Here is a 135,792-nt window from a genome sequence, read left to right as displayed (position 1 = left end):
TACGAGGCGTAAATAGCTTTCACATGACCATACCGTATCGCTCGCATCCTTGTTCCAGTGGTGAGCCGGCTCGTGAGTTTAATTTGAGCGCTATTTGCATTGCCGTATCAGACCGGCCGGGTAGAACGTAGCGAGTGGCGTGTTCCGATGGAGGCATACTTTAAGTCGCACCGGATTATGCGCTTCCATCGATGAGCTAGCACTTCGGTCGGTATTCAATATTCGAGTTCGCTTCTGGTGGCCAGTAAATGCACGTGATAGCTAGTGGTACCGAGCCCAGGCAGTATGGTATATCGCGTCACTTTCACCGTTGGATCGCGGACTGTTTTACTTCCATTTCGTATAGTTTGCGATTTTTTTTCTCACCCACTGCAGCCGACCAGGATGATTTGCTCGCCAATCGAGTGGGCACCGTGCTGGGGGCTTTTGGAAACACACTATCGCAGCTCCTGTTTGGCACGAATGACGTCAGCACGGATGTAACCTTCTGGTGTGGAACGACGTGAGTACGAGACGGCTCATCCGTCGGTCGGCTTCTATCGATTATCTGGATCTATGGTTGTGCGTTGTTGCAGGAATCAGCCTGAGTACGTGCAGGCGTACGTGGACGATCCGCTCATCACGCAGAAGCTGGACCCGTCCAAACCGATCGTCTTCCTCACGCACGGCTGGACCGACAACGTGAACCGCACCTGGGTGAAGCAAACCGTGGCTGACTACATCCGGCTGATCGGGGGCAACATCTGCGCCGTCGATTGGAGCACGCTGGCGTTGGTTGAGTACAACCTGGCGGCTCGCAACACCCCCAAGGTGGGCCGTTACCTGGGAAAATTCGTGCAGTTCCTGCTGACGAAGGGCTTTAGCATCAACCAGGTGACGTTGGTTGGGCACAGCATGGGCGCACATATCTCCGGTATCGCTGGGGCGTACCTCGGTGGGCAGGTGCCCAACATCATCGGTCTTGACCCAGCTGGACCGGCTTTCACGAAGCCTATCCCGGTGTCGACGGACCGACGGTTGGATCGCAGTGATGGCCGATTCGTGCAAGCCATCCACACGGACAAGAACATTATCGGTACGACGATGAACCTCGGTCACGAGGACTACTACGCGAACAGCGGTGCCAGTCCTCAGCCGGGCTGTGAGTTTCCGCTGGTGAACAACGACACGACCAAATCGTACCGTAAGTAGACCCCACCCGGAACCACACCGGAAGATCAGACATAACCGCTTCCGACCTGTTCCCGTTTCCGTCCCACAGTGCAGTTCATCTGCAGCCACTTTAAAGCCGTCGAGTATTTCCGCGCATCGCTGGATCGGCAGAACATTTTCGAGGGCACGTCGTGCTCGTCGTACTACAGCTTCAAGCGGAACGATTGCTCCGCCGGCACCAAAGATGACTTCGGTCTTTTCAACAAGTAAGTCCGGACGCGCCGGTTTTTCCGGGGGCTTTCTAGTAACACTCTCTCGCGCTCTCTCTCTCTCGCGCTCTCTCATTACAGTAAAACAGCGTCCGGTTCCTTATTTATTGCAATCGACAAAACCGTTTACCCGTACGCGAGGACGGTAGCTAGGAGTGCAAGGAAATAAACCGTTATTTATTACAACACGTTAGAAAAGCGTTTGATGGGCGTCGGAGTTGAAAGAAATGACCTCAATGTGACCTTGGGTCGGTCAGTCTAAAGGTAGGCTAAAGGTGCACCCGTTTATAGCATCTGCGCCAGTTCCCGACCGCAGAAAGGTCACGTTTTCATCATCAAAGGCTGCGTTTACCGCCTCACCACCCATGCTGCACCTCCCAGTGCAGCGAGGGATTTTCCACCGTCTTAATCACCCGAAGGGTTTCAATCCAGTCAATCTGTCTGGTAATTAATTCAATAATTAATTAGCCGGAAAATTAGCGGTCTGATCGTCTGCCGATTTGTTTCTCCTGCTCGTCACCCACCGAGTGGGCGTCCCAGTAGGGACCCGACCCGGTGGCGGATTTACCAGGAAGCAGTTTTCCCGAGCCGCACCGATTTGACATCCGGTTGCAAGTCAAAGTTTGCGTCGCCCCGGTCGCGGCAAGGTCGAGCGATAATGGCCGGCACGCAGCAGTGACGTTTGCGGCCGATCTCGGCTCGTTTGGTGAATGGAGCGGAAAATTTGGCCACCCACACCAGCACCCCATCATCATCATCATCGTCATCATCGTCATCGTCACCGTCGGTGTCAGGCAGCGCACCATTAGCGCGGGTGGCCGAAAACTTTCGCCCAGGGTGGATGAGCTGGTCGAATGAGGTTTGAGGTTTGCCAAGGCGCACGTTTCCGGCTCGGTACCGATTTTACAAGCGATTTTACAGCGCCACGGTAGTGGGTAGTGGGGGAGTCGTTTACATAAATACTGCAGCAGAGCACCGTGCTGGCTCGTACCGAGGGACTCATCGGGTGGACTCATCCAGACCGGTTTGTCCGTCTTGAGGGTTGGTAGCTCCCTCACACCTGCCGTGTTCGCCCCGCGAGAGATTCAATTAAAGGAGTGATTAATAATTAACAGCCGCTAATAAACGTGGAGCGGCTCCGGTGGCGTTAATGGATCGGACCTTATCGATTCGTGGGCACAATGTTGCACGTCACGGTGAAGGCTGGCGCGTACGATGATGATGTAGTAATGTGATTGACAGCTCGTCGTTGCAAGCGCCCGTCGTACGAACAGCGAACCGATATTTATCCATCTCCCCACACAGCTCTACCGGCGTGTTTTGTTACACCGAGTCCTCGTTCATCTCTGCCGAGGCTCAGGAAGCGTCTTCGAAGCAAGGACGACACGCAAGGAGTAATTCCTGGCCCCAAAACGATAGGCCTTCTGTTTGCACCCTTTGCTTTCAGCAGTCGAGCCCTTTCTCGTGTGCAAGCAAGCGGAACCAATGTGCGGCAACATTATGCTAATGCGCTTCGAGCATCATCCCCTTGCCGCACCCTTCCCGAAATCCACCCTCTTTTCCGGCAGGTGTCCTGCGATGGCGACGTAATCTAGGCATCGTCTGGAGGAGGCAAAAAAACGGCACAAAAAAGGAGCACCATTTGGAAGCGACAACCTCCGGGAAAATAAAATTCAAGCCCTTCTCGTACTCTCCTCCTCCTTTCCCTCTCCAACCTTCTCTTCTTCCTCGCCAGACCACACCTTCCGCCGACATTCCGCTGCCCTTTTTGTGGCGGTGCGTCCTAAATAAAGGCGAAAGAAATAAACAAAACATCAACAAACAAACATACGCACACACACACACACACACCCTCCTCGGGTGTGGTAGAATGAGTGTGTGGAGGGGGTAGGGTCGTGGGAAAATTGTGATGCGAGCACCACCCACGCTTGGCGCGCTCCGGATCATGGAAAGCGCGCCCGCAGCCGTTTTCCCGTCAAGCGTTTCCATGGGATGGAGGGGCAGCTGCTTGTTCCCGCCAATTTCCCCGACCTCTCCCGAGCTCCCACTCACCCATTCCGCAAGCCGCCTCATGAGCCGAACACGTGCGTGCGTGCCGCGGGGGCCATTCGACATCCAATGAAATAATAATCCCTTATTTCGGGCGGCCAGCCGACGGATTCTGGTGAAACCCGGCTGAAAGCCCGCCCAAAAGTCAGCCGCTCGAGCGTCAGCATCCGGGGGTGGGTCCACCACCCTCCTGGGTTGCCATTTTCCCCGTCGGAGCCAACCGTTTTCCAGCAACGATGGCGTGCATGATTATTAAAACATTCTTATTATGACAAAACAGCCGGAAGTTTTCCCGGGAATTCGTTCACGGTGGCTGCCCCGGGCGCTGGATGAAGGGCCCGGGTAGGACGGGAAGGTGTCAACGGTTGTTGATGGCCGTGTGCGTGCGACGCAGGCAAGTCGGTCAAAAGTGAACGCCCCTGCAGCAAAGGGCTAGCCCTAGGCTGAGCCGAACAAGCGAAAGCAAATTAAATAATTGAGTCTCTAATGAACGATAACGAGCACTTGAGTGTAGATCGGTTCGGTGTGGATGGCACGGGGGAGGGCTGGGAAAGATGGGGATGGTGGGTGAAATCTTACACCCTTTTCTCCACCTCACCCTCCGCGCTGTGCTAGCTGCTCGCTGGGCTAGTTCGCCGCGTAGTTGTGCTGTAAAATTCTCTTCACCGTTGGGTCGTTGCGCGGTTGGGTTGAACTGCATTTTCCGGGCTTCCACCCTTCCTACTGACCCCCTCTAACACCCCGCCCCCCCCCCCCCCCACCACCCTCCGCTATTCTGTACTAATTGATATAGATGCTGATATAATTATTCGAGAAGTTTTTCCGCGGAATTAATTCACGTGCCGGCGCGGGAGCCGTTGCCGTGTGCCTGCGTCGCGTTTGTGGCGATCCACACAGACGAACGTGTGGGTGTGAGGGTGGGACTGGTGCACGAAAATGAACAAATAAGTTCAACATTCAACCACAACCCCATCCTCCCACGGCTCGCCCCATACCGGGTTTCGATCACCAAACCGAACGCCGTGACACATTCGGACGGATAATTTATGATTGTTCCATAAATTGCAAATTAATCTTCTCGAACATCAATAAGCCGTATTTGGTCTGCGTGCGCTCTAAGTGCATTTTTCTCTGGCACTCGGTGCGGTGGAAAACCCCGTACCGGCGCGTTCGGAAAATGTGCCGCTCACGGTGGTCGCTTTTCGCCCGCTAATTCGCTCATCGGCCTGCACCGGGGAGGTGTTTATTCATTGTGTTCTTGTTGTTGTTTTTTTTCTCGCTCCTTTTTCCCCCGAGGGGCCTTCATGTGCTCCCACTCCTTTTGCACCGCTCCCTGGGCGCCTGTTTTTCCTTCATCCGGAATCCGTGAGTGGGGCATGATGTCTGTATGTTGCTACTGACAGTTTACGCTTGCTGCCGATGAAGATATCACTTGTAAGCGAGCGTGTTTACGGTGGGCGATGTTTGCGTTCGTTGTTTGGCTTTGAGCGGGGCGTGTGGCTCGGCCCTTTGACGTGAAGGGTGAGTCGTTTGCGCTGGGCTTCGTTGGGTTGGATCGACGCGTGTGCGCTTAAAGTTATGCACTCCGTTCGGCAAACGATCGCAATTACGCAACATCACCCTATGACGAGAAAGGACGAGTGCACCCCTTAAGTGGGGTGCTGTCGTGCACAATAAATACCGCCCTCCGGTAGAGACAATCGCTGTAACAAAAAAGGACACCCCCGGAAAGCGTTACACTTCATGCGCTACGCTCGTGGGCTCGTGTTTTTTAAACATAACTCGATTTTGTCCTCTTTTAAAGTGACCCTCCAGCGAAAGGCGAACCGCTCACCGATCAAGCGAACGGTGGAAATGCCGACGAAGGTCCAAAAACCACCCTCCCCCCTCATCCCACGTCACCCAAGCCAAGCACCCGTGAGAGGTGTCGTGTATTATTTTAAACAAATTTGATACACATTATTGCACATCGCTCAACTCCGGGGCGATAAATTTGTTTTGCCAGCAAATATAAATACAACGGCCGCAAGCCCTGCGAGCGAGCGGCCCTTTTTTATGCGAGCTCGCGTTTTCCCTCGTGGCCCTCCGCCAGGCAGTAAGCGAGCTGACCCCGGTTGTGGCTGCGGGTCAATCCGGATGTCGATATCCGGATGTGACAAGCGAATAACGAGCGCCGGCGTAAAGATTGATAGCCTTTCGCTCCCCGAGGGGGAAAAGGCAAACATTCGGACGCGAGAAGGAAAACTCCCTCCCCCATCAGGTTGGGCTGGGGGAAAGCGTGGAAAATGTAGGCTGTACATGATGTTCCTTTTTTCCCTTTTTTCCATTTTTTCCCTCGGTACACGGTGGCTCTTTTTTTTTTTTGGTTTTTTGCTGCACACTGTGTCCCTCTTTCGCGCCATTGTTGGTGCCCTTTATCCGAAGGGCTGCTGCCGACGCCATTCAGCGAGCGGAATGGGCGGGCTGCGAAATAAAAGAAAATGACCTCTATCAACGGTTTGTTGTTTGTTGGAGTGTTTTCTTTCTTTCTCTCCTTCTCCAGGCCGTTTGCGGGCGCTAGTTGGCGTTTTTAGTTTTTCGTTCTTATGATAGCGTTAAATCCATCCCCGGGGGCGATTTTATTTATGCTACCCGTTGCTGGCACCGGGCCAAGTGTAACTCACCCGATCGGTTGCGAGCGTTTGGGCTGGCTTGGGGGAGTGTGTTTATAATCAACTTGACGGCCCTTGGAGGCCCATGGCATGAGCCCTTCCCATCGCAATAGCACCATTTTCCGCGCTCATGGCTCAAACTGCGTGGGCCGAATCGCGCCCAGAAGGACACGATAAAGAACCTACCGCTATAAGGGCGCGGCCAGCCCTCCATCTCTTCATTTATGAGCATTTGTTGCATAAAGCGTCCCTAAAATAGAGCCAGCCGTGTTGTGCGGTCCTTTTTTTTGTAGCTCCCTTTCCGCGCACGCCCGTCTCGTCGAATGTTTCCTTCCGCTCGGTTGGCGAGTCCTGACCGACCAGGCTGATGGATGGTTGACTAAATCTGTACGCTCTCAGCTATCATCCGCCCGGACGATCGATCCATTCAACCAACAAACCGATTGATGCGGTCCGTTTCGATGCTCGGCTGCCCATTCGATGTCGAACAAAATGCAGCATATTTTAAAAAAGAGGCAGCCGCTTCGTTACAGAATAAAACCGGCTCCTAGCGGTCAGGATGCTCGAGGCGAGCGCGAGGAGAAACTACATGTTTATTGGATCACAACATCGTCCATCATGGTCAGCGTGGGGCGGCTCTTCGAGCACGAAATCGATAGGGCGATACTCAATTTTAGGCCTGACTGATGGCCCTTCGAACGACTTGTTGGTGCACTTGTATCGCTTTTTTTTTCGCGCGCGTTTCCTCTTTGAGAGCACGTGTTGTTTCTGTTTTCTTCTCATCCCGAGCTGGCGGGAAGCAAGAAACAGACGCTTCTTTATTGAATTTCACCGCCATCCTGAGTTGGGTGTTTGGCTCGGTTTTGGTGCTTTCAACTCCCGGTTTCCGACAGTGTTACGCCACGTCGTCAAGCCTCTGTCCTTCTTGCAGTTGCGCCACACTCGCCTTGATTGCAAGCCATCGTGACGTCCTGCAGAAACGTTTTCCAGATTAAGCGGTATTACTTCGGCGCTCATTTGTTGCCGGACTTCACACACTAACGTGTGACCTCCGCCCCGCCCCCCTCCTCCCCCCCGTCATTCACCCCAACAAACGACTCCTCACGCACAACGTGTGACCTCTCCCAAAAAAGGACGATTTCAACCCGGCACCGCTTGTCGTCAATCAAACACATCGCTCTGCCAACATTGCGATTGCAACCGTGGCCCGAGGCCCGCATTCGAGTGGACGATGCAACGCGCCACGCATCCCTGCAGGATGTGTTTGTGCCCTTTCCATTTCCATTGGGCCGGCCGAAAACGTGGAAAGCCGCCTGGCGTGGGGAGAAAAAAAAGGTAACCCCGAACAGGCACGCATCCTGGTCACGCCAGCATCCACCATTTGGCCGGCAGCGGTGGATGCACTAAATGCCGCAACATCATCGTAAATATCGCGCCACCCTGGTCTGGTTCCTCTCCCTTCCATTTACCCTTTTCGCCCTTATTTCCACCCTCCGTGGGGAACCATCGACGGGCTTCGGGCTCGATGTCTTCATTCGGTGGAATCTGTATTTAACGATGCTCGGGCCCCGGGAAAGTGCGTTTCATGCATGTGATCCAGGGCGTCGGTCATGCGTAGGGGAAAGAGGAAGGAAACGGGCAGGGTGCAGAGGATGAGGGATGAAATGGAGAAAATAAAAAATGGTAAAATATGAAGGAGAAAAAAATACAGCCTGCCCATGCATCGGCGGGCGGGTCTGTCAAATTGACAGACCTTTTGCTGGTTTCGATGCTGGTCGTCCAGCTTCCACCTCCCCCTTACTCCCACTCCTCTCTTCATCCTGCTTTCTCCATCTCCCAGCCCCCCTCCCCTCTCCTCCCCTCCACAGTCGCCAATCGCGGGCACCCTCGAGGTCTCGCTAGAGTGGACGTATCTGGCACTGCCACGATGCCGGCCTGATCTGCTGCCCCATTCGATCCTCTTGCTCGGGAAAAAGGGGTCGCAAAGCAGGGGGTGGCGAGAGGGAAGAGGATGCGAGTCACCCTGCCGGTACGTGTGCATGCCTAAGTATGTGCACGGGATCATAATATGTACGTGCTGTACCTGGCAGTTTTCAAAACCGTGTGGCACCTCGCAAACGATCTAGCCCCTCCGGTCGGTTCCGGATGCACCGTGTTTCATTTGTAGCATTTCTTGCTTTATAACACTCCCTCCCGCACCCATTTGCTGCCCCACTTTGCCCCTCTGCATGGCACACGAAACGGAGCCGCTCGAAGTGCAAATTGAAAGCGCAAAAACATGCATCCGCGGCGTTCGACGTTTCGCGTGTGCGTCGACGTGCGTTCGGTGGCGGTGGACCGTTGGGATGCGGATGGGTAAGTGGAGGAAGGGGGGTGGGTGGGAGAGAGTTGGGCGCATTATTTGCATTCCAGACATAGCTCATGCAATATATAATCCCACCCAGCGCCCTTCCGCGACACCATCCGGTCAAAGCTAGCTCGAACGGTGGCGCCTGCCGCACAGTTCAACGATCGAACTAAATTCATCGCACACGCACTTAATGCCGCCAGCCACCCTAGCCTGTCCTTTCCCGCGGATTCCCTTCACTCTCCGCCCACACACCGCACACTGCGGGGGAGATTCGAACGGACGCGTTTGCGTATCGATTCTTGCGTCCGGCCGATCGGGATGCGCAAGAAAATGATTGTTGTGCGTGGTTCGGTTGGGTGAAGGGTGAGCGTGCGTGTGAGCCGGAGGGGGGGGGGCGGGGGTGAGGTGAAAAAGTCGATCTGAATGGTGCCGGCGGAAAACAGCATCCGTTTCATTGACCATTTGTCAATTTCGCTCCTGATAAACTCTAATTTGCTACATTAAATGAAAATTGACTCGTCATTTTGATTAGTCCCTCGGGCGTTAATAATTTATTTACCGTTGCCCGCTAGTGGGTGGGCGTTAGCGTGGGGAGAGGGGGACAAGGACTCAGATGGAGGTGGAACCGGTGAACTGCGTCCTCGAGCTCGTCCTACATTGAGCTGTCCGTTGCGCGTCCGCCTGGTGAGTGGGGATTTTAATCCGTACCGACGGTTCGGATCGGGACGCAATGGTTCTAGCATGGGCTGGCCCTTCGCGTACTGTGGCACCCTTCGAAAAATGAACTCTGTAACGACACGTTTGACATCCGCCCGGGTGCCGGAGACCCGGGGCCACTGTTTGCCGCATTGGCTACATTCAAGCGTGTGGCCGATTCCGATGGCCCCTTTGTGACTGTTGCATGTTTTTTGCCGGCAGCGGGAGGGGAGGGAGCGGGGGGTGGGGGGTGGGTGGGGCAAAAGTCCTCGGGCGTGAGATCACGGAAGCGAAATGGAAACCGAATTGCCATTCCAAGCGCCCACACGCACCAACCCGCCCGGAACGCAATTTCGCTCTACAAATCAGCTACACAACCCGGAAGTGGTGAGTTGAACGGGGATACGACTGGTGCTGGTGGTCAGACGGAAAGGGGTGGGAGGGGCGTGGGGGGGTAGGTACGCGTGAGGGGATGGTGTTCGAAAGCGGGTTAAAATATGCCACCCCGAGCCGATTCGGAACCGGAGCAGCTGTATCTACCCCGTTTTCCGACCGAAAACAACATCCGCGGCCCTTTTCCGATGTTCGCCTAATAACTGAGTGCGTTGCTTAAACACCACCCCCTCTTTCAAAACACACCCAACCCTGGCAGATAGCGCCGTTTGATGTCTGACGTGCGTGTGTGTGTGTGTGTGTGTGTTTGGGCCCCGTTCCCAAATCATGTTCAGCGAATAGTGAATAGTCCCTTCGCGCGAGCGGAAAGAAAACAACAACTATCCATCTTATCTGCTTTCGCGCGCCTGGCGGCACGCCGTTTGACGCAGCGTGCCCTTTTGCGTGAGCCCTTACCGAAACTCACCCACCCACCCACCCACCCACCTCAATCAGGGCTAATTTGGGCAAGTGCTGCTAAACGAGCGGCCCGACGGAGGGCCGAGATTGTAGAGTTTATAATTACATTATAGCGACATACGGCAAATGGCAAGCGATTAAACGCCATCATGTCGACAAACCTCGGGCTCGGGCGCTTACCCACACTCACACCGCTCCGGTAGCGGGATGTCAAGGCAACGGCCCGACGGAGCGCAAGCGAAAGGACCCCAATTATTATCAACATCCGGTGCTCGTGACAAAAGTCACTGATAGTATCAAATTAGAATTATACACACTCTTTGGCGGTGTGTGCCTCTTCGCCCGGTGTTGCTAGGCCGCCTGCTCGAGGGCGTGCAGGGCTTCCGGGACGAAGGAGGAAGGGAGGAAGGGAGGGAGGGAGAGGATGCGACGAGAAAGGGTGGGTTGGGTAAACGAACAAGCTGTCTCGCAGCCCACAAGACCGCCCTAGGGGTTGGAGATCTAAGACGAGCCGAGGTCGAGTCGTACGCCGTGTTTAAGGTTCGGAAGGGTGAGTCCTGGAATGCGGGCACCCGGGGAGGGGTTGGATGATGTTTAGTGGTTTGTCAAGTCGAGCCGCACCTCGGCGGCTTTACAAGTGTACTGGAGCGTGGTGTGGTACGTAAATTTTGGGTGAATGCACTGTTTAGGAAGGTGCCATTAGAAGCAGGTGCCGTTGGTTATTCTGGCCACGGATTGGTGTCCTTTTTGGTGGGCGCGAAAGGACCTCGTGAGGAACGACAGCTCTTCCCAGATAGGTCTTAATGAAGGATAGCGAGGAATTACTGACTAATTAGCGCCTCGACTGCGACGATGGAGAATATGGTGAGGAGTAGCGAAGAGAAAGAAAAAAGCTCACCACCTGCAAGGTTCTTCAGGACGTTGCCCAACGCTGAGCCACCGACTGCGATTATCCACAATCCTTCATGCGCCCGAACAGCGCCACACCTTGCAGGGCACGTCGAATTAAAGCGAGCTTCAATCTTTAAGGAAGTGGACGGCTTCCTTGCTTCTTCCAAGGACCAGAGCCCAGAGTCTCCGCAGGTCGGGCGAACGACGGTGAAGACAACCTTTAGCCGGGCGTACCCTGAAGTGGCCATTTTCTGGTGGCCGTGTTCGGAGCTCGAGGGCCATCGCTTGTAGAGTTGAATTTTCTTCGTTCTCCGTTCTTCGTTCTCCGTTCTCCGTAGCCAGCTCGCTTGTTCGTTGAGCCCGGATCGAAGCCGAGTTGAAGTGCTGCTTGAATTGTGCGCCCTTTGCGCCCTACCGGTGCCGTGGAATCGCTCGAGGTGGTATTTGTTTTCTCAATCGGATACACGCTTCACGAAATTTCGCAGCCCACGCCAGTTACATGCACCCAGCCGGGCAGACTGTGGAATGCATCATACGCCCGTGGGAGGATTTTCACCGTGCCTGCTCTAAATCGTTCAAAAATCCTTGCCCTCCGAAAGGGCGCGAGGAAAACCGGCGCTTATCACGTTTGCCACCTTTTCGTTGGGCCCAAGCGCATGGTGCTGATGCAACCCCCCACGACACGCTCGTCTCGTGCCGGACGGCCGGCAAACCGGATGTCGAAACCGGAAGCGGCCCAATCGCGGGTCAGGGTCACGTAGGGCGGTTGGGGAGGATTTAAATAAAATCATGAATGGCGATGAATGCTCGTGTTTGCCTTTAACGGTGTTGTCGGGTCTGATTTGTGCCGCCATTACACCGAACCGGTCCAGGGGTGCTTTTTTCCGCGGCGAGCCACACGTGCGAGTGTGGGGGGAAGGGGGAGGGTGTGGGGGCGGGTGAACACAAAAAAGAAGAAAAGAAAAACGCCACAAAATCTTACATCGCATGCTGTCTGCGAGGGCTTGATACACGTTTTCCGAAGAAACAGGCGCGCGCGCGTCCGAATTTTCCAAGCAGCCCCGGAACCGGTTCCGGAGTGAAGCATGCACCAAAGCGATTTATTTCGCGCGCAGCATTCTTCAACCCCCAAAAGCCCTTGGGGTGGTAGACTCCTTTTGGCTAGGTCTTTTGTCCCTATCATCCAGCCAAGGCGCGACTACGGCGGCTTGAATGAAGCCACTCGGCGGCCGAGTTCATGGTAAGCAGATTTGATTCTCGGTTTCTGCGCCAGTTGCACTTTTCGAATGAGATGCGCCACGGTTTTCGGCGAGAATTGCTCCCACACCCTTTTTCCCACGAAAGGGCTGGTGAGGCAGCAAACAACGAAAACGCATAAACACCCGCCCGTGGAAGAGTGTTTCCGTGTTCCGGCGGCTTAAATGAGCGGTCCTCGTTCCCGGTGTTGGCTTATTTGAAATCGCTTCGCTCGGGACTGCATTTGCAACTCCCGTGGTTCTGTGTGTGCTCGTGTGTGTGTGTGTTCATGGTATCATCGCACCACCAGCATGACGACGGTGGCGGTGGTGGATTTAAACTCGGGGCTCGTCGAAATATGTACTAAATTATTTACGGTAGCGCACGTGGCGGAGCGCTGATCGGCCGGCAGCTGGAGGTGTTAACTACGTGAGAAGCGCATAATCTTATTTCGGCTTCTAATTACGCTGGCTCGGCAAGGCTGGCAAGGAACGAAAACCGGTGAGGTCCTTTTTCGGCACAATCCGTGCCGACTGGCGAAGCGAATCGAAATAACGCACGAGCGTAATGACAAAACGGTGGAAATGGAGCAGACTCCCGCAGCCGGAGCGGATGTAATATTTCACGCAGCTCGTACGCATCAGTCTCGGTCGCTTTCTCCCCACCGGTGGGAAAATGTCGGTGGGAAAACCAAACAAGCGCCCGGGAAACGGAGGAAAACAAATTTGCAACCATAAAGATCGGCCGGATTTTATTCAATTCGGGGCGGCCCAAGTGCGCCGGAACTCTTAATCTTCGTCAAGGGTGGCAAGAAGCACGTTGTGGGGAATGAAAGGGTGAGTGGGAGGTGGAGGAGCATTCTCCCTTTTCACCCCCTTCTTGGTTGTGGTGCCGTTTCGCTTCGCCGCGCATGAAAACCCCGAACATATGAGAATGTCTGTCGCCGGGTTCGCCTCCCCTGGGGAGGTGGAAATAAGAAGATTGTTGTGGCGAAGAAGAGAGAGAGAGGTTGGGCCGAGAGCGAAATCAAACTATTCGGTGGGACTAGGGGGTGGCAGAGGACCCATGGAGTGGGGGAAGGAAAACAAATCATCGGGCAACGCCAGGAGCAAACACTCCGAGCCTGCCTTCGAAGCCTGTCGGGGTTTGGGTAAATAAATAAATAAAAATAAACCTCCCAGCGGGGTGGAAGCGGGTGCCACTGGGGGTGGGTTGAATCCACGAAGGACCCCCTATGGGTTGGTAGTTGCGGTTCGAGTTTTCTTACGCAAGAAAATGACCACTATCAATACGACCGCCCGGGAAACGACAAACACGAAAAAAAAGGGCTTCAACAAATTAGGAGAAGTGGCATCCGTGATTCCTAATTTGTGTTCTGTGTCCTTTCATCTACCACCCACTTCCGGTGCCGGTTCGCTTTTGTTTGGCGGGAAACATGAAAAAAAAACGACAAGTGTTTGGATTCATATTCATTACGTACCACTTGTAATCGTCCCTGATTGAGCGCTCGAAGGGACGCCCGGCCCGGCCCGGCTGTTTCGCGTTGTTGACATGGCATCCTTGCGATCTGCCGGCTGAGCACGTGTATGTTAGCCCAACACATGGAAGCTGCCGGAGATTCACTCGGTTCCTTCGGGGTGTGCCGAATAAGCATTTAAATTTTATGTCACGTCCTGCGCGCAGCTCTGGATTTGAGTGCAACACCGGCCCTTCGGCTTTGGGTGGTGGAAGGGATTTTTGTTTTTCTTCCCAAGCACCCACCCTCCATCCGCCATTCGCCATCCCACCTACCAACCCCAGCAGCTCCCAATGTGCCTGCTAGCATCGAGGTTTCTAGTTGGAATTTTTAAATCGCTGCAAACAATCGTTCCCCACTGCGCTGTGTCAGCGTATTCCGTGCCGGAGATGCCGAAAAGGGAGCCATTTGCGTGTGTGGGTGTGCGCGTGTTATTTTTTGTTTTTCTAGCTTCCTGTTCGCCTTCCTTCTCCGACCAGCCCTCAGCAGCCTCCCGAAAGGACCTGATTCAATGGAGCTAGCTCTCGATCGCCACAAGTAGGCAACGTCGGCCCTTGGGCGGTTTCGAGTAGGCAAGGACAATGCCACCCTTAGCCGCATGGGGAGGGGTAGTAGAGCGAGCTGAAGGGGAAGGTTGGTAGGACACTTTGGCCGGCGATGAGCGCCCCAGAGCAGATTGTATCGTTCGCCAAGTGCCGAGCGAACGGGGCCTGTCGAGTGGTCTGGCGGGATACACGTCACCTCGAGCGTTACGTGACGCGCGTCTTGAAGTGTATTAAAAAAATTGATATCTCCCGAGTCAGGATCTAGGGCCGTACCATATCCCTGACCTTCGCGAGGGCAGACGGTTGGCTGGCATGTAAATGAAGTGGCCGCGTGCTGCTGCGTGTGCGCTTGGGCAAGGTGAGCAGGCGAGTTGCCCGCGGGTGTGATTGACTGATTTGTATTTCGGGGATGAATATTTACGGTCAATGCTGGGGACAATGCTGGGGAGACGGGGTGGTTTCTTGGATTGGGAAAGTGCCCGACCTCACCACGCGGTGTTAAATATAAAATGAGCCCTCGATCGGGGCCCCAAAATGGCCCAATGGTACGGCGAGCGAAAATTACCTTCTCGTTGCGCGCGACGCCACAGTGAGCTGGAAGGCGGGAAAAGCTGCCGAGGACCCGAGATTGGCGGCCGAAGAAGCGACAGTGGTGGTGAAAAACCCAACCCCCTCAGCCTGACAACCGCTTTTCCGAACAGCTCAAATTACCATATTGATGGAAAAAATATCAGCTCGACCGAGTCCTCCTGGCGGCTTGCCATCGAGGACGCGCCTGGCGTTAGCTTTGACGCTTTGACGACGTCTTCATTTCTCGGCACGGGACAACGGGTTTTTAGGGCACCTTTTCTGTCTTCTTTTTCTCTGCCTCTGCCCCTCCCTCACTCACAAGTAGTCCCGAAATCAAACATAACCAGATAGTGCGCGTTTTGCGCGATTGCATGATTTGTCGAAGCGATTCGATGGGCTCCGAAAATGCGCCACCAGATCGTGCTGTGTGTGTGTATTTGGGGGGGCAGGAATCACCCACCACCCCCCCTACTCCGAGGGTTTGCGCAATCAGCAGCTCGATCTAAGATTGCGTAACTTTAGTGCTTACTTAGCACGGATGAGCTTGCTTGACCGCGCACAAAGGTATCGACCGTTACGGCACATTTCGCGTGGCCAACGATGCCCGCGAGATGTTTCGAGTCAAAGTTCCTCGAGTCGTTTATCCTTGGGGTAGTGGAGATGTGGGAGGAAGCTGGAGGTATACCGGGAGGATTACGCTCTGGCCGGCAATAATTGGAACGGTCTAGTTCTGCAACGCGCACCTGCCGCAAAATGTTGCCACGCTCGGAAACAATCCTGGGGCCATTTTTTAGGCCGATAATTCCACATGGCCAGCTGGGTTGCGGGTGAGCGGTGGAGGTGAATGAGGCTCTGGGGGGGGGGGGGAAGGGCTTCCTGTTAGCCCCCACCCATCGTACTGGACGCGTTCTTCCCTCCCAAGGGACACATGGGTGTTCTCGCCGCCAGTTGGCACCGTTTAGTCCTATTGCTAGTTTTCCCATCGATTCCTCTCCTCACCCCATCCTCGTCCCCATCTTCTAACTGGCCAGTCCTTTCACATGGGCACACACACACACAGGAAATGAAAATAACGAAGTTGACGAACACTCGGTCGCCGGTTTTTTCGGTTGCGGCCTCACGGTTTGTCTCGTGCTCTTAAAAGCATAGAGAGAAGAGAACACACACACACACATGTGAAACGTGGCAGAAAAAAAAGTAAATACAACGAAAATAAAATAGTAAAAGTTTTTCCCTCGCGCTGCCGTATGGTTTGATGACCGACAATTATCCTTATTCCACCGGAACAGTAACACCGGGCCACGGGCATACGGTTCACTCTCCGACCGAGGGGTTTGCCGCGGGAGAAGAGGAGAATGTGGGAAAAGGGAAGGAACGCGTGATGCGATTTAATCTACGCGGAATGGTTTCACTTCGAAAATAGAGAAAGTTTTCCATGCCGCCCTCCGACGGTGCCTCGCGCGGTTTGCACGCGCGGGAAAACGTAGGATGGGGGTAGCAAAGGATGGTGAGGAGGAGGAGGTTTCCACTTTGTCCCCGAATCGCCGGTCATCCGACAGTCATCATCATCCTGCGCCAATCCAATCAAAATTTTAGCGATGACCAAACGAGTTCAAGACCCCGAGGGCGAATATTTCGGCGTTGCGGACCCATTCCGATCCAGGATCTGGGGTTAGAGATTCGATTAGCCACCCGCTAGTGTGACGTCCTGTGGGGTGTCCTTTGTTGCGCGATCAAACAGCCTACGATCAGGCTCGTCCCACGAGCAAGCAAGCCACCAAGATGGAGGCAACCATCAGTGTGACTTGGTGGCGAAAAAATGGAGACTGATTTGGGACCTTAGGGAGCGAACCTGGCTTTTGCGTGAGCTTGGGAGCCTGGGGCGGTCGTCGGCGCTATGACCTCCCCCTTTATGTGTGGCATGTGGAGGCGTCCGAACAACCGAAGTACGTCTGAACACCCGAAGCCGGTCGTCCTGCATCCTTACAGCATCAAAACCGGCTGCTTCGGCTCGCTTGGGATTCGCTGCCCGAAGTCGGCTGTTTTTGGTTCACTGCGCCGACTCGCCATCCTGCCGAAGCGATACCGAACACCGGAACAGCTGGTTGACGATGACGACAGCGCTGCACAGGATGGCTGCTCCAGCATGACTGATCCTGGACTCTGATGTGAAGTCAGTTGTTGTTTGACTCCTGTTGTGACTGGCGGCAGGGATCTCGGGACTCCCGAGCGAGCGATCGATCCACCAAGCTCCAGTGAGCCGTGAGCGAGTGCAGAGTGGTAACAGAAGTCGCGCGTGTCCTTTATAGGCTTGTCAGGTGCACTTTGGGTCGTTGATCACGAGCGGTAGGTCACGCGTCAAGTGATCACGCACGTAGCGTAACACGTGAACCTGATCAGACGATCATGGCGCCGAAGTCCTGCGTGAGGTGCCGCTAGATCGAAGGACTCGCATCTTGGAGTTCGCTTGGCTTCTCAGAGACAACCCGTGTGATCTCAGTGTGGCAGCGCTTCTGTGACGCCTGCGGAATCCAATCCCCGGTTAGTGCTCAGTTCCCAGTGGAGTGGAGCCCGCAGTGCAGGCGTTCAGACCGATATCCGAAAGCGTTTCTGCCTACAATCAATCAGTCTTGACTCTGTCGCTTCCCACGAGGCCTCCGATCGTGCAGGCAACGATGCGGTTAAGGCGCGCCAGGTAGGCATCGAGGTGTTGGGAAGTGCGTTCGAGATCGCCAAACCCCTGTGGGAGGTGCAAGTGATTCACATTGCCCGTGCTGAGGAGGTCTCTCTATGTACAACCTCCACCGGGGGCCCTTTAAATCGATCGTGTTGTTTTCCGGAAGGACAGGAAGGACTCGTCGGTTGGTTTTGAGGGAGATCGAAGGGTGCTATGGTGCCGTTGTAAGGTTGATTGATGGAGCACGTGTCAAGCGGGTTGGTTATGTCTTAAATTTACATAAGATGAAACACATCGCCGGTTGTGAAGGTTCAAATTTTGGATCGAGCTTGACGTGGTGTTTTATGAGAGAATCATCAGATTTGAGCTATTCCTAAGGGAGGGAAAGATTATTGATTGGATGTGCAATCGATTTTCTACTACAATAATGTGAATGAAGCGAGCATATGATGCTTCTGTTGGACAAATTTACATGTATATCTCTCCAAAACGGAACGATTGCTAGTGCATTTAAGATGCAGTGAAAGTATTCTTTTCCACGTGAATTTTCAGGCGAAACATTTGCTTAGGATGTGCCAAAAAAGAAAATGTGCCCCTCATCCGAAGTTGGGGCTGTCATAACTGTACCACAACCACTCGAAAAGATTGTTAGCACAAATCTTGAGCCTGGGTTGCAACAAAGCAAGCTGCTTCACATCTTGCAGCCTGTTAAAGTGTTCACCTTCAAGTACGATGCGCTCTTCCGCAGTCGGAAGCCGTGCACCTTGACCAAACCGGGCTTACCCGAACAGTTTAATCCCTTCGGATAAATTATTTGCTCTGAAATATTTCGAATGGGAAAGAAGCACCTCGGCTGAGGCTCACGGAATGAAAGCAGCTAAAAAAAATACAGCAACCAGCGAGTTATGCAACCGCATCGGAATGTGTGCACCGTACGTCTTACTTTTGTTCTCCGCTCACATGGGATTGGCGGTGCGCGAAATAGCAGCGCCAGACAGAGCGAGCAAGCAAGCGCCGAAAAAAAAGGACAAAAAGAAGTGGTGAATAAAAAAAAAGCACTCACCCGCACATAAAACAAACAAATAACCTAAAAACATTGCCCACCCAAAATGGCCGAAAGAATGTGCATTGAGGCAGGTATATGAAAGCATAAATTCCTCGCCCGTGCCCGATGGCGCCGGTGCACCGGTGCATCATTCTAGCGGTCCGTGCCCGTCCGCAGATCGCCATAGATAAAGGGCACGGCAGCCCGAATAATCGATCCTCGCGCCTTTCGTGGAGGAGGAGTCAGAGGCATTCGGGGGGGGGGGGGGGGGAAGAGGGTGCAAGGAATGTGCCTGCGAGGGGGCGAGCGGGTTCCGGTCAAGTGGGTGGTTTTAAAAGTGTTTTTCCGCCCGCACCATCGGCATTATCCAATTCCCCAACCGGGCGGATTTTGGTGAGCAGCACGCGCGCGAGCCCGAAAACGAATTAAAACCACCGACGGTGGTGTGGAAATCTTGCCCGCACGGCTAGGACGATGGAAAGCGCCCTGGAAGGTGCATCCACGCCACCAAACCGGAAGTTGTGCTGAAGTTCGTGATGGTGCGAGAATATGAAGCGCAAGTGCTCCGTAAGGGCGTTTTGGTTGCAAATAAAAACGTGCGCGTTAATGTGACCGGTCGGTGCCCGATTATCCTTCTCAGGACCCCGACGGTGCTTGAAGAAAGGCTGGAATGGGGCCAATACGCGATTGCCAAGTGATTGGATGATGCAACGACACAAAAAGGGCTCTTCAAATTCAACCCAACGATCGAATCGGTTGATTATCGGTGCATGCTGCATCCCAATGCGTGTGGCTTTGACGTATCTGGGTTACAAGTAGCGACGGGATTGGGTTTGTGCTTGAAAAAAAAATGCCACAGCGCAAAAAGAGCCACCACGAAAAATGTGTGTGCATATATCTGTCGCCTTTCGAGTGACGAGCGTGTGACAGCACGCTCAGGAGTCGAGCTAAATTCTCGCCCAAGCGCGTCAAAGCCAGCTCTGATTTCGCCTCCAGCGGATTTGTTTTAAGCCCCAATCTCTCCGAGGACCTGATCCGGTGAAAAAGGGCATCTTATGCGACATCCTGAGCGGTCGGTCGGTCGGAATGCCGTCGCACAGACGGATCAACAGCCGGGACGGATCGTCCTTCGTACGTAACGACGAATAATCATAAATACATTCGCTATTTGCATTGCATTATGAATTCGCCATTTCGCACCGCGCACCCATGCGAGGGGGTATGCATGCGAGAGGGTGCACGGGTGCAGGGTGGATGCAAATTGCACCCCGTCGCGTCTCGTCTGCAGCTTCTGGTGGGCGATTTTCGATTAAACTATCGTTTGCTCCGACGGAGATGATGACAGCGATTTGATGGATGCTTTCTCCGTGGTGGAGAGGTTTGTTAGTTGCAGGGGAGGCAACAACAACAGCAAAAAAGGGCTGCCAGATAATGTGAGTCCTTTCGTTGTGCTAGCGCTCGAAAAAAGGAGCCCGACGGAAGCCGGAGCTGGCATACGACGCCGAGCTAATGAAGCAACAATGATAATTCAGCCAATATGCTTCCCGTGTTTCGTGCCTCCTGAGTCGGTGTGAAGGCGCCCTGGGCAAGGATGCATGCAGGGACGTCCCCAGTGAGCTGTAATTGAACAAAGAAATAGGGGAAAAAGGCGGAACAAAGAGAGAGAAAAAAAAATCCTCATCCCAACCAGACACACGTAAAAGGCGCGAGCGTAGGGAGCCAGAACAGGTGTGCATCTGCTTGTTCCTATTTGCGTTACTACGTTCTGCTCGAGCTCTTGCTCGTACTAGCCGGCACTGGTGGTGGGAAGATTTTTCTCATTTTCATATTATTATAGAACAAATAATAAATTTCATTCCGTTTCTCTTTCCTCCGGCCTGGCTGTGCTTGGGAGCTCGAGACGGGTGGCCAAACACGGACCAGTTGTCACTATTCCATTTTCTCGCCCACTTTGCCACGGCTGTCGGCTCGGCTTTTCCTCCCCCGTGTGGGCAAACGGAGCGCAACGAGGTGGGAAAAATTAAAACAACACCCGCGGCATCCGTGCGCTCCTTGCGGGAAGGATCTCCGTGTCAAAGGCATGATCGCTCCCGGGAGAAAATACAAAAACCGGGAACAGAGCTTGGAGTTACGTTTGCATTCGTTGCCGGACCATTCGCTCGCTTGTCTGGCCGCATGATTGTCTGTCCATTGTTCCCAACTGTGGGATGGGGGAGCAACACACCTCCCTATTCGGTTCGGTTTCGCACCCACTCGTGCTCGAGAGGGTGCTGCTCATTATTCGGAATTTCTCGAAACTAGCTTTTTCCATCCCAACGCCCATCGGTCGTTGGTTGGCTTCGTGCGAGATTGTTTGCGATCTGCCATTGACCTGTTCTCGAGTTGGCTGTCTTCCTGCGGCCAAACCGTTTGGGTGGGTAAAATTTGACGAACGGAAAATTGCGCCCCAAAACGCCTGCCAATCAGAGGCCCTGTTTTGTGTGAGGCCCACAAAATACCGCTCGTTGAGATTGTGTGCCAGAACCCGGTCAGTGATGGTGATCAGCAAACTCGCTGCAGAACTCGCACCTGAAGCCACCTGGTGGTAGGGCGGCGAAAAGGCGGGGATAATAAGGGAAAATTAGGGTACGAAGCGCGAGCCTGGGGGGGGCTAAAAGGCATCCGCAGGCTCAGGAAGCCTGATCAATACCAAAAACCCACCCGCCGGGGCCGAAACAAACCCGGGAAAATCTCCTCATTGTGGGGCTCACGCGCGGCCCGGAAACGCCATGGAAAAAAGGTGGAAAAACAAACCAGGAAAAACTTTCAATTCATTCGCCCGTGAGCCGGCAAGGATCACGAAGCGCCTACGACACATTTTTCCGGAACCAACAGGACCGAAGAGAGAAGCTGCACTCCTAATATCAATTTCACAATTTATTCCTTTCCATTTGTGCCCACATAAACTCGTCTGTTTGTGGCGTGGGGTGCTCGTCGCTTGTCGAGTGCAGTGTTTGCTGGCGGAAAAGCGACCACCGCTAGAGGGCGCTGTGGGCCTGGAGGTTGATGGTTACAGAGCCGGTGACGATGCCACCATGTCGACCGGTACATCTTCACATCAATTAAACCCGGAGCTGAAAGCGCTCTTCAAGCCGTCGTGGTGGAAACTCTGTTTCGTTTCCGGTTTCAGTGACGCGGTTTTTCCTCCGCTCGTGTGAGCGGAAGGAGCAGCTCCGAAGACAACCCCACCGACGTTTCCGGCTAATCCGCTTAACTTTTGCCCCCGTTTCGGTCTCTCTCGTTTACCTTGGAGAGAGAGAGAGAGAGAGAGAGAGAGAGAGAGAGAGTGAGAGGGAGAGAGGGGAAGAGGAAAAACAAAACCTGGGCGGCAACGACTAGTTTCGACAGATTTGTTACCAGGGAGGGTGCAGGCAGACGGGTGAAAAAATTTCGCAATTTTAAAACTATTGCCGCGCACTTCCGGTCACAACACTCCACCGAGAGACGCTCTCGTGAACGTTAATTTCCAGCACGGGCTGTCACTTCGGAGGCCCGACGCTTTTTCCGGAGCTTGAAGGGGCTGGCTCAGGGCAGGGCGAGGAGGGAGGGGGGGGGATCACGAACCCCGGGCACGCTGTTGTCCATATTGTTTTTGTTTGCCACCTTCCGCAAGACGGCGCCATTTTCGGGTCGACCGGAAAAGCAATCACGGCCACGTGGAACCGACAGCACCGTGGCAAATGTCGATTTCTCACCGCATGGCAGAGGGGCAGAGGAGCAGAGGGTTGTGAGGGGATGGTGGGGTGTGGAGAGCAAAGGGCAAATTGTCCAACGGGTGTCCTTTTAACTGGGCGCTCGCAGCAGCAGCCTGTGCGAGTGGAAAAAGTCTCGCAGCGAGTACTGTCGGTGGTGAAAAGGGCGCAAAAGTTTGAGCTTCAAGTTTAATTCAATCATCTGTATGTATAAGCCGCGGCCTCGTCGGCGCACGTGGTTGCAACCGGCTTCAACACCTGCACGGAGAGTAATTCGATCAAGCGGCCGGAAGCCCTTTCGCTAAAGGGCGATCGATAGTTAGGTCGCTTGCTGGCAGCTGTTCGCGGTTCCCGGTGTGGGCCCAACCGGAAGTCGGATGTTTTCTATTAGCGCTCATTAGCCGGGTAAAGGGCTGAAGTTTGCGTTTCGGTCTAGCCCACGCAACCCAACACCTACACGAGTCGACTATTTCGCCGAAGCTGTTCATCCAAAGGGCAGAACGACCAACGAGGAGATTGAGCACAAACATGTTTTTTTTTCTCCGGAGCCAGAATCGCAGGCTAACAGATTCCAACCCACCGGATATGGAACTGAAGCGCGCTGGAAGACGACCCTTCAACGTCCGGTCTCCAAGCACTCGGGAAGCGCTTTTTCTCGAGGGATGGAAATGCAATTCACGACTGCGAGCCGGGCCCACTCACGCATGCGATTTAGGATTTTGCGATCGAGAACTCGTAATCCGTCGTCTTGCCAATAGGGTGGGCTTCCTTTTTTTCTGGCTCTTCAGCACCCGGCCAAGACTCCCGGAAGCACAAGCAACCGGAAGTGCTCATGGGATAATGCAACCGTTTCGGGGCAACGGTCGGTTTTTGCGAGCGAATTATTATTGCACTCGAGCTCCCGGGATGCCCGATGGTAGAGCGTCCAAAATCGATTGCAGGTGGAAATCATCATGCACCTGGACGCACGCAGCTCGATGCAGTTTAGATGGTAAGCGGATTAGTCCCGGAATGCGTCTCCCCGGCGGATGGACGAGTAGGGTGAAAGTAGTGGTTTTTTTCTTTCACTTTTTATCCAGGATCCTGCCTCTCGGGGACTCGTTGCGATGTTACGGTCGAGACTCACCTCCCTAGCCGCGTTTATCGTGAAATCCTTTCACACACCCACACACACACGAGTGCATGTAAAATTGATGCAGTTTCGACGTTCAGCTCGGGCAGCTCCAAAAATCCCTCACGCCGGGACCGGCTCGATTCCTGTTTTGCTATTTACTTTTGCTCCCGGGCCATTTCCACGCAGGGGCTCCTGTTTTTTTTTTGTTTCCCTTGCCATCCGTTGCTGGGGTGCTTTGTGTTGGACGAAGAATCGCGGGAAACGGGAGTACAATTTATGGACGAGTCCTTGTTGCATGCCCGTTTGTTCAGTTTTCGGTAGCGAGCGCCCATCACTGCTAGGGCCAACTCTGGAGCGTCTCTTCATTCGCTTAAAACGTAATAAACTGTCACTTAGGCGAGCGATGGCGACGATGGGATGGAATGGGCCGAGTGCTGATTGGCTTACGGCGTATGATATCAATCATCGCGCCTGGCTGAAGCTCATGAGTAGAGTCCTCCGATGCCCTCTAGCGGACCGTACCGCAACCAGCGGGTCTCTCGGTACGGTGCTCGGGCCGGCCGGTTTTACATAAAATGCACATAAACATCATGCACCGCGTGCCTGGCGGAACAGGTGCAATCGAGATGCCGTCACTCCCGAGCTCTAGGTCCTGGTCCCACGGTCCTGGTCAGGTCCGGCAGCTCGTGCGCAAAGAATGGTCCGAGAGCCGCAACGCCAGCTGGACCGCGAAACGGTTTGTGTTCTGCATTTCCGGCCCGTGTGGGTGCTGGTGAAACGGGAGTGAATGTAAATCGTGGCTCCAGCCGGCCGGCCGGTATAGAGCCGTCGAAATCGGCCCAGGGTCGATGTACACGCCAGATAGCACGGCATCGGCTATTAAGTCGAGAAGTTGAGGGTCGGCTAATAGCCTGGATGGAGGGGTGTGGGAAAGGGCACGACCTCACCACTCATCCTGGCATCACGCGCCGGAGCGTCCGAGTCGGAGCGCGTCAAGTTTCAAATTTGATAAGCCACCGTCGTTCGAAGACGCCTGCAAGCGCCTGGTAGTATGCAATCCCTGAGGGAATCGAAAAGAACCGACCGTCACGGGACCGGAGGTCAAGAGTTGCAGCAGTTCGATGCTCGCCCTGCTCCCCCGGGCTCAACCGAAAGAAAAACACATCGATTGCGAACCAATCTGCGATGAAGCCAGCTCAGGAACTGCTGCATTTCATTTGTAATTGAACCCGAGATAATAACGTTAAGTCATCTCGGAGCGCTGCCTGTGCCAACCTGCAACGGGCGCATTTTCGCACCGTAGCACCAAACCCGAGCAAACCAAATGTGTGCGTGTTGGCTTTCGATTTTGGCGAGCAAACAGTCCCATCTCCATCGACCGGGTCTAGTCTCGGTGCTGCGCTTGCTGAAATATTGCACTAGACGAATCAGCACATAGCAACCGTACGGATGAGCTTTTCCCAACCGGACCTCAGGAGTTGGGCAACGCGCGCGCCTTCTTGCTGGTGAGGCGAAACCGAGCCGACACAAAACAACTAAAACTCCGCAATTGTCACTCATACAGAGCTCAGCTGTCAAACGAGCTCGGCGTTTACTCCCCGGATTGCCGACTTCGCGGCTTAATCAGCGTAAGCGAGCTCGTGCATCATTAACCCGAACCTTGCGTACGGCTTTTCATTAGGTCCGATGGGATTGGAAAAACGCCGAACGATGTTCGCATGGAAGTGCTCTCTCGGACGTATCTCGGGCTCGTGGCCATCGGTCGATGCAAGTGTTGGCACCAGTCGAAACCAATAACCAACGCTCGGTTCCATCCGTACAGGACTCCTTCCCGAGCGAACCACCTAAGCCCGTGCACTGGCTCCCGGTGGAGTTCAGACAGGAAATCAATTATCCACGATATTGATCCGGAACCGGAACCGCTCGCCGGATCCGGTGCAATAATCCGGCGCTGCGTAATGAAGGCTGCCGGGTTTTGTGGACCAAGCTTTTGCGGACCACAACCGCAACCGAGTAGACCGCCGAGCTGCAAGACGTCGGAACTTTCTTCTGGCCACCAGCGCGCACGTCGGGGGGAAAAGTTTCACTCCGCGGGTAGCTGCTGTCAGTTCGCGCTGACAGTGTCAAAACCACCGGCGACAGGTTCGGCAGCTCGGTGAGGCTTCCGATTCCAGACACCGGGCTTGTTTGCCGGGCTGCCAGGCGCAAATCGAAACAATTAGGCCACTAATGGAGTTATTTGCCGCCCTCTCTGTGAACCGCATGTCAGTGCGCTGTTCTACATGCAGCCGCAGGCGTTCGGTTTTGTCATCATTTGATTAACCCCTCCGAACTTCGAGCATGGCCGAAAAACCGAAGGAAACGTCGGAAAAGTACCGGGACGACACATCACGATGGGTTTTTCATTTCCCTTCACGAGATCGAAGATTGGATGACCTAGGATGGGCTCGAAGGCTCAAGATTTATGCCCGATGCTCGACCGGTGTCCCTTCGGGAATCGGGGAACGTCGTCGGCTGGCTACGGCAAGGACATTGAACTTCGGACTCGACGGAACGTCGGGTGCTAGTTGCTGGCTTATTTCCGGCCCGCCGTTCAAACGTCGTACGTCAACGTCAACAATGGCCGGGCGGTCTCCGGATGGCCTACGGGTATGGATTTCATATTCTAATCGACACTTAATCTGATTCGGAGCCGTGCGAGCGTAACGAACCGGAAACGGACCGGTAAGGGGCATGGCTTTTAAGTGAAAACTCCATCCGGACCGTCTCCGGTGGGAATTCAGACGGTACTCTGTGCTCGGTGCCGACTCAATTATATGCTCGATATGTTCGCTGGCCGAACGCAAGCTAGACAAACAGCTTGAGAAAAATCCTGTTTGTTGCGGCTCCGATCCTGCCCGGGGAAGCCAGTCGCCACAAAGATTGATTATCCGAGCTGGTGAAAAATACCACTCACGATTACAGCATGCTTTTCCCGCGGGAGAACGCTCCGAGAGGCCTTCACTCGTTGCCTTTTTCTCGTTCACCGAAAAAAGGGTTCGACGCATGGCCGTTCTTGGGGGTGTTTTTGGGGGTCAAAACAAGTGCTCGCTCTTCGGTTAAAAAGGACCCCAGTTGATGGTGCACTTTGTGCATCGGTCCATGCGCTCGAGGTCGTTGTAGTGGTGCATTTTTGCACGCCATGGTCGGTTTTGGGAGCCGTTTGCGTTAAATGGATTTACATTTGAACTGTTTGCTTTCCTCTCTTCGGGGAGTTAATTGAGTTTGATTGAAGCAGCGCGTGTCTGTGGGTGTCCTGATTCAACCACACACACCCAGATACACACGCGCGCACGATGCTCTGGCCGATGCCGAAGCAAGGCTCCATCGTCAGATTCATATCTTTTCCACCTTAGTGCATGCAATTTTCTTCCAATCCCATTTCCCCGAAACCGTCCATGCAAACCCCACGTGACAGAGTGCCCCGACTTGTTTGCAGCTTCTCATCAATCATACACCGATGCAAGCAGCTGCATCTCGTGCACATCCCAGCCCAGCTGCACGTGCGTTTGCATCCACCATCCAAAGCCCGGCAGAGTCGTGCTTGGCGTGGCGAGCACGCAAACATTTTCCGAAGGGCTTTAATGTGCCCGGGCCCAATCCGATGCGCCTTATCGCGATGATACGCGAGGTTTCGTACGTCATTAAACGCGCCCCTTAGCCTCAGCACACCTATGCGCACCGATAAATACATCTACGTGCGGGGCCACGCCGGAGCCATTTGTCCGTAATTTCTCACCAACTATCGGGGCACGCGGGCCGCACCACCGAGCGTTGTCACGCGCCATCGGGCCTGGAAATCTGTGCCGAATTTTCGGCCCCTACTAAACGATCCACCGTCTCGGAAGCTTTTCCGGGTGGGTTTTCCACGTTTCGCCGCGAAATAAATGAAAAAGTTTACAGATTTTCGCGCGAGAGTGAGCCCCCGAAGCGCTAGCAAAAGGGTGAAAGCGTGCGAAAGCGTGGCAGTATGTGAGAGAAAAGGACACAAAACTGACTCACCGCGAGATGGATGCACGGAACTGCAGTTTCGTGAAGTGCACCGGCACGCCCGCCAGGGAGCTGCAGTGGGATAATTTATGTTTATTAAATTTTTCCAACTAATCTTCAGGCGAACGAGCGCTAGAAAGGCGGCAAACCGCACGACGCCAATCCACCCAGGGCAATCGCATTGCAATTTGACGCTCGGTGCCATCGGTGCAATCGCGCGTGCAACCGTGGCACCGGTGCACGTCTTCAGGCTACGGGCGAGGTGAACTGGATGCGCTTTGAAATTTATCGACCGAACGCGCGCGCGCTGGCGGGATGAAAAGAAAAGCTTCCTGCATCGCAATTAGCCGGGAATAAATATGGATAAATCGATCGCTCCCGGAGCGCTTCCGTGGTGCTGTGTGACTGTTGCACTCTCGGGCAGCCCTCGGTGCACTCCAGAGGGGTGAGCTCAGGGCTCATTAATTTTGGCTTTAATATATATTTGCACCTGCAGCGAGCGTAAAATCCAGAGCCGGTGCTCGAGAGCCTTCGGCAGGTTGTCTATCGAGCACCCGTAAGGAGTTTCGGGGTGGTTTGAGCCGCTCCCGAATCGATCGTTATTTATCGGCGCTCCCTGGCGTGCCTGGTGGTAATTATTTTCACCCTTGCACCCTCGCCTGCACCTTTGAGCCGTTTCACCCCCACGAGGGTAAAGAAATGATCGATTAGATAAAGCCGGCTTCTCAAGGCGCATTCCGGCGAGCCGGTAGGGAATAGTTTCGCTCAAAAAATATTGAATTCCTGCCCTGCTGCAGCAACTGGAATGCAACTGGCGCCGAGGGCGTCGAGGGCGCGCCTCCGTTTTTCGTGTTAATTGATAATGCGAGCGCCAGCCCACGCCTGCTCGCATATTTGAAGCCTCAAAGGCTCAAAGGCTGGCTTTTCAGCGCCGGTCGCTTTCTTCGCGAAACAACCCAACCCATTAGGGCACCTCTAATGGCAACGCGGAATGGGCTCAATTCACGCGATCCCACCCACGCAAAATTGGCCCAGCAATCGTGCGCGATAATCGAGCAGTTTTGCAAACGCGTAACGATTATGACGCCCGCCGTTAGTGTTCTAACGATTTTCATGCTTTCGTGTTTTTTTTTCGTCTTTTTTTCTCCTTTCAGCGTGCCACAACAGGGCGTTCCCGTGGCCGAGTGAAGTGCACGTGAAGGGCGTGTGCGTACCACCCTTCCACAACCCTCCACCCTCCACCCACTCACCCTCCTGCATCCTACCACAAACGGAGTAATCAATCAAACGACGCCACGATCAACGGCTGCCCCCGAACGATCGGCTGCAAGGACGAAGGATCGAAAGTCGAGCGGTGTTGGTGCAGGTGCATGTGCTCGCACGTTTCTCGGACGCGTGGTGTGTGCCAGTGTGTGTGTAGCTCCAAGCGTGCACCTCCGCAACGTGCCCCCGCGAGCCTCCCAACGATGGGACTGCTGATCAACGTGAAAGCGCTTGCTTTGCTGTTGCTGCTCCAGATACCCGGTAAGTGTTATGTTTCCACAGCTTCCCACTTCCACCACTATGAAGGGTGACAACCAACCCCCCTCCCGCCCTTACCACTCCCCTCCCCCAACAGTTGGTTTACGAGTGTCTGTGGTAAAGGGACGAGCTTGGCCGGCCAAAAGCGGCTTACATTTATGCGAATGCCCGCGTGCGTTAAAAATATGCTGGCTCGTTCGAACGTAAGACGATGGGAGAGGAGCGGTGACTGGAGGAGGGGGGAAGGAGGCGGGGGGGAGGCCGTAAAAAAACAAACGATAAAGGGTCCCCCGCTCTTACGCTTCATCGTCCTTCCGGGACCCCACACGTGTTCCGGTTCGTGTTTCCTAATTTCGATGAAATAAAGCTCGACACTGCAGAAGCGGTGACGGCGTCTTCGTGCGGGCGATTTCTGAGTGATGACTTCTCGCGAAGCAAAGGGATACGTTGTCGAAGGGAGGAAGGATGGATGGGAAAAGGCACGGAGGAGTAGAGCATATAAATTCGAAGACGTACGGTCGTGCCTTCCCAGCCGGAAGGAGCCACTTTTATTTGCCTATCCCATATTATCTTGACTCGTCTGCTTAAAAACACATACACCATGCCAATTGGGCACTTACTGGCCGAGGCATGAGAAGAGAGGGATAAAGAGAGATAGCATGTGTGCGAGTGAGAGAGTAAGAGAGAAAAGGGATACAAATGCGAACGAGCTAAATTAGTCCTCCATTAGCACTAACCCGTACGCGGGGAGAAGGACATCTTGACGAGGATTCACTGTCCCGCTCTTTCGTCCTATCCCCATCACCCGTTTCCCCATCTACCACATCCCTTACTAACCCACTGAGTAGCGGAATTGGTTAATTGCACGGCAGGACACCCGGAAACGACGTAGGGGGGGGGGATCCCTTTTTGTCATTCACCGGCGACAGGACGATCCGGGCAAGTTTGTTTTTACACGCCGTCCCATAAAAATAAACAGCCCATTTCCCCGTTCACCCACACACCTCTGCACACACACACACACACACACACACACATCGCTCGTAACCTAATAAAGCGGCCAGCGCTCATAGTTTATGTCGCCAGAGGAAATCCTTTTACCGGGCTCGGTGGCATTAATGTCCGTGGCCTCTTTTCGCTCGACTTGCAGTGTGCAAATATTTCATAAACACCTGCACACACCTCGGGGTGTTACATGAAGTGCGCTGTTACGCTGATGCACACACACACACACGCATACATACACATACAGAGGAACGCTCATACCCGGGAGAAAGCGCCAAAGGACGCGCCATACGTGGCAGGACAAAGCGCAAACGGAATGGAGTGTGTGATGATCCTCTACCGCTTCGTCCTTGCACGGCGTGGGAATATTTTTGGTTTCACTTTGCCCTCGTTTACCCTTCGTGCCCTCCCGTTTGCCGCCCCTAACACCCGCCCTTAAACCCTTTTACCTTCATCGTCTTTGCCACCGTCGTCGTGGTGGTCGTCGTTCGTCGCAAGCATCTCCATCATCCCGATGTACGCAGCGCAATTGCATCACACGATTATGCAAATCGTCCACTGATGTTGCTCAACCGGATGCCCACCCTTCGCACCCTTTGGTCCTTCCGTCTTTATCCCCTCTTCTCTCTGCTTTCCATGTACCGACTTTTCTGCGCGCTTGTACCGACACCGTTTTCTGCGAACTGTGATAAACTCCATCGCAGGGGTGTTTTTCTTTGGCGTTTCGCTCCCGTGAGGGTGTGGAAAAGAAAAACCGATCCACCAAACACGGATCCGAAAGGGATTTGCTTCCCAAATAAACGGCCAGCGTGGGGTGGGCTCTCTTCGGCCCTGCGGAAGGGATGCATCCGCTTCCGGAACTCGCTCTCGGAGGACACAGATCGCGATGGACGCACTGGTGTTCCCGAAATGGTTCGCTGACTCAGCGTCTTCCCCGGGAAAAGGGGTTGGAAAAACTTTTAAATGGTGCCGGGAAATTAGATTGCCTGTTGCCGGCACCACCATCGCTACCGCTGAGATTACCGAGCACTTAAACTTCGCCCATTTGGCATTCCGTTGGTTTGGCTTTTGCCAATGCCGAAATCACACCTGGCGCGAAAAAATGCTTCGCACAAGCTTGGTGTCAACGAACTTGGCGTCCAAAAGAAACCCCGATGTGCTGCACCATTAATTTCCACCAAAAGTGCTGTTTGCTGTCGATGATTGCCAGGCGCTGCACTTAATTAAACGACAATAAACCAATCCGATCGCACTACATTAGCACGCCTTTCCCGCGGCCTTTCGGCCAGTGGCCCCGGGCGGGAAAATTGCTCCACCGGAGCGCTTCCTTTTATTGTGCAATTTTCTCAACTCGTTTGAATACATTAAACACATAAAGCTCGTCTTCCTGTGGGGTTGCGGTGGTCACCAGGAGAGAACGGTCAAGTGGCGAGCATGTCCTGGAGCCCGGGAAAATCCCACCCGACCGTCTAATTACAGTCATTTGATACCGGTTGCTGCGGGAATTTCACTCCGTTCGACTCACCACCGGCTGCGGCAGAAAATGTGCCGTACCACACGGTACCAAGGACGACAAGGACGACAAGGACGACGACGGTGCCCGTGGGGGCCCATTAAAGCCACCCAGCGCCCGTCCACCCGTCGGTTACAGCGCACGTGTACCGTCTAGGACTCATGTTCGGTTCGAAACAAGCCCAAAAGCAGGAGTGAAATTTTCCGGGGTTTGATTTTTCAAACCCCCACCCGAGCGCGCATACGTCAGTGGTTAACAGGAAGCGCATCCGATTGGCCACCATCGAAGGATGCAGTAAGCCAGGCTGCACTCACCCGCCCATTTGTCCTCGCTCATTTGGCTCATTAAGCCCAGCAAATGTTGTTTTAATTTCTCAGCCTGATCCTTACGGGGGATGTCCGAGCTGACCGCCGATTACTGCGGAGAAAACCGGCGTCCCGTGCGAGTGTCCTGCTGCCAGGAATGCGGCACACTTCTTCGCGCGTTCGCGCCGCGCCTTTATTTTCCCGAGTAGCATTTTCTCCGCCCACCCCGGGGTGGTCGTGTGTTAAATTTTATTTCACCCGCCAGTTGACGGCCCCAAAATAGGGAGAAGCCACTCCTTGGGTGCGGAATTTATGCTGACCGGAAGCGACCACCAGAACGGACGCCATTCTCGCGCTGCGCCCTTTATCGAATGGGTTTGATGGCCGAGGTCGAGGAACCGTGGTCCTTTCGTTGAGGTCCACTTAATGGCGGGATGGGTCACGTTTTTCCGATCGGCTTCTTGGGGTGGGTAGATAGTTTTCCACGACCACGACCCCGCTTTTCCGTCGGCATTAATTGCGTCGCGCTAATGGGAAAATCGTTAAATCTTTCACACCCAGTTTCTGCGCCGCTCTTTGGCATTGCGACGTCTTGGTGCCAATGTCGTAAGACTAATTGGCAGCTGGGGTGCCAAACCCGACTCGTCCTGCTGCAAGTCCACCACCAAGTGACACATATAAGTAATTAGATAACCAACCTGATAACACACTGCTCGATCGATGCCAGTGAAAGAGAAGCGATGGAAGTGAGCTCGAGTAAAGTCGTGTGCTGGTGAGATTCGACCCAGCAGAAGGTTCGCTATTCGTTGCAGAAGGCAGCAGAACCTCGTTCAGCTGCAGACTCTGAGGAAGCCTCTATCGGATGTTGCTTCCAGGCGTTTCAGGAGGCGCTCCAGAAAGCGTTCCTTCGACCGGGGTAGGAAAAGCGACCGGAAGAGCGTACTTTGCATAAACGCCAGGTGTTGAACGAAAGTGTTATTTCTCGCTTCGTTCAGCTCACCGAGCCCTTCCACCAGTCTGTGGCAGGCCATTGTTTAGCCACGCTGGCGTGGATTACGTTGCTGAGCTCCCCGTTTGCTTGACGGAATGGCGCAATATGAAGGGCGTCTATGGAAGCACCTGGAAGCGTGTTCTTAAGAGCACGAGACCAGAAGTTCCCGCTGCCAGGATCCAACCGTTCCACCGGGCGTAGATCTCGGGATTAGCGGGCTCGTAAGTCGCCCGTCGTCGCTGAAACATGTCTTATTTGGTGATGATTATAAGAAACGACCCGGTGACTTGGAGCGAAGCGAAGTAGCGAAAAGAAAACCCCTCCTGGGGTCGCTAATAACACGAATTTTCCCGGCTCGTTTCGTGGTGTCCTGTAGCCCCGGCATCGGTGAACGTCTGAGGTACATCTACTTCACCGGACGTTGAATGTCGGAAGCCCCTGGAACCAGAAAGGTGGAGAGATTTATCGCCCCGCGCCAGGCTACGTCAGCGGAACCGGCGGAAAGGGCCGTACCAGTGGCGAAAGAAATTAATCGATATTTTACAAGACAAGGCCCGTGTACGCGTCTCGCCGATTTCTTTAGGAATCTTTCGAAACACCGGACAATTGGCTCACGTTGAGGATCAGCTGAAAATTAATCATGCACCTGGCAGCCGTTAATCGCCTGAATCCAGCCGCCATTGCTGGAGGCTTCTGGTTCCGGTTTGGAAAAAAGGGTATAATTTTGCGGTAGCTCGTAATTCATCACCATCGAGTAGCTGGGAAGACCCCACCTTAGGTGAGGTTCCCCAAAAACCTCACCCTAAACCCAGCGTTTCGTTGATAAGCTGTCTTACTCCCAAACGGCAATGCAACGCTGCAAAACCGCGCATATTTCCACCAGGCGGGATGATTCGCGACAACAATCGATGTAAATAAAGACCGAGGGCCGTGGCTCAATGTATCGATTTTCGATCGACGGGTGACGGAGCACATCAAAGGTCCTGCGGTGGACAGGTTGAAGCCACGCGCGAGGAATCGTTTAAGTTAGCGGCTGTTTATTGTTTGTCAAGGGAGTGGCCCAACGGCCCATCGCGCGGGAAATCGATTACATCTTCTCTCATTTTCCCTCCCTGTCATTTTCCCTGTTCTGGCGGTTTAGGGGGGCTTGTTTTTCTTTTTATTTTCGGCACCGAGGGAGCTTCCCTTTAGTGGCTGTTTTTACGGCCCGGCGCATCCCCCCGTTGGGAAAAAGGACGGCGTTTGATTTCCCGATAGCGTATTCCAAGCACGGCGGTCTGATTTGGAGGTGCCCACGCGCGCGCCTTCGAAAGAATCGAAATGGGAGACAGTTTGAGTGATTTTTGAAAAGCCCTCCGTTGGGAACGTGGGGCTTTAGGGCTGCCCTTTTTTGGGGGCTACTCTGGTGGACTTCGAAATGAACACACTCACGAGCTTTTTGAAACGGTAATTACCCGTGTACGGGCTTCGAAGAGCGATTTTTCACCCCAACCACACGATTACCCAGCTTTGGAGCCAATCGTTCTGTTTTCCCCAGAGTTTCCAACTCGAAGGACACTCATACGCACTCCGCTTCGGTTATATGTGTGGTTATGCGTTTCACGTCGACCGAGCGGCGCAATTTTCCCCCTATAGCTGACGTGGGAGGAAAGGGGCGAAGTTTTCCGCAAAGTTTTTCCTACCTCCTCCTTCCCTCCCTTTCTCTCCCCTCCCGTCGCCTCCTCTCATCGCCAAAAAAAAAACACCGGAAAGCCGGTGTTCGATTCTTTCGCGCGATCGGCCATCATTAACGCTAACGAACAAATCCGCGCACATTCACGAACGCATGCATATTTGCACGTTCAATTTACGCCTCGATTCATTCCGCATACGTGATGGGATTAAATTGACGTGCCTCGTACTTGTGCAGGTCCGTTCCACGCTAGGGTCCTGGCGACGAAAAGCCAGTTTGTCCGCGAGTCACTCCACCGAGCTGCTCGCGATAATTGTCCTTATTATCATAATTTCGAGCTGGACAATTCAGGCGGGTGCACGCAGAAAAATGGATCCTGCTCGCAGCTTGATTCGGTTTCTTTCAATCACGACAGAACGAATCGTCGGCGAAACGGTCGGCGAGAACGAGCCGGGCGTTGAGGTGACAGTTTGATGCCGGTTATGAGCTTCCGGAGGGTTTTCCCAACTTCCGGACGTTAGGATTGATTGGCCTTCCGCGGTGCTCGAGCAGACAAACATCACGTCACCGGTCCGTGGGGAAGGTGTCGAATAAGGGTCGAGATTGAGAACTCGCCGCCCTTTCGGCCTCCCTAGCCGCCCTTTTCGACCCGGGAACAACGACTTTTTCGGCTCCCGGGGCTAATCGGTGCCGAACGTCACGTTGGCTTCATTTGTTGAATTTTCGCTGACACCCGTCAATGAGGCGTACGTGGAAATGCTACATGTTGCACCGCGCTCGCGGAAAAGCGACCCCACGAAGGGACCGTGTGGGTAGCGGGCAGCGCAGGTGGCTTTAAATGCCGCAAACTAGAAACCATGCAACCCCCACCACAATGCGCTCGGCATTCCTTCCACCGTGGGGTTTGGCATTCCTCCCTTAATGCCAGCGCCCGCGCATTAAATCTCCACCCTCTTCGCTGGGAGGGGAGGATTTGGGGAGGAGTTCCGGAAAATTTGGGAAAACCGGAACGGTGTTTGGTGAAAATTTGCAGCAGCTGGGCAGTGGCGAACGGAATTATTCGGATCATGCGAAAAATGCCCCGCACGGTGGGATTACAGAGCAAGGGAAAGGGGTGAGTTGTGTGGTGGTGGGTGGGGGAATATAATTGAAACTCTTCCTACTACCCTTTCCGCTCTCGCTCGCCACCCACCGCTACCGTTTTCAATCGTACCAGTGCAGCGTAGGGCGCTGCCCCTTTCGCACGAAGTCCTTCGTCCTGGGAAGATAAAATATCGGCCCTTTTTGCTGAGGAGCACGCCGGCAGGACGAGTGGTTTTGTAATTGAATCTAAGCCCCGGACTGGCCTACCGTCTGCGGTTTTCCACCGTCTCGTGTCACCGGCCCCGAGCGATTGGATTTCCGCATCCGGGGTTCCACACCGACGGCACTTCGGGCGGCCCTTTCGAGCCCACCTGGCTCAACGGTTTGAAGAGGGTGTGTGTGTATGTGGGGCGGGAGGGGGGTGGGGAGTGGAAAGGGGGTTCCTTTTTCTTTGCTCGAGAGCGTATTGCCAATTCTTTTAGGCAGCCGGCCGAATTTCCGTAGCCGAACAGCACCGAGACAGTCGAAGCGCCTACACTTTTGCAACCGCTCGCTTTGTTACAGGAAGTGCAGCAAAAGGGTCATCCCTCGTTTGAGTGGGGTTGTTTTTCACCGCGCACCCTATCGTTGGAAAAGGCAGAAAAAATCGCAGCGAAAAGAAACCCAAGGCGAAATCTCGATTTTCGTGCTACCTGCCCGGAGGTCCTCAGCTTTCTAACACCGACCGAGGGAGCGAAGGTGATGCGGTGACTATTTCGATAATAGGATTTTCCACATTCCACGGTGGCCCTAATCAGCCCTTTCGCTTGCCCCGGCCCTCGGTCATTGGCTGCCGATGCAGCATTCGAGCGTGTACACGTAACGGGCTCGCTTCCAGGATGGGCAGGATCGTTTTCTCTAAGTGAAATTCCCTGTGATTATGTACTATTATCGTTACCGGAGGGCTTTGGGCCGCCGGGAAAAGCCGACAAAAGAAAAAGAGAGCCATCAGGAAAGCTGATGGTGTCGCCCGGAACGCATCCTGGGCCTGCTGCGGCTGCTCGAGCCCAACACGGAGCGGTTTAAAGCAATGTAATCCTTTGGCGTGCTCCCGGAAGGAAGGTTTTTCCCATGATTTTCCTGGACAGGTGGCCCTGTGGGTCGGTGCCATCTGGTTGTCGGTTCGAGCACTGGGCCGGTTAATTAATGGCACCCTATAAAGGCCCTTTTCGCCGATACATAGCCAACACATCCATCATCGATCGGGTGCTTGGGTGGGAAAAGTTTTCCCAAGTCAATTTCCTTCCAACCAGCGACGGTGCAGCCCAGCGACGTCGAGTGCAGCGCGAGATTGGCAGGAATAAAATTGGCCGAATTTATAATCACCCCACGCCCGTGCCAGTCAATCGAAAGTTTTTGGCAGTAGAAATTGAGGCCATGCGGCCGGATTTCGTGCTCCGAAAGCAGGAGTTACATGGTTTCGTTGGTACCGGAAGTTGCGTCGACGGTGGCTGGCAGGCGTTCGGCAATTGTCGATGCAGATCGCACGCTGAAGTGCTATTCCTGGGGCGGTTTTCCCGGGCCCCTTTACTCGGGGGCTCTCGAGGCTCGAGCCGTCAACCATCGAGCAGTATTGATAAAGCTACAATCGATTCTGGGAAATGTTACTCCCCGGTTGGGCTCGTTAGCTGGGTACACACGGCACGTTTGATTCGCAGTTGGTTACCGAAGTGGCTCACCAGGGGACGCCCTAAGCGACCACTCCAGTAATCCACTCCCATCGGGCTCATTTTCATTTTCATACCGACCTTTCGTTCCTTTTCCGTTTCAGCCATCTCCGCGGTCAGCTGGGAGGAATGGTGGACGTACGATGGCATCTCGGGTGAGTATTTGTCTCGCTTATTATTCACCGGAAAAGTCCGCAGCAAGTGAACGAGCCGCTAGGGTGCGCTCTCCCTCAACCAGAAGAAGCTCCAACAGGGCCCTGGAGCCCGACACGCAGCATGTGATTGTTTTCTCACAATTAATTTCAATAATGAATAGGATAAGCTCATCGCTTCGGGATTTGCTGACGTGCGAGTCTGTCTGTTGGCCCCGGAAGGGCAATATTTATCGATGGTAGCCGGGAAAACGGGGGAAAAACCTTCGTGCTGCAGGTGTGCGGGCCCTTCACGCGTCCACGAAACTCCAGCCTCAGTGAAGCTGCTGTTATTAGTTTAACCGGCCATCCAATTTACAGCTCCAGCGAGTTTGCGCCAGGACTACCGAGCCTGCAGAGAGCTTCGTCTCTCGACGACAGAGCCAAATTAATGGGCTCGAAGGCTCGTGCGAGGGCTCGGCTTCAATTCTGCTGCCCTATTTCGCCACTCAACCTTGATTGGACGCCTCAGAGGAGTGCAGTTGCTGGGGATGCTTTCTAGAGGGTTGATTTTTCTTTTTAATTCAACAGCATAGCCCGACTGGAAGACATGAGGACGTTGCTAAGGGCTGTTGCCTAGACCGGAAAACCGATTTACATGCGTCCGATTAAGCTTCCACGTGGCAAAGAAAGGGCCGTTTACGTGGGTCTTAAAGGTGCGAAGGTCTAAAACAAGCCAACTTCCTAAACAACGGATCCAGATCGTCCTTTCGCACGGACCGGAAGGAACCTCAAGTTCAGTTCTGCCAATTATTGGCGATCGCAATCAGAAGAATGATTATTTCCGTCCCTTGCGAAGGCGCGTTTTAATGACAAAATTCTTTTCATTGCCATCACCTCGCTCTTCTACCCTCTCTTCCGCCCCTAGGTTCAGCACCTGAAAAAGCCTCACCGACAGCTCGTCGTACGGGCGAGGACTCGCCGAGAAGCCACTCAACTTTCGGGAATCAATTTCATCAAGAAAGGAAACGATCGGGCAATAAATGGCGTCCCGCACGCCCTTTCGGAGCCTCCCACCATCCTGTCGTTTACCGGCTTCACCCGGTGCCGTACCGCCCTTTCCCCCCTCGTACCGGCTTAATCACTCCCGTGCGAAGGGCAGCTACCACCAAGCGAGCCGGCCCGGCACGGGGGCGCGCATTATTTTTTATGAAAACGCTCTCCGAGGACGCGGTTTGGGCGAGAATTTTTCTCGCCCTTTTTTCTCTAAGGACGAACGGCCCGGCCCGTTTGGCGTACCACGCGATAGCAGGCCTTTGAAGAAGGTGGATAATAAAACAGGTAGTTTTGATTCCACCGCCTTCGCGCGCAAAACCCGAGGGTAGTGTGCGATAAAACGCGCGCCCGGCCAGCGGATGAAAACAATCTGCTTCCGGGGCTTCCGGTCCGGAGGGGGTGCGAGATGAAAATTCCTCCTTTATGAGCTTCGAGCAGGCCCGCCCCTGCGCACCGTGCGGCAGTAAAATTTGCATTTCAATCATTTCGAATCATCCCCGTACCACGCGTCCACCGCTGGCCCTTCGCGCAAGTGCTGCCGCGTGTTCCTTTGGCGTGGGTCAAATAGTGCGCCATTTTATAAGCCAAAGGTGCGCGAAAGGTTGGATCGAGAAAGGCAAAAAGAGGGCCTGGTCTAATCAAATTAATGCCGTACCCGATCGGCGTGATTACGGAGGCACGTATCGGTGCTGCAATGTGGCCATCCATCAGACCGGTGCCAATGGAAAACTTCCGAAACTCTTTCGAAGGGCCGCGAGCCAGCAAAGCGTCCCTTTTTCTTCGCAAACGCGCACTCCTTACGATACCGTCGATAGCGGCTAAAGACCGCTTGCTAATTGTAATCGATACGGAACCGGGACGCGAATTAATTCGCTCGTCTTAGGGCGTTGTGTTTGTGCTGTGACTCTCATCTCACCGCCCTGTAATGCACTTCTCGCGTTCATTAGGTTGCGCGTTGTCGCGAAATTTCATTTCGTGCTCGCTGCCACCGCGAGTTGATTGTTTCACAAGTATTTACGTCTCCCGAGTTTGCTTTCTGATTGTGAAACGCTCCCTTCAATGTGTGATGGCGTTGTCTTCCATTCGAGTCACTATCCGAGCGTTGGCTGAGCCGAGTACCGTAATTTTGTTATCCCAATCAACGGCGGAAGAGCTCACATGGACCGGGAACTAGGAACCGGTTGGAAAAGGAAGCGAGAGAACGAGAGGAAGCGAGCACAAAAGGTTGCACTGACCAAAGGATGCTTCACGCTGACCGCGCCACAAAGAACCTGCTGGTGGTTACAACGGAGCACTCGCTTTTGTTACTTTTCCACTTTTCCTGCGCGTCCCTTTTCGCCGAATTCTCGCAGCTTCCGGTTCCAGCTCCCTGCGAGCCGGTTGCACAATTGCACTCCTCCCCCACACAAACAAGCGTTAAGAACATGTACGTGTGTACGTGCATCCCCGAGGCGTCGGAAGAACTTTTTTCCCGAAGTCATCCCGAAACCCTTCGAGCCTGGGTTGCCGCTTTTCCGCCCGTGTGGTTTATCATGACAAATGATCGTGGCGCTCGGTGGCACGAAAATCCTGCACCAGCGCTGACCAGCGGGACCAAGCTCGGTCCGGCTCCTTGCCAGGTGAACTCCACTCCGCACTCGTTAAATAAACGTCTATGGCTATCCGTTTTAGCACCATAATCCCTGGAGCGTCTCGCGTTCCCACGCTAGGTGTGCCTCGTAGGGTGAGGGTTCGACCCCACATCGGTGGCGTAATGATAGAGGGATGGGCAGGGAAGGGAGGGGGGCGAGGCAGGGGTAAAAAAATCGATTACTATTTCTCTGGGAAGTAAACATCCTGGGGCGGCATAAAAGCGCCTCTGACACCACCGGTGCCAGGGAAAAGCTTGGTTTGTTTTATTTTTTCTCCTCACCCAAAGGTGGCCACACCTTCGGGAAGCTAGAACCATTCCGTTATAAATGGATAAACATATAAAGGTCACCGGCAAAGTGCAAGGAAGGGTTGGGCAAGAAAAACACCCATAGATTTCATGCCTGCTCATTGTGCGCAATAACGTGGTCAAATTCGACAAGCTATGGTCACGTAAGCGCACCGACGTGACGGTGCAGCATCTTCGATAGGCGTAGCCGAGGTTCTGGACAAGAAGCAAGTGAAACTGCTGAGCACAGAAAAGGAAGGGCAAACATTGACCGAACCCCATTATGCCCCGGTCAGCTCTTTGACCCCGCTCAGTGCGCTTGCCTCTTGTCGGGCTCAGGAACGGGAGCAATTCCGCTTCAGCAAAGCCACCCGAAAGTGCACAGATAAACGATTTATCAAATATTCATGAGCCATCGATGCTCCGGTTGGCGAGGATTTGGGGTCCTTTCGAGGGTCTTCATCGCCCTGCGGTTGGGCATCGATTGCTGAGGTGCAGCTAACAGACTTTCGCGGTTCTTCTTTCCGTTAGGTCCTGCCTTCTGGGGTCTCATCAACCCGGAGTGGTCACTCTGCAACAAAGGTCGACGGCAGTCACCCGTCAACTTAGAACCGCAACGGTTGTTGTTCGATCCGAACTTGCGCATCTTGCACATTGACAAACACCGGGTGAGTGAGCACTAGCGCTGGACACTTCTCAGCTGTCCGAAAGCAGCTCTCAAAACCTCGGAACATCTGCTCCACAGATCAGCGGTACGATCGCCAACACCGGTCACAGCGTCATCTTCACCGCAGACAACGAGACGACGTCGGCATATGGGACGCCACAGATTCCGGTCAATCTAACTGGTGGGCCACTCTCTTACCGGTACCGGTTCCACGAGATTCACATCCACTACGGTCTGCACGACCAGTTCGGCTCGGAGCACAGCGTCGAAGGGTACACCTTCCCGGCGGAGGTGAGCCACATAGGTGTCCGAAACATCACCTCAAAGATTCTAACGACATCTCTCTCGAATGTGCGACAGATCCAGATCTTCGGCTACAACTCGCAGCTGTACGCGAACTTCAGTGACGCGCTGTACCGGGCACAGGGTATCGTGGGCGTTGCTGTACTGCTGCAATTAGGTGACCTATCTAACCCGGAGTTGCGCATGCTGACAGATCAGGTCGACAAGATCCGGTACGGTGGTGACGAAGCACCAGTTCGCCGGATCTCCGTAAGAGATCTTCTGCCTGACACCGAACACTACATGACGTATGAAGGATCTACGACGGCACCTGCCTGTTATGAGACTGTCACCTGGATCGTCATGAACAAGCCCATCTATATCACCAAGCAACAGGTACTGATCAGGGCTCGTATCCTCGCTCCAGTTTGCCAACATTTTCTCGCTTTTCTTTTCACGTGCCTTTCAACCAAAACAGTTGCACGCCCTTCGGAGGATGATGCAGGGCGCGCCAGACCACCCGAAGGCACCACTCGGTAACAACTTCCGGCCACCGCAACCCCTGCTACACCGTCCTGTTCGGACGAATATTGACTTTCGGAACAAACCGGAAAAAGGGGGAAAAATATGTGCAACTATGTACAAGGACGTTCACTATAAAGGTAGTGCCTACGACCTCTGCGATCGCTTAGCGCTTTTCATCGACCGCTTCATTTGGTTTTCTTCTCTTATCGAACCCCCGTTCCCTCCTCTCTCTCTTTCTCTCTTTCTTTCTCTCTGTCTCTCTCTCTCTCTCTTTCTCTCTCCGCAGCTAATAGCTGGAAACACAACTGAGCAGTCGAAGAAAGACACCTCGAACGAGCCCGGCGACGATAGCCTGATCGTGTTCGAGTCGTGAAGGGCCCACCAGGGCGAAGGGCGTTTCCAAGGATGTGTATACGGCCCGGCAAGGCGAGCTTCGGCAGCACAGATAGCAAAACGGCAGCGAGCAGACGAAAATACTGAGAGAAAAATATCATTAGATAACACTAATTCCGAGGTTATGAGGCTTCTAGGCAGGCGAGGCGTCGCTGTAGTGTTTGCAGGCATACTAAGGGAGATAGTTTAGAGCGGGTCAGAGCTTCCACGGGTCGGGCGCACAGGAGCCGGAACGGGGCGTTATCATTCAGCGCTCTCTGCTGGTATCTTACCTTAAAAGTTCGTGTTCTATATTCAACACCTTTAACGCGGTTCGTGGCCGAGAGAAATGCGCAGAATGCGTGTCGAGGCCGCATCTCGCGCGTGCCGGATTCCAAATTAGATTTCTGACAGTGTAAGTGAAGAGGGTGGTAGCGAAGAGGAGTGGGAAAGCTAAGGGGTAAGGGCTAAGAGCCTCATCTGCACACGAGGGAGTGCATCATTACCAGTGCCAAAAGCCACCCATGAAACGAGCCAGGGGATCACTCAAATGGACGTGTCCTTGAACGGAGCTTGAACGGATGCAAGGTCCTTGCCGTGGGTGGGTGAGTGAGAAAGAAGATGTTCCTTGCAATCCTGCGTATCCCCGGGACACGGTCCCTAAAACGAGCAGGGCCAAATCTCTGCGGACTGTGTTGACATGTAACCAAACGGCCGGTGTGCAGGATGTCTCGTAAGTGTGCGATAAACTGCAACTGATAGCAAGGACCTCCCGGTTGGGTGGGATAAAACGGACACCAAAGAAGCAGCTCACAAAGTTGCACACCTGCACCGTGGCGTGAAGAGTGGTGGGGAAGTGGGACGGATGAGGTGAGAATAAACGTGTACAGCAGAGAGAAGAAGGACGAAGCACACACACGCCCACACACAAAGGACGATCGACGAGCGAAGCGAAGTGAGCGTAAACTACATTACCCGAGCGCTGCTTCGCCCGAACCGGGCGGACGAAACTCTATTAAAAGTTTCGAATAATTTGTAAATAATATTAATACAAGCACCGCCCCACGGTGGCCGCCTTCGCAGCACCCCGTGGCCCACCGATAGCCACCCTGTGGGTGTGCAGGTGTGGGTGGCGATGTGTAGGCAACAGGCGACATGCGAACCGGTGCAATGTAGCTACTAAATTTAAAGCTGCCAGGAGTTGACTATAAACATTAAAAATAAATTAAAATCTGGAGCAAGGGAAGAAGGGGTGGAGGAGAGTGAGGGTAGGGTGGCGCCGTCGGAGGCGCGAGAGCGCAGCGGAAAAACCAGCGGGTTTAATAAATTGTGTAAGCGGAAAAACTAGCTACAAATAGACGAGAAGCCCCGAGACGGAGGAGTCGCCTGCTTGCAACTGCTGCGCGAGTGAACGTGTCGGCGTCGACGTTTTTCGTGTGTTGGTTCGGGAAACGGGAGCAGTGGGTGGGAAAGGTGCGGGCGGCAAGACGCGACGGGGGTTGATTTTTTATTCTCATTTTTCTCGCCATCGTTAGCGAAAAACTCTTGCGCACCTTCGGTAGTAGGGCCCTTGCGCGAGCGGTTGCATGTTTAAAGCGATGTTTTTTCTTCTTCATTTTTTTCCGCCTTGGTGCTCGTGTTTTCTTCTTCACTCTCCTCCCTCCGAACCCACCCACGCGATCGAGTGAGCGCCAGTGGCGATGGGCGGGAAACTTGTTACACCGGAAGTTCATCCATCTTGCGGAGGATTCGCCCGCTGGGGGCGATGCGTTTCTTTTTTATTTCCTTCAGTTCATTTCCGAGCCCTTCTGCTTACCACCCTTTTCAATATCGTTACCCACCCCTCTCCCCTGGTGGGCCCTTTCCGGCTCGGGGTGGGCATCGAAGAGTGGGATGGATGAAGTATGGTGAATATGATTATGTGCGCCGATGCTAAACTGCCGCCGGCAGGACGCTCATCGTTCGGGAATGTGAAGAGTGTGTGTGCGTGTGTGTGTGATTTTTTGTTATCTTCATACTTTTTTTGATTAATTGTGCACCGTCTGACGGCGAGGTGATGAATCCTATCACCGGGCGATGGGCTGGCTGTGGGTTTTGTCGATTTTTCCCTGCGTTTTTCCGGATTTCCATTTGCACCGAGCTGTGCATTTTCATGGGTTGGCTGTGCAATCGTTCCCAAGTAGTCGGCACGGGCAGTACAGCTTTATTGGTAGAAAATACTCCCTCTTTCTCTCTCTCTCTCTCTCTTTCTTTATCTCTCTACTCTGTCTGTCTCTTTCTCACTTACTCATGTTCGTTCTGGAAAAAGGGGGGCGAGTGATAATTGACTCACTAAAACAGATTCCATTCATTTCGGATTCGTCTCTCGACAACCTTCTAGTTTCTTTCTCTTTTTTCTTTATCCCTTCAACTCTCCCGTCCCTTCTCCATCAGCCCATCCCTTCCCATCCCCCTTCACTACCGCTTCTTTGTACGAACGCAGCATGGGTAAACAAGATGGACCAGTAACGGAAAAGAATCGACCATGTCCTGCCAGTGATCATTAATCATGACCCCATGACACGTTTACTTTGCACGTGGAAAAAGGGTTCGCCGGCGGTTCATCAGTGCGCTGGGAGTGGCATGAATGAAAAGACACCGAAAGTAAGGGCGAGCGTTGTGCAAACAGAGTTAATGAATTTCAATCCACTCGCTGGCCCATCCGCCCTTGGGTCATTGTTCGATTGTTTCACCTGGCGGAAATGGCGAAAATCAATGCGACCTCGGCAGCTTTTTTCTTCGCATCGGCGATCTGAGTTTACGGAGGGGATGTACTTTTCCATCCGACCTCACGCTCTGTGTCTGATCCTCGACATTTCCGGCACCCACTCACACACTTGTCTTGGAATCTTGTGTTGGTAATTGAATCCCTCAACTTCGCGTCGTTGTTGTTGGCGTTGCTCCGTCCGGCTCTGAAACGTCCTGGCTCCAACCCCAGAGCAGCCCTTCTAAGGGTGAAATCTTCTTAGGCGAAATGCCCCTGCAGTGTGTTCCAGATCCGAAGCATGACGACAAATGTATAAGCTGTGCGCGAAGAGAACGGAAATATCAGACGGATGGAGGGATCGTCTGGAACCGGATGACGCACTAGAGTGACCGTTAGTAGAACGCTGTATGTGTGTGTGTGCAACCGTGTAAATATATAGAACCGGTCATACCTGGGCAGGTGACGAAGATGCAGGTTCCGACGGACGCGTTCGTGGGAACTAGGCTAGAACTAGTACAATAAGCGACAACCTTCCGTGGTATGGGAGGAATGGAGCAAAGCAAAAAAAAATAAGAAAACAAAAAACATTCCTACAAGTAAAGCCTGCTTTCTCCTGTGGGAGCGAGCGCAGGACGAACCTTTTGGTAGCGCGAAGGCAAATCAACTCGCAACCTAACTCGGCTAACTACTTACGCTTACGACAACTTGAATTCCGCCAGCGCGGGATGGATGTGCGTTTATCTCCATATTAACAAAAAACATATGTTCGTATGCCGTATCCTTGTGATATCCTTATAAACATATCCTAACGTGCGATGGGCCTGCGAGGGGGCCGCGTGGCCATATCATATTGGGGTTGTTTTTCCCGAGGCGGAGGCCAAGTAAATGGCCGCTGGGGGTGGCGAACGGGAACACTAGAAAGCAGCCATAGTACACGCATACGCATTCGCATGTGGGAGGGAAGCCCTCACAGCCGCTTAACGATATGTAACCCATCCTTGCACGATGGATGCTGCCCCGATTCGATTTTCCCAAGCCGGCGGCCCTTCGAAGGGTACACGCGGGCGCAAGTAGGAGGGAGGAAAGGTGATGGGGAGCTGGGGACTTATGTTGACTGGGAAATTGTAAATCACCCTCGCGCACTGCCCCAGAGAGGGTCTCCGGCATGGTCATAGAGCATCATAAAGCATAAAAGCATACCTATACATATGGAGTTAGTGCAATGAAACGCAAACGAAACTACAAATAAGAGGAGTACCGGAGTGAGATCGTCAATGAAGGTGTGGAAGAGAGTGAATGGTGAGGGGAGAAGGAGGGGGAGGGGGAGGGGGAGCACCAAAAAGGAAGAGTGTAGGGTGAGAAAGAAAGCAAAATATCAAGTATCACTAAAAAGCGAAAATTATCAACCAAAAAACAAAACAGCATCCCCCCAGTATCCAGTATTTATACGAACGGCAACCCCCAACTTGTTATACACTTATCCGAGAAAGGACTAACTGAGGAGTGGAGGGAGAGGCTCCCCCTTCACCAGGCAGTTCGGTGTGTGCTTCGCCACATCAAGTTACAACAAACAAACTGAACAAAAGTATGTAAAATCAAATAAAAAACACTAAAACAAAACGAGAGAGAACAAAAAAAAACAAGCCAACGAAAGGAAAATCGGCCCAAGTGCCGACGTTCTTCTGCGACATTCGAAAGATCCGGTCGGCCCAGGTTCCACTCTTAATTTGAGCCCTTTTCCGGGACTCCAACCAGAGTCGGATATTTATTCGTCCAGCCCTTCTTTAGCCCTTCGTGCGCGTTTGCAGAACGTGCGGTCTCTGAGCGGCCGTAAATTACGCCATGGTCTGCATATCCGTGCTAACCGGAAGAAGTGCCAGTGAGTGGGCGCGAAGACGGGAGGAAGAGGTAGAAGGGATCTGTGGTGAGAAAGGATGAGAGTAAAGCGTAAGTGAAAGTGCGCGAGAAACACCTTTGGCATCCTTCGATTGCTTTTCGGTACCACTTTTCGGTAACCCTCAACTGCAGGACTCCGTTTCTACCCTTTCGGTGATGGTAATTTGAATTTTCCCTCTCTTCCTGTCTCGGGTTGCCACCAGGCAATTGGGATATCGGTTCCAGTTTAAGTGCACTCGGTCAATCATGTTTTCCGGCCGGTGAGTAGCATCCGCATCAGAGAGACAGAGAGAGAAAGAGAGAGCGAGAGAAAGAGAAAAGATCTAGCATGGGAGGTGCGAATGAGATGATACCAGAGGAGGCAAGGGAGCACGGATGGGGTAACGAAGGTGGAGAAAGGAGTAGTGGGGGGCTAAATAAATCATGATTATCCTTTTTTTTTGCTTTCGGTACAAACCAAAACACACGATGTTTGTACTTTGGCGCTTTGTTTTTCCTCGTCGGTAAAGCACGACAAAGCTGAACCAAAAGGGCAGCCCGAAAGGACTCCCGGTGCGTCGTCCTTTCGGTCGGGTCGACGATCTGGAAGGAGACACACCCGGATCGGTTCGTGCGAATAGCAGAAGTGGCTTTAGCTGAAAGAGGGCAGCCGCAAAAAAGCACTCGCTGAAACCGTGAGCCAAAAATCTCTAAATGGATTCACCTTCAAAGGAAAGTTTATCCTTGCGCTCCATCCATGAGTCGGTGTGGGGCGCTTCCAAATGTACCTTTTTAAATGTATACAGTGTTTCATAATAAATAAAATTACTACGTGACACGTTTGCGGAACGAGAGCGTGCGAGTGAGCCAGCTCGGGCACCGGTGTTGATTATGTGGCGCAAGTTCCGGCTGTTTTTCCGGCCCCATTTTCCGGCGTGTCCGGGAAGCGTGAGCGCTATTTTTATGCCGGACTTCTCCGGGTTCCGAGCATTTTGCTTCCTGACGGATGTGAGCCGATGGTGCGACTGACGCATTTTCGAACCCTGCAACCACAGCTTCTTCAGTATTCCTCGAGCTCAAGCCACCTGCGGCCGTGTGAGTGCGTGCATCATGAATCAATCTGCAATCACGTTGGTTCATCGGCGGGCAGTTTATCGGGTGAGCGTCCCGATGTTGGGACTATCAAATCATAATTTACCACCGCAACCACCGCGGCTGGAGTGCTCCACCAGTTCGGCATCCATTTTCATTTCGTGCTCAATCGCTGGTCCTTTCTCCGTTTGGCCCGATTCAGACGGCCACGCTGGGTGACGGGACGGGTGGACTGGACTGCTTTTCCGGCCCACTCCGATTCGCTTTGGGAAGCGGAAAACCCATAAACCGGGGCCTTTCCGGTAAATGCAATTCGCCACCCTCGGGAAAGCAGCACCCCGAACAAACATTCGTTCGAAGCCGTCTGAAAGCTGTCACCTTAATTTAATTTATTGCCATTAAATGCTCAACCTCGTGGCTTTCAGCTGCCATTTTCTCTGATCTCGGGCCACCGGGCAGGTCGATTTAGTGTGCTCCTTCCGGCAAACCCGAGCCGGCAAGACAACCGGTCCGTTACCGTTTTCTATTTCCGTTTCTACGCGCACCTTGCGCTTGCGAACGGCCCTCTTTTAGGCGGCCGGGGTTAGTTTTTACAAATTTATTTATTTATCACCGCACTAGCAACGTACCAGTGAGCTCGGAACCATGGACGGCATGAGGAATGGATGCGAGTAAGAACGCGAAAGAGACAAATCCGCCCGAACTGCCGCCCGGCCTGGAGGAAAAGTGCTACCACACATAAATTCATTTTTGTTGCCCTACGCCTAAGCACGAGTCCTTAGTCCTGTTGACAGCCGTGTCGTTCTGGGCATCTTCTCTGAAACGTGCTACGCGCGTCCATCTGCGAGCCCGGGCAGAAATCCACGCCAGATTTGCAGTTAATTAACATTTACGTACGCCTTCTCCGATGCCGGGGATTTTCCAGGGTTTTTACGCCCGACGAGTAACGGAAACCACTGGCAGTGCTGCGAATCGATCGCCTTCCCTTCGGGTTTGCATGTATGAATTCAAGACCGATTGCGATGATTGATGAAGTTCGGATGCACGTTCGACTCAACCTGAAGCGCTCGAGCACCCGGCTTTAAACGGTATGCCTGTTCGCCGAAGGATTGCTCACGCACGACGCTTTGCAGCAGCGCACAGGTCACCCAGCGAGGCATCCCTAATAATCGCACTGATTTATGGTACGTGACAGGTCACATTCAAATGCTGGCCGAGCGACTGACGCTCGCCAATATTGGAACTGATAGGGGCGAGGCACTTTTTCTTGGTGGGATCCTTCGACACTCCCCTGAATTGCATTTCTCGAGGAGTAGAAAATTTAATGAAATGATATATTTTATCAGACAAGCACACCTGTGCTAACATTGATAAGGTGACCCGTTCGTTCTTGGTCGAGAATTTATTGCAATGTGTGTGCTTTGGGCGCAGCCGGACACTTGCAACACGTGGGTTATGGAGCCGAGCACCACCAATGGACCGTCGTTGTAGGACAATGCTTCCACACTAATAGAGCACGTGTTCGCCGGTGTTGTTCAGACGTGCTAGAGCTTATTCTGATACAGATTAGGCGCAATAACTGTTTTTATCAATTTTTTTTATTGCAGAGTTGTTCAAAATTAGCGTACACGATGTAGTAAGTATATGAGCGCGAGTAACCAGGAATGAGCTTTGCAAAGCGGAAGCCTATTTTTTATCGGTGTGTCGAATGAATTAAAATCTGTAATAAGAATATCGAAACAAAACATTAACATACCACTCTAGGATAGGAAAGGGTGACAAAATTATTAAAATACCCAGTTGATACTCTACGGCAAACGCCGAAAATGTCATGCTTGTGCTTTGCTGGACACATAGAATAATGATTTTGTGAAGAAATCATATGGGCATTTAGATAACTGCCACCTGTTCGATAAAAAATCACTTTTATGGCTTCCGAATGGAGTGTCACGATACCGAGTAGTACCAGCACGATCGCTAACCCCAACACTGTGAGCCTGGCAAACCTCATTGCGTATCACTGAGAGTCTGGACTACGTTTTGCGAAGTAAGTTTTAGGAAACTTATAGATTTTATGTGAGCTTATCTGCTAAAGCCATTTGAAGGCCAAATATTGAACAAAATTCCACGTATTCTTATCTCTTACAGGGTTTGATAAATATGAATTCCAGTATCACGTTCTCAGTCACGGGGAAGAGCAAAAGCCTAAAAAAAAATCGTGTTGCGGCATATACCGCGGCTATCTGTCACTTTATCATTTCCACAGCTGCTACCGGATAGGTTAGGTGACCTCAATATGTTGGCGTTTTGCAAATTTAAGGTGCCCTTCTCGTCTGAATTCGCATTTGGTTGGTTAAGATAGATGACCCTAACCCCGGAAGTAGGACCCACTAACAAAGATAGAGAGGCCAGAGATAGCCACAATAGACACGTAATCCGTGACAGCAATACCATGACGGTGTAAAGTTTTCGGGTGCGCTAAACTACACTGTGCAATTGGTTCGATGGGCAGAATGCAACACTGTCTAGAGAAGAATGTAAGTAGGGACTGCGACATTCACAATGAACCAACCAATACAGGAAATCCAAGTTTACCTCATCACACGTCGACACCGATAGTGATGATCGAGCTGATAACAAGGCTGACAGACTTTGGGAGAGTCGAATAACTTCGATTTATTGACGGTCGTCTCGTAATTGTCACGTTCCGGCTTGTAAAAGATAACACGCCGGTTGGGAGCACTGGCGGGGAGAGTAGTTGTGAATGTGTTGGAGTTGAGTGGTGAGATCGCCTGGCTGCTTATCAGTACAACCAACAGCAACCGTCACTGATTCCGACCAAAATGACTCGCCATGGGTGTGTTTCCCTCAAGTTCCGATAGCGGAACCCAACTCTAACCTACGCCCTGGAATATCCTGGGTAAGACTGAATATAGCACGTACTTTCAAGAGCCACTCCAGTCAGACTAGCTCTAAGGGAGCTGTTGCTGATAAGAAAGTTCACAGAGCTGTCAAATATGGCGACATGCTTCAATCTCACCACAGAGGAGATATATGACTATGTGTCGTACAAAATGGGTTCTTGAAAGTGGGTCTCTTATACATGTATGGGTCTGGTTGACTAGAATGAAGACCTTCAGCTCCTTAGTGAGGGTGTGCCAACGCCGAAACTCGTTATCTTACCTTGGATGACAAGCTACAGTCCTTGCGTTAGTATTGATATGGTAATCAATCATAATCTGTAAGAAGAGCACCAAAAACAAAACATTAGTATTCCCATTCGAAATTGGCCATCAGGGAAAAAAAACACACAGACAAAACTTCTGGCGCTATTTTTATACGAACTAAACCTGCCACAACTTGTTGTTTGCGATTATTAAAACATGGCCACTTTACGACATTGTGAAAGCAAACCTATCAAGTAGCCATTTTCACATTTTTTACCCGGTTCCGTAAGAACTTGAGCGAACTGGTAACCGTTACTTTTTCTATGAAAAATCACTTTAATGGCTTCCGAATGGAGTGTCACGATACCGAGTAGTACCAGCACGATCGCTAACCCCAACACTGTGAGCCTGGCAAACCTCATTGCGTATCACTGAGAGTCTGGACTACGTTTTGCGAAGTAAGTTTTAGGAAACTTATAGATTTTATGTGAGCTTATCTGCTAAAGCCATTTGATGGCCAAATATTGAACAAAATTCCACGTATTCTTATCTCTTACAGGGTTTGATAAATATGAATTCCAGTATCACGTTCTCAGTCACGGGGAAGAGCAAAAGCCTAAAAAAAAATCGTGTTGCGGCATATACCGCGGCTATCTGTCACTTTATCATTTCCACAGCTGCTACCGGATAGGTTAGGTGACCTCAATATGTTGGCGTTTTGCAAATTTAAGGTGCCCTTCTCGTCTGAATTCGCATTTGGTTGGTTAAGATAGATGACCCTAACCCCGGAAGTAGGACCCACTAACAAAGATAGAGAGGCCAGAGATAGCCACAATAGACACGTAATCCGTGACAGCAATACCATGACGGTGTAAAGTTTTCGGGTGCGCTAAACTACACTGTGCAATTGGTTCGATGGGCAGAATGCAACACTGTCTAGAGAAGAATGTAAGTAGGGACTGCGACATTCACAATGAACCAACCAATACAGGAAATGCAAGTTTACCTCATCACACGTCGACACCGATAGTGACGATCGAGCTGATAACCAGGCTGACAGAGCTTGGGAGAGTCGAATAACTTTGATTTATTGACGGTCGTCTCGTTAATATCACGTTCCGGCTTGTAGAATATAACACGCCGGTTAGGAGCACTGACGGGGAGCGTAGTTGTGAATGTGTTGGAGTTGAGTGATGAGATCGCTTGACTGCTTATCAGTACAACCAACAGCAACAGCCACTGGCTCAGACCAAAATGACTCGCCATGGGTGTGTTTCCCTCAAGTTCCGATAGCAGGATCCAACACTAATCTACGCCCTGGAATATCCTGGGTAAGACTGAATATAGCACGTACTTTCAAGAGCCACTCCAGTCAGACTAGCTCTAAGGGAGCTGTTGCTGATAAGAAAGTTCACAGAGCTGTCAAATATGGCGACATGCTTCAATCTCACCACAGAGGAGATATATGACTATGTGTCGTACAAAATGGGTTCTTGAAAGTGGGTCTCTTATACATGTATGGGTCTGGTTGACTAGAATGAAGACCTTCAGCTCACGGTGAAGTGACTCAGAGCTTGAATATCTCTCACGGTTTGATACTTACCTGTCGAATGTAAAGTTATTCGTCTGATGTGGAATCAACAGTCACACCAGCATTTGTCAACACCATCGGGTCGGACTCTTTGATGATGATGGTGTTGTTCACGGGGTAGCTACCGTACTTGGTTGCCGTGATGGTCGGTTGAAAGAGATAGGTGTAGTTCGGGTTGCGATTATCGAACACTGGTGTGGGAAACGTGCTTGCTGCAGGAGAATATGTAGTGATTGGTGATGGTGCTGAAGTAGTAGTAGAGGTCGAAGGCCGCATCGTTGTTGTTCTGGTAGTAGTTGGCAGCAGTGCGTGTGCCAGGAAGTGATTTACTTGTGCGTTGTTTACGCCGTACCTCGAGGGTTTCCAGGCTGTGCGGAAAATTTCTAGTATCTCTTCCTCATGCACTACATTTGGTTGTAAAGGTTTACGAGTGCGTATATACTTCCAATAGTTGGGTTCCAACCGCCCAGCCCAGACAGCAGCACCAATCAACACAATTAACGGAAGCACGACATTCCCGCGGATCCTGAACATCGTGAAGCGGACTTGAAATAGAACAGACCAGTCGTGTTGCTCGGTGTCCTAATGACTGAAACAAATATTTCGGGGTTTATAAAATTCGGCACTGAATGCTTTTGAAGCCGCACGAATTGACCTTTAACCTTGTGTTTCTCCTAACACAGCAATTGAGGCTTATCGTCGCTAATCGAGGCCTCGCCCTACGGGAAGTGGTATTTTTTTTCGGAAGCCTACTTTCAGGCGCATCAAAAAGCATGAGCGGCAATCGTATACCAAGCTAATCTTTATTGATCGCCCAACATACAGCAATATTCCAGTGTTCAGGATCGTTCGGTGATTGCGAAGAGGCGTCAAATCAGCATCAGAATCCAGAGATCGCCTTCGGTGAGGCGGTCGTCACGTCCAGCTCCTTCGAATCGCTGCCGTTGAACTTGTCCCGCAGATATTCGCGCACGTTCGAGGCGTACTCCTTCGCCTTGGATGTGCTCTTCTTGACGCCTTCTTTCACCTTCACCACTCCCTCCTGGACCCCCTCCTTTACCTTAGTCGATAGGTCACCCAGAAAGCCCTTCACGCGGTCGATCGTCCCAGGTTTTTCCTCGCTCGAGTCCACCTCGACGAGGTCGAGATGCGAACGCTGTTCTGGCACAGACTTAGACGACACCAGTGCCGCAATCACCAGCAGCACTCCCAACGTCAGGATCAGCTTGGAGCCCATCGTGCTCAGTGGCCGCTTCAACACTACTTCTGATATTGATTCTTTCTGACACTACTAACTGTCGACGAAGGCGACACCTGTAGCAGTTTGGACGGAAGACGGAAACACCGCGACTGGCTGCACTAACGGAAAAAACTGTTCGGTAACGCTCGGGTGGCTAGAGCCTTGACTTTGAAGGACGTGATAGAGTGGCTAATTAGCCGGCGCGAGAACAACTATCTCGATGCTCGGAAGTCGATCGAGTGCGGCGATCAAGCGCTACTGAGGTGCACAATGCCTTGCTAGATCCAGCTCGCACATGGGTGGGGCGAGTGCCCTATGCCCAACTGCGTCACTCCGCCTGCTAGCGTGGGTAATTTATTTATTAAATCAACACTGATTGGATGAGTGCCAGCGTGGAAGGATGCTGCGCAAGCTCGGCCCCTCCAGGGTCATTACCGAGTCTGCGATCGTTAAAACCGAATTAAACCGACCACTTATTGGCCGTAGGGCACCTGCTCTACCTTCATTAGCCGGCGATAATGGCCGCCGGAAGCGACGATCGTCGATGCACTCACAACATGAGGCATGACTCATCGCTCGCGCGCTAACGAGAGCGACCGGCGGCCATTATCGCAATGCAGTCGGGCGCCATTGCGCCCGCCCATCGCGCCGTCTACCCCGTAACCCTACGGCTCTTCCAGCCGCCAGCCCATTATCACGCAGATCGAGATCCGTTTGCTAATCAAATCAATTTATTTCCTTCTTCTGCTGCTGCTCGCGAACGGTTGGCCCGAGTGGGAAGACGTGCGATTTGTGGAGGTACCCGAGGAGATGAGAGTGTAGATGGTTTGGGTGGCTGGTAGGCGTGTGTGTGTGTGTGTGTGTGTGAGCAAATAAGCGCTCGTGGGCTTATACACCGGGTGACATTAACAGTAATGGAATTAAATTAAAAAATCACACTTCCCAACGAACCGCTCTCGCGGTTGGGTGTGATTGTGGGATTAAGGAGTAGGGAAAAGGATGATGGGAAAGGGTGAGGGCGAGGGACCCTCGAGGCTCAGAACACGTTCCGGCACTTTCCATTCACCACCTCCTGTCCACTCTTGCACGCTAGAGGGCCTGCAATGATGAAGCGATTGTCCACCGCTGCCGTCGTCGTGACCGGTGACTCCGTGACGTCACGTTCATCAGTGTCGCCCTCTTGCGAGGGTTTTAGCGGCGCCGGGTAGTCCTTGTCGTTGAAGAAGATCCGCTCGTCGTCCTCGTCATCGTTGGGCACAATCTGGGCCGGTTCGTTGGACACACCGACGGCGCCCCCGAATGCGGGTAAACCGGAGTCAACCGGGCCAGGTGCGCCTGGTGCGCTGATTGAAGGACTCTCGGTTGATGGGGTGGCCGAGGTGAGTGCAGCGGCGGTCGAGGTAGAGCCGTTGGTGGCTGGATGTTCCGTTTGTGCCTCTGCACCGGTTCCGGTAAGCTTGCTCCGGACGTAGTCGTAACCCTGCATCACGCCATCCTTCACTGAGCTTGCGGCGATCTCGAAGCTCTCCTTCATCTTGGCTGTGCCCTGCTTGAACGCGGACGTGAAGTCGTCGAGGAACCGCGACATCTTGCTACCCTCGGTAGGGTTTTCGGTGGGTATCTCCAAAGCGGGCGTGACGGTTGGGATGGCCGGAACATCACTACGTGCCGTCAACGAATCCACGGGAGTCGCCAAACCCGCGCTCGTCAGACATAACACAGCGCCCACGCACAGCCACTGCTGCGTCGAGATCATGTCACTAGAATGACGTGCACAACCGACCGGAACAAAACTGCGAGTCGACGAGCTGACTTCCGCAAGATACGCACTTTGAAATCGCACGTCAACACCTCCCACTCTGACAGCACACGCGGCGAACTTTCTAATTCGCGCCCTCGAAACAAAGTCACTGAGCCAACCTTGACAACCGTCTCGTCGAAGCACCGGATCGCGAATGAACCCGAACCGGACGAGCTGCTGTTCGAGGCCGAATTCCGTGCGCTAGTAGGAAGGTGTTGCGGAGACCTCGCAATGCCCCTCGGACCTGATCGAGCTTAGACCGCAGCCGGGTACGTGCGCACCAATACAGACGCACCTCCAGACGCTGCGAGAGATCCGCACCTGCAGTTGCGGATGCAAATTACCCGGTCCCGAGAACCTCTGGCGCGCCCGGGAACTCGAGCGTGGAGGAGGCGTCATTTGTTTGGCGAGTGATCGTGCAACGCTGACAGATCGGCTGGCAAATGCTACATAGAGCGGGTTCAGAGGAAACACTCCGGCCAGTGGAGATCAGCCCGAAAACTGCTGCTTCCAGCAAATAACGGTACGCAAACAGCCCCCGATGCAACCGGTTTGACAACCGAACCAGGCGATCAGTTTTGGAAATGGCCCTCTGTATCTTTGCGACTTTGTGTGGACTTTGTGGAATCTCCGATCTATTTTGGGCAGCACCAAACACTCACTCGATAGAGAGAGAGAGAGAGAGAGAGAGAGAGAGAGAGAGAGAGAATGACACACACACAGAGTGCGGAGTTGACGGCAGAAGATTAACACTTTCGATTCTCGCCTTCGAGCCGACGGTAATCAAGTTGATTATCCAGGAAGCAAAGAAAAACACGTCCCGTGGGGTGTTTGATCTGCTCACTTATGTGTAAGGAAGTAACTCGGGAGGAGACTTTATTGGGGTCGACATTCGCTGTGGGGTGATGCCGCCCGGCTGGGGTCGTTTTCGGTTCATCGAAGGTGTTGTGTCCATTAGCCTATGACGGCTTTAGCTCCTGCGACCACGGGGGCTACCTTCCTTACTACGTTGCCTACTCGACGTCCGGCTCCTCGCTGCAAATGAGAAGGTTAGTCACCCGGGAATTGAAAAGGGTTTTGACCAGTTTTTGCCTAAACCAGTCGGGCTTACCAGTCTTCTAACGAATTTCCGGAACGGTGCTGCCTCACTTTGGCCCAAAAAGACGGCCATCAGCAGCATCGAGACTAGGAAGATCAGCTTGAAGTTCATGGCGAGACGTTGAGATGGCTTGATTTGCGAATGGTAGCGTCTCCTCTGGGGTCAGTTTATATATCTTTTATTCATACTGCAGAACAGCACCCTCGAGGGGAACTTTGACGAGCAGTATTTACTAGTGGCAATCATTTGCTGTCTGATGTCGACTAATATCGATAAGATTTGAATTGAACAACCCGAGCTCGAGTGCAAAGTTTGCTTTTATAACATCTTGCTCCATTAACATGGTCAGTGAGCTATTCCTGTTTTGGCGGGCATTGTATCAGCAGAGGATGCACCTTTCGAACACGAACGAACGACGGTGTTGGGTGAAACGAACCGAGAATCATTTAGAATCATGCACTCGCCCACCTGATGCCGAAATCTTGTTCAAATAGTGTCGAGTTAAAATGCCTTACTTCTTTTATTCTATTTGTCTTTTATTGTTGTACTTGCCACATGAATAAAGAAGACAAAGAGTGAGGCGATGAGGAAAGGGACGTTCGTTAATTTATCCAAATGTCGTAGCTTAAGGCCGCAAACAGGTTTGCCCCCTGCTCGAATGTAGGTTACATTCGAGAACTCACGACAACGGTGACAGCCAGAAGGGATCAATTTGAATAGCCGTGTGTTATACAATGCAACCGACAGCACCGATAAAGATACCTAAAGTCAAAGACGCCATTAACGCTATTAGCGTCGCCGCCATCAACTGCACGAGTGACTTCCGGTGGATGCCGGCGCTGTAACCGTATTGTAAATTCGGTCAATGTTTATCCCATCCCGGTAGCCTTAAATTAAGGCAATTGTCATGCTCCAGAAAGCCTTCAAGGCTGCCGAAAATGAGGCTAAATAGATCAGCTAAAATGTCTCAACATCCAGCCACCAGGTTGGAGGTGGCTTGACATATTCGAAATGTCGTAAACCAGCAGAAGAGGCGTACTAGGAGAAAGCTACGATGGACTGTGAAAAAACTCGGCAATCAAGCTCAAGCTTCACGCGGGATTGAGACATTGACCATTGGCTCCGATTGCCTGATGCTCTTCCTACTTTTGACTGTGACACAAAACAATAACCTGCCAGAAGTTCATGATGAAAGAAGCTGCGCGTGATAAACACCATTAATCTGTCGCTTGACGCGGTGGTGTGATGCGTCACGATGGAAACACCCGGTCAGCGGGAAATGGGAGAGTTTCTATGTTTCTTTCACTTCCGTTTCGAAATGGCTAAGAATGCAGTATTCCATTTTGCTGTACTAATAAATAGATTTGCATGTAATTTATATGTCTTAAATGTGTTTATTTCTGGAGCATTATTCTAAACGAATCCAGAGAATGTGATGTATGGTTAGGAAGGACATCGTGGCGCAGCAAACATCTGCCTCCAAAGGACGCGTCAACCAAGGGCTTTGACACCCGCAACTACTGGAAGGGCTTTTTCCGTCGCCTTGAACACTCGCTTGCCAGCTCCCTCCTGCGAAACAAATATTAACGGAAGCGAGCAAGTAAATATCATCCTCCCTCAACCTTTTCCGGCTCGAGTTGTTAATTTGTGCACACTTACGACTTTTTTTCCGAGCTTTTTAAACCAGCCAGCTTCGGACTGGCCTGCCAGGAGAAGCGCTGCCAGGACGACAAGGAGCACGATCTTGCTGAAGTTCATTGTTGATCGGTTGAGTTGGTTGGGTTGCGAGGTTGAAAGTTGATGCTAGTCGGCTGAATCTTTCAGGCTCACTGATGGTGCCTCTGTGCCAAGAGGATTGATTTTATACTCGGAAAAGACTCCCAGATGAAAGAAGGCAAAGGGAATTCCCCTAACCAAATGCTCTAAAGAAAACCGATTGGCGTAAAGACACGCGCGCGCACTTCGATTTTGTGTTGCAGGAATGATCAGGTCCCACGCAGGGTAGATCCCCTGTTGCGAGCATTCAACGGGAATCGAAGTGAAGCTCAATCGGGGACTCCCCTTTGAAGGGAATTTCGTTCAGTATCCTGTGTAAATAGAGAGAAGACTCAAATGCAGCTTCTACGGGAAGTGTCGATCTAGAACGTTGGAGCCACACTTCCTTTTCTTCATGGAACTGGATGGGATTTTCTTAGTTTTATCCCGAACGCTTATTAAAATACATGAGTAAGCATGTGTAAAAAAGACTTGTTCATTTTTTGTTTGCTCGATCTGATACTGTTTCCCGTAGAAGCTGGCTAATGGTCCAGACAGTTCAACAAACGCAAACACACATACACGCCGCCCGGTGAATCCCCGTTCTCTTCGACGTCGATCTTGATGCAGTATTTGAGGCTCAGAACACATGCCAAACAAAGAGCGCTGTAGAGCAAAAGTGCAATTAGCAGTAACATAAACGGAGCATCTTCGAGGCACCGGAATAGCAAACAAAACGGACTTGTGAGGGATTCCCCGGTCGGGTGCTCTGCTTTGTATGCAAACAGGCTGCTTTCGCCGCAAACATCGTCAGTCATTTAAATAGCTTTCTTCAAGCTTGAGCTGCGTATCAGTCCCGTTGCAGTGCTCCGATCGTGAGGCATCGTCACGTGCAGCTTGAAATCGTCCCTTTGAAGCAAGATGAACTTTACCAAGCTTTTCATACTGGTCGCGATCGCAGTGCTGGTGATCGCCGGTGTCCACCAGGCGGATGGTGCTCCACGCTGGAAGTTCGGCAAGCGGTTGGTAAGATATCCCTTCTATCGCAGTGTCACGGCACGTGATACATGACCTCTGTACTTATTTTGAAACACACTTCATCTGGGGACTTTTTGCAGGAGAAACTCGGCCGGAATGTGTTCCGGGCGGCTAAGAAAGCGCTGCCCGTCATCGCTGGGTACAAGGCCCTAGGCTAGGATGTAGCAGTTCGACGATGATTTGATCGACGATGAACGTCCGCAACCACCCGCAACTTTAATGGCATCCATTATCAAATGTTTCACTGATCGACACCGGCCTCGGTGGACTTAATCGTAAGACTGAGTGGTAGGGCGTAGCTTCGACGCGTAAACCAGCGTACGTGCTGGGACAGCTGCTTTACAGTATTTTGTATCTGATAATGAATAAAACATAACCTTTTTGACACAACGCATTCGAGAAAATGTATCAAGGACTTCAAGCCAATGCGCTCATGGTGAAGACATTGAGGCGGACAAATAGAGCATGGGCAGACGTGATTCGTGGTACATCGATAGGTGCCACTTCAAGATCACCGGTGCGATGATTCGCCGTCCGGTCGGTGGCGAAATTTGTGATGTCAATGTCACCCGGTGAGAGCACGGTGAGTGAGAGAAAGAGAAGGACCGAGATCAACAAACCCACCGAAGCGCGAATAGACCAGCTGGACGCTGGGGAGTGGGATAGCGAAGATGACTCAAGAGGTAGAGATTGAGGTGAAGATGCTGATGAAGTATCAACATCGCGCCACGCAACCGCGCTCACGTTCGACGACCTTGACGATGAGGTGGAGCCCATTGGACCGGCATGTCATCATCACTAGTCGTCAGCCAACGACCTAGTCCCGGCAGATGGGCGACATCGGGTACGAGTTACTTTCGAGAAGCATCATCATTCACTTTATTGCGCCTGCAGCGTGCTATCGCACGCTCTACATGATATCTACACGATGATTACAGTCTACCAAACTAACTACACCACCGCTAGACCACAAACATCTCCTATGTACCCGTTGCTGCCACATGCCGCAGCCCTAAAACTACGTCTATTCACAGAATAGCAGCCCTGCGAGCAGAAGCCCTCAGGATGCTAAAGGACACCAGTAACCATACACTAAAGTCTTTCGTGCAAGCTCGTGGGGCGTGCGAGACTGCTTGTGTTCCCATCGACTCGGGACGGAATCGTTCCATATCACAGTGAAGAGTGTGTCACCCATCGGAAGGCTAGGGTTTCTTGAGGTCCGCGGTAACGTCCACCGCCAGAGTGACGTTGACCGAGCTGGCCGTTTTGTTCCGCGGCGGGAATGCGGCGTTCTTCAACTCGCGCTTGTAGTCATCGATGTTGTACTTGGTTTGCTGAGGTGGAAGAAAACGATAAGGTCGTTATCGAGGAGATTGAAGATGTCACTTGCGGTATCTACTCACGTTCCACGCGTCGTTCCATTCCAGCCGGAACAGCTTCTGAAGACCGCGGTAATTGCGGTTTAGAATGCGGCCCAGTTCAGCTCTCGAAATGCGATACTTGGGCGTAGTGCTGGTACTCGGATCAGGAGTCGTTGACGTCGTACGGGGCTAGATGGGAGAACAACGTCAGCGGTGGTGTCAAAATGAATCAAGAGATACCTACGTCCGGGGTCGTCGTGGTGAAGGTGTCGGTGAACTCATTGCTGAGCAGATCGTACACATTCTTCAGCGTGTAGGTGGTGTCATTGTATTGCTGGTAGAGCAGCGAGCCGATGTGCGTTATCTTCCGGAAAAAGCCCAAAGCACGCGGTTGTCTTGAGTGCTGGAAAAAACCATGTGAGATACAATAAGAGACGTTACCGAAGGTGAAGCTAGTGGATTCTGCGACATATACTTACCGGCTTTTGTGCCGGCGCATCCACATCGACACTGAGGGCACTAGCCGCTAGTAGACACGCGACAAACACCAGCTTTCCCGGGCACGGAACGGCGGCACACATTCTTGGCGGGGTTGAACGTCTCACTGGAAGGAAGATAGGTGTCGGTGAGGTTCCTTATTGATAGAAGGGCTGATCGATGGCGAGACCGTGCGCAAGTGACGACCTGATCAGGTCCGAAGTCACACGTCGAAAACGCAACACCGTCACTGAGCACTTCCTTCCCACCGAGTGACATTCGAATGTGACCTTGTGCGAGCACTCGCTTCCTTGATCCAGTTCAGTTCACCATGTTGTCTTATTCTCCCCCCCCCCACACTCCTAACCCCACTCTCCTCCCTCACTCGGTCCCTTCCTGGTCGGCGAAGGACGTCCCGGAGAACGGCTAGTTGAACGGCGTCGGGATTCGTTTCACTTCGCGCACACCTGCGCATCGTGATGCAATCCGCGCAAGGTCGTGCGACCTCACAGGATGCTGCAGCAGGTAAAAGTCACCCAGAACACACGCACCCGGGTCCCGTACACACCTGAGGCTTGACACTCGCTCACTGAGACCCGCACATCGGCGAGGCTCTGTTTCGGTCGGACTGAAGCGACTAACTAATGCCTAAGCTCACGCGCGCGTCCGCCAGCTCTGGTCATCGAGATCGCCGCTAGATGGCGCCACACCATGCACCAATCCGCTCAGGAGAAGGGAGGCCAGTCTCGTGCGAGCCTCATTCTCGGACCAGGCTCGTTGGCCATTGTTGATGATGGAGGCGTAGAGGTGGCGTCGTCTCAGGCAACCCCAACCACCTTCTGTAGGGCTTCATTTCGACACCATACCACACTGTGGCTCCCTCCCACTCGGGGTCTAGCGCCAAGGCTTGCCGGATCACGATGCCACCCTCTTATCCCCACCTTTCCACCTTCTCTCTTACCTGTGCCACTCCCTGTGTGAGGCTTGCGCCACAACTCGCCACGACCTTGGCTCGTTTTTCGTCTTTCACTTGGCGCTTTCGGCGCCCGGAGACCGCTCACCTCATCCGAAGCTGCTGGTTTGTTTACGCTCTCCACTCCACTACCCCTCCCTCCTCCCCCAACACCCACCCCTCTCACTCCACTCCTCTCCTCTCAACCCCTTCGCGAGGTTCGTTCACATTGGTCGTCGCGCGGTTTTTCTTCTGCATCTCAGTCCACTTCTGTCGTCAGCGGCTCGAACGGCGCTCAGATGCGTTTCAGATATGAACCCCCACCGCGATCACCACACGTGCCGTGGGCACCTGCGAGCTGTTGCTCGAAGCCTGGCCAATGACAAGAAGAAGAAGAAGAAGAAGAAGAAGAAGAAGAAGAAGAAGTAGGAGGAAAAAAAGGTCACCCGATCCATTAAAGGTCACCAGGTTAGCTCGCTTTCCATGACGTGGTTTCACTTCCAACTGCAGCGTTGCAGGACGTCCGCTGTATAGCCTTCCGCGAGGTGAGCTTTTTTGTTGGGCTCATTTCCTTCGATCGCGCCCTTGCCAAGCGTCATTAAGCCGCCCAAGGTGGATGCAAACATGCGCGCTAAACTGTACGCGTGACATTGCGCGTGTCGCACAAGACAGGGCGTGGAAATGTGGCGCCCTTGCGTGGTTGCGTACACCGAAGGTGAAGGCCCAGGAAGTTTAGTTCGGGAGGTGGACTTGACAGCGGAAATATGCCTCTTCCTTGGAGCAGGATGCGGTGAGTCGGGAAAACTACATCAACCGCTGGAAAATGCGAAGGTTTTCCTTGCATTCCAACAACCACGCACCATTACTTCCTACATGCGCAACTTGATTGCGTGAGAGAAACAAAAACGAGCCCCCAGATGGCCTTCGGCTAGTTCTAGTCGGAACCGGAACAATGGTCGATGTCGGATGCGATAAAAACCCCAATCGCCAGATGCGGCAGACCCGATAGTGGCAGCTTCCGTCGTAATCGAGCATTTGCATCGAGAACAAAGGCATAACGGCACGCACGCAGGTGTACTATGCTGTAATGACCGCCATGCTCGTCAGAGGCCGTGCGAGCGAGTCTCGGTTCTGCAGTTACCGAACATCGGCCAGCGTCACGCTAGGAAGGCAACACAGGCGAAGTAATAGCGGAGTAACAGCTTTATTCATCGTGGTACATCTTACGCCTAAGGGAGTGACAACTCGCACTTACTTAACTAGGTACAACGTTCGGTGCTAGTGCTTCGTTAGCTTGCCCATCGACACGCATCGACGCCCGTTGTACACCTGCCCAGTAGCACACTCAGGCATCTGTAGGTTGTGTGGGTTGAGTGGTGTCATGACCGTCGGTTGTTCGCGCTCCAACTTCTTCTGATCTCGACGCAGCTTCCGATCAACGCGCTTCTGTTCCTGCTCCATCTGAATTTCGCGAGATCGTGCGCGAACCTTCTGCACGGCTTGGTCTACACGTTGTCGCAGGGTGACGCTCGTCGTCCCGGATGCTTTCGTTGTCAACATCGTCCTTTTCGTGGCACTTCGCACTGGTCCAGCTACCCATTGTAGGGTGGACGACGTATCGGAGTGAGTGGATTTGTTCACACGACGCAGTCCAACTGAGCTGCTTTGTACCGAGCAGAGGATGGTCAGTAAGATGGCCAACACGGCCAGTAGCTGCCACAAGGTGATGCGTCGTGGGACTGCCATCTGCGAGCCTATATCTGCTGAATGGTGATCGCGTTTGATAGGAGAAGCGACACTAGCACACTTGCCAACTCGCTGGTCTACTGTGGATCGGGTGTTGGGAGCGAGTGTCTTCGAACCGGCCTACGGTCGTCTTGCAACTGATGCAGAACCGGGTCCGGTTGGTGAGTTTTTGGACTACATCCTGGACACGACTCAGGCGTGCAATTTTCCCCAGAGCGAGATGACACGAGTGGGTTTGAAGGTGGCTAAAGCGAAACCTCCACAGACCAAACAGGTTCGAGTCCTGCCTCGCACGAGACCCCATAAATAGACTTTCCAACCCAGAAGAACCTGCTCGCAAGCTGTCACCTCGCACAGTGGCGCTCTCACTCGGTCGCGCTGCGCACTAGCGATTACGTAACTGGTGAGTTGCAGGAATTGGGACACGAACAGCAAGCGACTGGAAGAGCCCGGCCTTGGTCACCCTTCGCAGCAGCTCCCGAGTGCAGGGCTACTGACCCGGTGCATCTCGCTAATGACACTTGGGAGGTTTGCCAAGGGCTAACGCGTCGTTAGAAGGGCCACTCAACGTTCCCACCCAATGTGGTGGTAAAAGAAAACGCAACATAACGCAGCGTAACGTCACTTGTCGGATCGCCGCATCGATTACATTCGCCGTGTTCGGGATGGGTCTGTGTGGTTGCTCAACGGCTCTTTGCCACGTGCTGCGTTCGGTGCGCTTTATTGGCGCTCGACGTCGACGTTGGTGGTTGCGAAAACTGCGCCACACACAAAAAAAAGCGCGCGATGCGCTAAAAAAATACAACGAAAAATGGCCAGTTGGCCGGTCGACGATTAACGCACGCGTGCCGTGCAAGCTGGAGCTCCCGAAATCGACCGGGTTGCCAGCCAGGTTGGCAGCCGGGTCGCTTTTCACGGCGTCTGGGTTTGGATGGTGAATCGAGTTCACGCAGGCATGCGGCCACGCGCTACCGAGTGACCAACTGACCGCTACTGCGGCTGAATGTGGGCCGAACACGAGCACGCGTTCAAACCCGATTCGGTTGGTGTGGGTGAAAGTGAGAGTGAAGCCGCAACCGTGGCCAAATGGGCGCGAGAATATAGGGCAAAAAAAGGAACCCAGCGGCAATTCGGTCGTGTTGCGAAAATAGCTGACTGAGCGATTTTTGTTGCTACTGTTGTTTGCTCAGCAGCACTTCAACAGCAGGACGTCACATTAAATGGCTACTACGAGAGGAAGTGGCCGCAATCGACCTGGATAGCTAATCCGAGACGTTTCGGCACTCGAGTTCGAGAGCACGACTCGCTGGCACTGCTGTTTGCCAGTGCTTTCGTTCTCTCTTTCCCACTCGAGCTTTTTACTCGACATTCCTCATCGGGTGGAGCTCTATCCGACGACTCTCTCGCGCGTGTCCTTCACGGCAGAGTGACGGCAGGTGAATAAATTGACATAATTGGACTAATAGATGCTTCAATGTCTTGTACACCTTCGCCACCAGCTACCCACCCACACGAGGCACTTCCTTCGCCGCGATCGTCACGTTCCGGTCGCTTTCGTGTGATTAGTTTACCGACTAACTGATCACTAGGTGCGAGCGAGAAGGAGAATCGATTGTTTTGGTGGAATTAATTGCTCGCCATGATCGCACAGCCCCGCGCACGATCGATTCCGGTTGATTGAGTTCTCCAGCCCATGCCCGTTGATCGATGGTTTAGAACACCGGTTAGACGGTTCCAATGCAGTAATCGCATGATTGCGGCCATTCGCGCCCACCCACGTTCCATTCCTTGCTTTACTAGACACGTGGTTGCGCAATGCACGCGGGCCACTAGCACACCAGTTAGTCCGTGTGCGCATTTTTCCCGAACGGGTTTCAAAAGCCTGCTCCAGCCTGCGAGATGTCACCCGGGGACCTGGGAGACCTTGCACAATCGCTGGACAACGACGACGTCGCCTGTCGGTGGGCGGTCAAGGTGGACTAGCCTCCAATCACCAATACCAGCACAACCGGAATGTCAACTTCCTTTGCATACCTTGCGTGTCAGGTTTATGTCGCTCGACGTCACTGCTAGACGTCAGGATGATGCACACCTCGAGAACACGCCTAATCAGCAGGGACACATCCCGGCACGGTCACTTATGACCAGGAGCACTCTCACACACACACACACACACACACACACACACACACACACACGTCACTGTCAAATGTAGACTACGCACTCACGATTTAATCGCTGGTGGTTAACTTGAATAGTCTTTTTGCTCTGATGCGGCCGATGGAGCGCACGTTCGCATGCGGATTAACGTCGATAGCGCAATCACAGGCAAGCCCCGGGCCAACAACGCCAACAACGACGCGATCGGCACAACAACCGTGCTGTTGCGCGTACGCCTGTGACTCCCTTCTTCTTTTTTGTCCTCCCACCCACTGTTCAGGTCTCCTTCGCGGCTCGATCGTTTACTGCAGTGAGTGGCTCGTGCATAAACATTCTACTTATTTCTCGATCGCGCCCTTTCGCTCTCGCTTCGCTAGTTGCGTCGATCCGTTTTAATTCCTTCTAAACGCATTCCTCTGACTCCATCTTCCGGGAAGAATAAAACGCTGTGATGGTTGCTCATCTCTGAGCCAGATAAGCGAACACGCACGCGATCGCTAACGAACATTAGTATGCTAAGTCTGTTGGGTTTTATTACCCATTTAAAGAATGTTGACTGATCGTGAGAGAGGAATAGGAAAGAGGGAAGGGTCATTGTTTCTAAGATCGGGTATGCTTCAGCGATCGCTTTTCCATCGCCATACGAAAGCTTGCAAGCACAGAGTGCTTTCGAGTGCTTAAAAGCACATATGTTGCCTACATTTAGGCGCACGTTAATAAAAAGTTTTTAGTGAGCTTTTAACGTCAGCTAGCTTTTAAAACGCGCAGCTACCTCCAAACGAAGCTAACTGAATCGGAAAGTACCCTTCGACAATGATCGCTTATTAATTATGATTCAATCGTTTTGACCCCTTCACGCCGTCTAACATTGAGCAATCAGATGGTTATTATTTACGAGCTCGAAGCCACGAGCGCAAAGGCAGGATGTGTTGCCTTTTCGTTACAACATTACACATTTTTTTGACCCCATCAAGGATGAAGCCACCACTATCAGCGATGGAGACAAAAACAAATTACAGTCTTCAGCGCTGCTATCGAGAGGAAATCCATCCTTTCGGCATCGCGTCGCTTGATCGCGCCCATCAAGTTGGCGCCTATCGCCTTTTCGCGTGCTTGAGGGTCGCAAGCTTGATGCATTAAAAATTGATTTTCGTCACAGCCTCACGATGGCTGTCATTATCGGCGCCGGGTTCGTGGGATCGCGCGCAAAACTGCCCAAAATTGTGTCCACAGCTCACACCGACCAAACCCGTTTCAACCGCCACAGGCACGGGTAATTTGTGTTTTCAATTTCACTTCGATTAAACCGGTTCACGAACCATCGCGCAAGGGTCAGAGGGCGAAGGGCACAACGAGAGCGATCGCAATCGAACAATGTGTGGCAAGTGGCGATGTTTTCGGCGAACAAATCGAGCACAATACGCTCACGATGGCACCGCAAGGTTGTAAAACGCACAAAAGGTGAACAGCGCACGCAACGAACACCCCGTTTTACGCTGTTCGAGGATGATACGCTAGATCCTCGGTCGTGGCACAACTCGATCCTTCAATAGCACCAAAAATCGTGACCATACTGAGCTCGAAGGAAAACGCACTTACGCGACATCCGTCCGGATCGATACCGTGACCTCGCGACCTGCGGCAAAGTGGAGAATGCCGGTTGAAGCGCGAGATGCTTACCGCCATTAATAGACGTTCCGCCGAGCTGGGCTGCATGCGGTAATGGAAGCCGATTGCACAATGGCTCCGGTTCGAGCTCAAACCCGCCTCCACCGTGGGCAAATCGGCATTGATGAAGGGCTTTCTTTCGTGCGAGCGCAATTTGCGGCCAGCTCGAATTGGAGCCGCTTCTCAGCGAGCCCTCGGGTGGCAGGGGTGCTCAAACCTTGCGCAACCTCACACCCGGCACGCGAAATGGCACAGAGAAAGCAGCATTGTCGCCGCATTTGGTGTTTGTTTGATGTTCCCATGACGGGGGTGGTGCATACATTCGGGCGCTCGATCCACCAATATTGTGGGTCTTTTTCGGGGCTGGCGCAAACAACGAGCCCACGCCAAATGCGACCGCGAAAGCACGTTCGCGTGTAGCGTACGACGGGGCACGCAAACAGTGTCGCCATCAACACGCCGGATGCTCCACGTGCAGGCGATCGATTACACGATTCGGCCTCTGCGCCAGCGCTCGGTTACGTTCCCAGCGCCTTCGCGATGAGATAACCATCGAAATTGCCCGCATTTTCCACCGCTCAGGCTCAGGCCCAGGCTCCGTTCAGGCACGCACGCTTTCTCCTGCGCTACGTTGAACCCTTATCAGCCGCGCAAGTGGAGCACGCGTACTTGCCGTTGTTGAGATGTCAAGGCGGGTCGAAAGGGCAAAGGATCGCGTCAGGTCGGCTGGTTTTGAAACAGGATCGAACGGCCTCCTTTTGCGCATAACCAGCTTGTGCAGCAGCCCATCAACAGGCCGTTGAAACACGCCCCTCTTCGTGTGACCGGAAAGATGCGCGTATCCTGACTCGTGCAATTTCTCCCGCGAATACCCCACAGAACGCGCATTTCGACCTACAGCACGGGGTCGACCAGCAGCGTAACAGCAACAGAGGTTGCCTTCCTAGACCGGCTGCTTCGTGTGAGGGAGAAAGCGACGAACCTCGCGGTGAAAGAAACACCGACTAGCGGGTGCAAGTGAGAGGCAATGTGCGTGAGAATGGTAGCAGAAGGAGAGCCGACGTGTGGCGTCGTCGACTCCACTGTTGGTGTACCACTGGAGCGTCGCTGGCCATCCACTGAAGCCGGCATTTGTGGGCCAATTGTTGAACCGAACGCACGCACGTTTGCTTCCCCGAACCGGAAGGACGCCTCTTGGTGACTTCACTCCATTGTGCGGGTGTGTGGTAGTGCGTGAGAGTGTGGGCGCGTGTTGGAGCATGCGAAGGAGCAACTCCTGGGAAGGGTAGATTCGTGCAGGTCAATGGCAACCTGCCGGAGAGTGCAGTGTGTGGTGTGGAGTGCGTTATTACTGATCCTGGCGAGTCCTTGCACGGCTGCTCCATTGGGATCCGGGATCCAGCCAACTGACAGCTCGCTCGATCCAGTCCTATGGAAGGTGAGTTTGTGTGGGTGTAGACTTCCCGGACGTAACTCAGAATTACAACGCAATCAAACGCCCGATCAACCGCACGCTCCAGCTAACTGATTGTACAGTCACGCGAGGAAAAGCGCAGTTTTTCCGATCCGGGTCGGCGTGGACATCTTCCGGGGGGTGCGCAACACAACACGCAACAACAACCATGCGCGCTTGCGTACACACGCGTCGACCTGCGACGGAAGGCGTCACTGAGCGCGTGGAACTTGTGCTTTCTTGTGAAGCCAGTGAAAGTAAATTAATTGCGCGCGAAGCTGTTGCTAAACCGTGGGTATATCGAGTCTAAGCACACTCTGGGTTATGCAGCTCTACTAGGTCTTAGTTATGGGTGGTCTTGGCATCAGGTGCATCGATGGCGCAACAGCGCACGTGCGCTTTTGGCATAGCACGTGGCCATTTGCGTAGGTTCTCGTAAGGAAGTCACGCACTTACTTTCACGCGAAGAACACAAACGATAGGGTAAAACGAGGCCACAACACACTTCGATGTTGGGGATCAACCTCCTGTCAAATCCCGGATGATGTGCGTTTGGAAAGACAAAAAAAAGCAACGACTCATCAGCCGAATGAGCCTTCGAAACAAACCATTCACTTGTCAAATGTCGTGGTCGACTGGGTGTTTGGTAACGTCAGATGGACATTCGTCATCGGATCGCCACGGACATCGCTATCAATCAAAAGTCTGTGCTTCTCCGAGTGTTTCCACCAACAAAAAACCAACGAAAAGACAGACACGCAGCTTACCTCAGTCACAGAAAGGGACGACTCGTGTTGGTCGTGATGAATGTACCGGTTGTTGGAGCGTGTGTTTTTCGCCTTCCAACGACACAGGTCAATGATAGCAACGCATGCAAACACGCGCCGTAATCAAACAAACGGCCCTCGCCATCGCTTAGTCCCAGCCATGCAGGCAATTTCGCCTTTTTTAGGGTGGAGTTCGAGTTTTCGGACAAACAAAAGGCTCCAGCTTCCACGGGTTTCACGTATCTGCGTCGGCGCGACCGTATGGGGCTTTCCCGCAACGTACCGAAACCAGTTTCTCCCGAGTCCCTTGTTTGTCACGTGTTCCTCCTCGTTCGCAGGAAGCGATTGGCGAGGATGTCCAGCGTACGAAGCGTAAGTTCCGGCCCGAAGAATGGGCGGCGGCCAACGCCATCCTGGACCTGCTAGAGCAGCTGAAACGCATCCGGCAGGTCTCACCATCGAGGCCGAAATCGACAACTACCTCGACGACTACCTCGACGACCACCTCGACGACCACCTCGACGACATCCACGACGACGAAGGCGACACTTCGTAGCAAACCCCGAGCAGATCGAAGCCGGAGTTCACGCCGAGAAGACGATGACGTGCCGCAGTTCAACCCGGACGGTACGATCATGCTCCAGCTGCCGGGGAAGCTGTTCGGTAACGCGACCAACTTCGTGCTGGCGGCTGCCAAGTTGTTCGGTGACTTCATAACGGTACGCACCCAGGTGTGGGCTTAAGGGACTGCTTGTTGACTCACGACCGCTTGATCCTTGCAGAATACGGCCATACGTACGGCGCGGTTCATGCAGCTGTTCCAACCGATCGCAGGTCGCCATTTGTTCATTCAAATACCGACACCGGCTCCGTCGGGGGTGGACTCCTGAGGACGTCTGAAGCGTGGAGCGCAATTGTGAGGATTTAAATTATTCAACTCTAGACTAGACGGGCACGTTTTGCGTGAAATAAATTATTGTAACATGAACAGACTAGCGCTAACCAACACCGTGTTTGATCGATCCCGCGATCACACGTCCAGCTCCTTCGGGATGTCGATCATCAGATGGTATCCGAACAGGGGTTGAAAGAACCGCACCACTTGCGCGATCCGCACTGAAGTCCGCTGGGTGTAGAAAGTGGAGGTGGATTAGTTGTCGCGGATCTGTCACTCATCAGCCAACACCTACCGTGATCAGGTCACCGATGAAGTTGCGCAGTTGTAGCGTCAGATTTGCCGTTGCGGAAAACAACTCCGCTGGGATGGCGAGTGAAACCTGCTCTCGGTTGAAGGTGGGCACTTCGTTGAGGGATTTGTTGATGTTGGGAGCACCTGTTGAGGGTGTGCTTTCCTCGGAGATAGCGGTCGTGTCAAGGTCACCATCTTTGGAGCTCAAACTCCCACCCACAGCTGGCTCAAGGTCGTTCGGAGAACTGCCCGTTCTTGTGGAAGACACTATCGATTTTCCAAACACCCACGCAGGAGCCAGCGAGAGGCTCAGAAGGACCAAGGTCACTAGACGCACTTCACAGCCGGACTTCATCTTGCGCTGCACTAACGAACACGGACCTGGCCCGACTGAGGGATGCGAGTCAACTGCAGCAGCGAGCTGCAGTTGCAATTGCATCGAGAACGAGAACGGGCCCGTATGTCGAGGTCGCCTGCTTCCGATCACTCGATGGCCTGCAACGTCGAGTCGACATAGGGCGCGGTATTGCGAGAACATGCTACCCGTGTGTCATTGTCAGGTGACAGGTCAGGAATTTCTCGTGTAGCGAATGCAAGGAATGCGATCTTTGTGAGCAGATGAATGGCACCTCGTGGATGGCGCCTTCGAAAATTGGCGACCCTGATCTAATGAAGCATGGAATCAGTCATCACACGCCTTCGTGTTTCGTCACACATGGGAAGTTTGGAAGCTCGCCGGAACAAGGTTTCGATCTCCGTACCACGACTAATGCGATTCGAGACGCCTTTTGGTACGCACATTCCAACGCATTCAAGCTCGTTTGCATCGTCGGGAGTTGTGGGGTGATTTTGAAATGTGCTGCTGGTGAGGTATTGTTCACTTCAAGTAAAAAACTACCCTCCATGGACGACCATTAAGTGGTTTCTAAGTGCGTGCGATGCAAAGGGATACACAGAAGGACGCCTCATTAGCTTGATTGCGGATTTGGCTGTCGTTATCGGTCTACGCATTATGATTGAATCCTTTTTTTGTGCAATCATGTGAAATGAAGGTTAGTTTTTAACTCACACACGTGGTTCCTTTCATTGTGAACATTGTGAACTAATGAACAGTACATGTTGTGCAATTTTTGTCCGATCCTTAACGCATCTGATAGCCGAGAGATCTGTAGCACAAGTTACCTGCATTTTGTTGTGCAACTTTCCATCAACTTGCAAAGAACTTATGAAAAACAAAACATGATGCTTTGAATATCGATCGTGATCGTTAAATCCATGTTCAGCCCACTTAAGTACCAGTGATGTTGCAAAATATAATGATTTTCAAAAAAGATCTTAAGTAGAGCGTCTTCAGTTGAAGACAATAAAATATAAAACGTATGGTATGTTTAATGAATAAGGCTTTATTTAAATTTTGCTAGCTTACACGAAACCTTTATCTTTCTATTAAGCCACAATGGAATCCCAATTTATTAATACAAAAATCAAGCCAGATTGTAAAATAGAAAGCACTGGCAATTGTTTAAGCTTCGAAGGTGATACGCCTAAATGTATGCAATATGCTATGAACTTACCTTGCTACAGCTTTCTGATAAGTTGCAAATGCCATTCAAAACTTCAGTACACTCCGAGCTTCACAGCACCGTGCATCTAAACATTCCCTAAAGGTGCTTCATTTGAACATTAAACATTGATATTCCTATATTCCCGATTCTTTTAGACAACCAAAACACTTCCTTAGCTCCATAAAATCAGAGTTACTAGTAATTTTTTTTATATTTTTACCTCGAAACAGTACTCCATACTTTAACCACAGGATAACGATTTGATAATGGTAGGATAACGATAAGCTACAGTTCGTGTGTATGTTTACAATAAATAAAAGTGTATAAAAATGGAAATAGGAAACGCACGCAGAAGAAGTTGACCCTCTCAGCTCAGATGTCGTTGGTATCGGTCGCTCCAGACAACAGATCCAGCACCAACGCTCCATCAGTTGTTGTCGTCCTGGCGGCACGGGTCGTCGTGGTTGTGCGCTGCGTCGTGGTCGTCGTCGTAGTGGTCGGAATCTCAATCGTAAGGTGTTTTCCGAACAGTGGCTGGAATACCCAGAAGAATTCGCCGGCCCTACGAGCGGTGCTCTGTAATTGCAGGAAGACGTGAGCAAAGCGAGTTCTGCAGAATAACGAACAGCTTCAGCTGCTCTAAACGTACCATAATAAGATCGCCAATTCGACCGGAGATGTTCGTCACCAACGTGAACGAACTGCCGAACAACTCGTCAGGCACCTGCAGTGACACTTTCTGCCGGTCTAGGTCGGGCGTGTCATCCGTCGTCACCGGGATTGGGGCCTTGGTCGGATGGATGGCGTCCTTGACCGCTTGAGCGGACTGTTTGCTAGCCTGTGAAGCGGAAGAAGAGAACCTATCAGAAGGTGTGCCACAGCATTTGCTGAGATGCGGTCTCATCAGGTCGCTAAAATCGTTAATTCCATTTGTGGCATCTACATCGAGACGCCCGAGCGCGTTAGTGATCATTTGGTTGCTTGAATAATACTCCCAACTATGTACACACCGTTAGGACCCACCTCTAGCGTGCACAAAATACACACACACACACATATGGCCCTAGACGGCCGCAACCTCAACCTCGGCAACACCCCAGCCGTTGTACGGATGAAAGTAAAAACAGCCAACGACCGACAGGTGAGTACGAGTTGTGAATAAGATTTGCATTTATTAATCCATTATTTACAAATTGAACGAGAAGAATAGTTACGCATACAATCTACCTACCCCCTTTCCCCGTGCCGATCGGTCCGCGCGGTGCGACCGGAACCGGTTGGCTACCCTTTTTTTTCCTGGCATGCATCTCCTGCCGTGGGCCTCTTCTGCGCTTTTCGAACTAAAATCAAATGCTCCATCCTGCGCTGGCCCATCTCTTTCTCTTTCACTCACATTCCAGCCCTACGAAGGGCGCACCCGGGTGGTGGTGTTGGAAGAACAACCCACCTGCATGTGTTTTCATTCCGCATTCCGTAGCGGATACGCGCCCAGTCCCGAGAGTCCCAATGAGATGAGTTTTGTGTTGAGGAGTCTTGAGCCTTCGATCTACGGAATGTACCAGCGTGGCGAGGGGGTAGTGTGTGTGAGTGTGTGTGTGTGTGTGCCTATGCGTATGTGTGTGTATGTGGGTTTAGATCGCTTCTTACACGGACTATCCCTAACGCTGGCTGGGCGGCCAAATTCGAGTAACTTTGATTAACAACCAGGCAATAAACCCAATAACGAATAATTAATTCAACAAGAGGACAGAAGAGAAAATAAAGAAACAACAGATGAAGAAAGTGACAAAGACAGAGTGTGTGTGTGTGAGAGAGAGAGAGAGAGAGAGAGAGATAAAGTGAAGCTGTTAGAAGAGCGGAATAATAGGTCTGGAACTGGAATACGAGTACATCAAATTCCCCCTCTAAGGTCCCTCCCGTGCCCGCTAAGCCTCGTACGCCTGCTCCCCAAGGCGCGAGGCGATCAAATTAAATAAAAGCATCAATTCCGATATCCTACCGTACGTACGTATGGGTGTGTATGTGTGTGTTTGTTGGGGGTGTGTTTTCTGTGGATGACCGAGGATGGGTTCATGTGCATGAGATGCGTTTGAGGGGATGAGTTTTGAGGAGCCTGTGGAAACCCGCGTGGAGGTGCGTCCTCACGCGTCCTTGCGAGTCCTTATGTTCCTGCGCACCCTACTCGTCGTCATCGTGGTCCCCAAGCGAGACGGTGTTCGAACCGCCATGCTGCGAGCCAGACGAACCGGACAGGATGGGCCCGGACAGCTTGAGCAGCGAAGAGACGATGTTACCGAGCTGAGGCGCTCCACCGCTACCCCCGTTGCCGTGATGATCGTCATCGCCCCCGTGGCCACCGGACGAACCGCCCAGGAAGCTGCCGCTCAGCGAACCGATTTTAGACGTGATGAACTGCACCTTCGGAGTGATGACGGATGAGATGAGCGACTGGAAGTCGGGCACCGGCTTCGGTGGTTCGATGTGGTGCTGCTTGTTCTTCTCGATGTTGGCGTGGTCCAGCTTGTCGATGAAGCGCGTCTTCGCGTCAATGAACGAGTTGATCTTCTGCTCGACCAGCCGGGGTCGGGGCAGGCAGGGTGACGCGCAGGCAGAGTGGAAGAGCGAGGAGACATTGCATTAGTCGATGCCGACGTGCCCACAACCCCGGGTTGGGGTGGCTTATCTACACAAGCAATCGTGGGGGTCTCGCCAGGGTCGGCTGGAAGGAGGTGCGAAGGAGTCGCCGCAAACCAGGTGGGTGGGTGGGTGGGTGGAGAGGGAGGTGCATTAGGGAGGAGGCGAGTGCCACCGGTAAAGGTTAGCGGCTGCCGAATGCGGATGGTCTTGAAATTTGAAAGCGTTCAATTCCTACGCCGAAATCCTAATCGCCATCGTTTGAATGCGGCGCCCGCGTGGTGAGATATCGCTTCGAAACGCGGTCACTAAGTTGGGGTCAACCTCTTGTCCGCCTGTCGGTTGACAGGCTTATTAGCTATTAACAAAATGACACACACACGCAGGGGAGAGTAAAAAAAACCTAACGTCCTTAACCGAAATTAGGCGCTTACTAGCGAGCTTGAAACGGTTTCCCGCGCGTCGAGAGCGTGACAGTGGCTCAAGGACCAGCGATCGAGCGGTGGATGAAAGCGACCGTCCGCTTTCGTCAGTGGCACCAATCCATTAGCTTGCGACGAATATGGAAAATCTGACACTCAAGGTTCGAAATGGGAGGTTAAGACGGGCAAAAACCAAGAAGATGCTTCGTTTCGTGCGTTCCCGCTCTCTGGGTACGTGCGTGAGGTTCGTCGCTTTGAGTCTTTCAATTCATTGGGAGATTGAGAGGGAAAAAATGGAAAAGCTTCTACTCTTGCGTTCCCGGATAGCCAGTACGCGCAAGATTCATCGCTACGAGTCTTGCGATTCCATTAAATATTGAAAGAAAAAAAAAACAAAGTTCACTGACTCAAGCGTTCCTAGTCTCTGGCTTCAAGCGAGGTTCGTCGCTTTGAGTCTTTCGATTCGATGAGGGATTAAGAGAGAAATATATTAGAAAAAGCTTTAACTCAGCTTTATGCCTGGTTTCTTGGTTCGAGTGAGGTTCAAAGCATTGAGTCTATCGATGCGATGCGATTAAAGAAGGGAAGAGATGGGAGAAAAAAGAAAGATGTGTTGGCTCATGCGTTCCTGGTCTCTAGAATAGTGCACGAGGTTCGTCGCTTTGAGTCTTTCGATTAAGTCACCTCACAGATCGCCCTAGGGCGGCTAGCAAACGGCTAACCAAACGGTCAACACTGAAGGTCGAACGCGCAATCGGTAGCGATGGTGAAATAGAAAGCAACTTGAGCTAGGGCACGATAAATAGAGCGTTCTAAGCAGCAGCGGAAAAACCTGTCAAACCAGCCTCGCGTACAGCGCAGGATCTCGATCGCGAGCTGGAATGCCACTGGACCGGAGTTCGCCCGGCTGGTTCCGTGCCGAAGCGAAGGCCAACAAACGGCATAAAGCAGCTGCAAATGAGAATGTGACCGACTGGTGCAACCCTTCCATTAAGCGGCACGTCCTGCGCCTGTGCCAGGATGGCCGCTTGGTTCACGCTAAATCATAGGGCACGCGAGAAGTTAGTCGAAAGCTAATTACGAGCGAGCTTGAGCCGACGAGATAATGATGCGGGTTCGCGAGCTGCTGAGTTTTCCGCTTCTTCTGCTCGTACACTAATGACCCACCACCGAGAGATGTTAAAAGGTCAGATCCAAAGCCATCCACCTCTATGTTTTTTAGCCTTCATACTAGGGTTTTTGGTTAGTACCCTCCCACCTAGGGGCAGGAAAATGGAACATATAATTTAGTATACTCACTCCAAACACGAATCCGAGGATGGCGTTCTTGGTCTCGTACTTCGGGTCGGGAACTTTGCGCTTGTCACGGTCAAGGTCGTCGCCGAGGGCTACCGCATCCTGCTCGGAGAATGGGAAAGAAGCGTGGGAAAGAAGCGAAAGAAAACGTAGCAGAGAAAAGAGAAAGAGCGAATGGAAAAAATAGAAAAAAAACAAGTGGCAGACACGTGGCAGAGCAAGAGAGAAAAGTGACACAACAACACGTTCCAGCTTCAACGAAGCGCATTATTCCGCGGTTCGGTGAAGCGAAAACGGCTCGTTAAAAAGTGAGCCCCAGTTCCAATCGGTGCGAGAAAAGCGCGAAGAAAGCTCACGGGGACACGTAATGCAGTGAAAGCGTGATGCGACCGCGAAACCACGCCGCGAAATCGAGAGTGAGAGTGTAGCGCCTCAATTGGGTCAGCTGGACACGAGATCGGGCTCGAGAGCGCGTGAAGACGATCCACCGATCGTGTGGGCACACACACACACGCATGCACGCACATATACACTCGTGGGGCACATTACGGCATCGCGATTTGGGGCGCCCGTTACTCGCGTTGTTACGTCAGAGCCACGCACGACAGCGCCACCTAGCGGGGGAAACTGGAAAGTGCGCCGATTGGGTCTTGCGGCAAAACCTGTTTTAGCGGCGATCGTCAGCTGTGCGCGTTGGTGTTTGCGACAGTTTATGCTGGTGCAGCTCGTTTGCGCGGATCGTTTGAGTACAGGCGTTCTCTCGCGCTTCTGCAGAAGGACCCTTGACGCGAGTTTCATCGGGACTCACGCGTTGTCGGGTGAAGAAGCGCAGCTCGCTTCCTGGTGCAATTATGCGTCAGCGAGAGTTCGAGTGGCACTCGCTTACGCGAGTCCTTTTACATCAGCAAACGTACCATTGCGTGGTGCGTTACGCATAGCCGGTGTTGCGAACGAGCTTTCGATGGCTCTTAGGGCTGTAAAATCCGACCACACTTTGGTTCCTGCCGGCATCATGTCCGGTCGAACGGATACGATCCCGAAACGGCGCAGATTGGGCAACACGCCGTCGTGCGCTGACGTAAGCTGAGAAAAGTCACCTCTTTGGTGAGACGCTCCGGTAGACTTATGGCTCATTACGCAAAGCGCACCCGAATGCGCTCTTCAAAAGCGTGGTGGGTTCAGTGGCCGGCCCCATTCGGTGGGGTGGTGACCTTCAACATACGCGAGGATAGATTTCCCTTGGTTGAGAAAGTCACCAAAGAAAGCACCCATCTTGCTCTTTCGCTCTTTTTTTCGCCTATCGTTGATTTGTGACGCGTAACAGCACGTGCGTACGGGAAATCTCGATCACCAGCCTGGCCGGGATGAGCTTGAGCTTTTTTAACGACACCCGGAGTCACCTCAAAATCTCGAAAGCCCGAAAGCGTTGCGCAATGGGTGCCTTCACGCGTGCGATTCCGTGGAAACGGGCTGTGGGCTCGTTTTCTCATTTTCTTTCACTTTCCAACCATCGTTTCAGGGTTAAATTTTTCGGGCGACAACGCGCCGCGCATGGGGTGCAATTTCGCAAAAACCCACCCCTGATGCAACGCAACTTATGAGGAAAGGCGCGAGAGAAAAAGTGAAGAAAAAAAAACCATACCGAAAGGCGGGCAAAATAGCCCGCGTCCCGTTTCGGTGCCAGCGAGTGGCTGTCCCGCTTCGGTGGTATAGCTCCCCCCCTCCCTCTCCCTCCACCTCTGGCTTCCCCAACACCATCCGCTCCCCTCCCCGACAGGGTGAGCGAATTCGATCCCACAACCGAGCGGCGTTTCAGCAACGATTCTGATTAATGCACTTTTGCGCCCATTCGCTCAGCTGCGGACCGGCTGACCTCATGGGTGGACGAAATGTGTTGGTTTTCTTTTTCTTCACGTTCACGCTATTATTTCGCGTAGCGCGCTTGCATGGAGTCGCGCAAGCTTTCGCGCCCGACGGCCCACGCCCAAGAACCCGCCCCACTCGCACGCGCAATCGAGATCACCGTTTGGGGGAGGACGGCCGCACGAAGGGCACCCTGAAGGGCTTTGCGAAGGGGAAACAAATATGCTAAGCAACCTGGGTCGATTGCAGCACGCGTGCAGACACCCAAGGACCTGATGGTTGGGTGCAACGAACTAGCGGTGGGTGGTTATCGTGGCTCGATTTTCCACCCCACGGAAGCTTGCTGGGTTGACCCAAAAATACACGAGCCCAAAAAGGTGGCAAACCGGTTGTTGGAATCGATTCGAAAAACAGCCCCTTCTTCTGGGGCTTCGAACCACCCCCAAGAAAGATTGTGGGAGGTCACAAATTGCATAGGCAATGAGCTAATTAGCACACTCGAAACCTTCGCCCTGGCAACCCTCGTAAAAGCCCATCAAAAATACACTATCTCTCGCGACCCATCGCCCTCACCAGGACCCTCAATAGCACCTACCTGGGACGTGAGCGGGTTGACAGCAGGCTCGAGGGCGGCATCGGTTTCATCGCCACGCTTGACACGGACGTTGGGAGCAGCGAGAGCAACACCGGCGCAAAGGGCGATAGCGGCAAGAGCCGCAATGCCACTCCAACTGCTACGACAGGGCTGCATCTTGTTGGCTCGTGGTTGATGGTTGGCTGCTGCTAGGGCTGCTGGTAAGTCTGCCGAACGGATGAAGAACGAAAAAGAAGTTAGTCGAAGTGAGCCAGGACACGCAGGATGAAGACAAACACCGCCAGCAGAGCAACGGCTCTTTACCGGATGGCTTTACCGGGGGTTTAGCGCGTGTCTGTGACGCTACTCTGCGCGGATGCAAGTGACTCTAACAGCTCCAAACACACAAATGATCAGCGCTCGATCGGGTGGTTGGCGTTTTGCTCGAAGCCAGAAGCCCACCACGCGCGTACACGTGACGGGGCCCGAAGTTGCTGCCGAAGGCCTTCACCGAGCCCAGTGGAAGGGAGCCCGACAACCGAACCGAAGGCGACGCCCCAGAATGGGCGCCCGAATCAAACCCACCCTCGAGGGGTCCTTGGCGTGTGGTGGCTTTGAACGCAATTGATTTTCCGCGCTGTCGCTTTCGCACGCGCGTCTATCTCGCTTTACGCGGTGGCCCCACAGAGTGGCCACTAAGCCCCGAAGAGCGCCCCCACCAACACGCGGGGCGTCTAATGCAGTGTTCGCTTGCATCACTCTGCCTGCAGCCTCGCGCACATTTCACCACGCGCTAAATTCACCACACGTGCCGACCGTTTATGCTGCCGGTTTAGGGAGCTCCCGTGGGCTTCTGCAAACGGTAAGAGCGCTCCCGAGCCCACTTACCGATCCTGGACCGTTGAATGCTGGAACCGGGATGCGATGCTGGAGGCGATCAATCGATCGGTGAAGTTGGGCGTGCTCGAAGGAAGCGAAGGAAGCGGTGCCCGGTGTTGGTCGCTAACGCCGAGAGTGGTAAATGGATGCCGTGCTAAAGGGGACGCCCGTATTTCTACTCTTTCGATGCCGGTTTCGGCCGCCTAGGGCCGCCCAAGGGGGTGTCCGGGCAGAGGAGATGGCATCTCGCTCACCAACACCGGTGGTCCCTCCTCGGTAGTCGCCACACACACACCATTATGGGGCCCGTGCGCCAAAACAAGCGGCAAAATGGCAGCATCCGATCTGGCCGGAGCGGGAAGGCACGACACGGACCGGGGGTGACACTCGGGGAAAGGGCGCGAAACGTAGGCTAAACAACGGCACAAAACACGCCCCGTGCGGACAGCATGGCTGCGTTTCATCACCGGCCGATTCGCGGCGGAAGATTGGCCCGCAGGTGGATGTGGAAATGTGCCGCATCTGGCGCAACACTGTAATCAGGAGAGCGCCCTTACGGAAGGGTTCAACCAGGTTTGGTTACTCCTTTGTGTGGTGGATGTTCTCTGGGATGACATCAGGCGCGTGCGAAACCGCAACCAAAAGCTTCCCAAGCTGACGCAAGTCTTCCAGCGAAACAAAAGAAAACCGCATCTGCAAATGCTACGACTTACACTGTGCGTTCCTTCGACAGCCGTTTCCGTTCTGTTTTGCGATCCCTACGACGGATCAGCTACCTTGAAACGTACCACAGCTGCCATTGGGGAGGATTTCCAATTACGGTACGTCTGTTCCCTCTTTCATCACCTCCTCCCTTCCCTTAACCACCCACCAAACGGGGTATAAAGTGAAAGGACAGTGCGTGGAAAATAAAACATCGTCAAGTGAAATGGGTGTCGTGTGGAAAAAGCGTAAAAAAGGGCGACCTGTCCACGGTGCAAGCTCAACCCAACGTCGACCTTGCGCGTGCTTCTCGCCCTCGGTCCTTTGCCACCCCCCTACACCACTTCTTCATCGCTTCCTTCCCCCATGAGAGCCACGTAATGGGACACGCACGGAAACGCAGCGAGGTGGTGTAAAAATTCGGTTACGTTTTCGCGCCTCCTCGGGGGCGGATTTCCCGCGCCTTTTTCCCGCATCGCTTGACGGGCCGGGTCCACTCAAGCATCACGCGTTTGTGTGTGAAAGGAGGGTCTTAACAGCCGCTTACTTACCAGTGTTTTTTGTTGTTGTTTTCGATGCGTTCGTGTTCACTTCCGCGTGCCGGACGGGCTTTTCCCGCTTTTCCGACCACCACACACTACGAGCTGAAGACGAGGGGGGGGAGGGGAGGGACTTTCGAGTCGATTAAAGTTTCGTCAACGCACTACCGGCGGCAGCGAGCACTAATCGAAAAGTTTGCGTGAAAAATTACCCGAAACCGACCCGATTTCGCTGGCGGATGCTTTTCGAGAGCGGCTTTCTTGTGCGAGTTTCTTTCGCTTTTCTTATTCAACCCGTTTTGGCAATCAACGTCGTCAAAAGCGGACCGAAACTGCAACCACACTGGAGATGTACGCGGTGTAAGGGACCGGGTTTGGATGGCGGGTATCGTATTGTTTAGTAGTTTGTTGTTGGGGTTTTTAGTTTTCTTTTGCTTCTCGTGGCGCTCCCGAGAAATCCGCGTAACCGTCAACAGCGGTCCGGATTACGTCAACCGTGCGCAACCGTTCCCGTTCCCGCGCGGACGTTCCGTTGCGTGGAGGACTTTTGAAAGATGCGCCCGGGAAAGCTTTGGGAAAACGGGCACCAAACGGGCGCGCAAACACAAACACGAGAAAAAAGGAGCGATGCCGACGGAACCGATCACGTCACAGTCCCGGTGGACACTGACGCGCCTTCGACCGTGGCCACGTCCGGTGACGTCCACCCGTGCTGGCATTCCGGAACGTGCAAGCTACCCCTCTTTGGCCTGCTTTCCATCCACCAACCCCCCCGAAGAAACCCCTACGCCGGATGTCCGCGTGTGTGTCGTCTCGCTTTCGCCTCCGGTTCCTGGGGCTCGAGTGAACCCAGCGAAAGCGACAGACTGGTAAAAGTTACACCGTAACGAGGGCTGATATGTGGGTGAAAAGGGGGTGGTGCATGTGGGGATGGGGGTGAGAGGTGCGAAAAAAAAACCAACAACATGCAGACGACGGCGTCGCCATCGTTTCCAGGCTCGAAGGGAGAAAGCCACAAACAGCAAGTGGGTGAGGTGGTTTCCAAATCGGGAGTCTCCAGGAGTCATCACACACACACACACGCGCTTGGGTAATCCCTAGCAACTCTCCGATTGGCCCTGAAGAAAACCCCCTATTGAAACCATTGAAAGGGACGCTGACACGGTACGGTAATTATGGTGACGTCCTTCTCACTCACTCGCTTGCTTCTGACTCTCTCTCTCGCTCTTTCTTTCTGCGCTTTTCTATTTCTGATTAAATGGAGAAAAAAGTTGATCGCTCATTGATAAAGGCCCCTCAAGGGCACAGGCGAGTGGCGAAAAGAGAAAGTGCATCATGATTGAGGCGTGCATTCTGGTGAGGTTTCGGTGAAAAAAAATAAGCCCAAGCCTCTCACCCATGCGCTAGGAAAACTCTCAAATTAAATTATGCCCACGTAAATGGAAATCTCCGAAACAAATCGAGGGCGGAACCCCAAAATTGATCTTCTCTCGGCCAAGGTTTGGTGGTCATTTAAGCTCCCCCCTGAAAGCCCAAGCCCCGGGAAAGAGCGTAACGAGTGCGAGAACGAGCTTTGAGCCTTCGGGGGACCGCAGATCGGAGACCGGAGCGAGAGGTAGCCCCCTGTTGGTAGTTCTCGGAACCCGCTCAATGACACCGACCAACCGAACAGCGGTGGGGGACTTCACGAGCGCTCCAAAACGAATCAAAAAACCGACAACCTCGCTCTGTTTTCCGCCGATCAGTTGCAGTAAAAGCAACACATGATCGATAGCATTCTATAGGTCCGGTGCGCGGTGGCGAGCGGCAGAAGTGAAAGTGAAATCCCCTGACACACACACGCACGCGCTCGGATGAAGGGCGTTGCATGCAGCAGAATGGCCGCAAGTCGTCGCCCAGGTCGGCTTAGTCATGGGTCGTTTATTTTCGGACCTCTGAGCAAGCCGTCCTTCAGGAGTGGTGAGCTGTCGAATGACTGAAAGTGAAGGTGTTCCAGCTCAGACTCCAACTTGCCTCTGGTACGAGAAAGTTCTGATGAATTATGGTCCCGGAGCTGCCAGAAAGCGAAATCAACGTCCCAAGAACCAGCTCCAGGAGCCTTCGAAGCGGATGGGTTCAATGGCCTCAAAATTTGCGTCGCAAGTGAAGCGTAGCGACATTTTGTTGAGGTCTTTGGAGGTACATGTGATGTCCGAGGCTCGTGCCTCAGGCGGACTACAAAATGTCACAAGCTTACACGAGTCCGTTTCGCCATTGCGACTGCTCCAAGCAGGAACGGCGTTCTTGTCTCGGGCTTCAAATATTTCCTCAAACGCCCCACAAACTGGACCAGAAACTAGACCAGAAACCCAGCCTCAGAAGTCGCCCCAGAAGTCACCACAGAAGCCCCCTAGTGGGAGCCCTTTACATGGCTTGGCTAACCGGTTCTACCAGCTGCAACGGGCGCGAGAACAAGTTATTAGCCCCGTGGGCCTGCACAGGGAGCAGGAGCTTTATGGATCAAACCTCCAGTTCCTTCTGCTGCTCCCCATGCACTGCTCATTACGCAATACTCCCAAGCGCCCTTTCACCCTGCACCAGCCCAAGAGGAATGTCCGCTCCCGAGGGCAAAACCGCATCCTTAACCTCTGGCGTTCGAAGTCAACCGAGACACCGGCAGATGACCAGACCTCCTCCGTTGGGCTCGAGCCAGCGCTCAGGTCACGGCTATCCAGCTGAGACGGCCGCTGGGGTAGTTCGCGTGTGGCCCACCAGAGGTCGCGGTGCGTGTGAGTTTTGCCAGTTTTGGCCGGTGACGATCTTCGGTCACGCGTGGAATTGGGGTCGGAGAACGGCCGGGCGTGTCGTTGCATGCGTAGGAAGAATGAACGCGAGATAAAACCCGCTCGCCAGGTCGGCTTTCCGTTTTGATCGTATCTAAAGCAGTGAGTAATTGATGCCAGATACACACACACACACACGCGCGCGCGCGCATACTAGCGCTTTATGAGCCACTTTAAGTGGTGTTTTTTTTATTCACACGAGAGCTGCCTCGTGAAAAGCCCTCAAGGCAATGTTGGGGCTTGAGGTCCACGTCAGCACTCGACGAGACGGTTGAAATAGTGAAGAGCTTTTGAGCCGGATGCCGTCCCCAAAATAGAACTGCCCAGACAGGTGCTTCTGAGAATTACGACAACAGCAAAACATGCCCCGTCACTGGACACACTTCAGGTGTAAGCTGCAAATGTCAGACCAGCGAACATTCAACACTCAAAATGCCAGCCGCATGTCATCTTCGTCTATGAAGAAAGCGAAGTTGGCGCAACGAACCATTTCCGTATGTAAAACCAGCTTCACTTTGGAGCGCCTCAGATGGCCTGCAGGAGTCTTTCGCCCAACTGGTGATGCGTAACTGGCGGATGGGCGGATGTTGATGCAACACCGATGTCACCGATGGTCGAACCCATCAATCATCCCTATCTAGCCGTGGTTTGCGAGTTCGATCGAGCCTATCGGAGTTTGCGCCATCCTGCAGGTCATCAGGTGGGAGCATGGCATAAAAACCCTTGCCCAGCTTTAGAATGCTCCGTAGTTCTCAACCCAGCACGTGATCGATCGGTTTCAATGGAGTTGTCCACTGTGTTTCGTACGATGATACTGCTGCTATTGGCCGGTTGTGCGATGGCTCACCCTTCAACTACGCTCCAACGACACTCCAATCAACCTGCACCAGGGAGTTCGCAACCCTTGCGAGCCCTCGGAGCCCTCGGCATCCTGTTTGGGGCCATCGAAACCGAAGCAGCCATCGAACGGCGACTTGAGCGGCTCGTGCGTGACCTCGACCAGGCCCCGGTCGCTCAACAGCGCCAGCTACGCGATACCATCACCGGTACACTAGAGCGTGGCCGTCTAGCGATGCACCTTCTTGGTACCGGGCTCGATCTGGCCGTTTCCCGGCGATCTGACGATGCCACCGGTGACTATAAGCGGCTGTTGCTCGCTCGAACACAGGTGAGCCGCTGATGGATGGGCTTAAACGTGACAAAACGGTGGTTTCGTGCGGTTTTCGAGCAAAGAGTGCTAAGCGGGGTAGCTGTCGCAAACGCCGGGATCGAAGACGCCCATCAATCTCCCGGCCGGTGATGAAATGGCAATCGATTTTGCACGGGGCTCGATGCGTTAATCGATGCGGTTTCACCCGCACGGGCGTCAAAACCACAGCTTCACTGAGAGACTTGGCGGGTTCGTCGCTTCTCCGGCCGTTGAAGTCTATTGTGCTGCTAGCAGTTTCTTTGCTTTCTCGTGTTTTTTTTCTTGCCGCTCGCGTTACGAGCAGACGTTCAATTTTTTGTATGCATGTGTCCATGTAGGTGTGTGTGTTTTTATCGATCGTTTCGCTTGTCGCAGGAATCGCCACCAAATCGACGTTCAGCGAATAACACCTCTTCGGATGTGGCTTCCGTCAGGCGGCAGATTGAAAGCCAGCTAGCAGAGATGCGTCGCCAACTTGCACCTCGACTTTCACGCACCGTACGCCATCTGGGTGTTCCAAACCTTGCAACATCCCTCGGGAACGAGTTGATCCAACGACTGCTAGCGCAAACACTCCCCAAAGCGAAGCCAATTCAAGAGCGAATGCAATCCGGACTGCGTGCACACGTCGAGCGGATATTCCGGCGACAGGATACGAACGAAATTGCCGTCTCGGTGGATGCGTCCGGTGAGACCACGGAGTCCGAATCATCTGAAGAAGAGGACGGTCCAGGTGGACTAGTAGGACTCATCGCGAGCCTCAGTGGTGGTGATGAAGGCTCAGATGTTGGAGCTCTCATCGGCTCGCTATCAGCCGTCGTTACTAACCTGTTCGGGGTAGGTCAATGCGAAGGGCCCTCCCACACACACACACACACACTAACCTCCCGTGTTCCGATCCATTTCACTTCCCAGCCAGGTGGACTGGACGTGCCGGGGCTGCTCGGAACGGGCACTTCACTCATCGCGGGTTTGCTTGGGGTAAGTTGCCACCATCAACGGCACGCCATCACCCAATTTGTACCTCATTATCCCATTCCGGGCTCGCTCGCAGGGTGATGACAATTTCGGCAAAGTGCTCGGCAGCTACGTTGGCATCGCGATTGAGGGCCTTTCCGGTGGCGGTGCGGTTCGTATGCCCACGAGTGTGCCTCATTTTCTCATCTAACAATCTAACACGTGTTTCAACCTCCCATCCATCCACCCCCACGCCCCGCCCCCTCTCCCCCCACCACCCCTCGCTCCCCAGCAGGACATGAACGGTGCGTTCTTTGGTAATTTCCTCGGTGCCCTTATCGCCGCCCTCAGCTCGGTAAGTAAGAGTAAGAAGGTATCATCTTACCGACCCCTAGATCGATTGGGCAATGTGAGGCTTGCGCTGACATTTTGCCCAACAATGTTGTGGGCCTTTCGTGAGGCCTCGAGATGCTTCTAAGCCACCGTCGCACAAGGACCGGATTGGATTCGAACGCACTCACGGCTCTGCAAGCGACCTTTGCCGTCGCACGGTAATGAGCCATCGCTGCTGCATTCGCTGTTGCACTCGGAGCTCAAACGCAACCCCTTTCGAGCTCGTCCGAATGACACGCTCCATCACCGATGCATCGTTAGACGGTCGCGTGTGGGCTCCACTCAAGACGGGGTGAGAGGAGGGGGGGAGGGGTCCGCGAAACCTAACAACCCGCTCCGGCTTCCCCCAGAAATCCACCCCTCGGTAGCTCCACGCGGAAGACAAATGCATATTATTTACGATTAAATTATGAAACGGCGGCAATCGCCGGCCAACGGGCAAGTGGCAGGGGGAAATCCATGAAGGGTGAAGATGAAGGTGAGGAGAAGGGGCTTGGGGGGTAATGGCGAACAATGAGTGCGTTGCAGCCGACGATGTTGCTAATGCCACTGCCGGTAAGCCACGGCTTGTTCAAGATGGCCGCTTAGCAGGTTGGGGGGGGGGGACCTCCAAAGGGCTGGGAAGGGAAGAGAAGCTGGCAAGTTGGAGAGATTTATGCAACCATCGTAAAGGCCCTAACAAAGTGTCCATTCGCTTCAAATTCCAGGATCCAGAAGACGAGGATCTCCCATTGCGACCCAAGCTGTTTGTGGAAAACTTTTTCTCAGGACTCGAGGCAGCTAAACGTAAGGCAGATCCAAACGAGGATGCGGAACAGTGTTGCCAGCAAAAGCCCGGGTCGGATCTGTTCGGTTTCCTTGGCAACGTCGTGTCATCGGTGGTTGGAGGCGTCACCAGTCTCATTCTCAACGCGTCCCTTGGCTCATCCGGTGGATCTTCGCAAGGATCAGCAGATGCATCCGGCGCATCCTCGGCTGGCAGTAGTGGCGATCATCCAAAAGCGTAGAACCTGCATGTGATGGCAATAAAATAAAGCAACTTCTCTCTTGCTCACTCGCTAGCATTTCTGTCCCGTCACGTGCCACGGAAAGTGAAAGTCAAGGCTTGCGACTCCGGGAAAGTCGCGCCTTTGTGGTGTTGAGCTTCGGAGGTGTCCAGCCTCTCTAGGGTGGCGCTCTTTTTTGGCACTCGTTACGTGCTCGAGGGCTATTTTTGGCTTCGAACCGGATCAAATGGACCGATCGCGAAACTAGGCTTTTGTTCCGAAAGGACTCAGCTTATTAAGGATCCAACCCCCTTGGATGCACCGATTTTCATCCGAAATTTGCAGTCAAAAAATATGGAGCGCAAATCGAAGCGTCCACACTAGCGGAGGGATGATTGGGGGTGCATTTTTGGGTGGGTTTTTGAGGAGGGGCTTGCTTACAACCAACGACTCCATCGGACCGTGTCCAAGCTGTGCGTTATCACACGCCATTATTCGGGGGCTGCATTTCTGGTCGCGCATCTGTAACACCACTTCAACGAAGCAAGGACCTGCCTGGGTGGTATGAGGATGAAGGTAGCACGCGGCGGGAGGTATTATGCTAAGCTACTGCTACCCCTCCTCACCTTCCACCACTCCACGAACACGTTTCGCTTTCGGTTTTCGGTGCGATGCGAGATTTTTGGGCTTCTTTTGCCAGCTCAGCCAACGAACGTGGCGATGATGCGATGCTGTTGATTTAATCGAATTACGTAAGATTGATGGCTCCGGTATACACCCCCCCTCCCTCCCTCCCCTCCGTATCGTCTCACCTCACACTCGTTTGTTTTGATCGTTTGCCTTTTTTTCGCCTGCCGCTTTTCGAGCCGCTTTTCTTGTTGTGCCGCTGCGCGCGTTTGCTGCGTTTCATCTTGAACGCGGCTTTCGGCAAATTGCCTTGCCTTGCCACGCTGTATGCTAACAAACGATTAATGAAAACAGAAGCACGGCCATACACACACACACACACACACAGGCTCGGGACTGATGAAATGTTGGCAAACAGTGAATACGAGCGCTCGATGCGCTTTATGCTTCCCTCATAGAGAGTGACTAGTGGTGTAGGGGTGTAGGGGTTGATGGGGAAATGGGCTCCAAATGGACGGCATAAATGTCAGCTCACCGAACCGCTCCCGTTTCACGCCCAACCGAGTGAAATTGGAAAGGGCCGCTAATGGCGACAAAAGGGGCCACGGAAAAGGACTCGCCGAACGGTGCAACGTTTTAAACTGCATTATGCGCCTTTAGTCGGTGGGCTGCTGTATCTCGATCGTACAGCTTTGTTAGTATTTTTTTATCACCGTAGCGAGGTGCGATGAAGGGAAGCTCATTTTCCAACCCCTAATGGGACGCTAAAATGCACCAATTCACCCCGATAGGCAAATGCCTCTCAAGCAGCTTTGATTTTTTTTTGCCTCGAACCAGTGGTGCCACTTCGACAAAATGCACCGCTCGAGTTGTTTCTTAGATGGCAAGGGAGTAGGAAGAAGGGCATGAAAGGCGCATCTGCCTCGGAAGGTGGAAATTAAGCGAGGAAAAAAAAACAAGAGCCCTATAAGCTCATGAACAGCGAGCACATCGCGAGCACAATTAACCTCAATCCGTGCGAGCCGAGATAAAGGTGAGATGCCCGTTGGTGGCCGCATCCCCTCGTACCTGACGTGAACACCCCCACCGGTGGCCTTACCCCTGCCTGACCCCACCAGAAGGGCGCATGCACCCCCGCAGCAGATGCCCGTCACCTTCAGCACGATGCCCTTTGCTCGCCCCTGAGGTTGCGGCCCAGTGCGTGTGCGGCTGGGAGCCACTTCCGAGGCCTCTAGTGGGTGGCGGTGGTGGGTGGTGGGTGGAAGGAGTTAAAGAAACGGCACCCCTAATAATTAGCATCGCGAATGTGGAGTAGCGAGTCGTAACGAGCCGCGCAATGCGATCGCACGCGGGAGGCGCATCGTTCTGTTTCGCTCTTTTTTTGTTGTTTTGTTTCGCGTTGTTGCATTTTGTTTCGATTTGCCACCCTTCAGAGGGGGTGCATTCTAACGCTCCCGAGGTGGTGCATTTTCCTGCGATCGATTTATTACACTCCCGGCCCGCCAATGCCCTTCGCCCTTCAGGGCGCAAGAAGCGACGAAACGGGCGCAATTAGCTACCGATACGAGGTTAATTGCGACCGCGGGCAGGGGACCGGCGAGAGGATGGTTATTAAAACAATCGCGAAGGGCCGGTGCGAGAGTTTTCCACGGAAATCACCCCCTGCAAAAGGCGCGGGCACGGGGAGGGCTCGGTATCGGATCGAAGGGATCATTTACGCCACGTGACGCGGCATTTGTGACGTCGATGCGTGTAGGGCCTCACACACATGCATACATACATACATACACGTGCATACATACAGTTAAAGTGCTGTTTGTTCCGATCAAGTTCTATGGAGCAGCTTCAGGGACTTAGAGAAGGGCGCAAACGAGCATCCTGCAAGGACGAATGTGTTATGTAACGCAGCACGATCAGATTGAGCTTTATTCCAACGATCGGGAAAATTGATCTCCTCACTCGTTCCTGCGACAGCTTCTAGTCGTCCAATTACGTCGACAATAAATTCCCTTTCCCCACAAAAAAAAAACTCTGCTCGAAGGCTCGTTTTATGCGCTTAAGCTCGACTCGATGCGCCCGTCAAGTGCATGCGTGGCGCAACGTCTATTTTTTGTCTATTTTTGCACAAATTACGAACCATTTGAGGATGACCGCGAGGGGACACGAATCGAGGGGAACGTTCAGAAATCGATAAATCATTCACACCTCACGAGCGCGCGATTCATTATTGCTTGCTCAAGTTAATTTCGGAGCAAACCCGCCAAGGACTCGCGCTAATTTGCGCCCGCCGGAGCCTGACCTCGGGATGCGCTGGCATAATTATTTCTGCTCGTTTTATTTTTTCATCTTACCACCTCAAAATCGATTTCTCACCCCACCCGGGGGTATGTGCCCCTGAAAAGCCACCCCAGCAAGGGGCGTCGAACTTTCCTCGCGCATCTCGATCTGGCGACACGCCAAAAACTGACGGATTTTCGGAATTCTCTTTCGCAACGGCTCGTGGCGAGCTTTCGGAGGGAGGCTTTTGCACAATGGCGGTCGCACTTCCCCTCTCCTCCACCCCCTCAGCATCCTCTCGGGCACCTTAGGTAATGGCCGCCTTTCTCCAGCCTAATTCAATTTCGATCTCCCTACGGCCCCGGCGTGAGCTGTCGAAACGAAAGCGAATTAAGACGCGATTGAACAACGGCCGGGTGGATTCGTTCCGGTTGGGCTGATGAGTCGTCGCGTTGGCCAACGTCGCAGAACGTAGCCGAAATTTTTCCATCATTAGCGTGGCCTCCGGCATCGGGTGAAAAACGAGCACGATTGCGCCAGAATTTCGTCAGCCGGGACGCCCCAAAATTGGGGCCGCCCGTTTTCGAGCCAGTAATGGATCGCCACCACACCGTTTACGCACAGATCCGTGTCGGTAATTTCGGTGCGCGACTGGCACGGTGACCAGCAGCCGAAATAACGACAACAAAACAAAGCCCCCCTTGGGGGCTACGAGCAGCAAAAAGGACTCCACCGAGTGGGCAGGGACGACCGCTAGACGACCAGCCGGGCGGGTTACGTGAGCCACGCGCGTACTTAGCGTCACTTTGTCACTTGGGATTAATTTCAGTAAGCACACTTGCGAACTGCGGGCGCGATCCTCGCCGCGTATCCGACGCGCCATTACCGGCCGCTAATGGATGTAATGGGGCGCGGAGGTCTCCATTTTGTGATTCGCGAGCCGACCGGGGCCCGTTCTAATGGGGCATCGTTGGGCCGGGTTTTACGGCTCCGGCTGGATCGCGCCACTTAAATTGGCAACGAAACGGACAATTTCATGTTCAACCATCTCGCGACCGGTGTTCCGGCACACGCAGACCGTCGCTCAGGAGAGACACGGAGAGGAGAGATGGGGGCACACAACCGCCACTCGACGAGTCACCCGAACCGTGGCTCGAGACGACAAGCGAACGAAAGCCGTATGACATCACGCCCGAAATTCGACTCGATTACGAGCTGCGTACCCTGGCGTAACTGGTAATTTCCGACATTATCGTCGCATTGGGGAGAGGGGGAAGGGGAGAGAGAGAGAGAGAGAGAGAGAGAGAGAGAGAGAGAGAGAGAGGGTAAGGGATGTGGGAACGCCCAAAAGGAGCGGAGAGGGCTGCATGCGGGCACCCCAAACCATTATGCGGTGGTGAAAATGGTCGTTAAAACTCGACCGAAACTGAAAGCAAACAGCACGCGAAAAGGGGCATTTTGTTTGCATTGGGCGATAAAAATGGCGCCCGTGGGTTGAAAACGGGTAACTAATCCAAGGTGGACCCGCAGGGAAGCCCCAAATGTCAAGCTAAAACGGCTAGCAAAGCGGTGGGAATAGAGCGAAAGACGACAAAAATGGCGGTCCTTGGCTTAAATCCGGATGACAAACGTCAAACGAGACGACGATCGATTGGCGGACGTCGATTAGCGCCGTCTGTTCGAGGCCAAACGATGAATGTTCACCGATCGTATCCCGAACCCCATTCTTGTCCCGATCGCTTTCTTCCACGCCGGGCAACGCCGTTTACAGTTCTGGTTTCATTTCTCTCCAGCACCCGCGAAGTGTGACCTTTCGCCTCCGACGGCCGGCCCTGGGTGCGTTACACGCGATGTAAACCTTGCGCAAGCACCACGATAACAATCGGGAGCCCGTCCTCGTTGGATGGGTGCATCAAACACGTCAAAAAGGGCCGACCTAGACGTGCTTCTGCACGTCGCACATCGCGCATTCACGCGTACGCGCTTCCTACTGGCCATGTTTGTGCGTTTGACCAACGAAAACGGCCCCGTCACAGGTGGGCGGGCAACAGCTCGTTATCCTTGAGTAGCCGCCGCGATTCACGCGCTCCATATGGCACGGCCATTGCCTTCCGGTAGCTATCAGAACCAATTATTCCGCACACGTAACAGCCGCTACGGCACGGCTCAGAATAGCACGGCTCGTAAAAGCGGCCTCGCTACGCCACTCGTGGCGAATTGGACCATAAACCATAAACGCACGTCTTCGGTCACCGGGAGTTTTTGTCACGGTTCAAAAGCCCAACATCCCGAGCCCCTGCAGAGCCCTTCTACAGAGCCCTTCAAACAGAGGCTTCAAACGCATTGTCCTAATGATAAAACCCGACGTCCCTTCGAGCAACCTCGCTCCTAATTGGGCCCGTCCGGTCCGATGCATTATCATCGACTTCTTGTTGCTTTTGGTCCGTTTTGTTTTTGTCGAATGGATTGGGGTTTTTGTTTTTCGACCACCCAGCGACCTTCCAGCGAGCTTAGCCGGCTTCGGATCTGGAGCGCATTAAAGCCGAGCAGTTGGCGGTTTTGTTTCTTGATTTTTTGTTTGCACCAGCTCATAATCAGCTTCTAATCACCCACGGGCCTCCAAACGGCATCTCGTTAGTACACCACGCGATAGTGCGAAACCATTATCGTGCTTTAGGCCCTAAAACCCCCTATGTCGAGCTCCCCCAGTCGGGAGGACACCACCGAGCGTGAACTGAAGGGACAAAAAATGCACAACCTGCGTAACGTATCCAAATGCGTCAGAGGCACTATCAGCGCGGTTGTTATTTTTCCATCATTTTTTTATACTCATTCTCCGGTTTATTAGGTTTTTCGCAACCCTGCAAACTGCAACATGCAGTTCGGTATCGATCCCACTCACTGGGAAGGCTACCCAGCCGGGCGCGAACGCATTAAATCAATCCTAACGATCGATGCAACCTTCAGATGCATATACAAATTGGTGCCCGTTCGAGTTAGCTGTTTGTTTGTTTGCCTGTTGTTTTTTTTTTGCTCGTTGCCTTGCTGGCGGCTCACACGCACGCTGACGTGCACGAGGCATGGCTACTGCTCTGCTTGTAATGCGCCGTTGTTCATGTTACGTTTTTTTTTCTTGCTCGCAAGTCGAATTTCCCACCCCACGAATGAGCAATCGCAGATGCAATTCTGATTCTTGTTACGGCTCAATGCTGCATGTTTGTGCGCTCGTAATGGCCTCATCCACGTTTGGCGTGAATTCATTTCCTGGCCCACACTGGTGTCCTTTCTAGTTCGGTAGCGCCATTGAGCGGCGTGTATTGTGTCGTGAGCTTTTCCTTTTTTTTTTTTCGTCACGATGCATCACGGCCTCAACCATCCCAGTGGCGCTTCCTTTCGTAATTTCTTGCCCATCGCGCTTAGCCAACCAGCAGCTGGTCGCGGGAAATTGGCTTTTACCCAATTTCCATCCCACGAGCGACGAGCCAGGGGCCCGAAAATGGCGGGTGACCGTTTTCACCAAAAAAAACAAAAACTTTCTTCCCCAAAAACAACCTCAGGCGGCCCCGATTTTCCCATGCCAATTTTCGGTTTCGATTTCAGCGCCCGAATTGGACGATGGACGTCACGCACCGTAACCGGTATAATGCAGCGGGGGGGGGGAGAAGGTGGAGAGGGAAGGGGGCAAGCAGAAGAGGGGGGGAAGGTGATGAGGCGGGGTGTGGTGATAATAGAAAATCAAAGCAAAAACTCCTTCGCTCGCGCACGTTGGTGATGAAAGTGATCGCGATGGAAAAACGAGGACGATAGAGAAAGAAAGAGAGAGAGAAAGAGAGAGTAAAAGATAGAGAGAGAGAGTAAAAGATAGAGAGAGAGAGAGAGAGATTTAGAGACCCCATAAGGGGGTGGGGGATGTGGTGAATATGGCGTCCTCTACCTCATCTCCTTCACCCACCCCGTGAGGTGGAAAACCGATGTGCAATCCCTCCCTGACTGCAGCATACCCCACCGCCAAAGCTCGAGCATCTCGTCGTCGTCGTCGTTGTCCCCCCCCACATTGAACCCGAACCAACGGAGCCCCCCCGAACCCGAGCCCAACACGAAGACACCCGAAGCCACCACACCAGCGCCGATCTATACTATATAGCGGTGTGATCGTGTGTTTACAAAACTATTATTTTCGGACGTTTTGCATTCGCAGCCGACATTCGATAGCGACGTGCCTGCGAGTACAGTAGCGGCTTCCTCTCGAGGTGCAGAAAAACGGCGCGCACTCGACCCTGCTCGACCACACCTGGACCATCCGCCGACGGCAGCAGCAGTTCGCCACGCGCAGTCTCCAATCAACCAGCAGGTGCGCAGTCCCCGGCTCCGGGCCACAGTCAGTGCGAAATCGCCTTCCACGGCCGTGTGGTGTTCTCGTGTGCCTTGTGTGTGAGATTTTGCGAGCCGTTCCGAGTGGGCGGCGTGTGCAAGTGCAGTAGCGGGACCCTTTCTACACGTTTGGGCTAGGCCCTTTAGACGACGAACGCAGCCATCACAGCAGTGCGTTAGTGCGGGTTTTTTTTTCATTTTTGGTTTATTTTCGGTGACCAAACGCGACCCATAGAGCCCATTTTGTGGTAGCCTTTTCCTACACCACAAAGGGATCCTTCGGCAGCAATCAAGCAGCGAACGCGGAAAGGTGAGCCAAATCCATCCCACCCCCCCCCCCTTTGTAGGCCCTTCATTAGGCGTGCCAACCGAAGGGATTGCTTCCGTGTTTCCCCCCCTTCCCTTCCCCCATGCCATCCTCGCCCTCGTGATTGTGATCCCGAATCGATCTCGCGGAAGTTGATCGTACGATTCCCCCGGCGTTTGCGAGCCCAAAGAGGCGCCTCACGGGCGGTTCACGTAACGCAACGTGATGTACTTGCGCGGATCGCACACACACACACATACACACCCGCGCGTGTGATCGAGTGAGAGGAAAAGTGCCCAGCGTGAGCCGTTCCCGGATTACGCCATCGGAAACCGGTGTCCAAGCCAGATCGCATCAAGGTCGAGCTGCGGGGTGGACTCGTTTTTGCGTCTCGTGGGGGCTTCTCATGCGGTTTGTAGTTAGGCTCACTTAGGGTCCTTCCCAACCAACCCAGTGAGCCCTTCGCGTGGAAAGCGCGACCGGGTGGAGTCGGAAAAGAAAGCCCTTTCTGCGGCCATCCCTTCCCGTCTTTTGTGCAACCCACGTAAAGGGTGACATTCATTTTCACCTATCCAGTTACCGACAGGCGTTACGGTGACGTTGGTGGGGGAGGCATCCACACACACACACAAACACACACACACAAATACACACTCGCGACAACTGGTCGTGCCAGTTATCTGTGGTGGACTGCAAGAGAGGTGCCAGAGGGTGGATCGATGCGCAAACTGCTGCACGTCGTCCTCCACGTATATACTCGCACGCTTTCTCTCTCTTTCTCTCTCTCTCTCTCTCTCTCTCACAATCACCCCACCGACGAGTCCTCCAACACGCGCGCAATCGATTGAGTAATCGATCCAACACATGCACACACACGGACTCGAGCAGTCGGGCCGGGTTCGGATTAGATTCGACACTTGTTGCAAGCCACCCCACCAAGGAGCCTGGGGGTTTCACATTTTCCGAGCCGCGCGTAACTCCACGTGCTCTCGAAATCGAGCTTTTGTCTCTCTCTCTCCCTCTATTTGCATCCTGCCCGTTGCCTTCGCGCACCCGGACCGCCCTGACCGGAGCCCGAAAGGAGCCCACCAGACTCGTACTTTTGACCACAAGGCTGCCGTGAATCACGCTATCAGGCGACCTCTTAGGTCGGCTCGTAAATCGGACCGATAATTAAGCGCCCCGCCCGAGTCACCTTGGTTCCGATTGGCAGTTGTCGTACACGGGACAGATCGCGCATATTTTACGCCCCAAAAAACGCAACTCCCAACCGTCTGGGACCGTCTCGCCTTGGGTACCCTTTTTGCTTTCACTCGGTCACCTTTCGGGGAGCACAATGGGTGATCGCTAGTGGGGATTGGGGTGGCGAGAAATACACTTCCACTGCCCTGACTCACGGTACCCGCTCCCGGCACGGGACCTTTCTGTGTCCGGGCGGTGTGTGCGTGTGTGGCTGTGTGTGCAGCGCCCGGGCAAGAGACACGCGGTGAAGGACTTTCACTGTCCTCTGTGAACTGGCGTGGCATACCTGATGGCGATGCACGGTACCATTATGCAATGTTTCCTCGAATGCTATAGCCTCGCGCGTTCGCGTCATTGTTTTTTGGAGCTTTATTATTTATGCTTCAAAACTCATTTCGCTCCAGAACGAGCTAAGTCCGACTCACTTTCGCTTAAAATAGTCGCCTTACAGCTTTTGGCAGCATTGCGGGTCGATTCCGAATCGAGCCGTAGATCACGAATTTGTTGAGAAAAAAATCAAAAAACTTCAGTACCATGTGTAAAGAAAGCGACGAACCTTTGCTTTTTTGAGCTGTTCTGCTATTCTAACAGTATTGATCAGAGTTTTGGATTAATTCCGTGCCGTAGAGCTCGAATAAATCAAAAGACTTCAATGCTTTGCGTAAAGAAAGCGACGAACCTTTGTTGTTTTTTTTAGCTGTTCGTCTATTTTTATAGCATTTATCAGAGTTTCATATCGATTCAGAGCGATAGAGCTCTAATGTACCCAAATAAAACAAAAGACTTCAACGCTTTTTGTATAAAAAGCGACGAACCGTCATATGTTTTTGGCTATCTACCCAGCTGTTCAATTCTAACCGCTTTTATCAGCATTTTGGATACATTCAGCGCCAAAGGGCTTTAATTTACCCGAATAAATCAATAGACTTCAATGCATCGCTTAAAGAAAGCGACGAACCTTCACTGTTTTTAATTGTTCGTCTATTCTAACGGTATTTATCAGAGTTTCGGATCGATTCAGAACGATAAACCTCTAATTTGCCCGAATAAATCAAAAGACTTCAACGCCTTGTGTAAAGAAAGCGACGAACCTTCGCTTATTTCAACCTGCATGTTCTGTCCACTGTTCAGTCAGGTTTAAAGGACTCTTCAGCCTTGAAGCACGCTTCCCTTCTAAAGGCGACCTATCGCTCATTGTGGGCCCGTCGTTTGGAGGACGCGCCCCAGCAATCCGTAGCGGTGAACTGAGCTAACTGGAAGTGGGAATAGAATCGAGTTCTGCTTTGTACCCTCCGAGACACCCAGATTGGGCGTCCTTCAAGCACTCGAACTGGGGTCGTTGTCACCAAGTCGATGCCTTCCTGATCTGGTGCTTTATCAACCTTTCGAAATCCAATTTCCTGATTCGGGAGCTGCAAAACAATACGCCCGCCCGCACAATGGCTCACCGAACGAAACCAGATCAAGCCGGGGTTGAAAAACAAGCGCACTTTGAGGCTTCACTGCTGGCGATTGCAGTGACTGCAGAGACTGGTTTGCCCGCTGACGGTGGACGATGGCATTGAGAGCAGCAGTATGTGAACGTACACTCGGCTCCTCCGATCGCTTCCTTTCAGGTGCCTTCTCGAGACAACAATCGCCTGTTCGGAAGCGATCCCAGCGCACTTTCGATTCCGTGGCCCCGGTCGCGGATCGCGATCGAATGTAAAACCGAAAGCCCAGCAGCCCAGCGGGCACTCGACATTTTACGAGCAATTTTTACCGATCGAAAAATAGAAACCAAAAAAATAAAAAGTCGACCTGGTAATAACGCTACCGAGGCGCGAGCAGGCACCCTTTCAGCGCACCATTTTCCACCCTGCCGGACCATGCCAGCGAACCAACTCGCACTGGTCCTTCGCGCTGACCCCCTCACGAGCGTCAATTATCGTCGTTTTGGTTCACCAGCGCAGCTCAGGAGCATAATGTAACCACCCCGCCAATGGACCGCGACGGTGCCGACAACAGCCCCACGGCTGCCGCAATATAAATGTGCAGCTTTTCTTTTCTTTTTTTTTTCTTTCATTCAAGCCACCCCATGCACGCTCAGGGTGGCGATTGTGCTCGAATTCGAACAGTCCAGCTTCTGGTGCATTTCCATTTTGTTTTCCATTTTTTGCACACCACACGACTCACGCCATCACAGTTGGGCAGGGTTTTTAGAAAGGAAAAATGAAAAACTGCACGTCCGGTCCGGTCAGGAGTCCCCTCGTGGTAGGTTTCGCGAAGGGCGAATCCACAAAGCGGGTGTCCTTGCACCGGTCGACGGCCCTCTCGTTCTGTGGCGTACATTTTTGAGCTATCAAATTTTTGTCACCCTCTCCAGCATTGACGTCACCAAAAGCTAATCGTTAGTACGTTTGTTTGTGCTTTTCCTCTCTCTCTACAGATCATACCGGCCACAGGATGAAGTTTTTACTGGCAACGGCTGTGATATGCGGTGTGCTAGCCCTCTCGATGGGCATCCCAGTGCCTGCGGCGAACCCAGAGCCTGCACCTGAACCGGCGGCACAGCCAAAGACAGACATCGAGCTGATGAAGATCCCTCTCGACGGTGACAAGGTAAGGTTTAGGCAGGCGTTACGAGCGTTACGTCACGCATGTGCAAACAGATGACAAAACCGAGCTGGCTTTTTGGCTCGACGGTTGTTTAGCTTAGCATTTCACTCGCCGCGCGCCGTTGCCGCTGTAAACAAATTACAGTGCGTCCGTGGAAGGACGCCCAAAATGGCTTCCGAAGGTTGCGAACGCGCGCGCTTGCGTCCGATTTCGGCCCGATGCGTCCAATTAGCGGTGGGCATGCAAATAAGGCTTAGCTCAGAGTACTGGCCACTCGCAAGCCTTAACGGATCGGTGATTTTGGTCACTCGCAACCGGAAACCGCCGTCACTTTCGGTCGAAAATTGGAGCGCCTTTCAGCGGGATGGTTGGGTCGGGGGATGGTGGAAAGAGGGCTTTCGAGCGCCATTTTCGATCGATCGGTTTTCCCCCACCACCCCAGGAGGGCATGACATTTGGAAACGCGTCGAATCGCGTTGGTGATCGAAATTATTAATCAACATCACGAAATGGAAAACGGATCCGTCAAGGTTGTCCACTTGTGACGCGCGCCGCGGACGTGTGCGGAAACGAAATTATCCAAATCCCTGCTTAAGCCAATGGTAGCTTGGTGCATTCGGTTTCGAATTCCGCGTCCCCATTCCGAGCGCGTGACTGCAGTTCGATCCCCCACTGGTGTGAGCAAAAGGCCGTCAAATGGCCGCTGGCGCGAACGAAATGGTGGAGAGGAGACACAAAAAAAGGCAAACACGCCACTCTCGAGGGCCGCCACCTTCCGTGGGTGATGGGGGATGGCGGGGGGAGGAGGGCGTCCTTCACATTTTGGCCCCGCTGGGTGTGAAATCTTCCGTGCGTCTCGAAGACGCGTGAACGTGAACGCGCACGTGGCTACGCAACGCCAAGAACGCAGACGCGTGCTTCACGTTGACCTCATCCGGGTGAGAACGTGGAACGGATCGTGCTACCGGATGAATTCCCGTACGAGGGAAATCGAAAAGATGAAAATAAATCACACCTTTCAGGGCCGGCACCCGAATCGTGACATTTGCCACGCTTTGATCACAGCCTTGACGCAAAACAGCTGCTTCAAACTAGGCTCCAGGACTAGCTCGAGCAACACAAATGACTGCCACTGCAGTCGTCACTTTTAACCTGCGCCAAGTGGAGCGCAACGACTCATCCATTAGTCTTATCGCGCTGTTAAAAATAGCCACCATACCGGTGAGTTGCTTCACGCGCTAGTGGTCGCATCATCGCGTGGAGAAAGGACTCCCCAGGCCGAAAGGTCAGGCTGCGGTTTCGGCCACAGTAGACGTAACAGTACGATGGTCCAGTCAAAAAAAAAAAGCACAACCAAAGAGCTACATTAGCAAATCGCTAACGAATGGTGGGCATTCGCGGGTGTCGCACCTGGGCCATGGGCTTCGTAACGCATTTCGTAACGCAGCACGTCATCGATGCGAAAGCGCGGCGGTGAAATAAAGTGGGCCAGTCAGGGCGTAACGTGGCACTTTCGTTTTCAGTCTAGCGATATGACCGAACTGCTCGCATCGCGCTCGGAAAAGCCCCGAAAAAGTGGAGCGCTACGGTGAACCGACGAAGAGTGAGGCGTGAAAAAGTAAACTATGCCAAACGCGGCTTAATGCTCGGAACACGTGCTGTAACAGGACGACCCATTTTCTTTCCGGTGCTTATGCACCCATTAGCGGCCACTCGCATACATAATCCCTCGCCGCCGCTTATCGTTTCTGTTTTTATTTCATCTTCTGCCGCAAGCTCGGACACCGGCTTGCGATTAGACACCACGGTTGAGCTTTCGCTTTTTTCTTCCCATTTGCTTGCGTTTTTTTTTTTGTTTTGTTTTCTTTGCCACCGTCCAACGTGAGGCAAACGCAGCCAAACCGTGACCATTTTGTTATTTTCGCGCCCGAACGCCGCCGGTCCGATGATGTCAAGAACCGCCCGGCTCGTTAGTGTGCCAACACAACAAACAACCTCCTTCGGGGTGGAGCAGATTAATTACAATTCCAAACAGTTGCATTCCGAAGCCTCCACACGGCTCATGGTAATCGGGTACGGGCTGACGACAGGGGTTATATCACGGCGAGGCAAATTAAAACCCCAGAGACGTCTGCTGGCAAGCGTTTCCCGAAAAAAGCACACAAAGACCACACACACACGCTTGCACATCACTATGGTGCTTTTTTGGAGCGTGATGTGACAAAAGCAAGCTCTAAGCGGGTGCTCGAAATCATTCCAACATGCGCATGATGTAATGCAGGTTTGCGAGAGGTTCCCAAAACTAATGGTGCTTTTCTGTTTTTATCAACCCCTCCTTTTCCTTTCCCAATTCACGAACCGCTTTTCTCCCCCAGGAACTAGACGTCATCACCCTAGTCAACTCGGAAGACCAAAAGATCAACGAACGTAACAAGCGCACGATCGGCATCCTGCGGGAGCTTTTCCCCACGATCTCTCAGGTATGAGCACCAATAGTGAGCTACACCTACACTCTCACACATACACCTCCACACACCATCCGGTTACCCGGTTAGATCGCGTAATAGCGCGCGTTCTGTTGCGTCAAGCGGTAGTTCTTGAGATAGTACAAGGATACTAGTGCCGGAATATAGGCAATTCGTAAAGCATTCTCCTCTCCCTTAAAAGTACAGCCTCAAAGTTTTGAACCCAGCAGTTTAAATACAACTAATCCCACCCACACCCGACCTGAGCTCCTCTCCACCCGTCTCCCACCGTGTCGTCCCTCGGTTTACCAAACCTTCACCCTCCCAGAACACTCTGGGAGTAAGCACGCTGCTTCTTCCTTCTCGGCACCATTCGCTTGCTCGGGCGTTCATATCCTGCCGGCCGAGGGAGTTGTTGTGTAAGATAGTATCTCGATCATTCACCACCTACGCCGTCCCATCGCTCCATCGCACCCCTCTCATCTCCACCGTCACCACCATGCATCGCACTCATGCCTAGTCTGGTCTGTGAGGACCGTTTTGTCCTCCTGCCTTCTCCAATCACGTCCAATTCTCGAGTCTGAGTCGCTATCACGCCTGCTGGTGTGCGTCTTTTCCGCTCGCTGCTCACTACCAATACCCCTGCACGACGATCCCGAGATGCAACGCTGTACAGCAGAGCACATTCGCCAAGTATCCTTAGTTCCCCTATCACTGCACCGTCAAGTCTTTCTGCCTCCAACGTTGGTTTTTGGGGTTTCTTTCGTAGCCAGGACCACTGTGTGTAGGCGAAGGTCTACTCCGGTTACTCGACGGGTTTTGCAAGTCACCATTTTTAGTTCCACCAGCTTTCAGTTTCGATCGAGTGTGTTGGTGGTTTGAGTATCTGAGCCTTTGTTGCGTCTCCCGGAACGAGGAAACTGATGGAGTCGCATTTCGCGTGTCACAGATGCCAAACGTCTACGTCCAGATCCTCCAGCAGCCATCAAGGAACATAAGCAGCAGATTGAGAGGCGGAAACTTGAAGAGATTAATGAGCACTTGTGGGTTTCCCAGCGTTCACGAGCAATCCTTACCGTTACCAAGCGGCTTCTTCCTCCTCCGTGCAGGCGATTGTAGATGGTCGTGAGAGTATGCGAGAGTGCGTGCGTGTTAGAGCGGTTCGGGTTTTTAATTTCAATTGCCAGGGCTCAGCTCGCTTGGCAGCGGACTAATGCCCCAATGGCCACCCCACCACGGTGGGCGGCTCGAAGTCGAAGGACAGCCACTCGAGGGAAGCCCAACTGATACGTGCGGGCTGATGAAACCAGATTCAAAGACGCGAAGAGGAGAGCAACACTGCAATCACCCGAGCTGGTCTAGGGCGTCAACGGTGGCGACGGTGACGGTGTGCCAGTAGTAAAACTACTTTCATTTTTAAAGTCCACTAGTCACCCCTGAGCGTTGGGGCGTCATGTCAGCGGAACCGGCTTGTACAGCGCCTTCTCTCGCCGTGGCTTGTTCGAGCGAGTGGCCCAATTCTCTGCCCTCGAGACCTCTGTCGCCTTGTCTCGATGTCTGGGCGATCTCAGCACGGAAGAACACGTTTGGCTTAAGGTGTCCTTCTGCTATCACCAAGCGTTCAAGATGTTTCTCCTTTTGCGCTATCTTCGGAATCCTTCACATCGCAGTATTCGTCCGAATCGTCACCATCCATTGACGAGCGCTCTCTCGCAGCGGACTCGACTCATATACGCATGGTAGTAATAGTAGTGTCACGTCCACGATGCCCTCCCTAAGAATTCATCGCCGCTCATCGCTCCAGCTCGCCATCACTCATCACGCCATCATCCGATCAGCATCCGTCCCGACATTCATTCATTTTTTTTCTTCGAGCCATCTCCTTCCGGCCAACTACCTACACGCCCAAGTCTGCCCATGGTAGTACCTCTTGCTAGATAAAACCCCTATTCAAGGGTGTTCGTACTTCTTGTGCCATGTCTCACCGTGGTCCCGAAGGTCCGGTGAGACATTTCTTGACCTGAGCAACAACTAAAGGTGCCTAGTATACCATACACACGAGACAAACGCGTTCGGTTCGCAGTAGTACATAGTTCCTAAATGAACCCCTTCAAACTTTATACACGAGATGCGCAAGCAGGGCAGTGGGAGCGGTTACGTGAGGCACAACTAGGGATAAAGAACCCCCCTCCTCGCTCGAAGGAGCACTCGGCCCTTGCTCCCCCGTGGGGACTATCCCACAAAGTAACCCGTTACTAAGTCACAATGCCTTCCCCCCAAAACGGCGACTCAACGGCCAGATTCTGGACCAGAAAATCCAGATGATCACGTCCTACCTGTTCCGCACGATCGGTCCGATCCTGTTGCGCAGCGGGCTTGGCCTAAGTGGAGGCGGCGCCGGAGGTACCAACTCCAACCGCGGTTCCAGCTCCGACGACGACGATGACTTCGATTTCGATGACGACGACAGCGACGACAGCGCCAAGGACGGCAAACCGAAAGTGAGCATCTCGCTGCCGACCTTCCCACCGTCTGACGATGATGAAGACACCGGCAAGGGCTCCGACTCCACCACCTCCGAGCCTTCATTGCGACTTGGTGAAGATGAAGACCGGAACGAGGTCCGGAAGCGTGCCACAGCCTCGACCACGGCCACGGAAGCCGCCAACGAGCGGATCGACCTGTTGGCCATCGGTCAGCCAGATCCTGTCACGACCACAACGTCACCCGTGACCAGCGCCACCGACACCAACCTGGTATGAGCGGAAGCCCTCCAACAACAGCATCGATCATCCAACTCTTCCGATATCGTAGGCATAGCGGGTTCGACGCCCGGACTATCGCTCCCTCTATCATTCTCTATCTCTCCTCTCTCTTTTATTTCATTCCTCTACTTCACGCATCCTAACGTGATCTTCTCTCTATTTCCCTTCAACCGTAATCGACGATCGACTGTCAGTAAAGCGTAGTGCGTAGTGGGCCCGTGAATACGAGCGCTAGAGCGTCCTCGAACAAGCGAACATGTACATCGCATCTATCCTGGCGCCCAAGAGGCTGTATACGAGGTCTAGAACCTCGTGACCGCTCGACCGACTCATCGCTCTTCAGCTATTCCCGTTTCTCTATCGTGTAGAGAGTGCTTCCGCTGTTCCTTTTTCTCTCTACGCAGCTTGGTTGATAAGTTACATTAGCGATAAGTTCAGCTCACTAGCGTCTGAAGCACGAAGCTTCAGGATCGCAGCTGTTCCTAGCCGTAAGACCGTTTGGTGTGCCGTTTTCCGCGTTCTCTGCTCATCCAGCCATCCAACCCTTTTTGCTTCCGTTTCTTTTCCGACTTTCCCACTCAATCTCTGGCTCTAGCTCTGTCCTCCATCTCACCACCTTAGCTCTAGTAGTTCGTTTGGGTTGTCGTGGATGTTTCCGTAGGACGTACGCTTTCACGCACGGTTGTGTTCGATACAACTGGTGTTCTTCATCTCATCTTAGCCGCACGGTAGAATCACCATCAGTGTGTACGGTGAGGGTGTCGGTGAACCATCCTTAGCATAGCGTTCTATCACTAGAACAAGGACGACTAGTCCGGACCTTTTCATCATTCTGCACATGATTACTCCCTTACATTCGCTCATTCTTGCGCCCTGCGCTGGCTCCACTGTTTTTCACTGCCAGCAAGGAGTGCTCCATCCGTGTGTCTGCTTTCATCCTTCATGAGTTTTTCTCACCCTTTCCACAATCTCTATGATCTACTCATCCGCGTGCGTGTGTGTTTTGTTTTGCGACACCTAGGTCGCCATTCACCCGACTATCTCCTTCCATACTTCCTCTGTCTTTCTGCTCAAACTTTGAGTCTTTACTTCTCGTCACGTAAAATCCTCCTACAAGTTCATCCCTTTCCAACTAACCAGTTTTGCGAATTCATGATCACCAACCAAACTCTTAGCTGCTAGCTTCTCGGCTGTTGCCGACATTCGACAGTAGCATTAGAACCACCACATGAGGAGCCTACTTTCAGCTCCAGTAGCGAAGAAACACAGGTTTCGCTAATACATCAGGTCTCTAGTAACCGACCGAACAATCCATCCTTCTCAGCATGCAACAAAACATATGAACTACCAAATGTCCACACATTAACGCCATTTCATCTCTCCATCTCTTCCATCGTGTCGTCTCGCTGTGCGTTTCCTCATCGAAAACCGGACCGAATCGCGTTCCAACAAAACTCAATCCGAACGCAACTAAACAAACCAATGAACTTTCCCGACATCGGACTACTTTACCGACCCGACCCCCATCATACTCATCTCATCGGGCTATCGTCGGTGAAAACCCTACCTTTTTTCTCCACCCCCAACTACAAATACACCCCTCCCCTCGAACCCCACCGTGCACGTGTGTGGTCCTCGTTCGGTCGCCGTACCACCTCAGATCACCACGAACGAGAACGCGAACACTCTCGAGACACTCGACCTGGCCGGCCTGAGCGATACCCTGAACGCGATCCGAGTAGCCCGAGCCACCAGCGATGAGAAGGCCGCCTCCTCTAACGACCAGAACACGGCCGAATCGTCTGCCAACAGCTCTAGCCTGGATGAGCTGACGCTCGACTCCGAGGGTAACGATGAAGATCGCAACAAGAGGTATGCTGGTGTACGTTTAAGGGACGCCATTTCGGAGTTCTGATCGAGTTCCTTTTTGTGATCTCGCCCACAGATTCCTGTCCTTCGGAGGCAGCAGCGGCGGCGGCGGTTCCGGCAACTTCCTGTTCGACATCATTCGCGTAAGTACCTAGCGCACTTAGTGCGTCCAACATCTATCTACCGTTCCCAGGGACGATAGCAAATAGCAATCGAGTATCTCCGCAACCATCTATCGTCATAAGGCGCGACACTTCCCCGCGACACACACCGACACCGTCACAGAAAACACTGCTGGATCTGGGTGGGCCGAGTGGTGGACAGGGATAGAGAGATCGGTCGAGCAGCGAAGGCGAGGGATGAAGGAATAATGTTGAGGTTAAGTTGCTACTTCAGGACACTCAGGACAACTGTCCTTTAGATGGCACAAAGTGCAGCTTTATCTCAACTGTTCATCCTGCTTCCGTTATTCACTGTTTTCGAGCCGTATCTTTATCCCTGACCATTAGTGTCACTCTTCAAAATGCTCCACAAGCCTAATGCGACTCTAAGAGCTCCCACGAATCAAGACGCAGACTCAAGGAAAGAGGAACACTGCACGCATCAACACAACTGCACCACTAGGCTAGTGTACCGCACCCACCGCCACCACTTGTCTCCTCTTCCCCCCACACCACTACTAGCTCTTACTACTTCGACTATTACTGCCATCGTAGCATCACCATCTCTCCGTAGGCAAGCATCGCGATTTTAGGGACTGAATGCGCGCAAAACCCCACCACCGAGACCTAGCTCCTCTGCACGGACTACTTCGCGTTGTTTCATTCGGTTTGACTACTTTGACAAAATTTCACTAAACACGGACGCACGGAGGGAGCGAGATCTTGGGCGAACAGGTGTCCGTGTGCTTCGGCAGGGTAGTCCACTTTGTAGACCACCTAGACCGTTTTGGCGCAATGATCCCGTCCCACGCGTACGCCGCGTGAAGTTTTTGCTTTTGCGAGGAGGATGATGGTGGTGACGATGGGCGAGATAGAACCAGTGCAGTGGTGGCCTCGACTCCTCCATTCGCATTCGAAAGAAAGCAAGCATGCACCTGAACTGAATTGAACTGAACTGAACGCATCCACTCGCATATTCCAACACCAGCGGGCAGCGGACCGTGCCGCGCGTGCCGCCGGAACCGTGTACCGGGTCGTGGCCGGCACCGAATCGCTGACGACCGCGCTAGAGACCAACGACAGTAATGACGATGGACATTCCACTTCCTCTTCTGCCACCTCTCATAGCCATTCTCCGGTAATTAGACCCTTCAATTAATACCAACAAAACAAACCAAAAGCCCCAGCTCCAGTTTCCCCAATTCCCCTAAACCTGACCCAACACCGGACGGCCTCCTCTGTGCCTTCTTCCTCTTACCAAAGTCCATGTACTTCCCTGTCCGTGTTAGTTGTGCTCTCGCCAGACAAAAGATGGGAGTGTCTTCCCGAGTCTGCGACCCACATCGGACCTTGATATGCCTTGCCTATCCTGACATACCACACTTGAACCTGTCTGTTCGTCTGCGTACTAGCTATCTCTTTTCTAACACATCCTGCCAAGGATCATCCTGTTTTATTGGTATTTGTGCTCACTCTGTACATCTGGTGTTACTTTACTGCTCTCTCTCTCTCTCTCTCTCTCTCTTTCCCTCTTTCTCTCTCTCTTTGAGCTTGATTGGATCTGTTTTCATTGCACACTTTTCTTCCATATCCCTGCCCTGTAGTGTCACCACTTCTACTAGTAAATTAACCAACCATTCTTTTAGGGTCCGTCCTGATAGGGAACTTAACCCACAGTATTGGCTTTCGCCAGAGTGAAGTCCGAATCTTTCTAACAGGCACGCTATACCCGATAAACCTTCACGCGCGTTGTTCTCGTCTCGTGGGGATGTGGCGCTAATTTTCCAAGCATTCTGGTCTGATTTTCCATCCTCCCTCACCATCTCTCGTTTGGTCGTGGCACTATATGCTTTCCTCTCAACGGCACTCTGTGGAATGAATCCTCTGTCATAGTGTTGTCGCGGTTGCTTCCATTGCTACCAGGCTGCTAATTTTTTGGTATTGCGTCCCTTCCCAACCTCAACTTGACCCTCTCTCCAGCCACCACATCACGTTACGCACTATGGTGTTCGGTTTTTTTTCTCGCTCTCAACATCTCAGTTAATCACATTGCTCTTTCATTCCACCAAGGCTTATCTATCTAAGGATGCCTTTCAAAAACCTCTGCTCTACTAATGATGTAAGGACTATGCTGCTCCGTTTGTTTCAGATCTCCTACGAACTTTTTTCCCTCATAATCCGAGCACACAACACCCTCTCTGTCTACTCGACCTAGCACCTATGCAATCTTTCTCCTGCCCCCACTTTCGCTACCTTTCTTTCACTTTATTTTACCCTCATATCTATTCAACCACATCTGATCACTGCATGTTTAAAATCGAAGTTGCAACTCATTCGAACTATCCCTGAATCCCTCAGCAAATAGCTGGTTATCCTTTACTTCATTTTCCGTTGGCCTTCCGGAGTTTCTCCTCCCCCTCTTCCATGTCCTACTCCCTTTAATCCTTCTCCTATAAAACGATGACAAAATGACAGATGATTACCGCAAAGCGTCCGTTCCGGCCAATAGTTCGCCTCGAGGAAAGCTATCCATGGCAGCCTTGCTGGTGCTGATGGCGAGTAAATGCTGCAGCTGGCAGCTCCACCCCGAGACAGAAGACCACACATTCGACCCCAACGACCCCGATACCTGACGCGATCATTAACGGAGAAGAACGGATACGTGTAAAGCCCCAAAGAAAACTCAACGCAACCACTTGCTTCACCTTGCTTCGTCATGTGTGTTTGTCTGTGTTATAACTTCCCCCTTCCTGTTTTCATCCTTACGTGATCGACTCGCGAATAGTCGGCCATAATGGTCCATCGCCGATTGAGATATCTCTAGTCCCAAGTACTGTACATATCCGTCGTCGCCATGTCAATCGTGCGGGAAATTTTCCGCACGTTTCGTCTAATCAGTAGCCCGTTTGCTATCACTAACATCATCCATACCGTTTACGTGTGTCTCGCACGACACACGCTAGCCCCAAGTATACTAGAATATTACTAATCCCTCTCCCAAGCGCTCTGCAGAACCGCACACTACGGCTCTGCGGTGACCTGCTCTGACTACTCCTCTGCTACATTCGCATCTCTGCTTCACTTTGCGTTCACATGCGCTCCACACTACCGACGATACTAAATCTTAGCCGATCCATCTTCCCAGCCGTTATCCTGCCGCTTACTCATATGTCTTCCCAACACCTTTCAGCTCGTGTCGGGCAGCTCGGGCACGGAGCAGAGCGATGAGAAGGCCCACTCTCCCGATGACCATGATCTCGGCAAGGGCGATGGCTACACCGAGGGTATTCCCGGACCGGTGACTCGTCTGTTCGTGCTGGCAAACCGCGGCCTCTCTAACCTCATCCAGGATCTGATTCTGGTAAGCAGTCACAGGCGTTGACACCACCATCTCCACAGGCCCTCTTCCCAACACCGGGAGACGCATCTGCACCCATCGTTCACTCAATCATTCATCACCGTTCTCTCTTCCACAGCGAATCGCACAAACCAGTGAACGAGTGGTCAACTTCAAAGCACGTCTAATTACGTCACTCATCTAAGCTGTGTGGATGTGTGAGAAGGTGTGAGTGCGTGGCGCATGTCGCTTCCACGCCTCGTCCTTTTTTCAATCCCACGCAAAACACCTGCTCCTCCTCTTCATCCCAGCTCCTCTTCGCGACCTGATCATCGTCATCGTCGGCCAAACATCAACTTGTTGCCACTTTCACCTGAATCCTCGAGCATGCCCTGTCCCTGACCCTCGGTCCACGCTCCTTTCCCGGGCATGATTGATTCTTGCGACGACCGTTGCTCCCAGCACTCCAGGCAACCTCAAACACCTCGTGTACTGACATCTCCCTCAAAGTATCGCACAGACCTCCAGACGAGCGAATCGTGTTCATCCCTCCTCCGTTCACACGCCCTTTCGCTCTTCCCGCGCATGTTCTTGCGTGTCAGGTGTTCCTTGACCAGCTTCGATCGCTTTTCCTTCCACTAAACCGCTCTGTATCAATCTGCAGCCAATGCTCCTGGACGCGAGCAGTCCCGCCGTGCCGGAGTTGCCAGCCCTGCCGGTTCCCGCTGACATCCCAGCGGAGGTGTCGAATGCCACCGCTCGGTTTGCGAACACGTTGACCGAGCTTTCGAACGACGTCGCCAACGGGACTCAGCTGGGAGCCGAGCTGCAGAAGGAGCTGGCATTGCTCAAGAAGCTAGCCGTCCCAATCGACAAGGGGTTGGCGTCGAGCCTTGGCGGCCTGATGCCTACCAGCCTGGCGGAGAGCAAACCGAGCGAGCTGAAGCAAGAAAAGCAACCACCGCAGGACGAGCCAGAGAAGTTTTCTCTGCCTTCGTTTTTTGGCTTCTAACACCTGCTGGAGTCATTGCGTTGTGAAGGTGAATGAACACGATCCTGCTCACCACGGTACACACCTGCATGAGGACTACCTCCAGAACATACTCGCACTGCGCAAGAAACTACTGGCAACCGAATCTGCGCAGAAATTGGCGGATTTGGCGAAAGAGGCTGAACACATCACGACTAACACGAGACCGACAAACCGAGCGTTGTCTGTCGATCGGACTAGGAGGGTTCTATCGTTATGGCTAGAGATATTTTAACATTTTTTTTATTAAAGGGAGCTTGTTACACTTTAAGCGTAGCATGACGTGACGTCACGAACATCTAATCCCTTGCCCGTGGCGTATGTTTCACGTTGAATCCAGTTGCCTCGTTTTCCCAAAAGTGCTGGCACATTTTCCTCACCGATCACGTATGTGTTCGGTTTCATGCTTCATATCGTACTTTTATTTTTTTTTTGGCGAGCCCTCACCAGTCAAGATTATTTGCACCCTGTTTCATCACAACTGGTTGGTTTGGGGGTTGTTGCACTGTGTATGTGTCTCAAGCTCTCTGCGGCGCAAACTATGCACTCTGCTCCGGCTCGTGTGACTCCTTCGACCTTTGTTTGCGTATCACTCGCTCCATCGGAGGACTTCGAAACCGCTCTCTTATTTTGCCTAGCCATATCCCTATCCCAAAACGTCTCACGCGAGGGTGATTGTCATCATTTACATCTCTTTTGCGTGGCGTCCAGTTTATTGGTAGGCAATCGGAATCGGCCTGTGACGAGATCGATCCTAGCGGCCCAGAGAACGATACTAACGATGAGGATACAGACAAGGACACTAGCGATGCTCAGACCGAACCGAACTTCGAATCAAATGAATGAGAAACTGACGCACAGGTGTGACGCATACAATGCGATGATAGGAGTACCCTTCGGCAAGGAGCAAGGATCATTCCGGAAGCTTTCCATCCATTCCATCAGCCACCACGAGAGCGGCATGTAGCTGATTAAGCGCCGCATAGTGTCTTTTGTAAATATTCGTCAATTTTCACTAAATCGCCTTTCTCTGACGCTATCCTTTCGTAACGACTCTTTCTTCAACTTCCCAACTTTCACTGCCAATCTTGCTTCACTTTATGCTATCCCACAATGTTCTTTCCTCGCTCATAATTTATTCATTCTTCTAAAATAGACAGAATAATTCTTCTAAACATTTCTCATGCAGTTTTTAACACTATCTCTTTTCATTGTAAAGGGATGAACGCTTCCATCTACTTTTTTACTTCATTTCATCCTTTTCTTTGCTGTCCTGTTTTCTAAGCTGATATCTGTCCTTTTCTCAATCTAAGCACCGAACACCGCAATGAAAAAAACTCGACACGAAGTGTATCATACTAGGCGCTGTTTGAGATCAGTAGGCAAGGAATAATGTTATGATTTTTATTTTATTTTTACTTGGATGGAGGTGACACTATTATTCAACTGAGATTTTTTTAGGTTTTGTCTTTTCCTTTACAACGCATCTCTCCCTCCCTGTCTTAAAATTGCTTGCTAATGTCCCCATTGCGCACGCACGTTTAAGCATACTTTCGTGGATTTTTCCATTACCATTCGAATTTGTTTATCCCTTGTCACCATCACTTTTGCTGTTACTCTAGTGGCTACTATCTATTACAATTGCGTAAAATACTTAGAAAATGAAGTGATTATTTTTTATTACGGAAGGAAAAGGAACACAAAAACTTTATCGGAAAAGCATAACTATCAATACTATATTATTATGTATATGTTGTAATGGCGGTCATTCTTAGTTCTATGGAGAAGCGGAAAAGAAGAAAATAAACAAATTAATAAAAAGGAACTATTTAAAATGCGTGTTGTTTCATTTGCGTTAAACCCCCCGCCAAAGGGCTACCGAAATCATCCGCCTTTAGGGCCGGTATCAGTGCTGGTAGCGAAGCGACAGATTTTTGTGGATGCAACGAATTTAACCGCCTTGGACCGGTGACCCCGGGGGTTACTCGCGAATCGCTCGATAAGATGCGGGAAGATTTGTGCCCCGCGGACACCACCGTATGTGCACTAACACGAGCAACGAACCATTTAATGCACAAATCAGCGCCAACACTCGCAAACAACGCAATGATTCGCACTGCTCCGATTATCAGCTGATTCTTGCAAGTGAGTTTATCAGCGCGAGTAGAATACTGTCAGCGCCACTTTGTGCCATTCGTTCGAGAGCTGTCGGGTTCGGCGGAGAGAATATCACGGTGTGCTTTGCAACAGTTCTGCCATCTCGTGAAGGCCATGTTCTCAAGTAAGTCCAGCGCAACCGCCAACAAGGCCAACGGCACAATTAACCCCAATAACGATGGTTACAGGAATTGTTAACGAGTTCACGGATTTGCCCGTTTCGCGACAGGCACTTCTCGTGACGGCCGGTGTAGGTGGCATTGCGTTGTTTTCGGCCGGGGCCTATCTTGCTAAGCGACACATCGAGAACACTCCTCCGAAGCAATGGCGTAAGGCGGGCGAGCTGGCAGAGCTATACGTTTTCCCAATCAAATCCTGTGCACCGGTCGTTCTGCAGCAGATCGCATGTTCCGACCTCGGTCTCCAGCGCAACTTGTTGCGCGATCGAATCTTTATGGTGACGAACCCTGACGGAAAGTTCGTGACCGCTCGTATGAAGCCAAAAATGGTTCTTGTCCAGCCGCGATTTGATGAGCGCTTCGAAACGATGTTCCTCACGGCACCGGGAATGCCGGAACTACGCGTCGACATCCGTGCACTAATGAAACCTGGAGGAGAGCTCGAAGCAGGACGCAGTACGGTTTGGGGAGAAACGGTACCAACTGTGGACTGTGGCCAGGAAGCAGCACGCTGGTTCTCCCGCTATTTACTGGACAAAGATGACGGATATCGACTACGGTACTATCCGCTGGATTATACGAGCCGCCGCAGGAACGGTGCTGATACGGGATCTCTGCAGGACGAGACTAGCTACATGCTATTCAACGAGGCCAGCGTGGCCGATTTGAACCAGCGACTGGAGAACAAGGTGACGTCTCTTCAGTTCCGTCCCAATTTCATCGTACGCGGCCCGGAAGCGTACGCCGAGGATCGTTGGCGCTGGGTGCGCATCGGAGAGACCATCTTCCGGTACGAGAAACCGTGCTTGCGGTGCATCTTTACCACCATCGATCCGGAATCGGGCGTCGCCCATCCGGACAAGGAGCCGTTGCGGACGCTCAAGCAGTAAGTACCCATCCTGAACCGTCCTGTTGATCTATGACAAGTTCGACTCATCCTTGTCCTTTGTCCTGCAGATATCGACAGATACCATCTCTCGGGGAATCTCCCGCCCTCGGCATTCACCTGGGAGTACGACGTGCAGGCGAGGTAAAGGTGGGCGATCCGGTTTATTTTGCATAACCACTATAGGCATTTGATCGGTGAGAGGCCACGCATACGCGTTTCTTTCGTTGCCACCTTTCTTTCTATTCTGGAACATAACACAGCGGCACTTCATGTTGATAGTTGAATAGTGCATTTAAATAAAATAAAAGCTTGCTAACAAAGTCACATCGCATGCGATCTGTTGCTTATACATCCTTCGTGCCAATTATCCGACGTACACCGCGTCACCGAGACTGATACCACCAAGAGTACGAATGCCCATCTGCATTCCGACAACAGGCGAACCGAGTCCCGGCTTCATACGGTACTTCCGGAGCGTTTTCAGCGGTTCCTCCTCCGGACTGCTGATGCCGGTTTCCGGGTCAACATTTGTGAATAGACACCTGAAAGAGTAGGAAAAAACAGTAAGGCAAGTAAGAGCGTTTATCTCGTTTGTTCAACAACAGAGTTTGGGGCCGCCGGGGTTCAGGGCGGAAAGGCAAGCGAATCTCTGCAAGATAAGGAAGCATCGGCTTGCTGGCTTTAAATAGAAGGAAACTAAAACACCAGCGGAAGAAGACGGCAAACGATAAGAGATAAAAAAGGGCGAGCATAGGACTGTTGGGAACTGTAAAATCTGGAAAGATTGCAAACGATGCTCATTACCCGTGTATCGAATCCCCGAGGTGGGGGCGCCACCAGCGGAAGGCGTGAAAGATAATTGAAAGATAGATGAGAACAGATAAGCGAATTATTCCGCCATAACGGCCAAGATGGTGTGGTCAGGTGATCGAATGCAATTACCTCGTGCAGGCCTTCACGTTGCGATAGACCGTGTCACCGATCCGAATCCATTTCCAGTAATCCTCCTCAAATGCACTCGGACCTTTTACCAGAATGTTCGCTCGGAACTGAAGCGCTGGAACTGGCTTCTCCAGCCGCGAATTAACGTCGGCCACGGACGCCTCCGACACCAGCATATAGCTGGTCGCATCGTGCAGGGCACCAGAGTCACGAGCCGTCAGTAGCGCGTGGATGCGGTTCTTCTCTCGTACAGGCCGCGTTGGGAGCTCCAGAGGGTAGAATACGAGCCGTAGTCCGAAATCTTCACTCAACAAAAAGCGAGACAACCAACGGGCAACCTCCTCGCCGCAGTCAACGGCCACAACCGGTTGGTCCCAGACGGAAGCACTGCCCGGTTTTGTCTCCAGTAGCTGCTTCACGTTGACGCTGATATCCATCATACCAGGAGCTGATAGGGTCATCCGTTCGAACGTAACGTCGAAGGCTGGCTGCACCAGCACCATGGTTGGGTGCGAGCGGCCAGTGATGAATTTTCCGTCGGCACTCTTCACTACCATGAAGATGCGGTCACGTAACAGTCCCAATTGGGGCCCAATTTCCGAGCATAAGAATTTGCTCATCCTCACAGCACCGCACGATTTGATGGGGTAGATCCACAGATCGGACACCTCCCCTACACGGCGCCATTCAGCAGGAGGTGTTTGCTCTGCCCGATACTTTAAAAAACGATATACGCCATAGCCGACGGCAGTGACGGCACCAACGCCTGCAGCCACCGTCAACAGTTGGCCGAGCGTGGGTCGACTTCCGCCTTCACCCGATGTGTTGTTCAACAGTTCTATGTTCAGAAGGGAAACTCCTTTAGGTTAGTCAGTGAGTCGACGAGGCGATGATGGTGAATGTAGCATAAAGCGATGAGCCAAATGGATGCGGATGGGATTAATAAGCGGGTACATTAGATTTAGAAATGCGCCAAATCGTTTCAACGGGCTACTGATCCTACACCAGTTCTTCTGCGATGTATTGCGTTCAATAACTCAAAAACACTTACTGGATAGCATCTCCTCCGATAGCCCGTCCGCTCCGCGATGATGTCTAAAAGTGAGAGGTATCGAACAAAAATCAATCATTAATATTCAGTGTGTATTATCACTCGAGCTATAGATTTCCAAACGAGCAGCGCAACTCCAACTGGACCCGCGATTTCTTGAGGCAGAGTAGAAGATCCAATCAACAACTGTCAACATCGGCACAACGATAAGACGTTAGCTGGAGGGTCCAGATGGTGCTAGCTTTGATAAGGCCTGTTTAGCTCTCCCAGTGCGTCGGACCGTCATTCTATTTCTGTTCACCTTCTTTTGTGGACCACACTCGCTAATCAAAGAGCTAATTGAACTATTATTTTCCCCCACAATGCTAACCAATAGAACAAATTCGAATAGCGCACATCACGCACAGGACAGCCTGGAGTTGTACTGTTGCATTCTAATCAGAAGGGATAATTTATATTTTACCTAATTTTCTAAACGTAAAAATCAATTGGCCAACTTTCTTCGCATTTCCATTCTTCATGGGCAGTTACCGGACCATTCCCGCAGTTTGTTTACTTGCAATCGAACGGGATCTTTGCAGCTCTTCATTGCATTCTTGCTATCCCACTCTAACAACATAAGGCCGTGTTGTTGTCAAACAAGGTATAGCATTTCAAATGGCTTCATGATTCTTCGAATGTCCTTATGTGAAAAGTTAATAAAAAATTCCATTGGAAAAAAGAAATACTCCTCTTTTGCCTTCAAATGCATGAAAATTTAAATTTTGGTGCAACATGTACGTGAATTCATTGGTAAATACGCATCTAATTCGCATCTAATTCTTACTTCGTTACAACTGTGCACAAAACATAAAAATGACACTGGTATAATTCGTTGAATTTTGCTACTTTGAACATATTTCAACTCTAAAACAAAACAAAGATATAAATTACTGTTTCCAGTTATCATGTTCAAATTATTCCTCTATTCTAACTCATCTTAGATAGATGATTTGGTTACTTTTAAAGATCTTTATCACTCAACAGAATAATCCTCGGGGATTCATAAGAAACTTTGCTTTTGTAGTTGAACGATTCGAAAAATAATTATTCATAGAAAAAATCTACCAACAAGTACAAGTAAACATCAAAAAGATTTTCTCTGAAGCGAAATGATCGAATAAATGCTTGGAAAATAGATTTTAAAGGATTTAACGTACATGCAATTGACAGTAGCCAGTTTAAAAAAGTTTAATGGATATGAATTGACGTTTAGGACGTCAGAGTGTTTCTTTATGTACTCAATTGTTTTGGTTGCAAGTGTTTTCAGAAGAGTTTCGCTATTCCGTGTTTAAAATTTAATTCAAATTATTGGTGTTATTGCGGATGTAGGCATAAGTCACCAAGGTATGCATTAAACGCAGTGCAACCAGAGTAGTATACATATTTTCCTTCCGTTCATTGGTTGTTTTGCGAGAAAAGAAAAAAAACGATATCTTTCCAGACCGTGAGCGTATCTTTTTACGCCTTACGTTTGCTTTATCTTCGACGTTGTGTTCGTGTTGGGAATACAATTAAGTGAAATTCTGGCACGGAATGCGCTTTGAGTCCATCTATCCCGAGCTTATCGGTCATTCCTTCAATTCCCTGTAATGGGATACGATACGAGAAAATTAGGCATTTGTGAAACAAATTGAGTTTGTGACTAGTTTAAGTATTGTACTAGTGCTAGTAACATTAATTATAAACGTAAAGTGGAAAGGCAGATGCAACACGTATCATCGTCTAGGAAATAAAAAAAAGCTTCTGCTAACTGGTTACGCCCGGACGAATTCCACATTCTTTGTTTTAGTGCTTCTAGGAAAGGCAGAAGTATATCACCTTGTCAATCGTTTCCTCGATCAAAGATCAGCGCTATAATTCTGTTACTTCCTTTGTCAACATTTGTTATACGTTTGGTTTGATTGACCTTCAGTTATTTTGTTATTCAAACGAAGTGTGTTAAGAGATAAGCCCTCACAAAATTGCAAACAGAACATCCAAGTAGTGCGTGTTGGCGTCAAACAGTGTACAGGCAAGAAATCGAAAAAAAACTAGTCAAAATTGCAATTGCACTGCACTGCATTTTGTTAATATAGGGTAAGCAATAAACAAAATTCGATAAGCTGCATGGGATTTCTCGCGCAAGCACCCATAAGGCAATTCTATCATTACCAGCATGAACTAATGCTGGTTTAACCCTTCCATCGTACTGGTTATTAGTCATCATCAGATGGCAACTATGACGAGAGATAAAAAGTAGCAGTGTCGCATGATTTTAATGCGCGTCTCTTTTTTAAACAAACATGTTAATAGCTCTCTTGCAGTCGAAGAGCTATGGAAATATCTTGCTCACATAGTATAGATTACTATATCTGAGTGTGGTCGATGCTCGGTACAAGTAACTTGAACCCGCGCAAGCCCGCCTGAGTCTTGTGCCGTTGCATTTCTAGGGCTTTGAATACAGGTCTAGTTTTTTGTATAGTGCCTCTCACATAGGAAAAGTGGAGACCGTACACAGGATAGAAGTTAATTAAATTAATAATCTTGAAACCGAGCGGTTGTTTCCTCGCAAGACCTCGTCCGTCCGGAAGATCCGATAAGAAGATACCAGTTCTCTAGAGAACGAGTTGTGGAAATTCTCTTAATTTATATTCGCGACAGCATTGCCCTCATTCTGCTGTTTGCGCTTTCGAAGTTTTGGATTGGAACCATGCAAAAAGCAGCCCGTTGATATAGGCAGGGCATTTGATGAATCATTTATGAACAACCCACGGGGTTCGTGTTATCATTTACCAGTTAATATTTCAATATTTTTAGAACAGCCGTGTGAGAAGACGTGTATTGTCTAGCCCGCAGAGCAGAAGAGAATTGAAAATGCCCATTTTGTATAGTGTGGTAACACGTGGCCCGACCGTACTGGCCAGGTATGCGGAATGCGTCGGCAACTTCACAGAAGTTACGGAACAGATCATTCCTAAGATACAGCTCGAAGATCACAAGCTCACGTATTTGCATGGTAACTACTTGATTCATTACATCTGCGACAACCGAGTTATCTATCTTTGCATCACGGACGACGTAAGTGTTGGTGAAATCGAGTTGAGGGACGAATTGCGTGAAAATTATTGTTTCTATTTGCATTATCTCGTAGAGGTTCGAACGATCGCGAGCGTTTATGTTTCTGCAGGACATCCATCAAAGGTTCATAGCAACATATGGCTTGACGGTGGCCACTGCAATTGCCTATGCGATGAACACGGAGTTCTCGCGCACTCTAGCCCAGCAAATGCGAAACTACAACGAGGGTCTCCAGCAAGATGCGATAAGCCGAGTGAACGGGGAAATCGGCGAACTGAAGGATATCATGGTGAAGAACATCGAAAACTTCACCAACCGAGGTGAACGACTGGAGCTACTCGTCAACCAGACAGAGAACCTGCACAGCAACGTAAGTAGCTCACTTTACTTGCTCTGGTATAGCTATAGCTTTCATATATGATCGATTTACTTTTACAGTCCGTGACATTCCGTCAAACGTCCCGCAACTTGGCTCGCACAATGTTCTGGCGTAACGTTCGGATGTACTTCCTCGTGGCCGCTATTCTCCTGTTCGTGATCTACGTTATCGTGAGCATGTCTTGCGGTGGATTACTCTGGCAAAGCTGCATCCATTCGAACCCAGCTCCTCGAGATCCACCGAATGCCCTATAAATTATCTGTCTTTCTTATGTTGGCGGTGAGCTAAATTCAAACGACAAACAACTAATGAATAGGGCTTAATAGGATTGAATCGTACATGAAAAGGGTTACGAGCTCCACATGTGAGCCTTGTAGGGTAGACAGGTCCGTGTGAGCATACGAGCACGATAAGAATGGTTTTGTTCCCCCTTATGAAGTTTTCTGCAGTCGTTTCGGAAATATAAGAAGGCTTTGTGATTGTATCAAGAGCATCGTTGAGTATGCTTTTCGTAATACATATTCGCCGTCTCTTGATCATGTTGTGATGAAAATTCCGATAGAGTTTCCTGTTCGTTTTTATAAAGGAAATGTTTTCAAATTCCGCTATTCTGCATTAGCGAAAACGTTGCACCATTGTTGTCTTTACCTTACTTGGTTTTTCGTTTACTTGATCAATTTCAGCACATTATTGTTATCCTTTGATCATTTTCTACACATCAACTCTCAGTTAATTTTTGTGATACTTTTTATGCGCGAATGAATGGTAGGCGTTGATGTTTAATGCGGTTTTATTAATAGTTGAATAAACATGATTGGGTCACGAATAAAAATTTACAGTAATGATGATGCATTTCTGCATCGACCTTAAAAACACGTCTCGGAATTTCACGCGCACAATCATTTATTCATGAATTATTCTTAACTAGTAGCTAATCTTGTTGAATTCGCAGCATATATTGTATGCCAGCATTGATAACGGGTTGATATGGTTGCCGTTTCAACATAGGCATTTGAAAAAGTTTGGTTGAACATTGTCCTTTCTGTTAAGTAGCATAAAACTTAAATCCAATGGTGCAGATAATATGAGCCTTTCTGAACAAAATCATCGCTAAGAAGATCTGAGATTTTTTAAAAGTAATGGACGAATATATAGATTTACATATAAACTTACTATACCAGATATTACTCAATTCATTATATTAAGCAGTTAAACATTTGCGTCATTTATTTGTGTTGAGTTTTCCGAAGCGCTCAAATAACCGAGTCGTAGACTTGTTTTGTGCAACAGGAGCCTCTTCATGGAATTCACTGGGTTGTTTTAATTGTTCTTGGTTCTTATTTAGTGCGAGTAGGCTAATGAAGTGAAACTCGTCACAGAAATCACGAAAACGCATTGTTAGTAATGGGTTTTGCATTCACGCCTGCAGTTTGGTTGTAACAGCACCAACTGTTTCATGTTTTCATAAGGACGTGTCTGAACAATACCGTCACACTCACACACCAACCAACGGCACACGTTAAAAGAAGAAACCATTCATCATCAAAATTAAACCTCTGGGCCCTATTCTGTACAACTCGCTTCATAATTTTAAGCAGGGCTTACACAAGAGCGCCGATTGCATCATAGATGGCAGTGTAAGATTCTGCGATATGCAGTGTTGGCTTTGTTGGTTGCATTTCGAAACGGCTCTTGGGAACGGTTTCGAAAGTGCTAAAAAAGAGCCCGTCAAAGAGGTCGGAAAAACTCGCTACAACGAGCACATAGCATATTTTACGATGCGTATCGTGTTCTCTTCACCCATAAAAAAACTCCCCCCACACAAACAGCCAGCTAAAACAGGAACGTATGTATTTACAAGAAAACGCTCATTCTGTTTTAGAAGGTGCACAAGTCGTAGGCAATGTCGCGTCGGAAAAACGATGGCTTAGGAAGGAAAACCGATACACCCCGGCCACAGATAAGTATCATTCGCGCCTGTAAGCTCGTTCTTAGGTTTCCCAGAACGTTGGATGGATCCTGCTCGTTGGCGCAAGTGAACCCCCGATAACAATTACGAGCAAAACGCTGGTTGACTACAGACAAATAGTTGCATAATTGGCTCGAGCGAGGAAAGATCCTTGCACGCGGAATATGGGACACCCGCGGATCAGGGGATAGAGCATCTTGAGAGCCCCGGGAATTAAGGGTGTTTGAATGGGGCGAGAACCTGTTTCAGGCGCGTGCTGGAAAGGAGCGAGAGACGCTCTTGAGCGCGACTCGGTTGACATCCTTGAAGTGCATCCCTTTTGAGACGAGACAAATCACTCACGTCTGGTGCCGGTTCATGTGTTTGTGCTGCAGTGTTGCTGCACCGGTGCATGGCTGATGACAAATTCAGTCCTAAAGAAGTTATGTTACATCGGCTAAAGAAAATATAACTTCAGCATGCTTCTTTTAGTTCCATAGTTCTAAAAGAACGGTTAAAAATCTGTGCTCAATATTTCCTTTTGCTTTTTGGACCAATCGTTTCAGAAACCCGCACCGTAGAAACTGAATTGCGCTGCGCAAAAGTCGTGTTTTGCGAATGTGGTGGGGATTTTCCGGCCCTTCTCCATCCTCGCCCCTCTCGCCCTTCGAGTTCCCTCGCAACCCTCGCCTAACGAGGTGTTGTCGCACGCGTTCGCTTGGTTGCGCGATTACGCTACGCTAGGCTCATGCCCAGCAAGGGTTTGCTCGACGCCATTTATCCTTGCCATGCACGGGTGATATTTTTCCCCCTGAACAAGCAGCGTCAGTTCTCGTGCATTCCCTTTTGGGGTGCTATTCTACTCTGCCTTGCATCACTGCGTCCGATTGCTTTCGACACGGTGGTTGTTTTCATCCCAAGTGGAAACGTTTGGCTGCATCGCAATAATGGCGCTGGCATGTGACCACTGCGAGGATGTACTTCTTCACATCCTAATTTACATCACAATGCCTACATCGCGCTTCCTATACGTCCCATTGGAAAAGGAGAGCAATACGGTTCGAAATCGCCTTTCGCTAAAACTGGGCCAACATTTATCTGTTCTGATTGTACAGACAAACGCCAAATTCAACAACGCACTTGACGAATGTGATGATCTCTTTTCCTCGTGGCCAGTGGCGACAAAGTGGGAAATCCAAGCCGCTTTTCCTGTTTGGGAGAATCGGTCGCCTCGCTGCTTGCGCCAGAGCCAGAGACGTTGATGATAAACACGGCCCTGCCAGCTGGAATGCAAAATGTGTTTACAGAATCGAACCACCCCAACTCAACTGGTTCTACCCCCCATCCAGGGCTGAAGGAAATGCACATTCGCGCCAGGGTGTTCCCGGAACATCGCATTCGTCACAACCAGCACACACATGGCGATCGTTGAGGAAAATCCAAGACACATGTGCGTGACGCTTTGTGCCCTGCGCAACTGGATGCCCTTTGTGGCGGGTTTTTTTTCTTCTCACAAGTGGAAACGTAAATACGCATCGCGTGGTTGGTTTTGGTGGCTAGTTTTCCCGCTCGCATGGGGTGGCATTTTCCACCCAGTAGTTGTAAGCAATGTTTTTAACGTTATGATTTACGACACCATTGTGCCAGCTCGGAAACCCAATCGATCCTTGGTGTTAGTTTAGTTTTATTGCGCCTTCGTTAAATCGTGAAACGCGCCCTTAACGCCTCGAAAACTGTGTGATATCGTGGTGGAATTCGTTCCGCGGAGTCCCACGGCCGGATGCTGGCGATGGACTTTGAACGCGCCCTTTTGCGCTAGGGAATTTAGGGACCGATTGTTTAGACGCTGCGTACGTCGTCGTGCTTTTGGGGGCGGGTAGGACGCTATTGTGGGTGGTGAGGTGGTGCGCAAGTCACGCATTTTCCAGCAGCCCGTACGAGTGAAAGGGATGGCACGGTTGGGTGGTTCTACTATACGGGTGGGCCGTAGTAGGGCGTCGCGCACACACACACACAGCCAGACTTGCACCCAAAACATTGAACCTTGGCGAGGGTTATCTAGGGCGAAGACTCTTCCTGAATGGCGTCGTTTCTGTCCAAGCACGCGCGGTCGTTGGAGTGAGAGAAAGAGAGAGTATGAGAGAGCAAGATAGAAAGAGAGAGAGTATAATAGAAATAAACTGAAGGAAAATCTACGCCTTGTGTATTTCTGCCGGGCCTTCCCGCGTGCTCATACATGAAATTCCGATTTTCAGCTTTTCCGGGTTCTCTCTCTCTCTCTTTCTCTCTCTCGCGCACTAATCGTACTCGGCTGGAACGCAATTGTTCTCTACCGGTCCTAGGCGCCAACATTCCTGCCCCGAGAATGAAACCAGCAGAAAATTCGCATCCCCGGGAAAGTACCCTCGGAAAACAAATCACAATTTTCCATCCTCCCGCTTTTCCGCGCAGTGTCATTTCCACACCCACAAGCGGGGCGCTTTTCAGGTGAGCCTTTTCGCTCCCGTCCTCAACCTCAATGCAGCATCTCTCGACCCAAGTGGACCAGATGAAGTGAAAAGCCGTCCTCATCCGTGTACATACACACACACGCACAGGTGAAAATTCGCGCTCCTGCCAGGCCACCGTCCTTCCTGGACCACTCCCTATCATAGTCGTTCTCCCTCTCTTTTGCTCGCACGTGTCTCCCCCCACACAGGGTGTCTCATTCTACCGATTGTTCGTGTCTCGCTCTACCCACACTCGCTCCATTTCACTCGCTCACTCGCCGTGATGTCTGCGTGCGTCGTCGAGCATGCACTTCCAAGAGCATCCGCGTCGTCAGCGAGGGTTCTGCAACGCGATCCGGCAGCTCAGTAGCGACGGCACCACTCGACGCGCGTGACACGGACGCGCCAGAGCTCGCAAGGACATCTCCGAAATCGGCGCGGCGCGTGTCGTATGTCCGTCTTCGGTACGCACACACCCACGCACACACGGCGCGCAACGAGTCCTCGTAGGTGGCGCAGGACCGGTTCCGGTGGTGACAGGTTCGTCCTTCACCGTGAAGGGTCCGTATGGACACAATCAAACCCTCGGTAGAGCCTCGATCAAACATCTCCCACACACTCAAGCGGCGGTTGGGCAGGACCTTCGGTACGAGTCACTTTCAGTGGAGGTGCAATGGAAGGTGGCTTCGTGGGTGGTGTTTTGTGATCGCGTGAAAACCGCGGAAAATGCACTCCCCGCGAAAAGGCCATCCGTGTGTGATAGTTTTTTTTTGTGCGCAAATTTGCATAAAGTGAAAGTGTAAGTGAAAGCGTGCGCTCTTTCTCGCTTGCTCTCGAGACCGGTGCACGCGTGTGTGAGGGAGTTGGTGAGGTGGAAAATGAGAGAAAAAGAGAGATAGAGAGAGAGAGCGCACGTCCTGCTCCTGGCGGACTTGGAGCCCAGTGAAATCCTGGGAAATTTGTGCGATAAACATCCACCGGAGCGCGGTTCTCTCGTGTTTCCAAATGCAGTGTGGCGGAATTTGTCCATTGACATTTTTCCTACTCCCACACACTCACACGAAGCGGGTTTACTATGCGAGTTTTCCTCGAAGGAGGCTCTTGTTATCTTTTGGGGTTTTTTTCTCGTAAAACGGCATTTTCCACTTTTGATTTTTCCCACCCCCATTGGCACGTGATCTGGCTGCTGGAATTCATCGTTCCTCTTCCCACGAGCGCCATCTTTGCTTGGTGAAAACCAAGTAACAGTCTCTCCCCGCCCTCAACGGCCGGAAAAAGGGCAGGATATTGCGCCTAACGACCTCCAGAGATGTGTCCTTGTTTTTTTGCCCCTCCGCACGATAGCCATTCGCTGGGCGTCGATTTCCCCCGAGAGAAGGACGAAACGGGAAAACGGGCGAAACGCTCGTCTGCCCTTCCACTTCATAATTGATTCATTGCTCCAGCAAGCGAAAGCCGGAGCTTGGAACCGAAAGCGAGAGTGAAATCAATTTGTAAATCTTGCCCCCTTTTTTCCCTACCATTTCCTCTCTTTCGCTTCACAGCACAAATGTCCTGGCAGACGGGCAGATAGAGCAGTTGTTCACACGACACGTTAAACACATACCAAAGCGCACACCACCATGGACAGCTCCCCAGACCTGTCGCTGAAGCTGCGGCGCGGTTCGAGCGATTCGCGCGAGTCCTTCTACATGGACTTTGCCCAGGGCATCGACTCCGACATCGAGGACGTGGTGACGATGACGTCCGGTGGTGCCGGAGGTCCCTCGCCCTGCTCCCTACCACCCGCGAGTCTCCCGGAAGTCGTCACGGTGCAGCCAACCGTTGGCAACACCGGCACCACACAAACCGCCATCATCCTCGAGGAGGCGGATCCCCTTATCGAGGAGGAGGAAGAGGAAGAGGAGGAGGAGGAGGAAGAAGAAAAGGAAGAGGAGGATGAAGAAGAAGAAGAAGGCGAAGAGCAAGGCAAGGAGACCGCACCGGAGGGCCAACCGTCGGGGCCGGAAGTGCAGATCCTGTCGCGAAGTGATGGAGGCGAAAGTGGAGACCTGGAGGTGGGTGCCCTTCCATGCTTCCCTTCACCGATGCGCACCCTTCCCAGCGTGGCGCTGGCGGGGTTGCTTCCACCCCTACCAGCACTCGACATCGACATCGAAAGGTAAGCCAATCGCGTAGATCCACACGATTAGACAATCGCACAATCACGAAAAACGTGCGCGAGTTTTCATTCCTGCGGCAGATAGGGCGATGTTCGGAGCATTATGCGGACCGGATTTATACGAAGACAATTGCTTTCAATTGCGCTAAATGTGTGGTGACAATTTGTGGCCCTCTCGCATCCCTGTTTGGGGGGGGGGGGGAGCGAAGTTTTTTTTGCGTGCTGGCGTCACCTCACGCGAACACCTCGGTTACTGTCGCAGAGTTGCAGCAGACACTTCGGGGTCGGATCATGCAGGTGTATCCGGACTATCCGGGAGATGGTGTTGGTGAGGTGCTCTCGAATTTCACCTCAACCTAACCTCCGGCTGGGATACATTTCAGGTCGAACGTACGTAGTATAGCCTTAGAAGAGGTATCGAAACTTTTAATTGGCTTAAAACCCTGCACTCGAGTCTCCATGGCAACTCCACCTCAACGTTCCACTAGGGGATGTTGATTTGCAGCAAGGGTGCAGTTTTATGCATTCGTTAACAAGCCTCGATGGAACGGTTGTTGTTGGAAAACGGTATAAAACGGAACAGCCTGAGGAACTCAACAAGTAATCCTGCTGGACGTCGTCTGTTTCTACTCTACTCAGCAAACTTCGCCTCGAGACGCGTTTATGCCTGGCTCGAAAAAAAATCCGCCCCACGGCAGTGTTCCTTGGCAAACAAGAAATAAAAAAAAGACCCAACAGTGGAGTGCCCAACACTTAATGACGCACTTGATCAAGCGGGCAATATTGCATAACGACCTGATGCTCGTTCCACAAATGCGCGCATCCGGAACCGGACGATTGGGTTGGTCCGTTATGGAATGTTCGTGAGAACACAGAGCGGTTTGGGTCGTGGAGGTGACACAAGCGCCTGCGGAAGGGCCAGCTAGGGAGCTATGACAGATTAGTAGTTGCTCATTCGGGGATCTGATTGCAAGGGCCACTTCTTGCTGACGAAGTTGCGCTGGACGTCAGATTTTGGCGCCATTAGCAATCACGGCCGAAGGTCAATCTGTCATCGCGGGACAAGTTGAGTGAACTTCCCACCACGCGCCTGACGCGAGACTCGCGACGGGAAGACGGATGGATATTAATTTGATATTGGATCCGAGGCCGAGTGGCATGTGTTGGCTGGTGTTCAGGAGCTGAAGGAGGTCCACAATTCGACCGGCGAGAACCTTCGGGGCGCTGGGATGAATAAACATTAATTCGTGGCTCCGTTCCGCTTGGCAGGAGTCCCAGCTCGAGGACTCCCGAACCCCGGTCCTTATGTTAATCGTGATGGCCGACCATTTGTGCCGACCCATTGCCCTTCCGGCAATGTTGTCAGCAACGTTGTAGCGGGGCAGCAAAAGCCACACGTCGATTGACGGTGTTCGCGAGTAGTCGTGTGTCGCATCAGTTCACGTTGACCTGCGGGCTCTGCCGAGGATGCTCCAGATGGTGCAACTCCGGTGTAAAGGTCCTCGGGTGAAGCCAGTGCCGTGTCGGTGAGACGCTTTCGTACGGGTATTGGTGAGCACTCTTGCAGTTTAACTAACTCGATCGTTCGTCGTTCTTTTGCAGAGAGATAGATGTGCCGTCACAGCCCATCATGCCGTCACCATCGGTGCCACAAAACGCCATCGTGTCACCGGAAACGTTCAGCACACATACATCACCGGCCCCTTCTCTGCAACACCTGCCGGTAATGCGTCCTGTCAGCCCACCTCAGCTGCCCATACCGCCCTATCAGGAACTGCACGCTCCAATGCATCCTCCAGCAGTACTGACGACGGGTGCGGACTATCCCTCGTTGTCGTCTGTGCAAGAACTCGGAACAACCGATGGTGATGGTTCACGTAATGGCTCTTCCTTGGGTATGCAAAGCAAGACTCCGACTCAGCTTGGATCGTCTTCTGCCTCATCCTCGACGGCATTTCATCCACGAGCACTTCACACACCGACTGTTGGATCCCGAGCCACTGGAGCAATGGGGCCTGCTCCAGCTCTACTAGTGCCCTTGCCACTATCGGGATCTGGAGCCGTTTCTAGCCCAGTAGAATCAGCCATGGTAGCACATAGGTCTGCTCAGCGACTCTCCCAGCAGTCCCTAGTGACCCCAGCGAGTGGAGGTGCTAGCCAGACGACAACGACTCATCAACACCTCTCCGTGCTCTATCACTCTCATCATCACCATCTTCATCCCATTCTGACCACTAACAGGCGCCCATCGCGACTTCCCGAACCGGTGTACTATCCGCCTCCACGAGAGGTCAAACCGTAAGTCCTGCAGCTACTCTACTCACCTGCGTTGAGGACTCAACTGCACGTGTTTTTTTTCCAGTGGAGAAGCTCTCGCTACAACGCTATCCGCGCTGTATGGCAAGCTGCTTGTGGTCATGGGTATCGCATTTCCGATGGCTGAGGTTATTTCTACGTACATTCCGCCCTCTTTCTACGAGGTAAGTGCTTGTCTGGGTAGGGTGAGGCATGCGAGAGAGCAACACTGAACGTTTACGTACTGTTGCAGGGCTTCTACTTGTATCTGTACATCGGAAGCATGATGTTCCTGCTCTTTATGTACACTACCTTACTCTGGGGCAAGCCGAAAATACCACCTGCATCTCCGGCCAAAAGTAAGTACACCTTCGGCGAAAAACTTCTAAGGATCTCAGTTGTTTCAAACCTTTCTCTTCGAAACTCTGTTCTCTTTCCTCCAGAGCAAGCGATTGCGAGCACGAAGAAGGTAATGCACCGCACTAGCACCACCTGCTCGACGGACAGCGGTGAACAGTCAGACAGTGAGGACGAAACGATCAGCTCAAGCCCAAAGGTTCCGGTGCAGGCTCGCCGGATGTCCTTGTCGGCAGGAGCGGCCTCTCGACTGCAGCACTTTGGCAGCTTCTACCTACGTATGGGTGCGGTTGGTAAGTGTCTTGTGAGTCGCATCCGAGACTGCCTATCTAACCTACCACCGTGTGTTCCAATCACTCTAGCATTCGGCATCGGCAGCATGATCTACTCCGGATTGGAATTCGGTCAATACTTTGAGCTGGAGCGCAACACCAAGTGCCACAACGTGCTGCTCGCGCTGACACCGGCCACACGTATGGCCTTCATCTTCATTCAGATGTATTTCATTTTTCTAAACAACGAGGTAAGCTGCGAGCCAGGTGTTTGCTTTGAGCTCGAGAAGGACGATTTATCGCTGTTACGTTGATGGCCGTAAATTCATTCTCGTTTCGTCTTGCCGACAGCAAATCAAGGTGTACCGCCACAAGATCGTCGCCCGCTTCGGTTTGATGCATATGATCGGCACCAACCTATCCGTGTGGTTTTCGGTGTTGATCCAAGAAACGAAGCACGAGATATTGACGTTCTACAATCCGGAAAACCGAACGCTTCGCATTTCGCATCGGTTGGGTACGCACGGCTCGTGCAACTCCTTCGTGAGATTATGTTCACTGACAGCGCTTTCACTCTGCTCTTTCACAGGCAACAAGATGATGCCACATCCAGTGGAGACGGTGGCTCACCTACGTGTGGCTCGAGGTCTAAAAGGTCCGCACAACATCTTCGAGTGCCGTCGATCAAACATCATCGGTACGTTGGTGCAGGATGCATCGCCCTTTCTGTTCCCGTGCACTATCGAGTACTCGTTGATCTGCGCTGCCATCTTGTACGTGATGTGGCGTAGCATCAGTCGACCTCAGAATGAGCAGCCCCAACGGCAGGAAAGTCTACATCCACTCAAGCGTTCACCACACCACTACTCCGTTGATTGTGCTGGAGCTCACAAAGGCCTGTTCATCGGTATCCTCATTCTGGTGTTGACCATTATCTCGCTGATCCTGTTCTTCGTGCTGATCTCGCGACCAGAGTTCGTCAGCCTCGCCGTCACTGAGGTGAACATCTGTGAGCTAACGCTCTACGGCACAACAACGGCGGCTACGCTCATCGGGATGTTTCAAGTGCGACACATGCAGTACGACGCCTTCCGCAGCTTCAGTCTGGATGACATCCTATTGGTTGGTGGACAGACCGGGTCGTTCTTGTATAGCACGTTCACGGTGATTGGAGGTCACTTCACAATGCGACGGGACACCGTGTTGGTGTTGATCACTGCACTTGCCTCGCTGGTTGAAACCGCCTGCCAGACGATGTTCATCTTGGACGCGAGTCGTCGATCAGCAGCCACCCAAGAGCACATCCGCAAGAAACCGGGCCGTGAGATCGTCACTTTCCTGTTGGTGAGCAACCTCGCGATGTGGGCGATCAACACACTCGAGAAAAGCCGTGCCGAGTCGCACCCGATCCAGCTGCATTTCTATGGACTTTGGGCGTGGACCATTATTACACACGTCTCGATGCCGCTGGCTATCTTCTACCGCTTCCACAGCACTGTGTGCCTGTGCGAGATCTGGAAGCGTGCCTACAAGATGAAACCAGCCTACATGTAGGGTCATTCGGCCGCCTGGTCCTGTCCGGCCCGTGCCAGGACGAGTACCAGGCGAGCGGATGAACTGACCCCTTCCACGGAGGTCCTGGTAGCAGCAAGCTCACCGAGCGCCGACCGACCAGCTACCTCCACGTCTGCGACCATCACTCTCGAGAATCCTTCGGGGCCTATCGACCTGAACGCGTATCTACGCGTTTGAGACGCCCCAGCTATCAGCGAGGACGGTATTACGCATATACTCAGCTTTTTGTCATACAATTCCGCGTCGCGCATAGCTGCAGGGTTGAATTGGTGACAAGAATCCGATACAGAACAAGGATCTACCGTACGAAATTTGTGCTTTTTGATTGTTTACCTCGGTTCTACCTTTCGTAGTCAGACCCAATGTGGAATCAACTATAGCCATATCATACACAGCTACCGAATCTGGTTTAATTTAGCCAATTCCTAGTTTGGAAAAATGGTGCAGCTTTATTCGATTGTTGTATATGAAGTAGAGCGGCTGATCGGAATCAACTTGCTTCTAGCTGTGAAGGATGGAACCGAAGGAACCAGCTGAGATTCCTTGACTAGTTCTGGGTCCCTGTCACCACCTAACACTCGACCGAGAGCAGCACTTCAGCGCAGGTTATTGCTTCGCAAATGCACCGGCACCGTTGCGGCAAACGCATCGTTGCGGCATCGTGACACCAAACTGCACTGTTCGCCATTTTTCCACGATCATTCACTGCTTCCGCTTTAGCCATTTACCGACGACTGCTAGTGTCACTCCTGTAGATTATTGTCCCTTCTAAGGTAACCGCGTCTAAGGCCTGCTTGTGATGGAGGGCTCGCGGGTAGAACGCACCGAACTAGGATAGAACCATCGCAGAACCGCGCATGATGCGGTCGGAGGATTTTTGGAAGGTCTTTTATATAACTAGGAGGGCGTAGATTTTTGAGGTTCAGTGCGGACGTTTTTGGCTCCGCACGGCAGATACTTCCCCACCGAGGTGTTGTTTTTGTGTTTTGTTCATTTTCCCATAAAAAAGCCGCGAACCAAATCGAGCCAACTGCTGCACGTTTTTACGCAGTGCTGGCGGAACCAATCGGTCGACTTACTTTGGCGCGCCCTTTGCTTATTGCCACGGTGGGTCCGCGAGGGCGTTGGGTGATTTTTACCGATAGTAGAATTTTGACGCATTTTCTTCGTTTTGGAATGAAACATTTTTACACGAGTAAGGGAAGTAGCAAGTAGATATCGTTAAGGGCTCGAAGGAAGACAGGTCCAGTGGCAGTTCCAGTGCTGTCGATGCATTAAATTCTAACCAAGCACTTCCGTAAGCCGTCTATATAAATGTCTGGTGCCAACGTACACCCAAATACACACACACACCACAAAGAGAGAGAGAGGGAGAGAGAGAGACAGAAAGGAGAGAAGTAGTAATTTGTCCAGCGTAAAGCGAGCAACTCAGTGTCAAACAAATCAAAGTATAATGAATAATCAAATAGATAGTTGGATGTGCCACGGCGGAGCATGTAACCGAAGCGACCTATTTAACTTCCTGCCAGTAAGGTTTTAGCAGCAGCGTAGAAGGAAGGGAAAGAAGAAGTTTTAATGGTATAGATGTAGGACAGTTTACTCATACTCAACGCATCCCCATCGCCGAAGGGCCGGTTGGGTGGTTTAGCTTACGTTTAGCTAGCAGGCCCTTCACACGCCCTTCACGAATCCTGCCTCCTGGGAGGGAAAAACGTGCGCACAACCCACCCACCAGCGCGCTAACGAGACGCGAGGCGCCAGCGATCAAACGCGATCGATCATCGGCTTCTCGATTCGCGCCCATAAACACGCCACGCGTTGCACGCGACTAGCCAAAACAAACATGCGATCGTGGGCTAAGAATATCGAGGACCCGGTGGGATCAATAGCAGTAAGAAAAACACCCCTCACGTAAGGGTGGGAAGTTTTTCCGAGTGTGATTTATTGGGTTGCGCTTAGAAGTGTTTCGATTCGCGAAACTGCGTCGATCGATGGACGCGATTAGCTTTCAAACTCGCGTGTGTCTCTGCTCGCGCCGGGAAAACGCGGAAATTCCTGTACGGTGAGATCATCCACACGTCGGGGAAATCGGACCGAGGGTCGTGTGCGCGTGGTTTTTCCTTTTTTCCGTGTTTTTTTTACGCTTCCTTTCGTTTTCCGTTGCATTGTGATCCTATCGCCCCTTCTCAATCGAGTCAGCTCGATGCTGTGCTCATTTATTTATGTGCCACCCACCCACCCCATGGGCCGCTTTTCACTACCACACCCCCCTTTTCCCGTTCTCCTTCCCCTCGGCTATTATGTTGCGTTTCATTCGTGTTATTGCTCCCTCAAAAAGCCCGGGAAGGGCGCGGTACAGGACTGTACCCGCGGTGCCGCGCCCACCTATCTAGCCCCTTTGCTATATATCGTCAAGCTCACTATTTCGCTCACTAAGAAAGCCAACAAAATGAATCAAACCAAAACCGCCTAGTGTGTAAGATGTACGTGTAAACGAAGCTGTTACATTGTTTTTGTTCCGTTTTGATTCTGGCAAATTTTACTCGAAAGTAGTCCACAAGAGTCCTCCCAGGGATTTCAGGGCGAACGGGCGGGCTGCTGGTTGAAGGAGGAAGCCAGAAAGAGAGAGCAAGAGAGTAAGAGAGGAAAAAAGCATAACAATTAAAGGAAAAGCAGCTCCCTCTAGCCAGCGCAAGCGTCGCACCGGCCCACCTGTTCTAACGGAATCGCTCTTCTGCTTGTTTGTTAATGCTCTCGAGTAACTTTCGAAGGCTGGAGAATTATGAAAAATTGTGCATTTTCTGAGTTTTTGCAACAAACGTAATACCGATTGCGCTACCATTGCGACTATTACTCACGATTATTACTATTATTGACATTATTATTATTAGTGCTGGAACGCATTTTATTACACCCTTATTGCGATGCAACTCATCGAACAGGAACATCGTCACTGCTTGCGCCTGCTGGCGTCCTGGCGGAGCAAGGACCAAGTAGTCAATGTAGGCAGCATTTCGGGACTCGGCGTCCTTTCGCGTATCGTTTGTATGGATTGAGTATGTTATGGGATACTTTCGTCGAACAGCGGTGTTCATGTAGCGAATATTATCGATTAAAGGCAAAAATCTACGAATTAAACGAAAATACATCGTCGGCCATTCGGATTTACAAAATAAAAACCAAAACTTATCGTACAACCCAACGCGTGTCTGTGTGTCAAGGAATCGCATCCGAAATCCAAGGCAGGATCGGCGTGGTGTTGTTGGTTTTCTCAGCCTATCGGAGGACTATCGATTTTCCAGCCCCGTAGGGCGCGAACGCTTACATTTGCCGGAAGTGCATGCTTCAGCATACATCGTAAGTGTTCGAGTTCGTCCGCTGGGCTCATGGACCTCATTACTTTCGATTGTTAACCTTCGAGTGTCATCAGCTCGAAACGAAGTCGCTGCGGATGTCGGGATATTGGGCATGCGAATTCGAGATTCATTTCATCCGCGGGATTGTTGGCTGTCCTTTGCTTCGGTGTGCGTGTTGCGTCCGGGATGGACGCGAGTTCCTGCTCACCCTTCTGAGAAGGGCTGCGGCGAGTTTGTCAGTGCGCCGGCGTCACAGCCCCTGTGGTTGTTGGTCGAGGGTGAAGACACTCCTGGAGGTGCACCGATGTCCTGCGAACTACCTTCGATGTCCTGTGAGGATTGCGAGAGTGAGTGCCATGCCACTGATGCTGTGAAGCCTCCCTAGATGCAGGATTCTTTCATTAACTACCCCGCGTTGCGTTGAATACTCGCTTATCAGATCGAAATTGTTCGTCACCTGGGAACGCTGTCTGATTTAGATGCAATTTAACATGAGCCTTTTCGGCAGGCAAGCTCTCAATTCAGGAATTTTTTTTGCTGGTCGTTTTTGGGTCAGCCTTTTGTTTTAAAGAACCCACAGCCTCAAATGGGTCAAACAAATCCCTAGGCAGCTGAGTGCTTCTAGTACCAGCGAGAAGGCTCCCGAGACAGCTTCGCGAGAGAGTAATTGTGTACGCATACACCTCGCTTGTGTTGGTGTGCCGAGAGAAATCTTCGCCTGCAGAGCCTGCAGCGCGGATTTAGAGCTGCTCCTTCGCTTCGGTGTTTGAGCCTTCTCCGACCTGCGGATGTTTCCCACTACTGCACGCTGTTCCAGGATCGAGGTCATATGATCCACCGCACGCGGCACATGCCGGTTTTCCACCCGAGCTTTCCACCGTCCAGCGAAGGCTTTCAGTGATGTGATGCGCTGTTGCATTGCCGCTCGTTTGCTCACGTGCTTAGGATCCGTCCAGTGTTGCGGTGGCGGTTCGCAGAATAGTCAATCGGATCCGTTCGGTGGCAGTTCATCGTTTTGCCTCGAAAATGCCACCCACTGGTGCTTCATTAATCGCGGATTGAACCCTCCGCTGGGTAATTGCTGCCGCGAACTACAAGTCCTGATGTGGTGAATGTGATAGTGATCCAGTGGACAGCTTGCGCAAGAAGCAGGTCGTTTTGCTCAGTGATAGGGAAGTGCTAGGAAACGCAACACCGAGAACTCGAGTGTTTTGTCCCGAGGGGCACGTTTCCCAACCCGGCAGGAAATGCACGCCAGCCCGAAACGACGACGATAGACGCAACTGAGTCAACTGCAATCAAAACAAACCGTGAGTGTGAGGAAAATTAGCAACAGCAGCATTCAGCATCCGTAAGTCATCTTCTGCATCGCTGTTGTCAGCACTTCTGCCTCTTAGTCCCCACGCTACCTTGTTCTGTCTTTCTCTCCTTGTTCGGGGATGCTCTCTCACGTGCTCTAGTCCGCTTATCAGCTCG

General features: G+C 52.1%; 17 protein-coding genes and 1 long non-coding RNA gene across 24 annotated transcripts in view; 9 read left to right on the top strand and 9 right to left on the bottom strand.

Moving 5' to 3' along the window:
- Window positions 1-1,590, top strand: part of LOC128728773 (phospholipase A1) — a 9,448-nt gene extending 7,858 nt beyond the window's left edge. Inside the window, exons 4-7 of the mRNA XM_053822419.1 lie at window positions 376-502; window positions 576-1,183; window positions 1,262-1,418; window positions 1,503-1,590. Of these exons, the coding sequence (XP_053678394.1) occupies window positions 376-502; window positions 576-1,183; window positions 1,262-1,418; window positions 1,503-1,590 (980 nt within the window). The remainder of the gene's footprint in view (window positions 1-375; window positions 503-575; window positions 1,184-1,261; window positions 1,419-1,502) is intronic.
- Window positions 1,591-28,839: 27,249 nt separating this feature from the next.
- On the top strand, window positions 28,840-42,141 carry LOC128728779 (carbonic anhydrase-related protein 10). The gene is made up of 7 exons (XM_053822424.1): window positions 28,840-28,897; window positions 37,274-37,324; window positions 40,806-40,942; window positions 41,020-41,232; window positions 41,302-41,619; window positions 41,702-41,885; window positions 42,035-42,141. Exons 1-7 carry the CDS (start codon window positions 28,840-28,842, stop codon window positions 42,055-42,057), a joined length of 984 nt encoding a protein of 327 aa, XP_053678399.1. The 3' UTR covers window positions 42,058-42,141.
- A 7,295-nt stretch (window positions 42,142-49,436) lies between these two features.
- On the bottom strand, window positions 49,437-52,298 carry LOC128729097 (uncharacterized). Its single transcript, XR_008411053.1, has 3 exons — window positions 52,007-52,298; window positions 51,017-51,072; window positions 49,437-49,553 (listed from the first exon to the last, which is right to left on the bottom strand). It is a non-coding gene; the product is annotated as an uncharacterized LOC128729097 (long non-coding RNA).
- A 320-nt stretch (window positions 52,299-52,618) lies between these two features.
- LOC128728367 (uncharacterized) lies at window positions 52,619-53,125 on the bottom strand. The gene has a single exon (XM_053821989.1). The coding sequence runs from the start codon at window positions 53,123-53,125 to the stop codon at window positions 52,619-52,621; it is 507 nt and encodes a 168-aa protein (XP_053677964.1).
- A 256-nt stretch (window positions 53,126-53,381) lies between these two features.
- On the bottom strand, window positions 53,382-54,319 carry LOC128728767 (uncharacterized). The gene has a single exon (XM_053822412.1). The coding sequence runs from the start codon at window positions 53,826-53,828 to the stop codon at window positions 53,472-53,474; it is 357 nt and encodes a 118-aa protein (XP_053678387.1). The 5' UTR covers window positions 53,829-54,319; the 3' UTR covers window positions 53,382-53,471.
- Window positions 54,320-54,540: 221 nt separating this feature from the next.
- Window positions 54,541-55,701, bottom strand: LOC128728845 (collagen alpha-1(XV) chain-like). Its single transcript, XM_053822493.1, has one exon. The coding sequence runs from the start codon at window positions 55,585-55,587 to the stop codon at window positions 54,868-54,870; it is 720 nt and encodes a 239-aa protein (XP_053678468.1). The 5' UTR covers window positions 55,588-55,701; the 3' UTR covers window positions 54,541-54,867.
- Window positions 55,702-56,446: 745 nt separating this feature from the next.
- LOC128728848 (cecropin-C-like) lies at window positions 56,447-56,895 on the bottom strand. The gene is made up of 2 exons (XM_053822497.1): window positions 56,744-56,895; window positions 56,447-56,667 (listed from the first exon to the last, which is right to left on the bottom strand). The coding sequence occupies exons 1-2, from the start codon at window positions 56,840-56,842 to the stop codon at window positions 56,587-56,589; spliced, it is 180 nt and encodes a 59-aa protein (XP_053678472.1). The 5' UTR covers window positions 56,843-56,895; the 3' UTR covers window positions 56,447-56,586.
- A 2,454-nt stretch (window positions 56,896-59,349) lies between these two features.
- On the top strand, window positions 59,350-59,926 carry LOC128728847 (cecropin-B). Its single transcript, XM_053822496.1, has 2 exons — window positions 59,350-59,512; window positions 59,605-59,926. The coding sequence occupies exons 1-2, from the start codon at window positions 59,408-59,410 to the stop codon at window positions 59,680-59,682; spliced, it is 183 nt and encodes a 60-aa protein (XP_053678471.1). The 5' UTR covers window positions 59,350-59,407; the 3' UTR covers window positions 59,683-59,926.
- Window positions 59,927-60,410: 484 nt separating this feature from the next.
- Window positions 60,411-61,973, bottom strand: LOC128728846 (uncharacterized). The gene is made up of 5 exons (XM_053822494.1): window positions 61,931-61,973; window positions 61,365-61,489; window positions 61,130-61,288; window positions 60,928-61,074; window positions 60,411-60,858 (listed from the first exon to the last, which is right to left on the bottom strand). The coding sequence occupies exons 2-5, from the start codon at window positions 61,464-61,466 to the stop codon at window positions 60,727-60,729; spliced, it is 540 nt and encodes a 179-aa protein (XP_053678469.1). The 5' UTR covers window positions 61,467-61,489; window positions 61,931-61,973; the 3' UTR covers window positions 60,411-60,726.
- A 7,218-nt stretch (window positions 61,974-69,191) lies between these two features.
- On the top strand, window positions 69,192-70,998 carry LOC128728366 (uncharacterized). The gene is made up of 3 exons (XM_053821987.1): window positions 69,192-69,326; window positions 70,447-70,827; window positions 70,891-70,998. The coding sequence occupies exons 1-3, from the start codon at window positions 69,192-69,194 to the stop codon at window positions 70,996-70,998; spliced, it is 624 nt and encodes a 207-aa protein (XP_053677962.1).
- Window positions 70,999-71,131: 133 nt separating this feature from the next.
- Window positions 71,132-71,652, bottom strand: LOC128728364 (uncharacterized). The gene is made up of 2 exons (XM_053821985.1): window positions 71,299-71,652; window positions 71,132-71,234 (listed from the first exon to the last, which is right to left on the bottom strand). Exons 1-2 carry the CDS (start codon window positions 71,650-71,652, stop codon window positions 71,139-71,141), a joined length of 450 nt encoding a protein of 149 aa, XP_053677960.1. The 3' UTR covers window positions 71,132-71,138.
- A 2,372-nt stretch (window positions 71,653-74,024) lies between these two features.
- Window positions 74,025-80,061, bottom strand: LOC128728735 (uncharacterized). Of its 2 annotated transcripts, none has more exons than XM_053822376.1 (4): window positions 79,989-80,061; window positions 79,673-79,878; window positions 77,218-77,316; window positions 74,025-75,427 (listed from the first exon to the last, which is right to left on the bottom strand). In XM_053822376.1, the coding sequence occupies exons 2-4, from the start codon at window positions 79,826-79,828 to the stop codon at window positions 75,041-75,043; spliced, it is 642 nt and encodes a 213-aa protein (XP_053678351.1). In that variant the 5' UTR covers window positions 79,829-79,878; window positions 79,989-80,061; the 3' UTR covers window positions 74,025-75,040. The 2 variants fall into 2 exon arrangements, with proteins under 2 accessions (XP_053678351.1, XP_053678352.1); XM_053822377.1 differs by having other exon boundaries at window positions 79,976-80,048.
- A 5,340-nt stretch (window positions 80,062-85,401) lies between these two features.
- LOC128728361 (uncharacterized) lies at window positions 85,402-88,139 on the top strand. Its single transcript, XM_053821983.1, has 6 exons — window positions 85,402-85,761; window positions 86,158-86,619; window positions 86,698-86,763; window positions 86,837-86,911; window positions 87,035-87,094; window positions 87,840-88,139. The coding sequence occupies exons 1-6, from the start codon at window positions 85,402-85,404 to the stop codon at window positions 88,137-88,139; spliced, it is 1,323 nt and encodes a 440-aa protein (XP_053677958.1).
- Window positions 88,140-95,616: 7,477 nt separating this feature from the next.
- Window positions 95,617-111,457, top strand: LOC128728824 (uncharacterized). Its single transcript, XM_053822472.1, has 8 exons — window positions 95,617-95,703; window positions 99,371-99,543; window positions 101,916-102,020; window positions 104,306-104,761; window positions 106,431-106,642; window positions 106,716-106,782; window positions 109,991-110,161; window positions 110,802-111,457. Exons 2-8 carry the CDS (start codon window positions 99,388-99,390, stop codon window positions 111,147-111,149), a joined length of 1,515 nt encoding a protein of 504 aa, XP_053678447.1. The 5' UTR covers window positions 95,617-95,703; window positions 99,371-99,387; the 3' UTR covers window positions 111,150-111,457.
- Window positions 111,458-113,380: 1,923 nt separating this feature from the next.
- LOC128728322 (mitochondrial amidoxime reducing component 2-like) lies at window positions 113,381-114,700 on the top strand. Of its 2 annotated transcripts, XM_053821943.1 has the most exons (3): window positions 113,381-113,448; window positions 113,513-114,389; window positions 114,461-114,699. In XM_053821943.1, the coding sequence occupies exons 1-3, from the start codon at window positions 113,439-113,441 to the stop codon at window positions 114,564-114,566; spliced, it is 993 nt and encodes a 330-aa protein (XP_053677918.1). In that variant the 5' UTR covers window positions 113,381-113,438; the 3' UTR covers window positions 114,567-114,699. The 2 variants fall into 2 exon arrangements, with proteins under 2 accessions (XP_053677918.1, XP_053677919.1); XM_053821944.1 differs by lacking the exon at window positions 113,381-113,448 and having other exon boundaries at window positions 113,503-114,389; window positions 114,461-114,700.
- A 5-nt stretch (window positions 114,701-114,705) lies between these two features.
- On the bottom strand, window positions 114,706-116,495 carry LOC128728320 (mitochondrial amidoxime reducing component 2-like). Of its 3 annotated transcripts, none has more exons than XM_053821941.1 (3): window positions 116,386-116,495; window positions 115,335-116,172; window positions 114,706-114,934 (listed from the first exon to the last, which is right to left on the bottom strand). In XM_053821941.1, the coding sequence occupies exons 1-3, from the start codon at window positions 116,462-116,464 to the stop codon at window positions 114,757-114,759; spliced, it is 1,095 nt and encodes a 364-aa protein (XP_053677916.1). In that variant the 5' UTR covers window positions 116,465-116,495; the 3' UTR covers window positions 114,706-114,756. The 3 variants fall into 3 exon arrangements, with proteins under 3 accessions (XP_053677916.1, XP_053677917.1, XP_053677915.1); XM_053821942.1 differs by having other exon boundaries at window positions 114,706-114,892; XM_053821940.1 differs by having other exon boundaries at window positions 115,335-116,193; window positions 116,386-116,464.
- Window positions 116,496-117,693: 1,198 nt separating this feature from the next.
- Window positions 117,694-121,063, top strand: LOC128728639 (vesicle-associated membrane protein 7). Of its 3 annotated transcripts, none has more exons than XM_053822267.1 (4): window positions 117,694-117,771; window positions 119,224-119,484; window positions 119,558-119,854; window positions 119,923-121,063. In XM_053822267.1, exons 2-4 carry the CDS (start codon window positions 119,281-119,283, stop codon window positions 120,115-120,117), a joined length of 696 nt encoding a protein of 231 aa, XP_053678242.1. In that variant the 5' UTR covers window positions 117,694-117,771; window positions 119,224-119,280; the 3' UTR covers window positions 120,118-121,063. The 3 variants fall into 3 exon arrangements, with proteins under 3 accessions (XP_053678242.1, XP_053678244.1, XP_053678245.1); XM_053822269.1 differs by having other exon boundaries at window positions 117,753-117,771; window positions 119,229-119,484; XM_053822270.1 differs by lacking the exon at window positions 117,694-117,771 and adding an exon at window positions 118,430-118,503.
- Window positions 121,064-125,922: 4,859 nt separating this feature from the next.
- Window positions 125,923-130,939, top strand: LOC128728814 (proton channel OtopLc). Its single transcript, XM_053822460.1, has 8 exons — window positions 125,923-126,461; window positions 128,064-128,759; window positions 128,824-128,941; window positions 129,010-129,115; window positions 129,200-129,406; window positions 129,476-129,636; window positions 129,737-129,902; window positions 129,975-130,939. Exons 1-8 carry the CDS (start codon window positions 125,923-125,925, stop codon window positions 130,937-130,939), a joined length of 2,958 nt encoding a protein of 985 aa, XP_053678435.1.
- The last annotated feature ends 4,853 nt before the right edge of the window (window positions 130,940-135,792 follow it).

This window comes from Anopheles nili, chromosome X, assembly GCF_943737925.1.
Source record: "Anopheles nili chromosome X, idAnoNiliSN_F5_01, whole genome shotgun sequence".
In the NCBI taxonomy this organism is placed as follows: domain Eukaryota; kingdom Metazoa; phylum Arthropoda; class Insecta; order Diptera; family Culicidae; genus Anopheles; species Anopheles nili.
This window is presented reverse-complemented; position numbering and strand designations above follow the sequence as displayed.

Bases quoted from the DNA above. Each gene is read 5' to 3' on its own strand.
- LOC128728779 (XM_053822424.1), top strand. From the start codon at position 28,840: ATGGGACTGCTGATCAACGTGAAAGCGCTTGCTTTGCTGTTGCTGCTC. The intron at 28,898-37,273 runs GTAAGTGTTATG...TTTCCGTTTCAG, and splicing joins GTTGCTGCTCCAGATACCCG to CCATCTCCGCGGTCAGCTGG. The intron at 41,886-42,034 runs GTAGTGCCTACG...CTCTCTCCGCAG, and splicing joins CAAGGACGTTCACTATAAAG to CTAATAGCTGGAAACACAAC.
- LOC128728367 (XM_053821989.1), bottom strand. From the start codon at position 53,125: ATGTTCAGGATCCGCGGGAATGTCGTGCTTCCGTTAATTGTGTTGATT.
- LOC128728767 (XM_053822412.1), bottom strand. From the start codon at position 53,828: ATGGGCTCCAAGCTGATCCTGACGTTGGGAGTGCTGCTGGTGATTGCG.
- LOC128728845 (XM_053822493.1), bottom strand. From the start codon at position 55,587: ATGATCTCGACGCAGCAGTGGCTGTGCGTGGGCGCTGTGTTATGTCTG.
- LOC128728848 (XM_053822497.1), bottom strand. From the start codon at position 56,842: ATGAACTTCAAGCTGATCTTCCTAGTCTCGATGCTGCTGATGGCCGTC. The intron at 56,668-56,743 runs GTAAGCCCGACT...TCTCATTTGCAG, and splicing joins GGAAATTCGTTAGAAGACTG to CGAGGAGCCGGACGTCGAGT.
- LOC128728847 (XM_053822496.1), top strand. From the start codon at position 59,408: ATGAACTTTACCAAGCTTTTCATACTGGTCGCGATCGCAGTGCTGGTG. The intron at 59,513-59,604 runs GTAAGATATCCC...GACTTTTTGCAG, and splicing joins GGAAGTTCGGCAAGCGGTTG to GAGAAACTCGGCCGGAATGT.
- LOC128728846 (XM_053822494.1), bottom strand. From the start codon at position 61,466: ATGTGTGCCGCCGTTCCGTGCCCGGGAAAGCTGGTGTTTGTCGCGTGT. The intron at 61,289-61,364 runs GTAAGTATATGT...GGTTTTTTCCAG, and splicing joins ATGCGCCGGCACAAAAGCCG to CACTCAAGACAACCGCGTGC. The intron at 60,859-60,927 runs GTGAGTAGATAC...CTTCCACCTCAG, and splicing joins AATGGAACGACGCGTGGAAC to CAAACCAAGTACAACATCGA.
- LOC128728366 (XM_053821987.1), top strand. From the start codon at position 69,192: ATGGCAACCTGCCGGAGAGTGCAGTGTGTGGTGTGGAGTGCGTTATTA. The intron at 69,327-70,446 runs GTGAGTTTGTGT...CCTCGTTCGCAG, and splicing joins TCGATCCAGTCCTATGGAAG to GAAGCGATTGGCGAGGATGT. The intron at 70,828-70,890 runs GTACGCACCCAG...TGATCCTTGCAG, and splicing joins TGTTCGGTGACTTCATAACG to AATACGGCCATACGTACGGC.
- LOC128728364 (XM_053821985.1), bottom strand. From the start codon at position 71,652: ATGAAGTCCGGCTGTGAAGTGCGTCTAGTGACCTTGGTCCTTCTGAGC. The intron at 71,235-71,298 runs GTAGGTGTTGGC...TTCTACACCCAG, and splicing joins TCATCGGTGACCTGATCACG to CGGACTTCAGTGCGGATCGC.
- LOC128728735 (XM_053822376.1), bottom strand. From the start codon at position 79,828: ATGCAGCCCTGTCGTAGCAGTTGGAGTGGCATTGCGGCTCTTGCCGCT. The intron at 77,317-79,672 runs GTAGGTGCTATT...TTCTCCGAGCAG, and splicing joins TCAACCCGCTCACGTCCCAG to GATGCGGTAGCCCTCGGCGA. The intron at 75,428-77,217 runs GTGAGTATACTA...CTGGTCGAGCAG, and splicing joins TCCTCGGATTCGTGTTTGGA to AAGATCAACTCGTTCATTGA.
- LOC128728361 (XM_053821983.1), top strand. From the start codon at position 85,402: ATGATACTGCTGCTATTGGCCGGTTGTGCGATGGCTCACCCTTCAACT. The intron at 86,764-86,836 runs GTAAGTTGCCAC...GCTCGCTCGCAG, and splicing joins TCATCGCGGGTTTGCTTGGG to GGTGATGACAATTTCGGCAA. The intron at 87,095-87,839 runs GTAAGTAAGAGT...TTCAAATTCCAG, and splicing joins TTATCGCCGCCCTCAGCTCG to GATCCAGAAGACGAGGATCT.
- LOC128728824 (XM_053822472.1), top strand. From the start codon at position 99,388: ATGAAGTTTTTACTGGCAACGGCTGTGATATGCGGTGTGCTAGCCCTC. The intron at 106,643-106,715 runs GTATGCTGGTGT...TCTCGCCCACAG, and splicing joins GATGAAGATCGCAACAAGAG to ATTCCTGTCCTTCGGAGGCA. The intron at 106,783-109,990 runs GTAAGTACCTAG...AACACCTTTCAG, and splicing joins TCCTGTTCGACATCATTCGC to CTCGTGTCGGGCAGCTCGGG.
- LOC128728322 (XM_053821944.1), top strand. From the start codon at position 113,503: ATGGTTACAGGAATTGTTAACGAGTTCACGGATTTGCCCGTTTCGCGA. The intron at 114,390-114,460 runs GTAAGTACCCAT...TTTGTCCTGCAG, and splicing joins CCGTTGCGGACGCTCAAGCA to ATATCGACAGATACCATCTC.
- LOC128728320 (XM_053821940.1), bottom strand. From the start codon at position 116,464: ATGATTGATTTTTGTTCGATACCTCTCACTTTTAGACATCATCGCGGA. The intron at 116,194-116,385 runs GTAAGTGTTTTT...ACTAACCTAAAG, and splicing joins ATCGGAGGAGATGCTATCCA to GAGTTTCCCTTCTGAACATA. The intron at 114,935-115,334 runs GTAATTGCATTC...CTACTCTTTCAG, and splicing joins AACGTGAAGGCCTGCACGAG to GTGTCTATTCACAAATGTTG.
- LOC128728639 (XM_053822267.1), top strand. From the start codon at position 119,281: ATGCCCATTTTGTATAGTGTGGTAACACGTGGCCCGACCGTACTGGCC. The intron at 119,485-119,557 runs GTAAGTGTTGGT...ATTATCTCGTAG, and splicing joins ATCTTTGCATCACGGACGAC to AGGTTCGAACGATCGCGAGC. The intron at 119,855-119,922 runs GTAAGTAGCTCA...TTACTTTTACAG, and splicing joins CAGAGAACCTGCACAGCAAC to TCCGTGACATTCCGTCAAAC.
- LOC128728814 (XM_053822460.1), top strand. From the start codon at position 125,923: ATGGACAGCTCCCCAGACCTGTCGCTGAAGCTGCGGCGCGGTTCGAGC. The intron at 128,760-128,823 runs GTAAGTCCTGCA...TTTTTTTTCCAG, and splicing joins CCTCCACGAGAGGTCAAACC to TGGAGAAGCTCTCGCTACAA. The intron at 129,903-129,974 runs GTACGCACGGCT...GCTCTTTCACAG, and splicing joins TCGCATTTCGCATCGGTTGG to GCAACAAGATGATGCCACAT.